At 42.7% G+C, this 107,366-nt stretch overlaps 2 protein-coding genes across 4 annotated transcripts; both read left to right on the top strand.

Annotated features, from left to right (window-relative positions):
- Nucleotides 1-210: 210 nt before the first annotated feature.
- Nucleotides 211-12,752, top strand: rps7 (ribosomal protein S7). Its single transcript, XM_068022228.1, has 7 exons — nt 211-234; nt 972-1,055; nt 1,668-1,739; nt 10,429-10,572; nt 10,662-10,726; nt 11,948-12,098; nt 12,634-12,752. Exons 2-7 carry the CDS (start codon nt 981-983, stop codon nt 12,709-12,711), a joined length of 585 nt encoding a protein of 194 aa, XP_067878329.1. The 5' UTR covers nt 211-234; nt 972-980; the 3' UTR covers nt 12,712-12,752.
- A 39,209-nt stretch (nt 12,753-51,961) lies between these two features.
- colec11 (collectin sub-family member 11) lies at nt 51,962-105,230 on the top strand. Of its 3 annotated transcripts, none has more exons than XM_068022236.1 (7): nt 51,962-52,295; nt 53,556-53,711; nt 63,576-63,647; nt 88,464-88,535; nt 92,275-92,328; nt 92,427-92,522; nt 101,665-105,230. In XM_068022236.1, exons 2-7 carry the CDS (start codon nt 53,582-53,584, stop codon nt 102,072-102,074), a joined length of 834 nt encoding a protein of 277 aa, XP_067878337.1. In that variant the 5' UTR covers nt 51,962-52,295; nt 53,556-53,581; the 3' UTR covers nt 102,075-105,230. The 3 variants fall into 3 exon arrangements, with proteins under 3 accessions (XP_067878337.1, XP_067878346.1, XP_067878352.1); XM_068022245.1 differs by having other exon boundaries at nt 51,966-52,295; nt 101,683-105,230; XM_068022251.1 differs by lacking the exons at nt 51,962-52,295; nt 53,556-53,711; nt 63,576-63,647 and adding an exon at nt 64,162-64,353.
- The last annotated feature ends 2,136 nt before the right edge of the window (nt 105,231-107,366 follow it).

Consider the following 107,366-nt stretch of genomic DNA (forward strand, 5'->3'; position numbering starts at 1 on the left):
GCAGAAGTTGCAGAGAAATAAAGACTATATTGTTAGGAAATGGATGTTCTTACTTCCACAAGATAATAGGGTTTAATGGCATTTATTGGTTTCTCCTTGCTGATTGAGGGTGACAACGCAGGGCAGCCAGTCACTATGGCAACAGCTGAACCCACCGCCCCGGGAGGCGGGGCTTCCTATTAAAGAGAAAGTCTCGCGATAATTCGCTCTCTTCCTCGGCCGCTGTTTGCTCAGGTCGGTGACGGGTTTCTTAAGTTCCTGTCGGTTATTTCGAATTACGGTGTCAATCTGCTCGATATCGACGGACGAGCGGTGGGGAGCGGGTAGTGGGGGTGAGATGGCTCTGATTCGAGTGTTTGTGCGGCCGGATGGCCGCTGTGAGAGCGGAGATCGGGTTTTTTGTGAATGTCGGGCAGACGTGGGGTTGGACCGGACTGAGTCTGCGCGCGACGGGCTGTAGTGGAACTGGGCCACGCGCTTCTTTACTGATTGCGGCTGGGCTCGCGATGCCAGTTTCGGGCCGCGTTCCATTCTGCCTGCGCGGGGAAAGCTGTGTTATTCCTAACCCCTTCCCCTATAGCCGGGCTCGCGATGCCAGTTCCGGGCCGCGTTCCATTCTGCCTGCGCGGGGAAAGCTGTGTTATTCCTAACCCCTTCCCCTATAGCCGGGCTCGCGATGCCAGTCCTGGGCCGCGTTCCATTCTGTTTGGGCTGTAGCCACATCAATCTTCCCCTCTAGGTTTCTAGCTCCTGTGCTAATCACCGGCATTGCTTTGATCCTGTGCCCATCTGCAATTTTCCATCGGTACTTGTACTAAAGCCGATCGGATCGGCCTTGTCCTGTGTTCTGTTGCATTTGTGCCTGGTTGACATCCGTTGCCTGTCTGTCGGTGTACGGGGATCTATTGCTTATTGCATTCGACATGTGTTTAATAACAATGGCTGATGGTAGTTTTCTCTTCCTCCATTAGAAATAGGCCATGTTTAGCAGCAGCGCCAAAATCGTGAAGCCTAATGGCGAAAAACCGGATGAATTCGAGTCTGGCATTTCCCAGGTAAGTCGGTATCATTTGTGTGGTCTCTACTTCAAAGTCTTTGAAGTAAAATGAAGTTCTTATTTAAGTGCTTGGTTCAGCCGTGTATTGAGTCTATGGTCATATGCGATTGAAGTGTGAGTTTACAGTCATAAATTACGGCACAGAAGGAGACCATTCGGCCCATCGAGTAAATGCCGGCTCTTTGTAGAGCAATCCAATTAGTCCCAATCTCCCCGCTCTGTCCCCGTAGCTCATCAATTTCATTTTGAAATCATGGATCACTTCCACCTCCCTGGTAGGCAGCGATTCCAGGTCATTACCTCTCTCTGCGTTTTAATTAAAAAAAGTTCTTCCTCATGTTCTCCTTGCTATTCTTGCCCAAAGCCTTAAGTCTGTCCCCTTGTACCATCACCTAATGGGAACAATAATTCTTTGTCTACCTTATCTAAACCTATCATGATCTTGTACACCTCTTTTTGCTCCAGTTAGTCTGTCAGTAGGCTGCCTTTCGGTCTGGAAGGTTGTGCGGTTATACGAAATGGCTCCTGTTGTAGAACTACATGAGGTAGGTTGTTGACTGTCAACTGAATAGTGCACATGCCTGAAGTACTGTTTCACCTTGTATTGTAGGCTCTTCTGGAGCTAGAAATGAACTCTGACCTAAAGGCTCAGTTGCGGGAGTTGAACATTACAGCTGCTAAGGTGGGTTTTCTATAATGTTATTTTGACATTTTTTTGTGCTGGGAGGAGAGAACATCATGTTTTAATAAGGTTAAAGTTCTTGTCAGTTCATGATATACAAATAGTTTGTGGCTTTCTATGGCTCTGGTTTAAAAAAAAAAGCCTTTCAGCACATTATGTCTATGCCACATTTCTAAGATCAAACCAAAAGTAACCTCTCTGCTCTGTATCTTTTTAAAATATGTTCTCGTCTAAATTGAGGGCATGTAGACTTGCCACTGACTCACCAAGCAGAGGCAATGGTCTTCTTCACTCTTATCAAAATCCTTTGTAATTTACAACAGTATTGTTAAAGCTGTTAACCATCTTTGAATAAGAACAGGGTTGGTGTATCCATTATTTTCACTGACGTCCTTGTAAATCTATGCTCTATGGCTTTATCTTTTTTATAATGGGGTGATCAAAACTACACATGGTATTCTAACTGGCTTAAGCAGTGTTTTGTACAGTTGGACTTGGGCTTCTGTGTTTCATGTTTAAAAGTAAATCAGCAAGACTTAGTACGGTGATTATGGTAGTGAGGAATGTCTGTTCAGATTGTCACGTTGGTAACTTGGAGTTTGTAATTGTGCATAAAATGCAACATTTGGTCTGTATATGCTCTTGTTTGCAGTTGCTATCATTTTTGTTCTCCAATTTTATTCCCTCTTTTCCTGAAGATGTCACTCCTTCATGAGGGTATGGTTCTACAATGGTGGTTGTATTCTGTATCTCCCAAATAGCTGCTATTTCTGGGGGGTGTTGGAGTGAGTGCTGACTAACCAACTGGACGTGAGTCAGAGGTCTGTTTTGCTCTGGTTGGGGTTTAAGGCACTGAGTGAGCTCACCGTGGACAGTTTCATTACTGATGCTGTTGTAATTTATGTTTGTAATGTTTTAATGGCATAATACTATTTGTGAAGGTTCATTGTCAGTCTGCCACTGCTTGAAGGTGCTGATCTCTCTGCTTGGGTTCTGCTCATCGGTGGTTGTGAAATAACATAAGTAGAAGCCTGGGATGGCTACACGGGCAAAGTGGTCTCTGATAACTATGGCTGCTAATAGATGAAGTGGGATAAACTGATATGTATGGGGTAGACCTCTATATGTTGTCTTAAGGCAGGCTTTCCCCTCTAGGACTCCAGTTTGTTCCAGTCTTTTGGTATTAGGCAGTTCAAGTTCCTGTTAGGTATTCAGGTGCATTGTGGGAGTTTCCTCTTCTCTGGAACAGTATCTAAAGTGTCATCTGACAAATTGATGAGAAACTATCTAACTGCCAAGAGATTGCAGCAATCAGATTGCCTTCTCCGCTGCACCAAAAAGTGACAATTTGGAGAACTGCCACCTGAGGTATTGTTCAAATGAAGCATACTGATTTGTTAGAACAAAATCAGGACATAGAATCGTAGAATGGTTACAGCACAGAAGGAAGCTATTAGGCCTGTTGTGTCTGTGCTGGCTCTCTGAAGGAGAAGTTCATCTAGTGCCATGCCCCCCGGTAACCTCCTTCCTTTTCAGATAATTCAATTCCCTCTTGAATGCCTCAATTGAACCTGCTTCCACCACACACTCTGGCAGTGCAACCCAGATCCTAACCACTTGCTGTGTGAAATTTTCCTCATGTTGCTGTTGCCTCTTTTACCAATCACCTTAAATCTGTGCCCTCGGATTTCAATCCTTCCAGCAATGGGAACAGTTTCTCCCTATCTACTCTGTCCAAACCCTTCATGATTTTGAATACCTTGATTAAATCTCCTCTCAATCTTATCTTCTCCAAGGAAAACTGTCCTAACTTCTCCAATGTATCCACATAAACTGTTCCAGGGACAAGGAAATTCATTCTTGTGAACCTTTTTTGCACCCTCTCTAATGCTGTCACATCCTTCCTAAAGTGTGGTGCCCGGAACAGGACGCAGTACTCCAGTTGAGGTCAAACCAGTGTTTTACACAAGTTTAACATGACCTCCTTGCTTTTGTACTCCATGACCCTATTGATAAATCCCACGATACTGAATGCTCTCTCAGCTTGTCCTGCCACCTTCAATAATTTATGCAAATACACACCCAGGTCCATCTGCTCCTGTGTCCCCTTTACAATTGTGCCCTTTGTTTTATATGGAGTGCCTCCTGACAAAGCACATATGTACAGAGTGATCGCTGACGTCATCAGTGCGTCTGAGCATTTGCCAGGTTGCCAGTATGACTCCTTGCGTGCTCGGTGACTTTACCACATAATGATTGAGTATTTTAATGGCCACGATTGCTGCCTCTATCCCCCTAAGCATTACCTTGCTCCCTCCTGCAATCGCCACCTCAATCACCCCTTTTCCCCATTCCCTCCTCCGCCCATCATCTTGCTGCTCCTGACTGCCCGCCATTCATCTACCCCCCATCACCGCCTTCGCCATGGGGCGAGGCGGGGAGCAACCAGTGGGATGGAGCAACAAGCAGGCAGGTGCAAGAAGGAGCAACTATCACGGGAGTGAGCAGGAAACTGCGCCAATGAAAGCTGTGATTGTGGGAGGAGAGTACTTTAGGGGGCTGGAGGTGGCGATCACGGCTATTGAGGGGTGAAGGGGCTTGGATTCAATTTGTTTTTTGTGTCAAATTGAGCGACCCCATATTTATTACTGGCAGCTGCCTGAGACGTCGCAGTGACGTTTCAGTCAATGAGGCTGCTTTTGTGCATGTGCCAGTACTGTGCCACATAGTAGGCTGCATTTGCTGACAATGCAACCATTTTATGTTGTCTCTCTGCATTCTTATCAAAATGAATCACTTCACACCTCTCCACATTAAATATCTTTCACTTTTTTGCCTATTCCACCAACCTGTCTACGTCCTTGTCAAGTGCTGCGCTATCACAAGTTCCCAATACTTACATTTTTGTATCGTCTGCAAATTTTGCAATTGTGCCCTACACATCAAGGTCCAAGTCATTAATATATATCAGGAAGAGCAGGGGTTCAATACCAGTTCCTGGGGAAGTCCACTCCACTACAGACACCTTACTTCAGTCTGAAAAACAACCACTACTCTCTGTTTCCTGTCACTTCATATCCATGTTGCTACTGTCCCTTTTATTCCATGGGCACCAACTTGGCTGACAGGTCTGTTAGGTGCCACTTTATCAAATGCCTTTTGGAAGTCCATGTATGCCACATCAACAGCATTACCCTCATCAATCTCCTCTGTTACTGCTTCAAAAACTCAAGTAAGTTGGTTAAACACAACTGGCCCTTAACAAATCCATGCTGGCTTTCCTTAATTAACCTGCATTTGTCTAAGTGACTATTAATTATCGTTTTCGAGAAGCTTCCCCACCAAGGTTAATCTGGCCTGTGTTGTTGGGCTTATCTTTACACTTTTTTGAACAAGTGTTTTACATTTGCAATTCTTCAGTCCTTTGGCACCAACCCTGCGACTAAGGAAGACTGGAAAATTATGGGCAGTGCCTCTGCAATTTCCACTCTTCACTCCGTATCATTTAATGTATCTCATCTGGTCCTGGTGTCTTATCAACTTTTAAGTACAGACAGCCTATCTAATGCCACTTCTTGATCAATTTTAATCCCTTCAAACGTCTGAATTACCTCCTTTTTCACTATGAACTGTGCAGCATCTTCCTTAGTAAAGACAGATGCAAAGCATTCATTTAATAATTCAGCCATGCCCCTCCCTCCATGTGTAAATCCCTTTTTTGGTCCCTAATCAGCCCACTCCTTTTTACCACCCTTTTACTGTATATAGAAGACTTTTGGATTCCCTTTTATATTAGTTGCCAGTCTCCTCTTATACTCTTTGTTTCTCATTTGTTTTTTATGTTCCCCTCTAAACATTCTATATTCAGTCTGATTCTTTGTTGTATTATCCACCTGACATTTGTTATAAGCACACTTTTTAAAAAAAAATCTTAGTCTCTATCTCTTTAGTCATTCAGGGAGCTCTGTTTGCCATACCTTTCCCCTTCATGGGAATATACCTTGACTGTGCCTGAATGATCTCTTTAAAGGCAGTCCATTGTTCAGCTACCGTTTTGCCTGTCGACTTCTGATTCCTATTTATCTGGGTCAGATCCATTTTTATTCCATTGAAGTTGGCTTTCCCCCAATTAATTCTTACTCTGGATTGTTATCCTTTTCCATAGCCAACCTAAACCTTTGATACAATGATCACTCCCCTAACTGTTGCCTACTGAACCTTGATCCACTTAGCCCCCTTCATTCCCAAGAACCAGATCTAGCAATACCTCCTTTCTCGTTGTACTGGAAACATACTGCTGTAGAAAAGTCTCCTGAGCACACTCTGAGCTCTTGCCCCTCTCTGCCCTTTACACAACTACCATCCCAGTCTATATTTGGGTAATTCAAGTCCCCCATTATAACTACGCTATAATTCTTAAACCTCTGTAATTTCCTTGCTAATTTGTTCCTCTTTCCCATTAGTTGGTAGCCTATTGATTACACCAAACAATGTAATTGCACCTTTTTTATTGCTTCGCTCTCGCCTTGATATCTCTGGGACATCCTCTCTGTCCAGCGCTGCAATGTTCTCCTTAATCAATACTGCCAACCTTCTCTTTCCTGTTTTTCCTGAACACCTTGAATCCAGGAATATTTAGTACCCAGTCCTGCCCTCTTTTTGAGGCAGGTCTCCATTATGGCTACATCATCTTTCCATGTGGCTATCTACACCTGCAACTCACCAGTCTTATTTACCACAGTCTGTGCAATCACATACACGCGCAGTAAACCTAATTTAGACTTTATTACTTTTCTCCCCCTTTTTCTCTGAACCCCCATAATAACTTATTGACGTGTGCGTGGGTGCTGTTCAAATGGCATTCTGACTTTTCCAAAGGATTCCAGCATGGAACTGGTTGCTGGAAAGTATTTCTGTACTAAAGAGTGCCAACGTCTTGATTTGTATGCTGCTTATAATACATTAATTATTCTTTTGTTGGACCCGTGGATATTGTCAGTCTTAGTTGAGACCTGTATTGGTTTCTGCTAATATCTTGGTCAGTCTTAATTTTTCAGGTTTTTAATATTTACTAACCAGCTGGAATCTAGGTTGTGAGCTTCTAAATTTGATTTAAATCAATTCTTCACTATTATTGGAACTGAAAGGGACTCTACTCCCTTAGCATCCAGTTGGTGTGTGACCAAAGGCAGTGAATCATGCAGGTCAGGCCTGGTATCCTGCCAGCAGTTATCATGCCTTAATTCTGCAGCAGTTTGCTGTGCTAACTGCATTTGAGCGACCATCACAAGGTAAAGGGCAACACAGGCTATCTGCTGACCACATGTTTGATGTGTGCATGGTTTGTGCACTAGGTGCACAGTATGCATAGGATGAAATCCATGGTGCCATACACAATATGATCAAGCAGACCATTGATGTGCTGAAAAAACGCTTCTGCTGCCGAGACTGCTCTGAAGGAGCCCAGAGTACTCTGCAGAGCAGATGTCAAGATTCGTTGACTGTATGCTGCACAACTGTGCCATCATGAGGGCACAGCCCTTGAACATAGAACAGTACAGCACAGTACAGGCCCTTCGGCCCACTATGTTGTGCCGAACCTTTAACCTACTCTAGGATCAAACTACATACATACCCTTCACACTACTATCATCCATGTACCTATCCAAGAGTCGCTTAAATGTCCTTGCTACCATCTATATGGAAAGGACCTCAGGAAGAGGAAAAGAGGAAGCAAGCTAGACACCCTTTTCTGAAGTCCACAGTGCAATACCAGTAATCGCAACCCGAATTCCCTATTCAATTCCATATGCTACCTTGCCTTTGTCACTTACTATCCTAATGTCTGCTTGGTCACTGCAAAAGTAAAAGTCACCGTAAAATAAAGATTCTAAACCAAATTTAAAATTAAATCATGCCATATAGAATGCAAAAGTCAAACTAATCGCACTTGTGCATTGCCTTAGTATGTCATTGAGCATCATGCAATCTATTTGGATGGTGTGGCTATCTTGGTTGAAGAGCTGGCTGTCTGTGCAAGTTGCAAGATGTGCATGTCAGCCTTACAGCAGCACTAAGTGTGAGGGTGATGTGAAGTATGTTAAGTAAGATTGTTGGTTGGTGAATGAGAGGAGGGTGTGTGATTTGAGCAGTGTCTGAGATTAATGTTGCAGTTGGTATGATGCAGTTGAAGATGCATTCACGAACCTTGACCAATCATGTGAGGTCATTCAACTTCTTGTAGCATTGCATCTAAGTTCTTGGCATTGACCTCCATGACTATCTGCTCCTACTGCTTTTTGAGCGTGAGTCTGGAGATCCTCCTTTCCGCTGCTTCCACCAAGGCATTCAAGAACCTTCTGCTCTCTTCCTTTTTGTACCATTCTTTAGTGTTTCCCAGGTCAGGGTCACGTCCTGCACGACTGCCAGCACCTACTCCAGTCACAATGTACCTCTTTTAAGCAGACCAAAGAAAAATACTGCAGATGCTGGAAATCTAAAATAAAAAAAAAAATGCTAGAAATACTCCGATCAGGCAGCATCTGTGGAGAAAGTATTTCGAACAGTTGACATTTAGGGTCAATGACTGCAATGATGAACGTGAAATGTTAACTCTGTTTCTCTTTTCCAGAGATGCTGCCTGACCTGAGTAATCTGTTATTCACCTTTAAACTGTGCAGGTTGGCTTTAACTGGTGCTAGAAGCTTAATCTCTGGCTGGACACTGGAAATCATTGAAATCAGCTGCATGAAAATCAACAGGCATGGGTTAATCACACATTGTCATCCCCACGCCAGTGTTCGGGTGTTACTGAATTTACCGCCAGAGTATTATTTTTAGGCATGCCATCTTGGCGGCCTCCTGAGGTCCCCAGCATCACAGATGCCAGTCTTCAGCCAATCTGATTCACTCCACATGATATCAAGAAATGGCTGAATGCACTGGATACTGCAAAGGCTATGGGCCCTGACAACATTGAAGACCTGTGGTCCAGAACTAGCCGTTCCCCTAGCCAAGCTGTTCCAGGACAGCTACAATACTGGTATCTACCCGGCAATGTGGAAAATTGCCCAGGGACGTCCTATCCACAAATAGCAGGACAACTGCAACCCGGCCAATTAATGCCCTATCTGTCTAGCCTCAATCATTAGCAAAATGATGGAAGGGGTCGATGACCGTGCTTTCAAGCGGCACTTGCTCAGCAATAACCTGCTCGGTGACACTCAGTTTGGGTTCTGCCAGGGCCAATCAGCTCCTGACCTCATTATAGCCATGTCCAAACATGGATAGAAGAGCTGAACTCCAGAGGTGAGGTGACAATTACTGCCCCTGCAAGACAGTATTTGATTGAGTATGGCATAAAAGCCTGAGCAAAACTGGAGTCAGTGGGGGCTGGGGGGAACTGTCTGCTAGTTGGAGTCATACCTAGCACTAAAGAAGATGGTTGTAGTTGTTGGAGGTCATTCATCTCAGTCCCAGGACATCGATGCAGGAGTTCCTCGGGGTAGTGTCCTGGGACAAACCATCTTCAGCTGCTTCCTCAATGACCTTCCCTTCATCATAAGGTCAGAAGTGGGGATGTTCACTGCACAATGTTCAGCACCATTTGCGACTTCTCAAATACTGAAGCAGCCTGTGTCCATATGGAGGAAAACCTGGACAAATTCCAAGCTTGGGCTGATGAGTGGCAAGTAACATTCCTGCCACACAAGTGCCAGGCAATGACCATTTCAAACGAGAGAGAATCTAACCTTCTCTCCTTGATGTTCAATGGCATTATCATAGCTGAATCCCCCACTATCAACATAAATACTGTGGCTACAAGAGCAGGTCAGAAGCCAGGACTTCTGTGGCGAGTAACCTGACTCCGCAAAGCCTGTCCACCATCTACAAGGTATAAGTCAGGAGTGGGATGGAATACTCTATTTGCCTGGATGAGAGGAGCTCCAACAACATTCAAGAAGCTCAACACCACCCAGGACAAAGCAGCCTGTTTGGCGTCCTATCCACCACCTTCAACATTCGCTCCCTGCATCACTGACACACAGTGGCATCATTGTTTACCATCTACAAGATGCACTGCAGCAACTCAGCAAGGCTCCTTTGACGGCACCTTCCAAACTCCTGACCTGTACTACTCACAAGGACAAGGGCAGCAGATGCATGGGAACACAACCGCCTGCATGTTTCCCTCCAGGCCACATACTATGCTGACTTGGAACTATATCGCTGTTCCTTCACTGTCGCTGGGTCAAAATCCTGAAACAGCACTATTGGTGTAGCCATACCCCAAGGACTGCAGCAGTCCAAGAAGGCAGCTCACCACCACCTTCTCAAGGGCAGTTAGGATGGGCAATAAATGCTGGCCTAGCCAGTGACGCCTGCATCCCATGAACGAATCTTAAAAATTTATTAAAGCTTTTATGAAACAGGATGATTTACTATGTTTAAAGGTGCTATATAATGGCAAGTTGTTGTATTTTGTGTTGAAATGAAAACCTTATGGAGTCCATTGTATAAAAAGTCCCACTTAGGTTGTTTTTACCAAATCTGTACTTTCCTTGGGGGAAATATATTTTGCTATTGATGATCTGCTTAAGGTGGTACTGTCACTTTGTTTTTCAGAGTTTGCAATATCAATTTTTTTTGTGTGTAGATCATTTTTAAATGGCTGGCTTTTATTTAATAGGAAATTGAAGTCGGCAGTGGCAGAAAAGCAATCATTATCTTTGTGCCAGTACCCCAGCTGAAGTCTTTTCAGAAGATCCAAGTGCGACTTGTGCGAGAGCTTGAAAAGAAATTTAGTGGCAAACATGTTGTCTTCATCGCGCAGGTAAAATCAGATTTTTTTGAACTTGTTGAATGATGTAGTTCTAGCCTTTCCTGCATGAACGTATTAAAATTTATTTTTTCTTCTATAAGAGGAGAATTCTGCCAAAACCAACCAGAAAAAGTAGAAACAAGAACAAGCAGAAGCGTCCCAGAAGGTAAATGTCTTTTTTTTTAATTGTACATCCAATGAAATTGTATAGCAGCAGTGGTTATTTGGCACGTTGGTGTCTTATTAGAGGTTGATTGAGAAAGATGTCAGAAATACTATGCAGACCACAAGGTCATTCTCTGTTTCCCAGAAAGCTTGTGTTACAAATTAATATAATGGGATGGCTTGGATTAGGACACTGACTTTCTAAGGCTTCTGGTTGCATGTTGGGTTTCACAGAACAACCAGGAGAGCACGCATGGATATACCTTCACACTTTATATCCAACGCTTGTGTGTTTTGTATAAATGTTAGCATTTAGTTTACAAGCCATGTTTTGGCTTAAGAAATGTGTCGGGCTGTGGGGAAGGAGCAGGTGAGTGGGACTAACTGAATAGCTTGTTCAAAGCCAGCACAAACAAGGTGGACTGAATAGCTGCCTATGCTCTGATTTCTGAGATGTTTACAACTGAAGATAAACATGTAGATAACATGTTTAATGGGTTTCATTATAGCTCCAGGGGGAAAAATGAGTTGAATAAATTGTCTTGGTGTGTGAATGGCTTTTGGCTTCTCACAATATGTATGCCTCAAAGTGGTCCATGCAAGGGTCATTTCCAGGCATCAGTGTTTTCACATGAGAACTTGTGTTTTGGAGTATTTACAAATATTTTCAGTTGGTAATACTGAGGATCAACTCATCTATTGGCTTTAGTACTGTCTTGAGTATCCTAGATAGTCTGGATAAAGCAGTGGTTTTCAAACTTTGCGCAGGGCACCGTGCAAATAATTAATCCTCCCAAGGATTCCCAGTCCAAAATTCTGTCAGCTATCCAAAGAAAAATATTTGGAGAACTGCTTTATAGCGACATTATTGAGTTGATAAAATTCAGATAATTGAGACTGGAATCTAATGAGCTTGTGGACCCTTTCGGGTTCAGGGACTCTGTTTAAAGCTGTAAAAATCTGTACTATTAGCTGTCAATGGAACTGCACCTGCATCACAGCACTTTGGTGCAATTTATACTCAAGAGCCCCAACAGAGAGATTTAAGATATATAAAGGTATTAGCCATTAATGGGTGCAGAATACTGAAGAAATAACCAGTGTTAACTTGATATCACAATTTAACATTTTAGTTTGCTGACTGCTAACAATTTCTATTGGTGCAGGTTTAAAATGAATTTTTCTTAAACTGGATTTTTAAATATAAATTTTTCACTTTCAGCCGTACATTGACTGCAGTACATGATGCCATTCTCGAAGACTTGGTTTTCCCTAGTGAAATTGTGGGCAAGAGAATTCGTGTGAAACTGGATGGTACAAGGCTCATCAAGGTCCATTTGGACAAAGCACAACAGAACAATGTAGAACACAAAGTGAGTTTCATGAATCCCAGTAATGCAGATACACCCTACTTTGATGTATTTGTAAAAAAAAAATGCATTTTGTACACTATTAGCTTAACAAATTGAGCCATGACTTGTTTATACGTACAACCATATGACAAGATTACCTTTGGCTGATGGTTTTAAATCTATTGTGACTGCAGTAAGCAGCACAAATAAGTGAAAGTAGTAAAGATAGCAGTTGGTTCCTTACCCAATTACCTAAACAACAGATTGCATTGTGGTAGAAACATGGTTATATTGTGTAGCTAACAGAGAACTGGATTTTTTTTTGTTATTGGCATGTGGGTGTCACTGGCAAGGCCAACATTTATGGCCTTGAGAAGGTAATGGTGAACCACTGCTCTTCTAGACAGTACAGGTCACGGGTTTGGAAGGTGCTGTTGAGGAAAGGCTTCTTTTAAGAATTTCCTCCAGAACTAAGCGCATAAATTGTTAATTTTTTTTTTAAACTAACTGGCTTGTCAATTTGTGTATCTGATATGTACATTTTTCCTCCCCACAGGTGGATACATTTTCTGCTGTCTACAAGAAACTAACGGGCAAAGATGTTGTATATGAATTCCCAGAGTTCCAACTGTAAATTGTGCAGAATGGCTTAAATAAATTTTTTTTGGTCCTATCCATCTTTGCAGTTGAGCTTTTGCTTTTAAAAACAAATGTTGTTTGGTTGCTCTCAATCGTTGAATTTAGCTCCATTTGTTCTTGTTATATAAAAGCAAAATACTATGGATGCTGGAAAAACTCAGCATTTCAGGTCTGTTAACTCTGTTTCTCTCTCTGCAGATGCTGCTAGACCTGCTAAGTACTTCCAGCACTTTCTGTTTTTATTCTAGTTGCATCTGGCTTGCATGCAATTTAAATCTTGGGAATATTTCCTGTTTTTGTGAATTTCAGCTTTTTCTTTGCTAATATATTTCTGACTAGCCATTATTGGTGCAATATGTAATGTTTCAGTGAAATGCACTTCCATCTTGACCTGGTGGATCAGATGTTTTGGAAGGCTGCTGGTGACTAACCATATCCCAGCAGAGTTGCTGCTATTTTTGGTGAGGGAAGAGAGTGGAAACATTTAAGAGTGGCTTGCAGGACTTGTGCTGTGGTTTGGAAGTTCAGAATTGTGAAAAGGAATATAAAAGAGAAAAGATGCATCTTATACAAGATTAGCATGACAAATTGAACAATGACTTGTTTATAAGTACAGCCAAATGACTAGATTAACTTTGGCTGGTACAGTTTTAAATCTTTTTTTATTGTTGCAGTAAGCAGCACAAATAAGTGAAAGCAGTAAAGATAACAGTTGGTTCCTTACCCAATTACCTATCCAATAGATTGAGAAACATGATTATATTGTGTAGCCAACAGAGAACTGGATTTTAAAAAAATGGTATTGGCATGTGGTCATCGGTCATCACTGGCAAGGCCAACATTTATGGCCTTGAGAAGGTAGTGGTGAACCACTGCTCTTCTAGATAGTAGGGGTCACAGGTATGGAAGGTGCTGTTGAACAAGCCTTGGTGAGTTGCTGCAGTGCATTTTGTAGATGGTGTGCTGCAGCCAAGGCGCAGGAGTGAATGCTTGAGGTGGCTGATGGGATGCCAATCAAGTGGGCTGCTTTGTCCTGGATGGTGTTGAGCTTATCGAGCGTTGGAGCTGCGCTCATCCAGGTAATTAGAGAGTATTTCATCACACTGCTGACTTGTGCCTTGTAGATGATGGACAGGCTTTGGGGAGTCAGGAGGGAGTTACTCACCACAGAATTCCCAGCCTCCAACCTGCTTTTGTAGCTGCAATATTTATGTGGCTGGTCCAGTTCAGTTTCTAGTTGGTGTCAAACCCCCAGGATATTGCTGGTCGGGGATTCAGCAATGGTAATGCTGTTGAATGTCAAGGGGAGATAGTTCGATACTCTCTTGTTGGAGATGGACATTGCCTGCCACTTGTCAATTAAACAGCACTGAAACAGGCTCTTCGGCCCATTGTGTCTGTGCCGGCCATACAGCACTCAACTATTCTAATCCCATATTCCTGCACTTTGTCCGTAGACCTATATGCTATGGTGTTTCAAGTGGTCATCTAAATACTTCTTAAATGTTGTGAGGGTTGCTGCCTCCACCACCTCTTCAGGCAGAACTTTCCAAATACCAACCACCCTCTGGGTGAAAAAATGTTTCCTCAAATCTCCCCTAAACCTGCTCCTTACCCTAAATCTATGCCCCCTGGTTCTTGACCCCTCCGCTAAGGGAAAAAGTTTCCTCCTAACTAACCTATCAATGCACCTCAATCATGTCCCCCCTCGGCCTTCTCTGCTCCAAGGAAAACAGTCCTAGCCTTTTCAGTCTCTCTTCATAACTGAAATGCTCCAGCCCAGGCAACAACCTTGTGAATCTCCTCTGCACCCTCTCCAGTGCAATCACATCCTTCCTATAGTGTGGTGCCCAGAACTGTGCACAGTACTCCAGCTCTGGCCTAACTAGCATTTTATATAACTCCATCACAACCTCCCTTGTTCTTATATTCTATACCTCGGCTAACAAAGGCAAGTATCCCATATGCCTTCCTAACCACCTTATCTACCTGTGCTGCTTCCTTCAGTGATCTATGGACAAGTACACCAAGGTCCCTCTGTACTTCCTAGGGTCCTACCATCCATTGTATATTCCCTTGCCTTGTTAGTCCTCCCAAAATGCATCACCTCACACTTCTCAGGATTAAATTTCATTTGCCACTGCTCTGCCCCTTTTACCAGCCCATCTATATCTTCCTGTAATCTAAGAATTTCCTCCTCATTATTTATAACACTACCAATTTTTGTGCCATCTGTGAACTTACTGATCATACCTCCTATATTCACGTCTAAATCATTAATGTACACTACAAACAGCAAGGGTCCCAGCACCGATCCCTGTGGTACATCACTGGTCACAGGCTTCCAATCGCAAAAACAGCCCTCGACCATTACCCTCTGCCTCCTGCCACTAAGCTAATTTTGGATCCAATTTGCCAAATTTCCCTGGATCCCATGGGCTCTTACCTTCTTAACCAAGGTCCCATGTGGGACCTTACCAAAAGCCTTACTGAAATCCATATATACTACATCTACTGCTTTACCCTCATCGACACATCTAGTCACCTCAAAAAATTCAATCATGTTAGTTAGACATGATCTCCCCCTGACAAAGCCATGCTGACTATCCCTGATTAATCCCTGCCTCTCCAAGTGGAGATTAATCCTGTCCCTCAGAATTTTTTCCAATATTTTCCCAACCACTGATGTTAGACTCACCGGCCTGTAATTACCTGGTTTATCCTTGCTGCCCTTGAATAATGGTACCTCATTCGCTGTCTTCCAGTCCTCTGGTACCTCTCCTGTGGCCAGAGAGGGTTTGAAAATTTGTCAGCCCCTGCTATCTCCTCCCTTGCCTCACATAGCAGCCTGGGATACATCTCATCTGGGCCTGAGGATTTATCCACTTTTAAGTCCGCTAAAACAGCTAATATTTCCTCCCTTTCAGTGCTAATATGTTCAAGTATAGCACAATTTCCTCCCCCCCACCCCCGATCTCTACACCTACATCGTCCTTATCCATAGTGAACACAGATGAAAAGTAATCATTTAAAACCTCGTCTATGTCCTCCGGCTCCACACAAAGATTGCCACGTTGGTCCCTAATGGACCCTACCCTTTCCCTGGTTATCGTCTTACCCTTAATATACTTATAAAACGCCTTGGGATTTTCCTTTTATCTTGCCCGCCAGTGTTTTTTCATGCCCCCTCTTCACTCTCCTAATTACTTTAAGTGCCACCCTACACTTTCTATACTCCTCTTGTGCCTCCCCTGTTTTCAGCACTTGGGATCTGCCATAAGCCTCTTTTTTTTTTTTTTCCCTGATCCAATGCTCTATATCCCTTGACATCCAGGGTTCCCTGGACCTGTTAGTCCTACCTTTCACGTTAATGGGTATATGTTGGCTCTGGACTCTTACTATTTCCTCTTTGAATGATGTGATGTAGATTTTCCTAAAAGTAGCTGATCCCAGTCCCCTTTGGCCAGATCCTGTTTTATCATATTGAAATCGGCCTTCCCCCAATTCAGTACTTTTATTTCTGGTCCATCTTTGTCCTTTTCCATAACTACCTTAAATCTTAGAGTTATGGTCACTATCCCTGAAATGCTCCCCCACTGACACTTCTCCCACTTGTCCTGCTTCATTCCCTAGGATTAGGTCCAGTACTGCCCCTTCCCTTGTAGGACTTTCTACATACTGGCTCAAAAAGCTCTCCTGTATGCATTTTAAGAATTCCGCCCCTTCTGCACGAAGACTATCCCAGTTAATATTGGGCAAGTTGAAATCCCCTACTATTATTACCCTATTATTTTCACACCTCTCAGATTTGCCTACAAATCTGCTCCTCTATCTCTCCCTGACTCTTTTGGAGGCCTGTAGTACACACCCAGCCAAGTGATTGCCCCCTTTTTGTTTTTAAGTTCTACCCAAATCCTTACTGCAGTAATTGACTCCTTGATCAACAGTGCAATGCCACCTCCTGTTTTATCATCTCCCCTGACGCTCCTGAAGATTCTATACCTGGAATATTGAGCTGCCAGTCCTGTCCCTCCCTTAACCATCTCTCTGTGATAGCAATAATATCATAATCCCATGTGCTAATCAACACGCTTAATTCATCTGCCTTACTAGTAAGACACCTTGCACTGAAATAGGTGCCATACAACCTTGCATTTTTCCCTTGTGCCTTACCAGGTCTATATTTGCTCTGCCTTCCAGGCAGACTCATTTTCTGTTCTATATTACCCCCTACTGTACCTCCACTCTCTCCCATCCCCCTGCCAAATTAGTTTTAAACCCCCCCACAACAGCAAATCTCCCAGCAAGGATGCTTGTCCCATTCCGGTTCAGGTCTAACTTGTACAGGTCCCACCTTTGCCAGAAACAGACCCAGGAAACTAAAGCCCTCCCTCCTGCACCATCTCCTCAGCCATGCATTCATCTGCTCTCTCCTCCTATTTCTAAACTCACTAGCACGTGGCACTGGGAGTCATCTAGAGATTACAACCTTCGAGGTCCTGCTTTTTAATCTGTTAACTAGCTCCCTAAATTCTTGTTGCAGGACCTCATTCCTTTTTCTACCTATGTCGTTGGTACCAATGTGTACCATTACCTCTGGCTGCTCACCCTCCCTCTTCAGAAGGTCCTGCAGCTGCTCCGTGACATCCTTAACCCTAACACGAGGGAGGCAACATACCATCCTGGAGTCAAGTTTGTGGCCACAGAAACGCCTATCTGTACCCCTTATGATAGGGGATTCTATCACTATAGCTCTTCCATTCCTTTTTTCCCCTCTGCTGTGCAGCAGAGCCATCCTTGGTGCCACAGACCTGGCTGTTGCTGCTTTCCCCTGGGAGGTCATCTTTCTCTCCCCACCCCCCACCCCCAAAACAGTATCGAAAGCGGTATATCTGTTTGAGAAGGGGATGGCCACAGGGGTTTCCTGAACTACCTGTCTGCGCCTATTACTCCGCCTGGTGGTCACCCATCCCTTTTCTTCCTGTGCTGCCATTTCACTTACCTGGGAGCAGAGCGGAGCGGAGGTGGTGGACCTGCATGGAACCTGATCCGGAGCGGCGGCTGTCTCTCTGCGTCTCAGCATGCGCTGAGACTTGAAAAAGAGGGGGAGAAAATGTAGTGACATCACGGGAATTCTGCAAGGTGGTTGGGTAAGTAACAACTGTTGGTGCCTTTAAATTGCTTAAAACACGGAAAGTTTTTTAAAAAAAAAAAACCTCCAGGGATAAGGTGAGTAGTACTACTTAAATTAGAGTAATTTATTAAGGACTTTAGATTGTAGTGGGTAGTGTTTGGTGTAGAACAAGACACCTAGTGTAGTTAGTATTTTTTAAAGGGAGTAACTAAATTAATTTAGAGGTAAGTTAAATGCCTGCCATGAAAGTATGTGGGTATTGCTCACATTTTTAGTTTCTCCTAAAGGTGGTGGTGGGCTGCCTTAGTGAACTACTACAATAAGTGGTGAAGGTACTCCCAGCATGCTGTTGGTGATTTCCAGGATTTTAGCCCAGTAATGAAGGAGTCCTGACATATGTTTGTCAGGATAGTGTGTGGCTCGGAGGTGGTCCCATGTACCAGCTGCCCTTAACCTAGGTGGTAAAGATGGAGCTGCTGAAGAAGCCTTGGCCAGTTCCTGCAGTGCACCCTGAAGATGGTACACTTAAAGTACTAATCAAAATGATTGCTTTGTCCTGAATAATGTTGAGCTTCATAAATGTTGTGGCTGCATCCATCTAGACAAGTGGAGAGCAAGCTACCACACTCTTGACTTCTGCATTTTAAGTGATGGAAAGACCTTGGAGAGCTGGGAAATGAACCACTGAATACAGAATACTCGGCATTTGATCTCTCATAGTCATGACATTTGGTTCTGCTCAATGCTGATACTCATGATACAATTGGGGATGGGCAATAAATGGTGGCTTAGATAGTGATGCTCACATTCCATGAATAATTTAAAAAAAAATAAATCCTTTTTGTGATGTTGATTGAGGGATAAATATTGGCCAGGGCACGGAATAACACTCATCCCCTGCTCTTTGAAATAGTGCCATGGGATCTTTTATACCCACCTGAGAGGGCAGACATGCTTCAGTTTAACATCTCAACCGAAAGGTGCACCTCTGAAGTGCAGTACTCCACTCGAGTATCAGCCTAGATTGTTATGTTCAAGTCCTGGAGGGGTACTTGAACCCAAACCTTGTGACTCAGCATTGTAATTGGTCAGCTTTTTCTTGTTACATACAAACATATGAATTCGGAGCAGGAGTAGGCCACTGGGCCCCGTGAGCATGCTCTGTTGTTCAATAAAATCATGGCTGATCTGATTGTAACCTTGATTCCACATTCCTGCCTACCCCTGATTAGCCTTTCACCCCCTTGCTTATCAAGAATCGATGGACCTCTGCCTTAAAAATATTCAAAGACTCTCTTCCTCAAAAGACAGTGGAAGCAGAGTTCCAAAGACACTCAACCCTCTGAGAGAAAAAATGTCTCCTCATCTCTGTCTTAAATGGGCGACCCCTTATTTTCAAATAGTGACCCCTATTTCTAGACTCTCCCACAAGGGGAAACATCCTTTCCACATCCACCCCGTCAACCCCTCGGGTACTTATGTTTCACTCAAGTCACTTCTTTCTCTTCTAAACTCCAGCGGCTACAAGCCTAGCCTATCCAACCTTTCCTCATAAGGCAACCTGCCCATTCCAAGTATTCGTTTAGTAAACCTCTGAACTGCTTCCAATGCATTTACATCCTGACTTAAATAAGGAGACCAATTCTATACAAATTACTCCAGATGTGGTCTCACCAATGCCTGGTATAACTGCAGCATAACCTCTCTACTTTTGTATTCAATTCCCCTCACAATAAACAATAACATTCTATTAGCTTTTCTAATTGCTGAACCTATGTTAAGACGTAGCTCGACAAGTTTCCACATTGTCAGCTAGATGCTGTACTGGATTCACCAGGATGTTGCCTGGGCTGCAGCATTTCAGCTATGAAGAGAGATTGAAAAGGCTAGGGTTGTTTTCCTTACAGCAGAGAAAGCTGAGGTGAGATATGATTTGAAGTATACAAAATTATGAGGGACATTGATAGGTTAGATAGGAAGAAACTTCTTCCCTTAGTGGAGGGGTCAATAACCAGGGGGCATAGATTTAAGGTAAGGGGCAGGAGGTTTAGAGAGGAGTTGAAAAAAATTTCACCCAGAGGGTGGTTGGAATCTGGAACGCACTGCTTGAAGAGGTGGTAGAGGCAGGAACCTCAACATTTAAGAAGTATTTAGATGAGTACATGAAGTGCCATAGCATACAAGGCTACAGGCCAAGTGCAGGAAAATGGGATTAGAATAGTTAGGTGCTTGATGGCTGGCATAGCTTGATGGGCCGAAGGGCCTGTTTCTGTGCTGTATAACTCTGACTCTCTGGAACAACTTAGCTAGGGGCGCAGCTAGTTCTAGAGTATAGGTCTGCAGCACTACAGCTGAGATGTTGGGACCCATAGCCGTTGATCTGTCTGCTGTGCTTGTCCATTTAACACCATGTGAGTGAATCAAATTGACTGGCATCTGTGGGTGGGGGAAATCAGAAGGTCAAGAAGGATCATCTCAGTATTTACAGTTGAAGATTATTGCAAACTTTATAGCCTTGTCTTTTGCACTTGTGCTGGACTTTGCTGTTGTTGAGAATGTGGATCTTCATGGAGTCTAGTTTTTCAATTAGTTGTCTGCTACCATTCACGATTGAATGTGGCAGATTTGCAGAGCTTTGATCTGATCCGTTAGTTGTGGGATCACTTCACTGTCTGTAACATACTACTTTTGGTGATTAGTAATTGAAGATGTATTTATCCAGGATGTTTGGGATATTATAACCACAAGACCCTCATAGTTAATTGCTAAAGTAGAACCCAGTCTGTTTTAATAGATTATTTGTTGTAACTTTATCTTTATTCAAATTCTGTAGCTTGAAATCTGAATTGTATCCTCTTAAACTGTACTGTTAGAGTGGTTTTACATTGAGTTGGCAGTATGACCCTGAGCTGAGTCTCCATCAGAAAGATCCCATACTTCCACTTCAGTTACCTCTGCTCCTGCTTCAGCACATCTACAGCTGCAATCCTGATCCATGCTTTGTCATCTCTCAACTTAATATTTCAACACTCTCTTGACCTTTTGTAATTAAAAGGGTAATATGTTTCACTTTATCTCAAGAGGGCTGGAATACAAAGGGATGGAAGTTATGCTGCAGATGTATAAAGCTCTGGTGAGACCACATCTGGAGTACTGTTCAGTTTGTTACGACCACGTGCGAAATGTGTCTAGGTGTCTGTTACTCTCGTCACCTGGTCTTATTGTAACAGGGTTTAATTTTAAACCCACTTTGTTTTGAGATCCCCCTTTGTGAATCCTTGTTCACAACTTTCCAATTATAAGGCAATGCAATGAGCACAAACAGGCTTTCTGTAGTCTAAAGAGGAAAAATGAAATTTATTAAACCTTAAACTGTAATACGGTTAACGCCTACGGATATACGACATGCTGGCATGCACACGCGATACAGGCAAATAGGGATAGAAAAGAGCAGAAGAAAAGATAAGTAGAACAGTTTGAGGCAATATCTCGTTACTGTTTCTCAAACTTGCTGTAGTCTGTTGAAGATATGGTCTTGCGTTTTGTTGGGGCCCAGTATTCGTCTTAAACCATGTTCATGTAGGAGACTGTTCTCTCTGAGTTTGTGTCTTCACAAGATTCAGTTCCGTGGGAAAGAGATGGAGGGAGGCAGACAGGAGAGGAGATGTTCTCGGTCCATGAGCACACGGCGTTCTCTGTTCTCATTCCTTTGGGAGTTCAAATTTTTTTTAAAACTCCCAGGTTGCCCAGCAAGTTAGTCATGTGACTAGCTCCTTATATGGAACAGTCTCTCCTGCGATGTTTTTGGGTTGTACCTTTAGCAGTCTCTGGAACGCTAGCTCCTCCCACCTTCAATGTCTGGTCATCAAAAAGTTCATTGTTGGTTGAGTGAGTCAGGGCATGGCCCTTTGCCCCTTGTTCCAACACTCTCTCTTACCATGGAAATGTCTTTCCGGTCAGGGGCTTGCAATTTTAAGTTTTAATGTTCATGTGGCGAAATCATGTGTGCCTCAATCTTCGTAGGTGGAGGGTTTGCCTGACAAGTTCTAAGCACTTCAATTCAGGAAGAATCCATTGGCATTGAGCATAGAAGATTAGTGGTGAATTCAGTCATTCATTTGGGATGATTGAAGGATTTGCGGCAAGTAGAAACTTTCCTTTGGCGGAATCCAGAACACGGAGGAAAAACCTTAAAATTAGAGCTAAACTGTTCAAGAATGATGCCAGGAAGTACTTCTTCGCACAAAGGGTAGTGGAAATCTGGAACTCTTTCTCCCACTAAAAGCTGCTGAAGCTAGGATGAATTGAAAAATTCAAAACTGAAATAGATTGATTTTTGTTTATGTTATAAGAGATATGGAACAAAGTCAGGTAAATGGAGTTGAGGTACAGATCAGCTAGAGTCATAGAATTATACAACACAGAAACAGGCCCTTTGGCCTAACGCATCTGCACCGACCATTAAGCACCCATCCAATCTAATCCCATTTTCCTGCACTTGGCCCGTAGCCTTGTATGCTATGGCGTTTCAAGTGCTCATCTAAATACTTCTTAAATGTTGTGAGTTCCTGCCTCTACCACCCCTTCAGGCAGGGTGTTCCAGATTCCAACCACACTCCGGGTGAAAAAAGTTTTCCTCAACTCCCCTCTAAACCTCCTGCTCCTTACCTTAAATTTATGCCCCCTGATTATTGACCCCTCCGCTAAGGCAAAAAGTTTCTACCTATCTATCCTCTCAATGCCCCTCATTATCTAATTGAATGGCAGAACATGCTTGAGGGGGTGAATGGCCTAATCCTGTTCCTATTTTTCCCCCTTTAGATCATTCCACTGTCTTTCATTTGTCACACCAGTTGACATCAAATATTGGACGAGCAGAAATTTCCTCCAACTAAGTACGAGGAAACCTAAGCCATTTTGTTCAGTTCCTCATGCAAAATCCATTCCCTCATCACTGACTCCATTCTGTCCTTGACATCAGTCTTGAGATTGAACCAGTCTGTTTGCAACCTTGGTGTTATATTTGATTCAGAGATAAAGTTCCAATCACATATCTGTGCCATCACTGAGACCACCTACTTCCATCACCGGCTTCGCCCTGTCTCAGCTGATCTTCTGCAGAAACCCTCATCCATGCCTTTGTTACCTCTAGACTTGATTATTCCAAAGACTGTTGGCTGGCCTCCATCTTCCGGCCTCCATAAACTTAAACTCATCCTCAACTCTGCTGCTCATATCCTAACTCGCACCAAGTCCTGTTTACCTGTCGCCCCTGTGCTCGCTCACCTTGCTCATGGTTAATTAACACCTTTTTTTTCATCTTGTTACTAAATCCCTCCATGGCCTCAGCCCTCAGCTGCTAATCCTGGCCTCTTGCATGTCCCCAATTTTAATTGTTCTACCATTGGCAGTCCTTTGTCTAGCTGCAGAGGCCCCAAGCTCTGGAATTCCCTAGTTTCTCCATTTGTGACTAAGTGTCAAATTTTGCTAATGCTCTTGTAAAGTGTCTTGGGACATTTTGCTGCATTAAAGGCACTATATAAATGCAAGTTGTTTTAAGACCCATCTTTCACTGATCCATTCGTTTTCTTCAGCTCAGGGTCTATTTTTATTGATTCTGTCTCTGTAATGCATCTTTGGACGTGTTTCTATGTTATTGGTGCTGTATAATTGTTTTTTGTTCATTTGCTAGGGTTCTAACTCAGATGATCTAGAATATCATGGTTCAGAATGATGGGGTGGAAGTCTTCATTGACAACATGGGATCTGTCAAAAGGAGTTTGGGCAGTCTATTCTAAAAGAGTATCTACAGTGTTCCATTATCCTACCAAGTGCCACATAGTAGATTTGTTAGTAAAATTAAAGCATGTGGGATTTGAAGGACAGTGGCAGCATGGATACATATTTCGCTAAGGGACAGAAAGCAGAGAGTTAGTGGTGTTTTACAAATTGGATGGAAGTATACAGTGGTGTTCTGCGGGGTTTGGTATTAGGATCATGCTCTCTTTGATATATATAAATGACCAAGGCTTGGGTATGTGGGGTATCATTTCAAACTTTTTAAATTCAGAAATGTAGTAACCAGTGAGGGGGACAGTAATAAGTTTCAAGAGGACATAGACTGATAAAGTGGGCAGGCACATGGCATGTTAAATTTAATGCAAAGAAGTGTGATGTGATGCATTTTGGTAGGAAGATTGAGGACCAGCAATAGGAACTAAATAGTACAATTTTAAAGGTGGTGCAGGAACAGGGGGACCTGTACACAAGTCTTTGAGAGGTAGAAGGACAAGTTGAGAAGGCTGTTTAAAAATATGTGGTCCTTAGCTTTGTTAATAGAGCAATAAAGTAGAAAAACAAGGAGGTTATGCTGAACCTTTATAAAATGCTGGTTAGGCCTCAGCTGGAGTATTGGTGCTCAATTCTAGGCATCACACTTGAGGAGCGACATCAATGCCTTGGAGAGGGTGCAGGAAAGATTTACTGGAATGGGATGAGGGACTTCAGTTATGTGGAGAATCTGGGGTTGTTCTCCTTAGAGCATAGAAGGTTAAGGGGAGATTTGATAGAGGTGTTCAAAATCATGAAGGGTTATCATAGAGTAAATAAGGAGAAACTATTTCCAGTGGTAGAAGGGTCATTAACTAGTGGAAACAGATTTAAGGTGATTGCCAAAGGATTGATAGGCAACATGAGGAAACATTTGTTTTATACAGTAAATTTTTGTGATTTGGAATGTACTAGCTGAAAGGGTGATCAAAGCAGGTTTAACAGTAACTGTCAAAACAGAATACTTGAAGGGAAAACAATTATGTCTACTGGGAAAGAACAGGGGAGTGGAAATAATTGGATAGCACAAGCACAATGGATTGAATGTCTTCCGTCTGTGCTGTATCGTTCTATGATTTTATGATGCTGAAGTGCAAAATTGAAGGAAATTTACTGGCTCAGCATTCCTGATTGTAGCAACCTTCCCATTCCAGCCAAGGTGGACTGCAAAATTGGAGCCTTTACCCCTTTTCAATTGTTTAAGTAGCAGAGACAAGGGAATAGCTCACCTGCCTTTTCTGCCTTACATTTGGCAAAACAATATGATGGTGATCAGAAAGGTTTCCCTTTCCTGAATAAAATGGAACTGGTTTTTATATTAATGAGTAGCTTCTCACTCACTTTATAAAAGAAAAGTAAATTAGTTCATGGTACCTGTATTTGCATTCATGCAAGATTGAAGATAGTACACCCAATGGTGTGATTCCATATTAAGGGAGCTACAAAATCAGAAGTGTGTAGCGTGATGCATGAGTTTTTAGGATTGGATTGGGGTGTTCTAGTCATGTAATGTTATTATTTGTTGATGTAACAAGTAAAGGCCTGCTACCTGATCCGAACCAGACGGGACCCGACAACGTGTCGGGGTCGGGTCGAGTTGCACTTCTGGGTCCGGCATTTGGGCTCGGGTCGGGGCAGGTCGGACACGCTCCATCACATGTAAGTGGCTCCACTGTTAATTTAATTGTTGGACGAGAAAGGTGGTTTTGTTAGTTATTTTAAGCTTGTGCAGATCAGCAACGAAGTGAAAAACGGAAGGTAAGTTGATGGTCGGATTGGGTCGGGCATGGAAAAAAAAAAATGGAAGGGCTCGGGTCGGATGTGGTTCTGTCAGGCTTGGGCTGGGTTTTATTTTTTGCAGACCCGAGCAGGTCTTTAGTGACAAGTGGTTTTGTTAAAACACAATGTACTGATCTATAGGGCCTTGATGAGATAACATCAAGAGTGAAATGTACAGTTTTGGTCTCCTTACTTAAGAAAAGTTAAAATTGCATTACAAGCTGTTCAGAGAAGGTTCGCTTGACTAATTCTTGGGATGAAGGTGTTATGAGGAAAGGTTGAACAAGTTGGGCCTATACCCATTGGAGTTTAGAAGAATGAGAGGTGATCTTATTGAAACATATAAGATCTTGAGGGGACTTGATAGGGTGGATGCTGGAAGGATGTTTCCACTTATAGGTGAGACTAGAGTTAGGGGACACAGTTTTAAAAATAAGGGGTCTCCCATTTAAGACGGAGATGAGGAGAAATTTATTTCTCTCAGAGGGTCGATAGTCTGTGGAATCTTCTTCCCCAGAGAGCAGTGGGGGCTGGGTCATTGAATTTATTCAAGGCTGAGTTAGGTAGGTTCTTGATTGACAAAGGAATTAAATGTTATGGGGGGCAGACTGGAAAGTGGAGTTGAAGCCACATTCAGATCAGCCATGATCTTATCAAATGGTGGAGCAGACTTGAGGGGCCAAATGCCCTACTCCTGCTCCTAATTCGTATAACTTTCTTATGTGACGGGATGTAGAAATGTTGCAATTGATCCAGTCACCAATATTGAATTCCACTTTGGTTATTGGTGTGATTTAACAAATTACAGTTTTTGTTTGAGGTATTAAATTTTTAGATTCTTCTTCTTTGGCCTCCTTGTCTCGGGAGACAATGAGTAAGCGCCTGCAGGTGGTCAGTGGTTTGTGGAGCAGCGCCTTGAGTGGCTATAAAGGCCAATACTAGAGTGACCGACTCTTCCACAGGTGCTGCAGATAAAATTGGTTGTCAGGGCTGTTTTGCAGTTGGCGCTCCCCTTGCGCTTCTGTCTTTTTTCCTGCCAACTGCTAAGTCTCTTCGACTTGCCACACTTTAGCCCTGCCTTTATGGTTGCCCGCCAGCTCTGGTGATCGCTGGCAACTGACTCCCACGACTTGTGATCAATGTCACAGGACTTCATGTTGCGTTTGCAGACATCTTTAAAGCGGAGACATGGACGGCCGGTGGGTCTGATATCAGTGGCGAGCTCGCTGTACAATGTGTCCTTGGGGATATTTTTAGATAGATTTACAATTAAATAATGTTTGAATTATGTGAGCCAGAAGATTTGGAAATAATTTTTCTTAGCACTGTTAGTTTGTTGATGGACAAATCTTAAATTCGAATGCCAGGTTTTCTTGATATCATCTGCAAATGAATGGGAATCGTGATTCCCAACTTTGTTTGTAGCCTAGAGGGCTGTACGATAGAATGCATCGAAGTGGTCCATGAAGACAAAAAGCTTAGATGTGCTTGGGCTTTAATAATTTGCATTTATATAGTACCTTTAATGTAGAAAACACCCAAGGCACTTTAGCAGCATTGTATGGCATAGGTGTTCTTCATGCTTGAGGCTGAGTATAGGAATTAGAATGTGATGAGCTGGGGGAGGAGAAGAGAAAGGGATGGAGGGCACTAGGAGAGAGGATGTAAGAGAACTTCAATGCACATGGTCAACTTAAATTTACTGTTTAGTACTATTTGAAAATGAAAATTCACTCTCAAGAGTGAACTATACAGTAAATAGAAAAGTCCTGGGGAAAATTGATGTCCAGAGAGATTTGGGTGTTCAGGTCCACTGTTCCCTGAAGGTGGCAACGCAGGTAAATAGAGTGGTCAAGAAGGCATACGGCATGCTTTCCTTCATCGGACGGGGTATTGAGTACAAGAGTTGGCAGGTCATGTTACAGTTGTATAGGACTTTGGTTCGGCCACATTTGGAATACTGCGTACAGTTCTGGTCGCCACATTACCAAAAGGATGTGGATGCTTTGGAGAGGGTGCAGAGGAGGTTCACCAGGATGTTGCCTGGTATGGAGGGCGCTAGCTATGAAGAGAGGTTGAGTAGATTAGGATTATTTTCATTAGAAAGACGGAGGTTGAGGGGGGACCTGATTGAGGTGTACAAAATCATGAGAGGTATAGACAGGGTGGATAGCAAGAGGCTTTTTCCCAGAGTGGGGGATTCAATTACTAGAGGACACTAGTTCAAAGTGAAAGGGGAAAAGTTTAGGGGGGATATGCGTGGAAAGTTCTTTACGCAGAGGGTGGTGGGTGCCTGGAACGCGTTGCCAGCGGAGGTGGTAGATGCGGGCACGATGGCGTCTTTTAAGATGTATCTAGACAGATACATGAATGGGCAGGAAGAAAAGAGATACAGAACCTTAGAAAATAGGCGACATGTTTAGAGAGAGGATTTGGATCGGCACAGGCTTGGAGGGCCGAAGGGCCTGTTCCTGTGCTGTAATTATCTTTGTTCTTTGTTTGTTTTTGATGCTGCCAAATTGATCCTTGCTGCTTAAAGTTTTCTTATTTTTCAGATGTGGGTATCACTGATGAGGCTTTTGTTTTATTGCTTATTCCTAGTTACCCATATAGTGTGGGACAGGAGTGACGGAGGCAATTCCTCCTTGAAGGACATGAGTAACCCAGTTGGGATCTTACAACAACTGGTATGCTGATTTTTCTGGTGTCAGCCCACAAATTACTAGAACTTTACTTTTACATAAAATTCAATTTCACAACTTTCATAGTGAGATTTGAGCTTATGAATTCTTGAGCCAGTACTATAACCACCAACCTCCTATCCCTTCAAGTTTTCAAGCTGCATCTACACTCAAAAGTGTCATTAAGGTCTCTTGAAAGGGGAGGAAAGTATTTCTATTCCTTCCTGTACAAATACAATTAATTAAATCTAAAGATTGGAGTTGATTTTTCTAACCATTAGCATTGCCAATGGTTAGTGTTGCTCTCACTTGATTTGGTGGAGTCAGTTGTTTATGCAGTCGCAGAGTCATAGAGTTGTGGATGAGCTCCCAATCCATATGGAGTCTGGTATTGGGAACTCTCCGAAATCCTGCTTACAAGGGGTGATGGGTACCTTTAAAGGGATGTTACCATAAGGCAGCATATGGAATAAAAATTGTAGCTGGCACAATATTTGTAGAGGAGGGAGGGTGGAATGGTGCCATAGTTTAATCCTCTGATTTTTGGCTGGCAAAGTAGATGTGCAGAATGAGTTGTTGACAAAGAAAGTAGTCCAGCTTTCCTCTTCATGGCACTCTCCATTAAAGAGAATTATAGCATGCTTGGAAAAAGGCAGAGGAATACTTGATGGTGTTGCTGACATCAATGTTGTGGAACTACCAAAAAAAAAAAGCTGTGTTGGCACATTTGGCACAAAATCTCACCACCTAAGGAAATAGGACAAAAAAGGTTCAAAAATTGCTTCAGACTTCAGTTGCAAATCTTACTTTTGAGCTTACCCCTAGCGGTAGCATTGTCAGCAAATGCAGCCGATTGTTTATTGGATGAAAATAGATCTCTGCCTATTTTCCCAATTTCTCTCAGCCGTATATGAAAATTCTAGCATTTAATGAATACTTCTTGAACAGAGTTTTCTTAAAAATGTGTTCTCAGGATGTGTGATGCTGACGAGGCTGCATTTATTGAGATGATTGTAGTGGGTCTTTTCTTTGAATTGTTGCAGTCCATGTGATGGCACTCCCATGATTGTGTTAGATGTGTGTTACGACCAGGTGAGGAAGGAGTCTCAGGCTTGCCTTTCGGCCCTTTTCTGGTTTGACTGCAACAGGATTTATTCTTTTAACACTGTGATTTAGCTTACCACCTTAGTGAGCACTTGCTCACTGTTCCTCGATTGTAATTACAAATGAACCAATCGGACAGGCTTTCTTGAGTTCGAACAAGAAAGATGTAAGTTTATTAACCTTATCACTCCAAACCGGTTAAAATTACCAAAATAGGCAACACATTCATGCTCACATTCATACAAGAGGCATGTGTATACACACACACACACACACACACACACACACACACACACAGACATAAGATACAGAGGGGAAAAAACAAAGTTGGGAGGTTGGGGTAAAGTCCTTAATAAAAATGGAATTTAAATCCGGAAGTGTAGTCCCTGTGTCCTTAGTTGAAATTGAAGTCTTCAAGTCCTCGCAAGGCCACGTGCACAATTCGGGCTTGCTTCTCTGGTTCCAGAAGGCTGAAGAGAGGCTTTATCTGTCCTCTTGCTGACTGTGAGGATCTCTAGATTTGAGGGTTAGCTGCAGAGAGGGAGAGAGAGGTGCTTTCTTCCTTGGAATTCAGTTATTGTCTACCTTCAGTGGCACAATTCACAAACTTCCAGACTTGTACAAGCAGTCATGTCATGTGATCACCTTTTTGTGTTTGAATCGAAGTCTTCTGGAATGTTCTTTGAGATTCAAGACTCTCCTCAAGCTGTTCAAACATACTTGGTAGTGGGTGGCGGGGGCAGGGTTTGTCTCTTTCAAAGTCAATGGGTGTCGATGGCTTTTGATGACCAACATTGACAAAACCGTTCTAGGTAATTGAATCAGGGAGCACCCCATTGTTCTAGCTAGACTGGGTAATCACCTTTGTCTCCCACCCGGCCTTTGGTTTCTCGTATGAAAATTGTGCATGGCCATCTTTACTGCTCTGATCTGCTTTTTAAAAGTTATTAGTAATTATGTCCAGTAAAAAGTCGGGAGTCAGTTGCCAGCATTCGCCAGAGCTGGCGGGCAGCCATAAAGACAGGGCTAAATTGTGGCGAGTCGAAGAGACTTAGTAGTTGGCAGGAAAAAAAGACAGAGGCGCAAGGGGAGAGCCAACTGTGCAACAGCCCCAACAAACAAATTTCTCCACTGACCACCTCCAGGCGCGTATCCATTGTCTCTCGAGATAAGGAGGCCCAAAAGAAGAAGAAAAAGTCTTGGGCAAAATTCCATACGAAATTAATATTTTCCATTTGGCATGTGGGCTTTCCATCACACCTCCGTGCCATGTTGAATGAAATGCGACAATGGAGAGCATTTCATTATAAGTTTTAAAAAGAGCAAACACAGGAAAACACACAAGCATTTTTCATTCACTGTCAACCACTCAGAAATCTTAATATTGTTGCAGCTTATCTTTTTCTCTCATGGGTCTCAGGTTAGGTGTTGCCCAATGGGTTTAAAGTTTATTTAGTATCAGTTTATAATAAGCTGGGAATGGGTATCTTAATACACATGTGGTTGTTGGGGAAGCTTGATGTCTGCATATTTCCATAATTGTCCAGGGCGAGTTCTTTGTGCACAAGCTTTAACCCCTTAGCTGCAACATGTGGTTTGAACTCTTCAGGTTCCAGTACCTTACTAATTTCTCTTCCGATGGTAGTATTGGGTGATAAATTTGACTTAAGCCCCTGTGAGGTGTTAGATTTCCTCTAGGTCTTTGTTCTTGCTGGAGTCTGAAGTAATATGGTTGGATTTGATTAGCTCTGGGCTTTAGCTCTGATCCTGGGAGTCTGCAGTGGGTAGATCCACTCTGACCTCACTTTCAGTGTTCTGGTGAGTCATACAAGGGTTGCTCACTTTAGGGCATTTTTGTTTCCCTTTTCTCTTGACTGTGGGGGAGGATTCTTTGTTAATCTCCCTCATGTCCTCTGGGACATTTCTGCCCACAGGTATTGGTCCAGATTCCACTGCACTCCCCTGCGACACTTCGACTAGGTGAGGCATCACCCTCACTGTTTCTCTGCCCTTTTCAGAACTTTCCTTGTCCCTGCAGGTTTCTGCAAATGCTGTTAGCAGTCCTGGTAGGATGCTTCTTTTCCTGCATCTATGTAGGAGGGTGTGAGGTCTAATTTTTCCAACATTTCGGGGTTGGCTGACTGGATAGTAGGGGGTTCCATTTGGGAATCCCCCCGGACCTCCTTTAACCTGTCCTCTTTGTCCTTTTTTATCCCCTTCCTCTCTGTCTGCCAGACCTGTGCCTGTCTGTTCCCTTTTGTTCTCGACAGGGGTCCCTCACAATTCACCAGCCCTCGGCTGGAGGGTTCTCCAAAAGCTGGTACAGGGATTGGGGTGCAGATTTCACTGCAGGTTGGGGCTTTCTCACAACCTGGCACATGTGGCAACTCCGACAGAACTCCACCACATCTTTTTGGAGTTTTGGCCAGTCAAACTGCTGTCTTATGTTGGCTTTGGTTTCTCATATACCAACATGTACAGCCATTGTAAGCTCATGATCCTTTCTTAACGTTTCTCTCTGGTCCCTCTGCGGTACCACTGACTGGTGAACCACTGTCCACTCTTTATCCTTGGGTCTGTGAGAGAGCCAAAGTTCTAATTTTTGCATTCCGTACACCATCAACATTCTGTCAGCAATCTCTCGAGATTGTAATTATGCTGAAGTTTTTACTTTTCATTATTCCTCATCACCTCATTCTTTACATAGTAGCAATCAGGTTCACTTTGGTGAGCCTGTACTAACTTTAATACTGGGTCGGCTTGCTGAGCCTCAAGGAGGGAAGATCCATTTAATCCATTCCCTAGGTCCTCAAACTTCCCAAAGAAAGTTTCAGACAACCAGACCACTTAGTCATCTGTCTGCAGTGACAATTCAGTCTCCTCTGGGGGAGCTGGTTTGATCATGGCCTGATTCACTACACATTCAGGGGAAATGCAGGGGTCCATCTCCTGCCACTGCCCTGTCTCTTTGACCTCCTTCAGTCTCTATCAATACTGGGGAAGCTACCACCTTCACCCCCGCCAGATCATTACCTAGGAGTAAGTCAACCCCGTCCACAAGCAAACGAGGGACAATCCGTACTGTCACCGGTCCCGAAACTAGATCGCACTCCAAGTGCACCCGATGTAAAGGTACAGCTGGATACTGCCCTCTGATACCATTCACTACAATTATAGTATTCACTGCACTCTGGGGGAAAGATCATGCCTTTTCACAGCAAAAGGTTATCTAGCAGCCCCTGTATCCCTGAGTATGACTATGGGCTTATTAACATATTGTTTGCCTTTGCTCCATGACCTTCTGGTCAGCTATTCTGTGACCATGTCATATCTACACCTTCTCCTTTGTTATCTCTTGCCCCACCCCCGCTTTACTTGCTTATAACCTTTCGCATTTCTAATATTTGCCAGTTCTGAAGAAGGGTCACTGACCTGAAACATCAAATCTGCTTCTCTCTCTACAGATGCTGCCAGATCTGCTGAGTATTTCCAGCCTTTCTTGTTTTTATTTATGACTGGGCTTGCTTGCCCCACTCGAGGGTATGGGGTTACACTCTTCAAGGATCTTATTAAATTTTCCTGCAACCACAGCAGAATTTTTTCTGGGTTTTACTGCTGTTGCAGTTAACGCCACAGCTTGTTCTGCTGCGCTTTCCATCAGGGTCCCTTCTGCTGCACTGGGCGGGTGTGCCCTGATTAACCCTACAGGCTTTCCCTGTAGTTTCCAGCAGTCAGCTCTGAGGTGACCTGCCTTGTTACCATGGAAACACGCAGGTCTCCAGGTCTCACTCCTACTTACAGCACCTTCCTTTTTGGCTGGAGGATTGACCCCCTGTGTCTTTTCTTTCTCTCCCAGGACTGGTTGGGCTCCACCTTCCCGCCCTTTGTCCTTTTTGGGTTTGTGGGGGTGACTAACTAAGAAAGGTTTTCTCCTGGGGTACGGACTTGTAAATGAGAGCGGATTCATCAGCCAGAACTGCGGTTTGCCTCGCTCTGTGCACCTTTTGTTCCTCCACATGGGTCTTTATAGAGAGTGGGAGAGTTTTTAAATTCCTCAAGAATAATCACCTCTTGAGGTTTTCATATGTGGGCTGCACTTTAAGAGCCCTTAACCAGTGGTCAAAAGCTAGCTGCTTACTTCTCTCAAACTCCAGGCAAGTTTGATCATCTTGTTTCTGGAGGGTTCAGAACTTCTGGCAGTAGGCTTCTGGTACTAGCTCATATGCCCTGAGGATAGCATTTTTAGTCAATTCATAATTTGATGAACTTTTATCTGGCAGTAGCTTTTCCTGTTAGCTTGCTTTGCAGCACTAGTGTCCAGCTGTCGGCCGGTCATTTTAACAGTCTAGCAAGCTTTTCAAAAGTTACAAAAATGCTTTCACATCTCCCTCACTGAACTTTGGGATCAGTTGGGAGAATTTTAAGAGCTCAGTACGTGGCCCTGAATTAACTAGTCTCCATATTGGCCATGCTTTCACTGGGCTTACCCTGTCGCCCCCTAGCTAATTCAAGCTGTCTCAACTCCCTTTCCTCCTTCTCCTTAAGGAAAGTTCTCTCTCTTTCTTCCTCTTCTCTTTCTTTTTCTTTCTCTTCTCTCTCTTCTCTCTGGGATACCAATTTGAGTTTCCTCTGTTCTAATTGTATCTTTGCTAATATTACCCTGTCTGAGTCTAATTCCAACCCTGCCTCTGACTCTTCAGGTTCGAGTGAAAAATGGTTGGCCACAAGTCTTAGGATTTCGGATTTCCTAGCTTTAGCATGGAAAGTAATCCCAAACTGCCCAGCCATATTTCTCAACACTTCCCTAGATAGTGCCTTTAACTTATCCCAAGTTTCTTCACCAGGGCTTGGGCAGTTACTGGCTTCGGTCGCGAACATGTTAGTATCCTAGCAACACAAACCACAAGAAAACCTGTATTGAAGTCTTTTTTTTTTTGATTGGCATCAATTTGATTTCCCACTTCCAATTTCTTATTTGTCTGTGGGTACAATGTCGGTCTAGAGCCCCCAAATTTCTGTTACGACCAGGTGAGGAAGGGGTCTCAGGCTTGCCTTTCGCTCCTTCTCTGGTTTCACCGCAACAGGGTTTATTCTTTCAGCACAGTGATTTTAGGTGACCACCTCAGTGAGCCCTTGCTCACTGCGCTCTCATTACAATTGCAAATGAACCAATAAAGCAGGTTTCCTTAAGTTTAAACAAGAAAGATGTAAGTTTATTAGCCTCATCACTCTAACCTCGTTAAAATTACTAAAATATGTGACACAACCACACTCTCATGCATCCGAGAGGCGCGCACACACACACAAATAGATATAGAGGGGAAGAAGGAATTGGGGATGGGGGTGGGTGGTTGAAGTAGAGTCCCTGATTGCTACTATTTAAAGAATGAGGTACTGATGAGAAGTAGAGTTCTCCTCGCAGATCTGAGGGCAATGAGTGGACAGGGGTTCACCAGTTAGTGGTGCTGCAGAGGTACCATAAAGAAATATTAAGAATGGCCCCTGAGTTGACAATGTCGGTGTATGAAAAACCAAAGCCCGCATAAGACGGCCGTTTGACTGGCCAAAACTCCACAAGGATGTAGTGGAGTACTGTAGAGCTTGCCACATGTGCCAGGTTGTGGGGAAACCCCAACCTACAGTAAAATCTGCACCCCTAATTCCTGAACAGGCATTTGGAGGACCGTCCAGCAGAGGGCTGGTGAACTGTGAAGGACCCCTGCTGAGAATAAAAGGGGACAGACAGGCACAGATCTGGCAGAGAGTTAGAGAGGAAGGGGACAAAAAGGACAGAGGACAGGTTAAAGGAGGTCTGGGAGGTTTCCCAAATGAAAACCCCTACTGTCTGGTCAGCCAACTCCAAAATGTTAGAAAAATTAGACCCCATATCCTCCTATATAAATTCAGACATCAGAAGCACCCCACCAGGTTTGTTAACAGCATTTGCAGAAACCTGCAGGGACAAAGGAAGCCCTCAAGAAGGCAGAGAAACAGTGACGGTGATGCCTCATCTAGTCAAAGTGCCTTGGGAGTGCAGTGGAATTTGGACAAATGCTTGCAAGCAGGAGGGTCCCAGAGGACAAAGGGAAGATTAACAAAGAATCCTCCCCCACAGTCGAGAGAAAAGGGAGCCAACAATTCCCTGAAGTAAACAGTAGTTGGATGACTCACCAGAGCACTGAAAGTGAGGTAGAGTGGATCCATCCACTGCAGCCATCCATGATCAGAGCCCAATAGGAACAAAGACACCCTAGACAATTATGGAAATATGCAAACATCGAACTTCCCCAAAAATCACATGTTTATTGGGATGCCCATTCCCAACTTATTGCAAGCTGATATTAAAGAAACTTTAAACCCTTGGGCAACACATAACTATATCAGACCTACCTCAAGGGAAAAGGGCAGTTTAAAGCAGCACTGCTTCAAAGGAAAGACAGACTGTAACAACTTCTAAGATTTCTGAACGAATGAGAGAAATGCATGTGTGCTTTCCTGTATTTTCCTTCCAACTTATAATGAAATGCTCCCAATATCGCATTTCATTTGGCGTGGAGCGGAGGTGTGATGGAAATCGCACCTGCCAAATGGAAACATCTATATTTTCTCATATGGGACACTGCTTGAAACCTTTTTACTGGACATTGCGAATAACTTGTTTAAAAGAACAGAACTGACCAGCTGAAAACACAGTTGGACATTTGCATTGAGAAGACAAGGACTAGTTATGAGACCATTGAATAGAGAGACAATGGGAGTGCTCAGTGATTCAGTTAGCAAGATGGGTTTTGTCAATACTGGTGATCAACATCCGTTGACAGTGGGTTAAGAGCCAGCACTCCACCCCTCACCGAGTGTGTATGGAAAGCTTTGAAATCCAACAACCCTCCAAGAAGCTGCTGTTTCAAACAAAGTGATGGTCACAAAACCTACCTGCTGGCCAAACGGGCTTTTTGAATTATGCATCACAGAAAGGAAACAGACTGCGTCTGGACTGGCAGAAGAAAAAGTCCCCCCCCCCCCCCCCCCACCTACCCCGCACCCCTCTCTCTCTCTCTCTCCAGCAAAGTCCTAGGGATCCCACAGTGGCAGCTTAGATTTTAAAACTACAGACAAAGCCCCTCTTCAGCCTTCTGGTACCAGAGAAGCAAGTCTGAAATTGTGCACCGGGCCCCAGCGAGGGCTCCAAGACCGTCACTTCAATCAAGGACACTACCGCAAGGACACTAATAACCATATCTGTATTCCATTTATTACGTACTCTACTTCAACCCTCCCACCCAATTCTTTATCCCCCTCTGTATCTATTTGTGTGTGTGTGTGCCTCTTGTATGCATATGAGCATGGTTGTGTCGCGTATTTTAGTAATTTTAACCAGGTTAGAGTGATAAGGCTAATACACTTGCATCATTCTTGTTCAAACTCAGGAAAACCTATCTGGTTCATTTGCAATTGTAATGAGAGTGCAGTGAGCAAGGACTCACTGAGGTGGTAAGCTAAAAATCACTGTTTTAAAAGATAAACCCTGTTACGGCCAAACCAGAGAAGGAGCAAGAAGGGAGCCTGAGACCCCTTCCTCACCTGTCATAAACCTCGACAATGTTTCTTAAGGTCAGGTTAGCAAATGTAACACTGCTATTCAAGAAAGGAGGGGGGAGAGAAAACCGAGAACCACAGGCAAGTTAGCCTGACATCAGTCTTCGGGAAAATGCTGGGATCTATTATTAAGGACGTCTTAACTCATTTAGAAAATTATAGTATGATCAGACAAAGTCAACATGGTTTTACAAAAGGGAAATCGTGTTTGACTAATTTATTAGGCTTTTTGAGGATGTAACGAGTATGTTAGGTAAAGGGGAAACAGTAGATGTAGTATACTTGGACTTTCAAAAGGCATTTGATAAGGTGCCACACAAAAAGTTAATATGCACGATAAGGGCACATGGAGTTGTGGGCAATATATTTGCATGGATAGAATATTGGTTAACGTACAGGAAGCAAAGAGTAGGGATAAACAGGGTGTTTTCAAGTTGGCAGGCTGTGATTAGTGGAGTGCCATGAGGATCAGTGCTAGGGCTCAACTTTAAGCAATCTACATTAAGAATTTAAATGAAGAGACAGGGCGTAATGTACCTACGTTTGCTGACAAGACAAAGCTAACGTAAACTGTGAGGAGGGCACCAAGAGGCTGCAAAGAAATATGGGCAGGTTAAGTGATTGGGCAAAAAGGTGGCAGATGGAGTATAATGTGGGCAAGTGTGAGGTTATTGACTTTAGTAGTAAGAATAGAAAAGCAGAACTTTTTAAAAAAGGTGTTGAACTTTGTAAATGTTGATGTTCAGAAGTAGTTGGGTATACTCATACAAGGAACACAAAGTCAGCATGCAGGTACAGCAAATAATTAGGAAGGCGAATGTCATGTTGGCTTTTATTGCAAAGGGATTGGAGTACAAGAATAAGGAAGTCTTTCTACAATTGTATGGGCTTTAGTGAGACCACATGTGGAGTGCTGTGCACAGTTTTGGCTCAGTATTTAAGGAAGGATATATGAAGGTTCACTACGTTAGTTCCTGGAATGAAAGGGTTGTCCTATGGTGAGAGGCTGAGTAAATTGGGTCTAAATTCTTGAGTTTAGAAGAATGAAAGGTGATCTCATTGAATCATACAAGATTCTGAAAGGGCTTGACCTGGGTAGACACTGAGAGGTTGTTTCTCCTGGCTGGGGAATCTAAAACACGGGAACATAATCTCAATATTAGGACTGAGATGAGAAATTTCTTCACTTAAAAGGTTGTGAGTCTTTGGAATTCTCTATCCCAGAGGGTTGTGGATGCTCCATTGTTGAATTTATTTAAGGCTAAGGTAAACAGATTTTTGGTCTGTCAGGAAATCAAGGGATATGGGGTGTAAGATTTTTGTGTGTTTAGGTGGGATGTTGACTAGCTTTTGACCACAAGATACAAGCTCTGGTTGCTTAATCAAGATAGTGAGTTTATTAAGTACAGCAGGAATATACAAGCAATACTTAACCAACGGCAGTAGTTAAACAGCAGAGTGTCGGGTGTCCTCGGTCCTTGCTGTCCGAGCTGCTGTGGCGCCGTCTTCTTTCTTGAGGTGTTCTATTGACTGTAGGGTGTTCTATTCACTGTAAGTTGGTTTCTTCTTGAATTGGTGTACCCCGGGTTGGCCCAGCACCTGCCATTATTTATGGTTCCTTCCGAGGTTTCCTCCCTTCCATATTAGGTTACAGTCCACTTTAACCCAGTATGATAAAAGCAAAATACTGCGGATGCTGGAAATCTGAAATAAAAACAAGGAATGCTGGAACCACTCAGCAGGTCTGGCAGCATCTGTGGAAGGAGAAGCAGAGTTAACGTTTCGGGCCAGTGACCCTTCTTCGGAACTGACAAATATTAAAAATGTCACAGGTTATAAGCAAGTGAGGTGGGGGTGGGGCAAGAGATAACAAAGGAGAAGGTGTAGATTGAACAAGGCCACATAGCTGACCAAAAGGTCACGGAGCAAAGGCAAACAATATGTTAATGGTGTGTTGAAAGACAAAGCATTAGTACAGAATAGGTGTTAACGGACTGAATATTGAACAGCAAGTGCAAACATGAAAAAAAAAACAGTGGGTAAGCAAACTGAACAGACTAAGATGACACGAAATAAATGCAAAAAAAGGTTGTAAAAAATGTAAAAAAGAAAAAACAACTAAAAATGAAAGTAAAATGGGGGGCTGTCATGCTCTGAAATTATTGAACTCCATGTTCAGTCCGGCAGGCTGTAGTGTGCCTAATCGGTAGATGAGATGCTGTTCCTCGAGCTTGCGTTGATGTTCACTGCAGCAATCCCAGGACAGAGATGAGAGCAGGGGGGAGTGTTGAAATGGCAAGCAACCGGAAGCTCAGGGTCCTGCTTGCGGACCGAGCGGAGGTATTCCGCAAAGCGGTCACCCAGTCTGCGCTTGGTCTCCCCAATGTAGAGGAGACCACATTGTGAGCAGCGAATACAGTATACTACATTGAAAGAAGTACAAGTAAGTACAAGTCCACTTTAACCCTTTTGATTGTTCAGGTATGACCTCACCCTCTATACATTGTCTCCTCTTGCTTAGTTTATAGTAGACAGATTACAGCTGATATGGCCCTTCCCTCTGTACATTGTCTGTGCAGATAGCTTGATGGCCCGAGTCATTGTCACACAATGGGGAATGTTTGCTGTCCCCATCAACATTCCAGTCTTGAATGGTCCCTGAATATCTTATCGCTGAATATCTTTATTTGCATTATAATCCTTATGGGGCCTACAAGTCTATCCCTTATTGTGACTGAGTCTATCTTAATTGAAATGCAGAATGGGCAGTTATCAAGACACCCAGTCTCATAGCAAAGCTATTTCTGCTATTGTCGTGACAGTAAACACCATCTCCCACCATCTCCCCACTACAGTATACAAATATGCATTTCACATTTAACGACATGATTCTAAACGCAAAGTCCATAACTTAGTTCTAATCGAATACATTGATACATATACAAAATATAACTATTCCCGAGCATAACGTAACATCACTTCAAATCGTTCTACTTTAAAACATAGCATCGCATGTGAGTTTGTATCAGGCCATAATTTACATAGATTCATCCAACAGATAAAACATGGCAGAGGTTAACCTCTTAGTTCCTACAGGGGAGCGGGCGGGAAAGTGGAGTTGCGGCTGAGTATCAGCCATGATCATTTTGAATGGTGGAGCGGGCTTGAGACACCATATGGTCTACTCCTGCTCCTTTTCCTTATGTTGTTATATCCTAAAGATGACTTTGTGTCAGTACAAATTTACATGCCTGATGACCTTGGTATAGATTGCCAAATGAACTTGGTACAGAACGACAAATAATAGAGTTCTGATTTTTGACCCCAGAAACAGTCGATGAGTGGTGTAGGCTTATTCTCTCTGGAATTTAGAAAAACGAGAAGTGATCGCATTGGAACATGTACGATTCTGAAAATGTTTGACAGGGTATCTGTCTCAGGATAATAGCTCAGCCATTTTGGACTGAGATGAGGAGAAATTTCATCACCCGGAGGGTTGTGAATCTTTGGAATTTTCTACCTGTGGATGCTCAGTCATTGAGTATATTCAAGGCTGAGATTGACAGATTTTTGGACTCCCAAGGGATATTGGGATGGGCAGTCATGATCTTATTAAATGGTGGAGCAGGCTTGAGGGGCTATATGACCTACTCCTGCTCCTATTTCTTATGTTCTTATAAAACAATCTATGATTAGACACTGCCCTATATCATGGGGTAGAGTTTCTGCTTGGTTGTGCTGGGTAGTTTGACGTAATTCACCTGAAACGGGCATTATTAGTGCAAAAGATTGATGAATTCTAGGTGCAAATTATGCCCAGCACGAATTGAGTATCTGTGGATCTTCTGTGCTAATTAAAAAAAAAACATCATCCTGGAATCAGGCACCCACCCACTACAAAACTGGCCACCCCCCCTCCCCCGATGAGTTAATCACCATTGGGAATTTCCGCTAATTGCACTGTCATTGGCTTTTGAGCACGCTTTAGAAATTAAGCTGGTTCTTTTGGGTGGTAGGACGCTAATAGGAATGTTTTAAAAAAGCTTTTGAATTTGTTTTTTAAGTGTACTAAGAAACGTACTACTGCACCTCAATATAATTTAGGATATGGTTTTGTACATTTTTTTTGTCATTTTCAGTCATTCTAAATGGGGTTACTTGCAGGTGGTGGCTTGACACTGATTAAAATACTTCTTTTCTGTGATAATATGGCAGACAGCTGGTTTAGCCAGTCATTGCTGGATCTGGCTGGACTTTATAGAGCACTCTTGGGTCCTGGTTTCGTCTGCTAAAATTGCTCACTATTCCAGGATCATCCTGGAATGCAAAGATAACCCCCGGCTTCTTTTCTTTACTGCAAACTGTCTTCTTAAACTCCTCTTCCCTGTCTCCTCACCCTCACCTCCAATAATAATCATGGACTTCGCTATCACTAAGATCGAGACCAGTCGATCAACTGCCTCTGCCGCAGCACTTGCTTCCACTTGCCCACCAGGCCAAACTTCCTTTAAAGATCCCCCTCTCCAAAGTCCTTGTATGCGTTGTCGCCTCCCAAATTCATGCCCATCTTTCCCAGAACTCGATGTTTGAATCTGTCCAATCAGATTTTCGACCCTGCCACAGTACTGAAATGGCTCTTTTCAAACTCACAAATGACATTCTTTGTGACTGTCACATAGGTAAACTTTTCCTCCTCATCCTTCACCACCTGTCTGCAGCCTTTGACATGGTTGACCACACCATCCTTCTCCAATGCCTCATCGCTGTTGTCCATCGCTGGGTGGGACTGCTCTTACCTGGTTCCATGCTTATCTATCCAATCACTTGTAATGGCTTCTCTTCCTGCTCTTGCACCATTACCTCTGGTGTTCCTCAAGGATCTATCCTTGCTCCCCTCATATTTCTCGTCTACATGCTGCCTCTTGGTAACATCATCTGAAAGCACGGCGTTAGTTTTCATATTTCTGCTGTGACACCCTGCTTTGCCACACCACTACTTCTTTCAACTCTTCCACTGTTGCTAAATTATCAGACTGTTTTTATCCGACATCCAGTACTGGATGAGCAGAAATTTCCTCCAATTAAATATTGAGAAGACTGAAGCCATGGTTTTTGGTCCCCACTCCAAACTCCATTCCCTAGCCACCGACTCCATCCCTCTCCCTGGCAACAGTCTGAGATTAAGTCAGTCTGTTTGCAACCTTGGTGTCATATGTGACCCCGAGATGAGCTCCAACCACATATTTATGCCATCACTAAGACTGCCTGTCTCGGCTCATCTGCTGCTGAAACCCTCATTCATGCCTTTGTTACCTCTAAACTTGACTATTTCAATGCGCCCCTGGCTGGTCTCCCACATTCTACCCTCTGTAAACCTGAGATCTTCCAAAACTCTGCCCGTGACTTAACTCACAGCAAGTCCCATTCCCCTGCGTTCGCTGACTTACATTGTTCCCGGTGAAGCAACATCTTGATTTTAATATTCTTTATATTTGTTTTCAAATCCCTCCATGGCCTCGTCCCTCCCTATCTCAATAATTTCCTCCAGCCCCACAACCCTCCGATATCTGTGCTTATCTAATTCTGACCTTTGGAGCCGATTTTAAAAGCTCCACCATTGGTGGCTGTGCTTTAAGCTGCCTAGGCCCTAGTCTCTGGAATTCCCTCCCTACACACCTCCATTTCTCTATCTCTCTTTCCTCCTTTAAGATGCTCCTTAAAATTTACCTCTTTGACCAAACTTTTGGTCATCTCCTTATGTGGCACGGTGTCGTATTTTGTTTTATAATGCTCCTGTGAAGCTCCTTGAGATGTTTTATTATGTGAAAGGTGCTATATGAATATAAATTGTTGATAAACCCATTTTCCAGCTGTTTTAATTAAGTTACCGCTCTTCAAGATATTACAAAATGTAAATTTTTGAAATAAATTATGTTTTAAAATGCTGCCTGGTTACACTGGTTCCTGGGAGATTTTGTGTTTGCTGATATGCAATGAAAGATGAAGAGAGACTGGGTGGATGTAGATTGATTCCTGGAATGAGAGATCTATCCTATGAGGAGCGATTGAGTTGGTATTCTCTGGCGCTTAGAAGAATGAGAGCTGATCTAATTGAAACTTACAAAATTCTTAGAGGATTTGACAGGGTAGCTACTGAGAGGCTGTTTCCCTGGTGTAGAGTCTAGAACTATGGATCATAGTCTCAGGATAAAGGGTCAGCCATTTTGGACTAAGACCAGCAGGAATGTCTTCCATCAGAGGGTTGTGAATCTTTAGAATTCTCTACCCCAGAGGGTTGTGGATGCTCAGTTGTTGAGTATATTCAAGGCTGAGATCGATAGACACTTGTACTCCTGAGGGAATTGAGGGATACGTGGATTGGGCAGGCAAGTGTGTTGAAGTTGAAGGTCGGCCATGGCGGAGCAAGCTCGAGGGGCCATATGGCCGACTCCTGTTCTTATGTTATGTTAAGAGTGGATAAGTATGCAAAAACCTGTGGGCTATCAGTCTGTTCTATATAACTTGAGGAGACACTGCATTATTTAGGCTAAGATTAGAACATTGAGTTTCAATATAAACATTAGGTCCATTGGTAAAGACTTATGATACAATGCTTTGTGAAATGCTAAGAACACTTAAAAAGGCTAAACTCATTACAATGACTGGGAAAACTGTGCGCAGGCTGCAGGGGTGACTTTCTGTAATATAGAAGCAGCACACACTGTCATATTTTGAAAAGGTAATTCTGAAAGAAATGTGGAGATTCAATGCAGTTCCTAGGATAAAAGTAGCGAGGGGCCAGCTATCCAACTGTAATAGGGAAAAAGACTGACTGCTTTGTAGATTTCTTTCAGAGACCTCCTGGGTAGAAGCAAGTGACTTTTCTTGTATGCAAGAGTGCCCTCAGGTGGCTATTCTCAGTATTGCATTGTCAGTGCCACACTATCTTTGCAGACTTTGTGAGTTTATTTTCTATATTTTCAGACATGCCATTCTCTGGCTGATGGTGCAATGGTTCCACATTTTTTTTGAACAGCTACCATAATTTTTGGGGCATTGGATCATTTCACTGCCTCTCATCATTTTCCTGCTTGTCACCACATATCAGCAACAAATAAGTAAATGACGTGCTGCATGTAATCTCGTGAGGGGAATTGTGTAACCGAGCCTCCTGAGAATAAAGCTGGTGTAGAGCAGCAAAGCAAGTATTGTGATTGACAGGAGATTAGCCGGGAGGCTGCTTTGGCAGATAAGTTGCTTGTTTGTTTGAAGCTAAGAGTAGGAGTTATGGCCCCATGGGAAAGCTGTAATTGAAAAACTATCCTGTAACCTTTAATGCCTTGTTGGGTAAAATGAACCTACCTGCCTTACAGGTCTTCATTTTTTAGTTTTAAAATGTAGGAATCTATTATTAAATTGTTCAAAATCAGGGTTTTAAAATTCTCATTCAAATTGTTGATTTGCCCCCATGAGCAATTTCCTGAAATTCTTTCAATTTTTGTATATTGCAAGATTTGGTTCATTTTCAGTTTAGATGAAAATAATAGAGTACTGTCTAGGAACTTTTTTTTTCTTTTGATCCTCTTTTTCTAGAAAAAAATATGAAAATGTTATTTATCAATCAGGGTTTCCACTTGTGACTCCTATCTGAGGTTGGGTGAGGACTGGATCAGGCTCTGACGTGATGTCTCTGCTCTTTCCACATTTCTCTCCCATCCTGTGATTCATTTAGTTCCAGTGTTCGAATAGGACTATTGTGCACAAAGCCCACAAGGGCCAAGAAAGCAAAGAGTTTCATAATACAGCCCTTTCTGAAGTTCATCTTTAATAACTGTATTGGCTTGAGAAGCAACCTAATTTGTTCAAGGCTAATTTTCAGGGCCACTTTTGCTGTGCTAATGCGTAGTTTCTTTGATGGATATAAAGAAAGTATGCAGCAAAAGTGAAGATGATTAAACAGGGTAGATGTTGAGAAGATGTTTCCACGAGTGGGGGAATCTCGAACTAGGGGACATAATTACAGAATAAGGGGACATTCATTTAAAACTGAGATGCAAAGGAATTTCTTCTCTCAGAGGGTGGTGAATGTCTGGAATTCTCTACCCCAGAGAGTTGTGGAGGCTGGATCACTGAACGTATTTAAAGAGGAGGTAGATGGATTTTTGAAATATCGAAGTTGAGGGCTATGAGGAGCTGGCACGAAAGAGGAGTTGAGGTCTGGGGCAGATCGGCCATGATCTTATTGAATGAAGGCTTGAGTGGCTGAATAGCTTACTCCTATTTCTTATGTTATTAATCAGAATTTGTTTCCCACATTTCATACAGTAACGAGAAAATGTTTTTAGAAGATTTTTTTCATTGAATGGCCTCCTTCTGTGCTGTGGCCATTCAACCCATCGTGTCTGAGTCAGCTGTCTGCAAGAGCAACTCAGCTGGTCCCACTCCCCCAACCTTTCTCAAGTAGCCCTGCAAATGTTTCCAGCTCAGGTGCTTATCCAATTCCCTTTTGAAAGCCACAATTGAATTTACCACCACCACACTCTCAGGCAGTGCATTCCAGATCCTAACTGTTTATTGTATATTAATTGTGTTTTAATTGTAAGCAGGTGGTGGGTATTAACTGGGGATTCACTTGTGCTCCTATAAATAGGAACAGATGGAAAATGTGATGGTTGGGTTAGGAGGTGCATGTTTGTAATGTGTATCTCTAAATAAAAACTTATAAAGGTGTGTAAAGATTGGCTCAGTTCTATCCTTCATCTCTGGATTTCTGGAATACAACATTAGCCACTCATCGTGTGTAAAAAAAAAAAGTAGTTTTTCCTCTGGTTGCTGTTGGTTCTTTTGCCAATCACCTTAAATTGGCGTCCTCTGGTTCTCGACTGCTCCACCAATGGAAACAATTTCTCCCTATCTACTCTTGTCTAGTACCCTCATGATTTTGAACACCTCTATCAAAGCTCCTCTCAACCTTCTCTAAGGAGAACAGCCCCAGCTTCTCCAATCTATCCACATAACTGAAGTCCCTTATCCCTGGAACCATTCTTGTAAATCTTTTTTGCACCCTCTCTAAGGCCTTCACATCCTTCCTAAAGTGGGGTGTCCAGAATTGGACATAATACCCCAGCTGAGGCTGAACCAGTGTTTTTGAAAGATTCATCACAACTTTCTTCCTTTTGTATTCCATACCTTTGTTTATAAAGCTCAGGATGTCATATGCCTTTTTAACCACTTTCTCAACCTGCCCTATCACCTTCAACGATTTGTGCACATATACCCCCAGGTCTGTCTGTTCCTGCAACCTCTTTATAACTTTACCCTTTATTTTATATTGCCTCTCCTCATTCCTGCTACCAAAATGTAATCACTTCACACTTCTCTGTATTAAGTTTCAACTGCCATATGCCTGCCCATTCCACCAGTCTGTCTACCTCCTCTTGAAGTCTATCACTACCCTCCTCACAGATCACAGTACTTTCAAGTTTTGTGTCATTTGAAAATTTTGAAATTGTGCCCTGTAATCGGGGCAGCATAGTGGCGCAGTGGTTAGCACCGCAGCCTCACAGCTCCAGCGACCCGGGTTCGGTTCTGGGTCCTGCCTGTGCGGAATTTGCAAGTTCTCCCTGTGACCGCGTGGGTTTCCTCCGGGTGCTCCGGTTTCTTCCCACATGCCAAAGACTTGCAGGTTGATAGGTAAATTGGCCATTGTAAATTATCCCTATTGTAGGTAGGTGGTAGGAGAATTGAGGGAAGGTGGGGATGTGGTAGGCAATATGGGATTCATGTAGGATTAGTATAAATGGGTGGTTGATGGTTGGCACAGACTCGGTGGGCCGAAGGGCCTGTTTCAGTGCTGTATCTCTCTATGACTCTATAATCCCAAGTCTAGGTCATTAATTTATATCAAGAAAAACAGTGGCCCTGGACCGACCCCTGGGGAACCCCAGCGTATACCTTCCTCCAATCTGAAAAACAACCGTTCATCGCTACTCTCTGTTTCTTGTCATTCAGCCAATTTCATATCCATGCTGCCACTGTATCTTTTATTCCATGGGCTTCTACTTTGTTGGCAAGCCTATTAAGTGGCACTTTAGCAAATGCCTTTTGGAAGTCAATATATACACCAACCACATTCCTCTCATTAACCCTCTCTGTTAACTTCATCAAAAAACTCAAATCAAGTTAGTTAAACATGATTTGTCTTTAATAAATCCGTGCTGGTTTAATTAATCCACACTTGTCCAAGTGACTTTTAATTTTGCCTTGGATTATCATTGCTAAAAGCTTTCCCACCACAGGTTAAACTGACTGGCCTGTAGTTGCTGGGTTTATCCTTACAGTCTTTTTTGAACAAGGGCGCAAAACATGCAATTCTCTAGTCCTCTGCCACCATCCCCATATCTAAGGAGGATCAGAAGATTTTGGCCAGTACCTCTGCAATTTCCACCCTTACTTCCCACAGGATCCTCAGATGCTTCTGATTCAGTCCTGGTATTTTACCTACTTTAAGAAGAGCCAGCCTTTCTAATACCTTCTCTTTATCACCTTTTAGCCTACCCAGTATCTCAACTACCTCCTCTTTCACTATGACTTTGGCAGCATCATCTTCCTTGGTAAAGACAGATGCAAAGTATTCATTTAGTACCTCTGCCATGCCCTCTGCCTCCTTGTTTAAATCCCCTTTTTGGGCCCACCCTTCCTCTCAGTACCATTTTACTATTTATATGCCTATAGAGACTTTTGAAGTCTCATTTATGTTATCTTTTCATACTCTCTGCCTTTTTCACATCCCCTCTGAACTTTCTCAGCCTAGTTCTCACGTGTATTATTGACCTGACATCTGTTATACGCACCCTTTTTATTCTTTCATGGGATGTGGGTGTTGCTGGGAAGGCCAGCATTTGTTGCCCATTCCTAACTCCCCTTGACAACTTAGTGGTTTGCTAGGCCATTTCAGAGGGCAGTTAAGAGTCAACCACATTGCTGTGGGTCTGGAATCACACGTAGGCCAGACCAGGTCAGGATGACAGATTTCCTTCCCTAGAGGACATTAGTGAACCAGATATGTTTTACGACAATCGACAATGGTTTCATGGCACCGTCATGGAGCCTAGCTTTCAATTTCAGATCTTTATTAAAAAAACTTAAAATTCCACTGGCTCCCGTGGTGGGATTTGAACCCATGTCGCCGTTTAGCCTAGGCCTCTGGAATATTAGTTCAGTGACACCACCATCTTCCCATCATCTTCCTCTATCGCGTTTGTCATCCAGGGTGCTCTGGATTTGGTTTCCTTATTGTACCTGAACTACCTCTTTAAAGGCTGCCCATTGTTCTGTTACAGTTCTGCCTGCTAACTTTTGATTCCAATTTACCTGGGACAGAACCATTCTGACCCTTCTAAAATTGGCCCTCCTTCAATTAAGTATTTTTTACTCTGAATTGTTCCCTGCCTATTTCAATAGCTAACCTACACTTTACACTTTGATCCCTGTTCCTTAAATGTTCCCCTATTGACACTTGATCCACCACATTGCCCAGACCCAGATCCAGCAATGCCTTCTTCCTTGGAAACAAACTGATCTAGAAAATTCTCCTGGACACACTTCAGAAACTCTTCCCTCTCTTTGCCTTTTGCATTATTACCAGCCCTGTCTATATTAGGATAATTAAAGTCCCCCATTATCACTACTCTATAGTTTTGCACCTTTCTGTAATTTCCGTGCAGATTTGCTCCTCTATATCTTTCCCATTAGTTGGTGGCCTGTAGAAGACACTCTGTAGTGTAATGTTTCTTATCTCTAACCAAATAGATTCCTTCCTTGACCCCTCTAGGACATCGTCTCTCTCCAGCACTGTAATATTTTTCTTAATGAAAAATGTTACCCATCCTCCTTGTTTTCCTTCCCTATCTTTCCTGAACACCTTATATCCCGGAATTTTTTAATACCCTTCGGTCACAGACCTGAAACATTAACTCTGTTTCTCTCTCCACAGATGCTGCCAGACCTGCTGAGTATTTCCAGCATTTTCTGTTTTTATTTCAGATTTCCAGCATCTGCAGTATTTTGCTTTTGTATTACTGTCCTTTTTTGAGACAGGTCTCCATTATTGCCACATCATATTCCCATGTGGCTCTCCTGCACCTGCAGCTTACCAACTTTATTTACCATGCTTTGTGTGTTAATATACATGCACTGTAAACCTAATTTAGACCTTATTGCATTCCCTCTTACTCTGACCCCAACTAATACTTTGCTATTTCTGACTCTAGTGCTAGCTGTCTCTCCTAATCCTTTGTGCACCTTGTTTATCCTTCCTAATGCTACATCCTGGTTCCAGTACAAATATGAGGCTGAAGAATTATCTGGGGAAAGTTGTTTTGTAGTGGACTATGATCATAATCATACTATTTTATCCCTATTTGCCATCTATTTGTAAATGCCTTAAAAGAAACTCGTTTTTTGCCCCATAATTTTCTTCTTGTTTCCCTTTCTCCAACCCCCGCCCTTCCATTTTTTGAAGAGATTGGCAATCCTTCATTACCTCACCAAGTTGTCGCCCTTCATATATGAGCTCAGAATAAGACTGTTGTTAGGTTCTTCAATCATGTAGACATTGCAGGCTAGTGTGATCCTGTCTTGAAGTGTCAGTTTTCCCTACAACAGTTGTTACACAAAACTACTTCACTGGCTGTGAAAAGCCTTGGGATATCCTGAAGCATGATATAAAAATGCAGTGATGTGTACCCCAAACCACTTTGCAATATTCATAAGATCATAAAGAATAAAAGCAGCAGTGGACCATATTGCCCCTTGTGCCTGCTCTGTCATGCAGTAAGATCATGGCTGATTTACCTCAATTCCACTTTCCCACTCTATCCTTTCTTGCCCAAAAATATATTGATTTTAGTCTTGAATATACTCAATGACTGGCCCACTGAGGTAAACAGTTCCAAAAATTCAGAGCTGTGGAATGATGGGTGAGTGCTGAACCAATTCCTGATCTACTCCATTCCCAGCTCAAGATGCTGAACAAAGGCTGTGGTGTTTCCTTGTGGGGAAAGAAAAGGTTGAAGGCTGGAGAGTTGCGTATTGGCAGTCCGAAGCAACCAACCATAAGGGGTATTGGAAAAGGTTAGGGAAAAAAGAAATCTTCCTAGATTCTTGGCGGGACAGTTGTCAGGGCCAGATGGGAGATGATATATTCTTCAATAATGACTGTAAAAAAATAGAAAAGTTAATTGTTCAGTGTCAATATTGCTGCTCCTTTGCTTTATTGATCGATTATTTTTGCTGTGAATCTGATGCATGCAATTCATCTAAAAAAAAACTCAAAGAACAATTGTGACACACATACAAAATGATGGTGTTCAGTGAGGTTCAATAAGGTTGAGAATATTTCGTTGGATGAGTTCCAACAACAGCAAACTTGCATTTATATGGCACTTTTAAACATAGAAAAACATTCCAAGGCACCGTGCAGAAGCACAGTCAGACAAAAATAAAAACTTACCCGCCCTACCCTACCCCACGCCGCCAAAAAAAAACTTGAAATCTTCCCATGCCTGGTCACAGGGCACCGAGCCAATTAGGGTTGCTATTTGCAATGGCAGACAACAATCTTCATGAGCAGAGACATGTGGAAGGTAAACTCCAAGAGAGAGGGTGTTGAGTTTCTATAGTAACTGTGCATTGATTATGGACAATTTGTAATGGTACTCAGACACATTTCAACTTGGAAAGTCTTTCTTCACTTCCTCCTGTATATGTGAATTACTCGGCTAATGACCTGCAATCCTACAGCCAGAAAAATCCATCTTTTTTCCTTTTATCTCAGGCAAGGCAATTCCCTACTCTATAATGGCAGCGGCCATTTTAAGAGGAATTGTCCTGTGATTTCACAAAGTTGTTCACTTAGACATTAATTATATTACCGAGCTAGTCTCCCTACAAACCATTTTTCCTCTCAATGAGGTATACTATTTCCTTGTTATTTTTCTCACAAGTCTAAGAAAAGTACGGTACGTGGCAGATGAGGAAGATGCCAAGAATTCTGGGAAATCAAGTAAAAATATCTGACTTCAGACTTTTAAAAAAAAACTTCCATTATTTTTCTCATTTTTCTCCTCTCTTCTCCCCAGCTTCATGACTCGTGCAGGGTTATGGTTCCACAGATATCCTCCGGTCCTCATCTTTGCCTAGATGATGAATATCAGTAGGCCATTTGACTATAAAGGGCATCACAGCTGAGCTTGATCAGCATATTAGTTTTCAGCAGAAGGTCACTGGACAGTTATCAGAAGCAGAACCCCTCAATTATTTTACCTCACTATAGCCTGGGATGCTGAAGCCAATTGTAATACTTCAATTATGAGAATTCAGCACAGAACCCATCAACCTAAGAACCCATCTGATCTTAATTTTAGGCCGAGTGATGATTTTAACCTCTAGCTGACTGGGGGAAGCTAGGATATTTTAATTAAAAAAAAATTACTGGAATTTATTCACTTTTAAATCTAGCAAATTAAAAACATTTACACAACATTAATGGGCTCGGTTTTAGAGTTTTAACTTTTCACCCTGTTCTCATTATCTTTTATGTCCAGTGTTATAGAGTGCTTTGTTTTAGTTTTCTACTGGGACATTGTATACAGACAGTGCATTAGTTCTTAAATGTCTCAAAGGAAGAATGAATTGGGAAGTTCTTTATCATCTGATAATCTGAAAATGGTGTCCTGTATTTCTAGACTTCCTCGCACTCACATTGCTCCTATAAGTTTTATGTTCTGCGTGTATGCAGGGAAAAGCCGAATGCCTTACAGGCACAACTATACAACACAGTCGAAGCTTGACTGTGGTCTGGGAGTTCTGAAAATATTACCATGGGGGCGGGGAAGACCCCTTAAACATAAGATGATGGGGAAAACAGTAGTTCAATCCAGATAATGTTACTAGAACTTTGCACCATGAAAAGCCAAGAAAATGTCAGTAAAACCCTTGGTAATTTGCCTGACAGAAAAAAAAAAATCAGCTTGACCACCCTGCTGCAAGGGAAATCACAGAGAGTTTGCTGCTATTCATATTGCAGAAGTCATTTACATATACTATGGAAAGAGTTTGATATCGAATCAAAAATATTATGTTTGCTGTTAAAAATAAATAACCAAATAATTGAAGATTTTTTTTTTTCTATTCTGCCGTGGATTTTCCTACAAACTCCTTTCACAGCTGCGAGCTTCCCAGCTGACATTTGTTAAACAGGATGTTTTTTATGGGTCATGCTTACAATTTTGCTCTTAGATTTGCTGGGCTGGTTCCTTGGGCAGGCTATATCAGCGAGTCAACCTAAAAAACTGTCAAACATTGGTAAACAAGAGCAGCAATAAAGTTCATCTGTGCGATGGGAGAGCAGGCTCAGGATGATTCCTTGCTCAGTGCTCTGTCTTCCATCATAAGGTAAGAGGAGTTTTCAGTCTGCTTTTGATTCCATACTTAACTAAATATCTGCAATAGTAATTTCCAAATGACAATCCTTGTTCCTATCTGTTAAAAGACAGGAAGAGGGAGCACATTGGCAAAAGAACATGAGGACTAACAGATTTATTTCAGCAGTTACTAAAGAACGATCGACAGTATTAGAATGCTCTAAATGGGAATCAATTAACTACTCAAATGCTTTGGAATTTGGGTGTGCTAAAATATTAGTCATTTTTCAAGAATTAGAGTTGGTGATAGAATTTATTTTCAGGAACTGCTTAAAACATTTTGAGAACTCATGGACTTGGTTTAATTTTAAGTAATAAAATGTCATTCTGATCGTAATCATTAAATAGCTAAACGTCTGTTCCAGCTTTAATTGTAGAATTCTTAAACTGAGGTATTCAGCCTGTCTGATGGTGATTGACTCACTTTGAATTTAGCAATTATCGTTATTCTATTAATGTTTTTTCTAACCAGTTTGGGGACACAGTGCTTTATTAATTGAAATACCAAAGTTAAATTCCTATCACAAGACACTGGTTGAAATAGATTGCGACCAGAAAAATTCAGAAGTAGTTTTTCGGGACTAGAAATTCCTGCGGTAGACTGCTTTGGGGCACAGCTCTGGGTGGTGTGGAACTTCTGCCCATGTCATAGATGTACCCTTATTCTGCAGGCACAGATAACATTGGGGCAAGGGTGGCTTGGTGGGGGGTGGTGGACAAGGGTGGAATGTGGGATGTGCTGGTGGTGGAACTGGTGGGGCCGTTGGTGGATGACATCATCTCGCCAGTCTTTCCTTGTGCTGTGATGTCTGGAGAGCAGGGATCAAGTTAGAGGAGCCCACTCCACTTACGGCAGAATTTTGATTAAAAACAGTGATATTAAAGACCTGGTATAACTGAGCCCCATATTCCTCTGCCTCCCACTCCGATCAGGTGGCTTTTCACACTTCCATACTGAGGAATACTGAGGCAACTCCAAACTTGGAAAGTAAAAGCCTGAATATTGACGGATTAATTTGCAGATTTGAGGACTAGGGTGCGGGGGTGGGGAAGAATAAGTTGGAATAAGAGATAGAAGAGGTGAATATAAGAATTTTGCTTTTAACACTTGCAGGAGTAGAAGAGTGTGTAGGGAAATTCTGAACACTGCTCATATTTAACAAGTTAAAGAATGTGTTTGTTTCATCTCCACTACTGTGATGGTTATTTATAAAAGAATTTCTGTCTTTAGGAGTCAATGAACTTTTTGTGGACATTATGAACAGTGGACTGTTTTTACTTGTGTTCCAAATTGGCCTGCTGTTCCTGTCCTTGCTCAGCTCTGGAGAATCTCAACATATAGCAGATGAATCATGCTCAGTACAGATCCTAGTCCCTGGTCTGAAAGGTAGTTGTATATTCAGTTTAAAAGTTTGTGATTTGTGAAGTACTATAGACTGCATTTTATTCCCATTGCGTTTATCACTAAATTCCATTAAATTATAATAGCACTATAATTGATGCCATTACACCATGTTAGGTGTTAAACAAGTGGTGTATTTTATTCATCAGCATTGGTGCAGGATTTTTACAGAGTGCAGTGAATGAAGGTGGATAGAGATTACTGGATGACTTATTTAGTAAATCTAATGCCCATTTGTGAACTAAGCAATGAAGATAAAGCTCAGTGCCTTATTTGTGCTGATTTAGTTGATCTTAGCCGAGGCAGCAGTCGATTTGATAAAGCTGCTGCAGCCTGCTCCTGATTACTATCCAATGAGCCCCATTGGAAGGTGTGTGGATGGTGGTTGAGGACAGGATTGACTTCAACTATAATTCCCATTACAGTTGAATAGCCTGTTGGCACTCATTGTCAGGTGCACTGATGAGAAAAGGCCACAGGGCAAGATCATGGAGTTTTGTTGGAACCAATCCCCAATGTAAGTCAGCAACTTCAGGTAGAAATAGTAGGAAATGAAGTGAGTGGGAAAATGGTATGTTGCTATTATAGCTGATGGTTAGGATCACATTCATGCAAAAAATCAGTATTAAAAATCAAATGTAAAGTACAGTACTAGTAGGTGAGAGACCAGCTTTTCCTGGGTAATTCAAAATGCTTAGCTCCAGTCATTTGTGCAGAGCTATCACAATGTTCTAGAATCCATTACATGTGATGAGATACACCAGGCTTGCTGATATAATTAGAAGCATGGAACTGACTCATTAAGGTCAACTTTGCAATGAACTGGCACTATTTGTGTGGCTCAGCTAATGCTAGCTGCACTCTGCAGATTACACACTCATTCAAATTTAAGAGCTCTGGTATGCATGTTCATGTACATGATACATGATGCTACAGGTTCTGTGACTATCTGCATGCACATGCATGTTTCAGAGAGTGGTAGTCTTCTGAGATTCCGAGAAAAGAGAGGTACATGACTAGTTTAATCTAACTAACACAACTGAGATATGTCAGGTATGGACTGCTGGAGAGTCAGAATTCAAAGTTTATGATTTAAAGATACCATTAATTAGTCAGTGGGGATGCACTATTGTTAATATATTGACCATTACTGCCACGTCAGAGGTGACAAAACATTGGTTTTCCAAGGCCATTTTAATTCAGAAAATGATCTGACTACCTCTGGCAGTAGCTACATTTGTTTTTTTTGCTGTCACGCAACTAGGGTGAAAATATTACTTCAATGTTCCTGTGCTATGTGAATCCATTTATTTCCTAATTCTCCATCTGATATCTAGCATGTTAGAGTATTAGGGTAGACATATCATGCCAGCACAGGGAACTGTAATGTAAAAGTCGTGGAAGATTTCAATAACCCAGAGGTAAAGTCCAATTATAACAGTGAGATGAAAGTTGAAGTTTTTCTTATTTTCTCCTCTACGGTCTCCTGAATCCATTGACACTTTATTGGGCACGGTTCCATGGGCACCAGCTCACCCTCTGATAGATTAGTCATTGTCAAGGGTGATCCTTGACAGTGAGAGCCTGCAGGCTATTTGTCATTGTGGATAAGGGCTGGAGGGTGGCTGAGATGCGTAGTTGAGCAGAATACTGTTCTCATCTAATACGTACACATTTACACAGTCACTGAATGCAATTGGGAGCACGATCGCTAATTTAAATTCACTTTTCATCAGCAAGATAAAATTTGCTGATCCTACCAAGCTGTGTGGCCAGGTGATTAGTGGAAGGAAAATTGATAACATTCAGAAACACCTGGACCAATAAGCAATGGACTAAGGAAAGGCTGTTTAATTTTAGCATGAATAAATGTAAGGGAATGTGCAAAGTGGAAAGGCAAGTGCAAGTATGTTTTCTAATCAGACTTTGAAAATATCCAATCAATGTGAAGCTACTGGATGGGTAATCAAATACTAGATTGTATCTTGAGCAGATTTGCATATGCATCAAAACTTGTTTTAACCTTGTATGACTCACAGAATATATTACTACACTTGCACATTCTGAGGAAATCTCCAAGCACTTCAGAGACAATTAATTACTTTTTGAGGTGTAGTAATTGTTACATAGGCAAAAGCAGCAACCAGTTTGTGCACAGCAAGGTACCACAAACAGCAATGAGATGAATGACCAGTTAATCTGCTTTTTGGCTGTGTTGGCTGAGAGAGGAATATTTGCCAGAATGCCAGGTGAGCTCCCTGCTCTTGACATAGTCCCATAAGATGTTCCTACATCCTGCTGAACAGACAAACAGGACCTCAGTTTTATGTCTCATCTGATTTCAGTACTCCCTCAGCAGTGTGCTGAAGTGTCAGCCTAGATCACGTGCTTAAGGCCATGACCCTTTAACTCAGTCAAAGTGCTACCCCTGAGTCACAGCTGACACCTCTAGCTTCAAGAGAACACTAATGCTTTGATAAACAGTTCAAAGAACAGCAATAAGGATGATTCCAAAACTAAGGGCGCAAGTTATAAGAGATAATTTTTATTTATTTTATTTTTTTATTTAGAGATACAGCACTGAAACAGGCCCTTCGGCCCACCGAGTCTGTGCCGACCAACATCCACCCATTTATACTAACCCTACAGTAATCCCATATTCCCTACCTACACTAGGGGCAATTTACAACGGCCAATTTACCTATCACCTGCAAGTCTTTGGCTGTGGGAGGAAACCGGAGCACCTGGGGAAAACCCACGCGGTCACAGGGAGAACTTACAAACTCCACACAGGCAGTACCCAGAATCGAACCCGGGTCCCTGGAACTGTGAGGCTGTGGTGCTAACCACTGCGCCACTGTGATGAAGCTGAATTTGTTTCATCGCAGAAAAAATGATTGAAAGGGGACATGATCTATGAGCTTAAATGCTGAAATAGATCAATAAGTTGATTTAAGCAAGTTATTTAATTTGTGCATAGATATACCTTACTCATGATGCAAAAGGCTCAGCACTAGCTTTCAGGCCTGTCCAAAGCAAAATGGCAGCCATTAAAATGAATGGAGCCACTAAGGGACACTTTATTGCCTCCTGCTGGAGGGAAGGAGAACCAAAACAGCAGGTGGAATAATACAGTAACTAACACTAATATAGCATCTTCCACATAATTAATATCCCAAGGTCCTTCAAAGATGGGAATAAGGAAAACTGACACTGAATCAAGAAATCAAAGGATTTTTTTAATGGGCTGAAGAGCATAAGAAACAAGAGCCTTTTGGCCCCTTGAGCCTCTTTACCATTTAATAAGGTCATGGCTAATCTTTGAACATGATTCCACTTTGCCGCCCCCTCCCCATATGCCTTGATTTCATTAGAGTCCAAAAATCTATTGATCTCATCCTTGAATATACTCAACGACTGAGCATCTGCAGCCCTCTGGGATAGAAAATTCCAAAGGTTCATAGTGCATTGTGTAAAGAAATTTCTACTCATCTCCATCCTAAATGGCTGACCCCTTATCCTGAGACGATGACACCCAGTCCTAGCCTCTCCAGCCCGGGGAAAACAGGCTCTCAGCATCTACCCAGTCAAGCCCTCTCATGTTTCAATGAGATCACCTCTCATTCTTCCAAACTCCAGCGAATATAGATAGGCCCTTTCTATTCAATCACTTTTCAGAGGACAACCCTCTCCTCAGGAATCAATCTAGTGAAACTTCGCTTCATCCCATCAAAGATGCAGAGAACAAAACTGTGCACAGTGCTCCAGGTGCGGTCTCCCTAAAGCCCTGAACAATTGTAGCAAGTCTTTTCTTATTCTGTACTCTTAATTGCTTGCTGTACCAACATGTTAACTTTCTTTATTTCTTATACAAAAACACCCAAGTCCCTCTGAACACCAACATTAGATAATTTGTCATCATTTAAAAATATTCTGTTCTGATCAAAGTGAATAACCTCATTTCCCCACATTATCCAACATCTGCTGACTGCTTGCCCACTCACATAACCTATTTATATCCCTTTGCGGACTCTTTATGTCCTCCTTATTTTATTTTCGGCACCCCACTTGTAAACAGCTTGCCGACCTGAAAGGGACCTGTTTATTCTTGCTCTCTGCTTTCTGTCCTTTAAGCAATCCTCTTTCCATATTAAACTAATATATTACCTCCAACCCCGCAAGCCCTTATCTTATGCCACAACGTTTTGTGTGGCACCTTATCAAATGCCTTCTGAAAATCTAAATGTACAACATCCACTGATTGCCCTTTTTCTACTCTTCTAGTAACATCCTCCTTAGAGATTTTTCGAACATGATTTCACTTTCATGAAACCATGTTGACTCTGCCTAATCATATAATGATTTTCTAAGTTCTCTGTTGCCACTTCAGTAATAATAGATTCCAAAATTTTCCCCATGACTGATATCAGGCTAACTGGCCTGTCGTTCTTTGTTTGCTCTCTCCCTCCTTTTTTGAATAGCACTGTTTACAGTTACCAGAAAGAAGGACTGTTATTTTAGTAAAAAAAATACATTTGTATATGAGCTCATGATTTCAAGATGGATATCAGAAAGTGCTTTCAAACAAAATCAATTCAATTTCCTTCATTTTTAAGACATTAAAGAGATACTGCTGATTTAAACATAATAGTGCCTCTTTGATAGGTGGTCCATATCAGAAATCAATGCTTTTGTTTAAAACTCATTAATCTGACTGGTTTATGAGTTTATATACCTGGGAATCTATACATCAAGTGAAGGGAAATATAATGAAATTGAGATCTTCTCTGGCTGGAAGTGTTTTGATGGATTGTGGAAATCAATCTGGAGAAGGAAAGATATCAAAGGATGTTAAAGAAAAGCGTTTAGCACAGACTGCAGCCAATGGTTCTGTACGGTGTTGGGAGTTGGGCCATGACAGGGCTGTAAGCAGGCTGTGCTATGCAGAATGTGCACGTTCATAAATGTCAATACTCAGCACAGTGTCAGTGCTTGCTTCAGATTGAAACTATTTAATCCTATCTCCCCTAATATTTTACCTCCAAGTGATTATCTAATTCCTTCTTAAATGCTGTAGTTAATTTGACTTCAATGACTCTTTGCATGAAATATATCTTTTAACCACGCCCTTTATGCTTTTACTATTAATTTTACATTTTAAATTTCCTCCAAAAGTTGGCACCGCTGTCAGTGAAGCACCTTCTAAATACTGCACTGAAATGGCAGCCTAGATTTTGTGCTCGAGTCTTTCATGGCATGTAAACTCACAACCTTCTGACTCAGTGGGAAGAATGCTACTGGTTGATCCAAGCTGACACTCCGCCCGGTATCACCCTAGTAAATCTGCATTCACTTTTTCTCAGGCTTCAGTATCCTTTCTATGATTGAGTGCCCAAAACAACTGTAACCTAGTCAACAGATTCACCAATACCTCCTGGCCTTTGTAATTTTCGACCTGCAATTCCGCTTTTGAAAATGTTACCCACATCTCTTCCTCAATTTCATTGAGAATGTTACCTAATTAGTTTGTATTCCCATTCTGTTTCTTTCCCCAAAATGCACAATTATATTAACCTACACTTACCACAGTTCTACCAATTTACCTAACTTGCATTTATCCTCCTGTTTACTTCCTCACCGTTCGCCATGCCTCCTAATTTAGTCGTTCCAGAAAATGCTGATATGTATATCTCTCTCTGCTGTTGGAGAAGCAAGGAGTCTTAACACAGATCATTGGGACATGCCAATCTGAGAAGCATCCATTTACACGGATCCAGTTACCCTTAATACCTTAATCTTTGAAATACATCTCTTATGTAGTACTTACTTAATGCTTTTTTAAAGTCCAGATACATCATATCCACTACATTTCCTTTCTATAAATGCTCAATCATTTCCCTGAAGAATTTTATTAATTTAGAGAAGCATGAACTTCCGTTTGCAAACTCACATTGACTGTCCCTAATTAGCCCATGCCTTTCAAAATGTTCATGTGCTTTCTCTTATCATTGTCTAGCAGTTTGCCTGTTCCTTGCCTTCATCATAACATACTGATTTAGGAAACTGTCTGAATGAATTATATGAACTGCTTCCCATTTTGGCCATTGTTACTGTTGTGTACTGTACTTTTGAATCAACATTACAATCCTATTACTTCTGCAAACCTATTTAAATTGTCAACAAATCTCTTTTTCTGTTTCTTTCTGACGATTTGGTGGTCTATAATACGGTCAAATATTGCTTCACAGCTGTTATTATTTTCAGGTTAATCCAGAGAAACTCGGTCTGAATATCACCTTCGCTACTCTGATATTGAAACAGAGAACAGAGTCACTGACACTAAAATGATGAGAGTGTAGTCTGTGTGCATTATTAGAACATGTTTCAATGAGAAGAGTGCAATGGTCAGACTTGGGTATTGTATGGCTGGAGGTTGATAACTCAAATGATTATGGAATGGGTTCCAGCTGGGAAAAAGATTATTTAGACAATAACAGCTGAGATGGTGGAACTGCTTACTGTTGAGTGGAGGCACAGAGCTTGTGACTAGCAACTTGACAGGGATGTGAAGTGAAAATGAAGAAATGACTTTGAGTAGAATGAGAAAACACAGATAGGTACCTTGCATTATGATAATCATGGTATCTTAATTATGAAAATTAATGAACTATTTTTTGAGGTGCAGAAAATAAATATAAGTCTAAAAACTAAATTTAAATGGTACTATTTTTAAATGCTTCTTAAACCAAAGACCTATTTTTCACATGGCTGAGGGCTGTTTCTTTTCTTTTGGGCCTCCTTATCTCGAGAGACAATGGATACGCGCCTGGAGGTGGTCAGTGGTTTGTGAAGCAGTGCCTGGAGTGGCTATAAAGGCCAATTCTGGAGTGACAGGCTCTTCCACAGGTGCTGCAGAGAAATTTGTTTGTTGGGGCTGTTGCACAGTTGGCTCTCCCCTTGCGCCTCTGTCTTTTTTCCTGCCAACTACTAAGTCTCTTCGACTCGCCACAATTTAGCCCTGTCTTTATGGCTGCCCGCCAGCTCTGGCGAATGCTGGCAACTGACTCCCACGACTTGTGATCAATGTCACACGATTTCATGTCGCGTTTGCAGACGTCTTTATAACGGAGTCACGGAGGGCTGTATAATGTTAATTTTAAGGTGTAGGAGTCTAGTTGCCTAGTTTCTATATCAGGTGGCTAAGGTAATATAAAGTTATTGAATATTTTAAAAGTGGAATTCCCATCTATCCATAGAACAATAGGCCAGTTAGCTTGACGTCTGCCATGGGCGAGGTGTTAGAATCGATAATTAAGGAGTCTACAGCTGGGCCCTTAGAAAAACTCAAGGTAATTGGGAATAGTCAGCATGGCTTTGTGAAAGGGAGATCAAGTTTAACCAATTTATTGGACTTCTTTGAAGGAGTAAAATGTACTGTGGATAAAGGCGAGCCCGTTGACATACTATACTTGGATTTCCAGAAGGCATTTGACAAGGTGCTACATAAAAGGTTATTGCGCAAAATAGGAGCTCATGGTGTAGTGGGTAACATATTAGCATAGATAGAAGATTGGCTGGCTGGCAGAAATCAGAGAGTATGCATAAATGGGTCCTTTTCTGATTGGCAGGATGTAATGAGTGGAGTCTCGCAGGGGTCTGTGCTGGGACCACAACTTTTTGCAATTTATACCAATGACTGAGATGAGGGGAGCAATGGCATGGTAGCTAAGTTTGCAGATGATACAAAGATAGATAGGAAAGTATGTTGTGAAGAGGACAAAAAGAGCTTGCAGAAAGATAATAGATAGGATGATAGATTGGATAAAAATCTGTCAGATGGAGTATAATGTGGGAAAATGTGAAGTTATTCACTTTGGCAGGAAGAATAAAAAAACAGAGTATTACTTAAACGGGGAATGACTGCAGAACGCCGAGGTGCAGAGGGATCTAGGTGTTCGAGTGCATGAACCATAGAACAATGATGGCACAGAAGGAGGCCATTCAGCCCATCGTGGCCGTGCCGGCTGAAAAAACTAGCCGCCCAATCTAATCCTACCTTCCAGCACCTGGTCGATAGCCTTGCAAGTTACAGCTCTTTCAAAAGAATTGAGGGTTTCTGCCTCCACCACCATTCCTGGCAGTGAATTCCAGACACCTACCCTGGGTGAAAATTTTTTTTTCTCATGTCCCCTCTAATCCTTCTACCAATCACCTTAAATCTGTGTCTCCTGGTAACTAACCTCCCCACAAGTTCTTCCCGTCTACTCTATCTAGGCCCCTCATAATTTTGTACACCTCAATTAAGTCTCCCCTCAGCCTCCTCAGTTCCAGGGAAAACAACCCTAGCCTATCCAATCTTTTCTCATAGCTGCAACTTTTAAGCCATGGCAACATTCTTGTAAATCTGCTATGTACTCTCTCCAGAGCAATTATGTCATTTCTGTAATGTCATGACCAGAACTGTACGCAATACTCCAGCTGTGGCCTAACCAGCGTTTTATACAGTTCCAGCATCACATCCCTATTTTTGTATTCTATACCTCGGCCAATAAAGAAAAGCATTCCATATGCTTTCTTCATCTCTCTATCTACCTGTCCTACCACCCTCAGGGACCTGTGGACATACACTCCAAGGTCTCTCACTTCTGCTACCCCTCTCAATATCCTCCTGTTTATTGTGCAACAAAATGTTAGTATGCAGATACAGCAAGTAATAAGAAGACTAATGGAATGCTATCCTTTATTACAAGAGGATTTGAAAATAAAAGGAGGGATGTTATGCTTCAGTTATACAGAGCATTGGTGAGACCACATCTTGAATACTGTATGCAGTTTTGGTCTCCTTATTTAAGGAAGGATGTGAATGCATTGGAGGTGGTTCAGAGAAGGTTTACTAGATTGATACCTGGAATGAGCGAGTTGTCTTATGATGAAAGGTTGGACAGACTGGGCTTGTTTTCACTGGAGTTTAGAAGAGTGAGGGGAGACTTGATGGAAGTATATAAGATCCTGAATGGTCTTAAGGTGGAAGTGGAAAAGATGTTTCCTCTTGTGGGGGAGTCCAGACTAGGGGGCACTGTTTTAAAATTAGGGGTCGCCCTTTTAGGACAGAGATGAGGACATTTTTTTTCTCTGAGTGTTGTGCGACTTTGGAACTCTCTGCCTCAGAAGGTGGTGGAGGTGGGGTCACTGAATAATTTTAAGGCAGTGGTGGATAGATTCTTGTTAGGCAAGGGAATCAAAGGTTATCAGGCTGGATGGGACTGGAATTTGAAACACAAACCGATCAGCCATGATCTTCTTGAATGGCGGAGCAGGCTAGAGGGGCCAAATGGCCTACTTCTGCTCCTAATTCGTATATTCATATCTCCCATGAGACCCATGATAGTAATTAAAATCTAATATTTTAACACTAATGATTTAATTCCTAATGTGATAATTACCCTGCAATGTACAGGTAGCAGATTATATTTTTCATAAATAATCGTGATTACGATGTAACATACAGGCAATGCAGTCTATACTCCAGTGTGATAATTATACTGTAGTGTAGTACAGAATATATTTCCAATATGTGAATAATCACAATGTCTCACAGAGGTAATTTGTACTCCTGCTGTGAGAATAATTGGAACTAGGCAACAGTGTGACATTTTTGTCAGTTCCAATACCAACTATTCTCTGACCTCTCTGAGATTGCCACCTACGTGCTGTTTGAATTTCATGATCGCTGAATTTCATGTGGGTCAGGGAATAGTGAGGATCCTATTTAAATACAGAAGTGTATTATTTCTGTGCAGCTCTTTTACTAATGAGGATGATGCTGTCACGGTTTATGTTGTGTTACAGGTGAACCCGGGGAAAAGGGGCAGAAAGGAGAGCCTGGAAGGCTAGGAAAAGTTGGCCCAGTTGGACAACCAGGTGACTAATACAAGATTTTCTACAATTAGTTGAACATCTAATCCGTAAATGTGCTGCTAAATGTTTTCCCTACATTTACAAAATTAGCTCAGCAGCTTACTGTTCAGAGTGAACTGTACTTTTAGCATGTTGCCTGCACTGCATTGACATATCTGGTTTAACAGCTACTGGCACTCCTCTACCCACTGATTCAGATGGGAGACTATCTTACAATTTGTTATTATAATGCTTCATTCATCCTTGAGTGTAAAGCGATATGTAGCGCACATGCTTTCCAGCGGCTTACTAAGCTGCTCAAAAATTTGTGAAATACAACAACAATGTAAAAGAAATGCGAAGAAAGAAAGGAAAATGGATGTAATTTCACACTTGTGATTTTTCCATATGGCATGTTCCCAATCTCGGTTTTGTGTGGAGGTGCTGAGTGGGCCAGGTGTTAAACAAAGAAAATTACGTAATGCTTTGCTGTAGGTGTTAATGATAACAAAGTAAATGTGACTAAATTGCTGACCACATTCTCAAAGACAGCTCACAGACTTAATTGAGTGAAATATTAGCTAACAAGTGACATGCATGGGTGATGAAGTTGCAAGCGTAAGCATTTTTTTCAATATAAACATATTTAAATATAAACCTTTGTCAAGATTGACACCTAAAGCTGGGTTGGGTGAGAATTACTGCCATCAGGAGTTGGGATACATTGCAGGTTTGCAAAATGTTACAGTAATTTCCATTAAACTTTGCTGATTCCTAATGTGCCAATGCTAATGTGGTGTTGGAGAAGTGTGAAAACATCAGTATTGCAGATAAGTCATGAATGGCAAGGTTTCTACAGTTATTATTCGTGAATTCCTGTTTTACAAGTTTAACAATGATTTTTTTTGTTTGGCAGGTGATATATCTAAATAATCATGAGAAAGTGTATTTTTGAAAGAATCAAAATACCTCTTTGATGATAAACCAGTTGGCAACAAATTAGTCGACAGAGACTAACTCATTGGTCGGGGTTTTGTGTGGCCCCCGAGGCGTGGTTGGAGGATGCGCACAGAGTATTACGATGGCTGGCGGGGTGTTGGAGGGTCCGTCTCCTCTCCGTCGCCAAGTGATCTTACCGGAACCGACGATGGCCTTCCCAACCAGAGGCCAGTTGAGGCCCTTAAGTGGCCTATTAATGGCCGATTAACGGCCTCTTCCTGCCGCTGCTGGGATCTCACCAGTGGCAGGGGGTGCATCCGCCGCATGGGGAGGATGCCTTGTAACAGGAGGCATCCACCCTGCAGGCTGGGGTGGGGGGAGGGGGGTGACACCCCCTCCCCCTGGACTGCATGACAAACCCCCCACCTCCTCTTGCCAGGGCCTTCCGGACTGGCCCCGGCGACTGCACCTCACTCACCTTGGGTCTGGGGTTCCAGCACTGGGCCTGGGCCTGAGGCTTCTGCAGTACCGGTAGTGACCACCGTTCCCAGTGGCGCAACCGATATTGCTGAGCTGCCAGCCAGCAGCTCTTGGAGGCGAGATCCCTGTCTTTAAAGGGATGGGGATCCTGGCTCCTGAAACTTAGATTTAAAAAGACTGGAGGACTGCTCTGGTTGGGGGGAGGGGGATACAAAAAGACAGAAGTGAGCTCTCCCCTGCCTTTTCAGCCTGGCGTTGGGAGTCCCGCCTCCAGCACAAAATCCAGCCATTGATGCCAACTTCATGAAAAGTGTTGTACTATTTTTTCATTTTCTAAATACCTATAAACATAAAATATCACATTAAAATGCCTCTATCACTTAAAGATATCATGGCAAAAAAATTGCTGACTCTTGTTCCTCCTCAAACAAAAAAAAATAGACGTCACCGCAACAAACCGTCAGAGTTAATTGCTCACACTGAAAATTGTGTGGACCTCAATTTCTTCCTCCCTCTGTGTGACAAACTTTAATTCAAAGTTATAAATTCTACATTGAAAGGAGACTTGTTTGTAGAATATAAAATGATATGTGAAAATGCTAATATTGAATGTTAATGCATATGCTGTGGAATGTTTAATTGACAGGTTCATTTTTCAATGGTCCACCAGTCTGCACAGCTTCTGGTAATAAAAAGACAGTTTTCATTTCTGCATTAGCCTCGAACATGTTCATTTTTGTCTCCAGTGTATCCATTTTGTTACTTTATAATTCCGCGAACATAATGCAAAACATTGTGAGGACTAAATTTGATAGCACCCCAAAACAGGCATGGGGCTCTTGATGCACGATTAGTCCTGCGACATTTGATTCTGATGCAGGCAGCACGTCAACTTTATATTGCCTGCTCATGTCATTTCAGTGTCCAGCCAGTGCTCACTGTGCTGTTGAATGCAAGTGGCTGGCACCAGTTAAAGCTCGCCTGCACTGCCTAAAGGGGAGGGGTATTCTGACTGGAGTAGGTGCTGAGAGTCATTCAGGAAGTGAATCTGACCTGGGAAACATTGAAGAATGGCACAACAGAGACAGCAGGCTCCAACATTTTTGGACACTGCATTGCAGCCTTGGTGAAAGAGTGCACAGGAGCAGTGATGTCTTATATCTGCAGGGTACCAGGAGGCCCTCCAGACACATGCTCAGAAGGCAATGGGAGCAGATAGCCGTGGAGGCCAATGCCAGGAGTCAAGCCCCAAGGCTCTGGATACAGTGCTGCAAGACATTCATGACCTTGCATGAGTGGTTAAGGTCAGCGAATGCATCTTCAAATGTTATATTTTAACAACTGCATCACTATCCTCAGACACTGCTCAAATCACCAAACCCCTATCACTCACCTACCAACAATCTCCAATCAGAACTCGTAACTAACATTTACCTCACCCTCACATAATTAACACTGCTGTTAGCCTCACACCTACATCTCACAAGTTGCACCTACTACCAGCTATTGAACCATTACAGCCACATCACCCAAACAGATTGCACGACACTCACTTTACACACTGCTCTCTCTTTTGTAGTACAAGGTGATGCAAAAGCGGAGGCAGCAGGAACTAATCTGAGCGGGACAGGAGTGCCTGCATATCCAAACCTCCATGGAGGAGGTGGCACTGGCCATCGTTGGGATGACTATTCCTGAGGCCATGGTCAGCAGTGGGGCTGAAACCATAGGAGATGATGGTATCTTCATACCTAATCCTCCTCCTCACATCCCATCCCCCATTTCATCCCCCATCTAATTCCACATTTTCTTTTGATTTACAAGCTGCAGATGGTGTAAGCATGCACCGCTTACTTCCCTCCACCCCCCCGCCCACATCTTCCTGAACCACAGCCTTACCCTTGTGCCTTTCTCCTTTCAGATACCCAAGACGTGCAAGCTGACCAGGCAGTGGAGGGACACCAAGAAGACAGTGATGATGAAGTCACAACACGATCACTTGATTTCACACTCACAACCAGTAGGTCAGATACTGACATAATTTAGAGGATAGCATAGGAGCGGGATCTGCATGCGGTGAGACACTGGGCACAGGTGGCCTGCAGCAAAGGCAGGGGGCAAGGGTAGCACAGATGCCAGCTCGCTGGAGGGTGAGGCCGCATGCGGATTCTGTTGCAGAGGACTCAGATGAGCACGTCGTGGGGCAGCCTACTGAAGAATGCTGATGACTATGCACAACAAAATGCTTCATGCATTTGGAAGCTGCCAGAAAGCCTGTGGTCAATGAGCATGGAGGATTTCAGCACCAACTTGGCAGAGGGCTTTGTGCAGAGCTTGGAGCTCATCCTCTCCAGCAACTCCATTCGCACACTTTTGGACAATGATGCAGCATCTGCTGGCCTACATTGCAACTTCCATTGCCGCACAAGCAGTAGCCACCCAACATCTGAATGCTGCAGTGGCAGCTCAGATTGCTGTCATGCAAAGTCAGGCTGCCATCAACATGGTTGTGGATACCAGTGCACAAAGTGGCTTGCAGGGTGTCACAGCAGTCCATAAATCCTCCAACACATTACTAAGATGGCTGAGGCACCACCCCAGAGGAATGGCAGTGACTCCATGAAGCACAAACCTGCTGTTGTCTCTCAGGAAGACAGCATTTATCCTCCCACTGCTGCCACTCCACCAGTCCCTTTACTATTTTCTATTAGCCAGCCAGCCTGGACTGCTGCCACCCATGCTGAGATGGCCAAGTCCACAGTCAGACTTTCTAGGCCTAGAGCTGCTCGGGTTCATCCTCCAAGGCCATCTGCAGTCTCTTCCACTGAAAGTCAGCAGCCTTCCACCAGCCATGCTGCAGCCACTGAGGTGCCACTGCATAGCAGCACTGGGCCAGGTAAAGGCACCCACAAGACAGGCACTAAGGGAATGCACAAGGATGATTAGTTAATTTTTTTAATGCAATATGGCATGATTTGATTTATAAATTTGGTTTGGAATGTTTTTCTTTTGCATTGTGGTCAAGCAGACACTGTGATGGTCAGAAAGAGGGAAGGAAGGTACGCTGTGGGACGATTGGAAAATGAGGAATTGGGGTTGAGTTCACTGGTACTGCAGTTGGATGAGTCGATCACGGACAGCCTAAGCAGAAAGGAGCTGTGTTGTTTGCCTCTTCCCTTCCTCCTCCCCCTCCTCCTCCTCCTCAGCTGGTCTGCATGTAGCTGGTGGCAAGTCCTGTCCCCCCCATGATGGCAAGTTTGTGCAGCATGCAGCAGACCACCATGAACCTTGACACTCGCTCTGCTGAGCCCTGCAGGGCTCCTTCAGAGTGGTCCAAGCAGCAGAAGCCAGGGGTTAGTGCGGTAGGTGATGAACGACTTTTGCTTACTTCAGGGCTTCTGCACAAACCAGTTACTCACAGGCAGGGATGCACTAGTAGGCATTCCCCTTGGCATGCCTTTACCTCTCCAGTGCTTCTCTGCAGTGCTACCTCAGTGGCTGCAGTATGGCTGGTAGAAGGCTGCTGACTTTCACTGGGGGAGACTGCAGATGGCCTTGCAGGGCGACCTTGAGCAGCTCTGCTTCTAGAAGACCCAGCTGCACCAGCTCGGCATGGGTGGCAGCAGTCTGGCTGACAGGCAACAGGAAGGGCACTGGTAGAATGGAAGTAGGAGGACGAATGCTGTCTTCCTGAGAGAGGACAGCAGGGTCGTGCTCCATGGAGCCAATGCCACTCCTCCGGGGCGGCGCCTCAGCAATCCTAGTAATGTGTTGGTGGACAGCTTGCTGGACTGCTGTGACACCCTTTGAACACTGGTACCAGCAGCTATGATGTCAGCACGCTGAGCTTGCATGATATCAGTCTGAGCTTGCAAGGCAGCACTCAGATGTTGGGTGGCTTCTGCTTGTTCTACAGTGGAAGCTGAGGCATTGGCCATCAGATGCAAGGGTTCTCGTGGAGTTGGCCACCGCTTCCAGATGGAGAGGGTGGGCTCCAGCTTTGCGCAAACCCTGTACCAAGTTGATTTCCTGTGAGCTAGCACTTGTGCTACCTATGTCCCCTGCCCTGGCTACATGTCCGGTATCTCACCATGTTCAGATCCTGCCTCTAAGCTGTCCTTCAAAGTACCCACAGTGGTAGTATCTAAACTGGTGGCTGCAAGTATGAGATTGAGTGACGGTATTTATTCATCACTGTCTTCCTGTTCTTCCAGCTCTTTTTTTTTTCCACTGTTACCCAGCCAGGTTGCAGTTCCTGGGTATCTGAAAGGAGAAAGGCACAAGCTTACATCATGTGCAGCTTGTAAATTAGAAGAGACTGTGCAGTGAGGGGGAAGTGGGATGTGAGAAGGAGGATTAGGTATGAGCATACTGTCATCTTTGATGGTTTCAGCCCTGCCCCTGGTCAAGACTGCTTCAATAATGGAACCACTGTCAGGGATGCAGTTTGCCAAACCCGATTCCAACATCCTTGACATTGGGATAATATTGAAACTCATTGCTATCCCAAAGTCACGAAAACCAGCTCACGATCCCAAAAGCTATCATCCTATCATCCTTCTGTCTATGTCTGCAAGGTGGTTGAGCAGCTTGTCCTTAACCAGATAAAATTGGTTTTAGAAGCTGCCCTGCCAAACGAGCCAGTGGGTTTCAGAGAAGGAAGAAGCTGCTATGACCAGGACCTTGTAATCACTACCAACATTGAGGCAGGTTTCCAGAAGCAGATGAAGACGGGAGCTGTCTTCATAGACTTGTCATCAGCATATGATACTGTCTGGCTGGCACATCGGCCAGCTGATGAAGCTTTCAATAATTATTCAATGCAGCAAAACTCTTAGGGCTATCAACATCCATTCATGTTTCTCTTGGTGACAAGACTAGCCTGACATGGATGCTCAACAATGGTCTGTCACAGTAGTCAGTCTCAAATCGGCCTTTTTCAACGTCCATATGGCAGACATGAAGTTTGTCTATGCCAATGCCTTAGCACTGCTGACACAGGCATCAACACTAGAGCCTCAATCCAGAGAAGACAGCTGTCTTGGCATTCCATCTGATCAATGCTGCTGGGAAAGAACTCAACATTTCCTTCAGCGGAAGGTGACTTACCCATGAACCCACCCAGAATACCTGGGTGTTACCCTGGACAGGACTCTCGCCTAACTCAACACCGTCCAAAAACCAGGGTGATCCTGGCCTGCAAACTCACTGGAATGTCATGGAGAGCACAGCCAGAACACTTTGAATTGCAACAGTGGCCCTAGTCTACTCTGATATAGAATATTACTCTGCCTCATGATCCTGTAGCCACCACCCCAAAGCTAATGGACATGCAGTTAAATGCTGCCATGAGGACAGTGTCAAGGTCACTTACGTCCATTCCAACTGAGTGGCTCCCAGCGTTGTCCCACATTCTCCCACCTGCCATTTGCCATGACACCGTTGTACTTCATGAGATGGAAAAGCCATGAGCAACACTGGCCTTCCTATTCACCAAGACTTGAAAAAAGCCACTAAGAAAGCATTTTAAATCGTGCCAGCCATGCTGGAAAATAGCAGCTCTTATTCATGCAGCTGGTATTGACCCACTATCCGGATGGAAGGAATCATGGGGTACATGCAACTTAAAAACAAAACACCTCATAATTGACCAAGAGATCCCTGGCTTCAACCACCCTTGAAGACAGTGGACAGTGCTCAACAGAATCTGCACAGTGCATGGCTGATGTGGCCACCTGCTTCATAAGTGGAAGATGAGGGAAGACTTGAAGTTTGATTGTGGCCATGAGTCCCAGACCATTAAACACATCACATCAATCTGCCTATTATGATCTCTTGTGGGAGGCACTTCATTTCTCCACTCGGCATCTCAGGAGGCCATTAAATGGATAGCTAAACTCGGCATCCTATTATAAGTTTCCGTCATATGAAAGTAGTAGTATTGTTGATAGGTGCTCGATGTGGGTGTGTGTATTTAGCAGTGGATGATGCTCCTTGCGCAGTTGGTAGGATATGACAATTGAGGATGAATTCACTGACCTTGACCACTTGTATGAGGTCATTGAACTTCTTGCGGCACTGCATCCAGGTCCTTGGGGCTAGACTCCTGGCACTGACTGACATGGCTATCTGGTTCCATTATCTTCGCAAAGTTTGCCTGAAGGGCCTCCTGGTCCCTGTGGATAGATGACACTACTGCTCTCTACTTCCTGCACCTAGGCCCCTCGTGCAGTTTTGGAAAATCTTGGACCCTATTCTCTACCATGTTGTGCCATTTTTGTATCTTTCCCAGGTCAAAGTCTTCCAGCAGCTGCTCCAGCCAAAATGTACCTCCCCTTTAAGAGGTACAGGCTTTCTTTAAATAGTGCAGGCTAGCTGTAACTTCTGCTAGTCTTTCACAATTTTGCACCCTCTGCTCAGGTGTGCAGCCACTCAACAGCACGCTTAGTGCTGTGCAATCATTTAAATGAGCATGCAGCCTGCACTGAAAGCAAAGAATACGTTTTAATTGTGCATCGTGATTCCTGCACCCATTTTTAGGTGTTATCAAATTTTGTTGCCAGTGGATGCTGGGATAATTGGAGCTTTCCCGACTGTAATTGGTAGCTTTTTGTGAAGTGACGGTATCAAAGGATTATGGAGCTAAGGAATGGGGTTTATGTATGGATCAGGCATGATCTAATTGAATGGTGGAGCAGACGTCAGGTAGTGAATAGCTTATTTCTGTTCTTAAGTTCTGAAAGAATGGGGAAAAAATCAACAGGAGTTCCATTATTACAACTAGTGTTATGCTTAATGGTATTATCCATTTATCGCAAATGTGTTTTTGTAGAATTCCTGTGCCATATTCCCACAGGCTCAGAAATTGGCTTCTTACCAATTCCTTAGTTCCCAGTGCCTGTAGAAGGCTTTGCTGAAAATGACATCCTTTCTGTGGTTATGATGTTAATAACTAAAGTAAATATAGGTTAAGAATGAAACATAGAGCCCTTAGTCTATTGTGACTATATATCCAAAATAAATATGAATTCTACATATTAATGTATCAGGTTGGGATATGAAATATGCTTGTTGTGGCCTAATTCATCTGAAAATAACTAATTCATCATGATCTTCTGAATTCAGAAAATGAACAATTCCCCCACAAGCTGTGTTTCTTGTTTGTACCACCCAAGCAGTGTTTAACAGCCACTGCATGTCACATGAACATAAATGAATCTTCAAGCAGTTATTAGCTCAACAACTGCAACATGGCTTGTTTTAATGATCACTGTAAGTGGTGAGGCTTTTGTTTAGAATAAAGGACAGGAGGTCACACACTAACATAGGTCAGCCAGAGAATGAATTCACTGACTAACTGGTTATTCCATGTGTTTATATTTATTTGTATTTATGGATCAAATGTCAGTTTTTGAAATATTTCTCTCTAAATCTGTGAGGATCTCCAAAGTTTTGGAACAAAAGTTCAAGGCTCATCTTTTGCTACTTTTCAACAGAAGTGTTGAGATCTGCCACTAGAGTGACGATTAAATCACTCTCACTTAAAAAAAACTATAATGTTGTTGCTAATGAATATGTTCATTATATTCATTGTACTATAGCTTAAAACAGTGCAGCTAAATCATAGGCAGTGTTTGGCAACATGTCCGGAAATGGACACCAATGTCCATAGGTAAAAAATTCTGAGGTCTGTGACTGGTAATTTCAGGGATGAGAAATGTTCGCCAAATGGCGGATTTCCAACATTGGGATTTTTGGTAGTCCATCTACTTATTTCCGACCAGACTAGCTTTAAAAAAAATTGAAACTATCAGTTTCACAGCTGACAAGTGCTGAAAGCATAACAGCAGTTTCCAAACTTTGTGGTTTTCTGGCAGATCCCAATTTTAAAAAAAAAGCCTGCTGGAAAACCATGAAGCTGTCCAAAGTTTGGAAACCGCTGTTCTGCTCTCAGCACCTGTCAGCAGTGAAACTGACAATTTTGATTCTTTTTAAAGTTGGCCAAACACGTAGCTGCTCTGGTGTCAGTTCCCACTCTCAGCAACTGTCAGAGAGAGTGAAGGACAGAGAGAGAGAGGAGGTGGGGGGGGGAACAGAAAGAAAGAGAGAGAGTGGGGCAACAGAGAGGGACAGGAAGAGAGAGAGGGGGAACAGACAGAGAAGGAGGGACAGAGATAGAGGGAACACAGTCAGAGAGAGGGGGGACAGAGAGATGAAGACAGAGAGAGTGAGAGAGAGGGGAGACAGACAGAGACAGAAAGGGGCAGAGAGAGAAGGGGACACAGAGAGGAGAGACCGAGAGGACGGATAGAGAGAAAGAGAGGGACAGAGTGGGGGGCATAGGGAGAGAGGGGGGGAACTTCGCAGGGATGACACAGAGAAGGGGAGGACAACACAGAAAGGGGAGAACAGCACAGAGAGGGTGACAACAACACAGAGATGGGAGGGAACGACACAGAGCAGGGAGGGAATGACACAGAGGCTGGGACAACACAGGGGGAAAACGGGGGATAACATAGAGAAGGGGGAACAGAGAGAGAGAGAGGAAGGAGAGAGTGATCAAGATCATTCCTGACAGATGGACATCTGTCCGGAATACTCTGCAACGCTACAACAAGTGTGCGGGCAGACATTGACTGCTTGTGCAAACAAATCCAATGCCAGGTATCTCACTGAATCAATGTCCAACATAGTGATGAGAAAGTAAGTCAATAAATTAATCTTCTCATTTAAAGCTGCTTCACAAAAATGCACATTTGTTGTTGTTTTGATTAATAGTAAGATAAATTTTTAATGCCTTTATCTTTCTGAAATTGTCTCACAGGCCCCCTATGTAAGACAAAAATTGTAATGTGCCCCCCCACGTGAAAATATTGGACAACTCTAACAGCTAGGTTATTTTAAAACACAAGTTTAAAGGCTTGTGTTATGTAAACTAATTTTAAAATGGCAAAGTCACTTAGGGAATGTCTCAATTTCTATGCTCTGGCATGCATTACTCTCACTTGGGACACAAGCTCAGTGACATGTTGAAAGTTGCTGGACTTTTACTTCTATATAAATGCCACAATTCCACTGCTTTCCATTTGGAATCATCTCATTCGAGAATGTGTATTGAGGGAAAAACAGGCAAGAAAATCCAAGGAATCCCAAGAAGTCAGCACTGTAAGTTCCACATGAATACAGGAGTATGGTGTAATGGGGCTCAGTGATATTGGCAAAAACAGGATGTTACTGACTCATACACAATAGTTAGTAAATACAATGTAAAGGATAGCTTTAATAAACCTTAATATATGATGAAATGTACACGATTCCTAAAGAAAATCCATGCTGCATTTGCAGTTTTAAAAACTGTCGGGAAGATATAGGAAAAATTAATTAAGTTTCAATGACCATGTTAGAAACAGTCATCAACTGATTTTATTTTTGCTGCGAAGTGGATTAAAGGACAGGTTTTACAAGTATGTCAAAGATCTGTAACTGCAATGTGCATCATTTAAAATCGAGTTTGAGGCAGATAACCTGAGTGGCCAATGTCATTTGAAAGTTGTCTGTATCACATAATTACATGACATTAAAAGTGCACCTTTGCTAACAAGTAAGAGATTTGGCTTGGACATAATTTTTTTATTCGTTCATGGGATGTGGGCATCGCTGGCTAGGCCAGCATTTATTGCCCATCCCTAATTGTCCTTGAGAAGGGGGTGATGAGCTGCCTCCTTGAAGCGCTGCAGTCCTTTGGGTATAGGTACACCCACAGTTAGGAAAGGAGTTCCAAGATTTTGACCCAGCGACAGCGAAGGAATGGCAATATAGTTCCAAGTCAGGATGGTGTACGGTTTGAACTTGCAGGTGGTGGTGTTCCCTTGCATTAGCTGCCCTTGTCCTTCTAGATGGAGAGGTCGTGGGTTTGGAAGGTGCTGTTGAAGGAGGCTTAGTGAGTTGCTGCAGTTCATCTTGTAGATGGTACACACTGCTGCCACTGTGTGTGGTGGTGAAGGGAGTGAATGTTGAAGGTGGGGGATGGGGTGCCAATCAAGCGGGCTGTTTTGTCCTAGATGGCGTCGAGCTTCTTGAGTGTTGTTGGAGCTGCAGCCATCCACGCAAGTGGAGAGTATTCCATCACACTCCTAACTTGTGCCTTGGAGTTGGTGGACAGGCATTGGGGAGTCAGAAGGTGAGTTATTCACTGCAGAATTCCCAGCCTCTGATCTGCTCTTGTAGCCACAGTATTTATGTGACTGGTCTAGTTCAGTTTCTGGTCAATGGTAATCCCCAGATGTTGATATTTGGTTAGTCTGGAGTACAATTTTACAGATAGTGATTAAACATTTTGTAACTGAATAATACATGCAGTAACAAGCACTCAAAGTTTTGCAGGAAAGCTTTTTGTTAATAATTATCTTGTCAGAGCTGAATTGGAATTGACATTGATAGACTGAGATATAGACATGTGAATTTAAGGGAATTGCTTTATTGGAGGAACTGAAGGGAGCTCTTAATTTGTAATTGTATTTATCTAATTTTGTCATGAGCTTTGGTGAGCAAATGACATTTTGTCCATGAGAGATTCTGTTGTTTCTGTATTTTAGAATCTAGGACCTAGTTTAACAGCCTGTCAAGATGAATAAACTTGTCTTGGCTACCTACTGTTAATCTCTCTGTCTCTTTCTGTCCAACTCTGCTTGTCTGTTTTCCACAACTCTTCTGAAGTACTATCAGCTCCCTTCTATAAAATTCTCCTGATTTGGAGATCACTGCCTTTTTGTTGACTGCCCTGACTTCAGACACATATTACAAACAGGTAAAGAAGTTGCACAAAGATTGACCATCATGGGTTAAATTGTCTTGTGACAATAGCAGTGTGAGAAATGGTCTGTCTTCCTATTGCTGATTTTTCTATTGCCTCACCTCAATGACCGCAATAACAATCCTCTCCTTGAGTTTCATGGCTTATTGGATGAATTTTCACCTCTGACAGTGTGAATCCACAGAGGTCATCCAATAAGGTCCATCTACCACCCCGTGACATGGTGTAGCTAGCTCTATTCTGTTAACAAAAGTAATTCGTATTGGCATTGCATACTGTTTTGCTTGCTAACGAGCTAATACACTTGTGCTGCTCTCCATTGATGTTTGTATGCTTAGCTTTATAGGGAGAAATATGTTTTAAATTGGATTGTGTTTTGATGGCTTTAAATTGGCTAGGCACTTTATATACAGATTAATTGCTTCCATGTCCGTGGCCGAGTCAATACATTTGATAAATGTCCGTGGTGCAACATGTCGGTGTATATCCCTGATCACAGGCCCATGCATTGGACACAATCAGCTCCAACTTATTCTCAGTCACACACCATCACAACTTGAACATTTATCACCAATCCTTCATTGTAGCTGGGTCAATATCCTGGAATTCTCTACCTAAGGCCATTATGGGAGCACCCTCACTGTAATGTTCTGCTTACTGTTAAACAAGTACAGAATATCTGAAGAGTCGGATGGGTTAAAAGGAATGGGAGCTTTATTAAGCTCATCTTACTGCTAATTAGGAGCAGGAGTAGGCGACTCGGCCCCTTGAGCCTGCTCCGCCATTCAATAACATCATGGCCGATCCAATTGTAACCTTGACTCCACATTCCCGCCTACTCCCAATAATCTTTCACCCCCTTGCTTATCAAGATCTATCTACCTCTGTCTTAAAAATATTCAACGACTCTGTTTCCACCAACTTTGAGGAAGAGAGTTCCAAAGATTCACGACCCTCAGAGAAAAAATTTCTCCTCATCTCTGTCTTAAATGGGCGATGTCTTCCAAGCCTGCACACGAGGGTTCCACACAGGTGGTGTTACATCACTTCCTATGTTGAGGTATACAGCATGACTAACATAATTTACCCAATGTCTAGTATGCCACATTATGCTGCTTCTCCCCGCAAGTATCTAACTTCCTTTTTTTTCATAGACAATTGCGGTGGCACTTTCACAAGTCTACTGTAATGATTCCTCTTTTCCTTTGGAGGGGATTGAGGTTTTGAGTCCTCTGAGTAATCTCTCTGACTCTGCTGTACAAGAGTGGAATTGATAGATGACTCAGGTTCATTATTTGCGTTGTCTTCTGGATTGGTGGATGAATGCAGCATCTCTGGTCCATTAGATTTTGGAGATAACTAATTTCCTTGGATAGGAGGCTGCTTCTGTCTGGTCACCACTGTATCTCTATTTCGTCTCATTATACCATGTTCTGTCAGGATAATGTAGGACCTTGGATGTGGTGTCTGCTCTACCACTTCTCCATACCGATTTTGGTCTTGGATCCAAACTGGCTCTCCTGGTTGGATTTCTGGTAGGTTTCATGCTTTGTGACGTCTGTCATGATTCCATCTCTGATTGGAACGATCTCTATCCTCTCTGTCCCTCACTTTTTCCAAGTCGTCAGCTCTTACTTGTGGCATAAGTGTGTGTGTGAGAGTAGGTAGTTGAGCTTTCAGTCTTCTTCCCATTAGGAGTTCACATGGCACTAACCCATTTTGTAGTGGGGTTGAATGATAGCTCAAACATAGTTTGAACATCCTTGTTCCTTTTTAGTAATGCTTTTACTGTACACAGTCCTCTTTCAACTTCACTGTTGGCTTGAGGGTATCCTGGTGAGCTAGTGGTATGAAAGAATCCATATGATACTGTGAACTCTTTTGAAGTATACATTGGCAAACGGTGGTCCATTGTCTGAAATTACAAGGTCTGGAATTCCGTGTGTTGTGAACATCTCTTTCAACACTGCTTCAGAAGTTTGAGCCTGCAGTTGCTTGACTTCAATCCATCTTGAGTGATAATCTACTGCAATCAAGAATATTTTAACTCTGTACTCAAAAAGATCCATCCCAGGACACTCCCATTGACTTGATGGAAAGGAAGATGACACCAATGGTTCCTTTGTCTCCTGGCGATGAATACCACATCCTCTTTTCCAGTACTTTTGAAAGATCTGGCTACCAAACAGAATTTCTTGCTGTGGCTCGACATTTTGTCATGCCCAAATGTCCTTAGCACAATCTCTGTAGTATGTCTAGTCTCAGAACTGTCGGAATGACCAATCTCTTGTTATAAATGAGGAAATCATCAACAACACTGAGATGTTCTCGCTGTTCATAGTACTGACTGAGAATAGGATTGTGTGGCATATATGCCAGCCATCCTTTGAAGCAGTACTCTCTGACTTGAGCACATGCTTCATCAGATTTCTGTGCAACCCTGATTTCACTGGGCTGAATTTTATGAGGCCTCCACCATCGGGGGTTGTGGCGGAGGGGGGCCCAGAAAATTCTTCTGGGAGAGGCACGCCACAGCCCCCGATCCGAGAAGGCCTCGCCACATTTTACCGGTGGCAGGAGGCCTCAATGTGGCCCCCCCACCACTTGCAAATAATGTAAATATACATACCTAGACCGGGCGGCCATCTCACGCTGATATTCTGGCCTGTGGCCGGAAGTCCCATACCTTCCAATCCCCGTTTGGGGATTCAAAGCAAGACACTGGTGGGGAGGCGGGGGGGGGAGAAGTTTAATTTTCAGGTTGGGAGGGGGATGAATGGAGAAAACTTACTCCAATGGCTGGGGGGATAGAACAAAGAACAAAGAAAATTACAGCACAGGAACAGGCCCTTCGGCCCTCCAAGCCTGCGCCGATCCAGATCCTCTATCTAAACATGATGCCTATTTTCTAAGGGTCTGTATCTCTTTACTTCCTGCCCATTCATGTATCTGTCTAGATACATCTTCAAAGACGCTATCGTGCCCGCGTCTACCACCTCCGCTGGCAATGCGTTCCAGGCACCCACCACCCTCTGCGTAAAGAACTTTCCACGCATATCCCCCCTAAACTTTTCCCCTTTCACTTCGAAAGGGGATGGTGGGAAGGAGTTGAAGGGCGAAGGTAATGAAGTTCGGGGTTGGGAAAGTTCAGGTTGGGAATTAAGTTCACTTTGCATGGGATAGGCCCGAAAACAAACATTGGCGCTGGTGCCTGTGCAGTGGCACCAGACGCCATTGCCTGGGATGGAGCGGCCGCGCCCCTCTACGTCATTGGAGGCGGGCATTCCGCCCTCTCCATTTAAATGAGCCCCCACGATATTTCACGCGGGGGCTCAGCAATGGCGCATCTGTGCCTGAAGACCGCTGATAGAGTGCGCCGCCACGATTTGCGGCGCACTCATAAATTTTAGCCCAATTAGTCTATGAGTTGTCGCTTGATAGAGTTGTTGTTGTAGATGCAAAGGTTTCTATCTCTTCAATAAGGGATAAAGCAGGACAAGTCCAACCCGGCCAATTACCGACCCATCAGCGGTTAATTTTCAATCATCAGTAAAGTGATGGAAGGTGTCATCAACAGTGCCATCAAGCAGCACTTGCTTAGCAATAATCTGCTCAGTGACGCTCAGTTTGGGTTCCGCCAGGGCCACTCAGCTCCTGACCTCATTACAGCCTTGGTTCAAATATGGACAAAAGAGCTGAACTCAAGAGATGATGTGAGAGTGACTGCCCTTGACATCAAGACAGCATTTGACCAAGTATGGCATCCAGGAGCCCTAGCAAAACTGGAGTCAATGGGAATCAGGGGGAAAACTCTCCGCTGGTTAGAGTCATACCTAACAGAAGGGAAGATGGTTGTGGTTGTTGGAGGTCAATCATCTCAGCTCCAGGACATCACTGCAGGAATTCCTCAGGGTAGTGTTCCAGGCCCAACCATCTTCAGCTGCTTCATCAATGACCTTCCTTCAATCATAAGGTCAGAAGTGGGGATGCTCGCTGATGATTGTGCAATGTTCAGCACCATTCACGACTCCTCAGATCCTGAAGTCGTCCGTGTAGAAATGTAGCAAGACCTGGACAATATTCAGGCTTGGGCTGATAAGTGGCAAGTAACATTTGCACCACACATGTGCCAGGCAATGACCATCTCCAACAAGAGAGAATCTAACCATCTCCCCTTGACATTCAATGGCATCACCATCGCTGAATCCTCCACTATCAACATCTAGGGGCTACCATTGACCAGAAACTGAACTGGAGTAGCCATATAAATACCGTGGCTACAAGAGCAGGTCAGAGGCTAGGAATCCTGCAGTGAGTAACTCACCTCTTGACTCCCCAAAGCCTGTCCACCATCTGCAAGGCACAAGTCAGGAGTGTGATGGAATACTGTCTACTTGCCTAGATGGGTGCAGCTCCAACAACACTCAAGAAGCTCAACACCATCCAGGACAAAGCAGCCCGCTTGATTGGCACCCCATCTACAAACATTCACTCCCTCCACCATTGATGCACAGTGGCAGCAGTGTGTACCATCTACAAGATGCACTGCAGCAATGCACCAAGGCTCCTTAGACAGCAAACCTGCGACCTCTACTAACTAGAAGGACAAGGACAGCAAATGCATGGGAACACCACCACCTGCAAGTTCCCTCCAATTCACACACCATCCTCACTTGGAACTATATCGCCGTTCCTTCACTGTCACTGGGTCAAAATCCTGGAACTCCCTTCCTAACAGCACTATGGGTGTACCTACCACACATGGACTGCAGCGGTTCAAAAAGACAGCTCACCACCACCTTCTCAAGGGCAATTAGGGATGGGCAATAAATGCTGGCCTGGCCAGCATCGCCCACATCCCATGCATTAATAAAAAAAAAAGTCACCTTGTTCAGGTCTTGCCACTGGGATACGAGACAGCGCATCTGCTGTGATCTGCTGCTTTCCTGGAACATACTCTGTCTTTACACCAAACATCATCATCCTCAGTCTGAAGTTTTGTACTCGTGGAGGCAACTTTGCTCACTCCTTTGTAGTTAAGAGAGTTACCAATGGTTTGTGGTCTGTCTCTATCTTGAAATTAAGACGACAACGTAGTGTGAAACTTTTCACTGCCCATGTAGCTGCTGATGCTTCTTTCTCTATCACTGTATGTCTCTGTTCAGTCTCTGTCAGTGAACGGGATGGGTAATAAACTGGTCTGCACTTCACATCTGTCTGTATCTAAAACATTACAGCTCCCAGTCCTGCAGTATGTCAGGATGATAGTGAGCTAACATATCAGGTGATATCAGTATTTCTTTTATTTTCTCGAAAGATCTCTGTTGTGCTTCCTCCCAGCACCATATATTGTCCTGTCTTAACAATTGATATAGTGACTTATTGACTTCAGCCAGGCTGGGCAAAAACTTTCCCAATTGATTCACCATTCCCATAAATCTCTGTAGCTCGGTCACATTCCTTGGAGTTGGAAACTCCTTGTTTGCTCTTGTCTTCTATGGATTAACTCTTACACCAGATCTATCCACCATATATCCAAGGAATTTGACAATCAGCTCCGAGAACTCTCATTTGTTATTGAGTGTGAGTCCTGCTTTCTCTAATTGTTGTAGTACTGCTCTCACTCTAGTGTCATGTTCTGTCTGAGTGGATCCATGGATCAGGACATCATCCATCTGACATTTTATGACTCCATCTAGTCCTTCTAGAATGCTTGACAATGTCCTTTGGAAAATTTCAGGTGCTGACATGATACCAAAGTGTAGTTTGTTAAAACTTACCTTCCGGGAGATCAGTGGAGAGGAGCGGACCTGGGGAAGAACACGGAGCGGGGAGCTGATAAATACAGCCCGAGGATCGCGGCCTACAATACTTCATTTCTGGGAGAGCAGAGGACCTGTGGGAAGAACACGGAGTGGGGAGCCGATAAATACTGCCCAAGATTCACGGCCTACAGCACTTACCTTCCAGGAGAGCAGCGGAGAGGAGTCCAGGCCTGCTGGAGTTTGAAAAAGCAAGTGAACAGTGACATTACAGGAAAACTGTAAGGTGATTGGTTGGTGAGTAACTGCTGTTAGGCAGTATCAGTAAATCGTTGGGTTAGTGCACTACTGTTATGGTGCGTGGGTAAATAGCTGGGTTATAGTATCTCAACAACTGGCAGACTAAAATAAAGAGTAAAAATGAAGTATTAATAATAAGGAACAAGTGAGTAGCAGGTGAGTTTTTTGAGTAAGGTTTATTTTAACTAGTGAACTGTATTGATTATTAGTAGGATTTATCAGTACTAGTAAGGTTTTATAAATAATTCTAAGGTATTGTAATATTGGCAAGGTTTTTTTAGCAGTAGCAAAGGGTCAACTAATAAAGAAAGGAATAGCAGGGGTGCTTCAACCTCGAGAGTGCATCTCCTGTGCTATGTGGGAGCTCCAGGATGCTCCCCGTATCCTGGAGAACCATTTGTCCAGGAAGTGTTGTCAAAGCGGCAGCTTGAGCTCCAGGTTTTGGAACTTGAGCAGCAGCTGGCAACACTGCAGTGCATTCATGAGGATGATAGCTACGTGGATAGCATGTTCACAGATGTGGTCACCCTATAGCTTAAGAATATGCAGGGAACGAGGGAATAGGTGACCGCCAGGCAGTCAAAAAGAATCAGGCAGGTAGTTCAGGAGACCCCTGAGTGCATCTCACTTGCCAACAGGTATTCAGTTCTGGGGGGTGCAGCAAGAGCCAAGTCCATGGCACCACGGGTGGCTTAGCTGCACAGTGGGGTACAGAGAAGACTGGAAGAGCCATAGTGATAGGTGATTCAATAGTCAGGAGAACAGACAGGTGTTTCTGTGGCCACAGACGTAAATCCAGGATGGTGTGTTGCCTCCCTGATGCCAGGGCCAAGGATGTCAGAGTGGCTGCAGAAGATCCTGAAGGGGGAAGGTGAACAGCCAGCAGTCGTGGTCCAGATCGGAATCAATGACATAGGTAGAAAGAGGAATGAGGTCCTGCAGTCAAAATTTACGGAGCTAGGTAAGAAATTAGCAAGCAGGAGCTCAAAAGTAGTCATCTCTGGATTACTCCCAGTGCCACATGCAAGTGAGTACAGGAATAGAAGGATAAGCCAGATGAATGCATGGCTGGAAAGATGGTACAGGACGGAGGGCTTTAGATTCTTGGGACATTGGGATTGGCTCTGGGAGAGATGGGACCTGTACAAGCTGGATGGATTGCACCTGAACAGAGTTCCTTGCGGGACGTTTTGCTAGTGCTGTTGGCGAAGGTTTAAACTAGTTTGGCAGGGGGAGGGGGACCTGAGGGTAAACTCTGGTCAAAATCAGAAATGAAAATGGAAGGCAGAAAATTAATGGATGAGTCTGGAATACAGAGGAAACGAGGGTTAGAAAATTTTAAAAAAAGTGTTTGGCAGCGCTCAAGGGGTTCTATTTCAATGCAAGGGGTATAGCAAATAAAGCAGATGAGCTGAGGGTACAGATAGACATGTGGCAGTGTGATATCATATCTATTACAGAAACATGGCTTAAGGAGGGACAGGAATGGCAGCTCCATGTTCCTATTTACAGGGTTTTCAGACATGATAGGGAGGGGAATAAGAAAGGAGTGGGATTGGCAATTTTGGTCAAGGAAACTATTACAGCTGTGAGGAAGGATGATATGTTGGGAGGTAATCTATGTGTAGGGGTGGAAGATGTTGGTATGGCTCTTAATGAATACTTTGCATCTGTCTTTACAGAAGAGGGGGAACGATGCAGATATTGTAGTTAAGGAGGAGGAGTGTGAAGTATTGGCTGTGATAAACATAGGGAGAGAAGTATTAATGGGATTAGCATCCTTGAAAGTTGAGAAATCACCAGGGCTGGACAAAATGTATCCTAGGCTGTTAAAAGAATCAAGAGAGGAAATAGCAGAAGGTCTGACCATCATTTTCCAGTCCTCACTGGTTACAGGAGTGGTGCCGGAGGATTGGAGAACTGCTAAACGTTGCACCTGTGTTTAAAAAGGGAGTGAGGGATAGACTGAATAATTACAGCCAGTCAGTCTAACCTCAATAGTGGGAAAATTATTGGAATCTATTCTGAGACACAGGATAAACTGTCACTTAGGCACAGGTTAATCAAGGATAGTCAGCATGATTTGTTAAGGGAAGATCTTGTTTGACCAACTTGATCGAATTTTTTGAAGAAGTAACAAGGAAGATAGATGAGGGTAGTGCGATTAATGTGGTCTACATGGATTTTAGAAAGGCTTTTGACGAGGTTCCATATGGCAGACTGGTTAAAAAAAAAATCCCATGGGATCCAGAGAAATGCGGCAAGGTGGATACAAAATCGACTCAGCGGCAGAAAACAAAGAGTAATTGTTGACGGCTGTTTTTGCGGCTGGAGGGCTGTTTCCAGTGGTGTTCTGCAGAGCTCCATACTGGGTTCCCTGCTTTTTGTGGTATATATTAACGATTTGGATGTAAATGTGGGGGGCATGATCAAGAAGTTTGCAGACAACACAAAGATTGGCTGTGTGGTAGATAGCGAGGAGGATAGCTGTAGGCTGCAGGAAGATATTGATGGTCTGGTCAGAAGGGCAGAAAAGTGGCAAATGGAATTCAACCCGAAGAAGTGTGAGGGGATACATTGTCAAACAAGGCAAAGCAATACACGATTAATGGGAAAATACTGAGAAGTGTAGAGGAAGTGAGGGACTTTAGAGTATATGTCCGCAGATCCCTGAAGTTAGCAGCACAAGTCGATAAAGTGATTAAGAAGGCATATGGAATCCTTTCCTTTATTAGCCAAGGCATAGAATATAAGAGCAGGGAGGTTATGCTGGAACTGTATAACTCATTGGTTAGGCCACAACTTGAGTACTGTGTGCAGTTCTGGTCACCTCATTACAGAAAGAATGTAATTGCACTAGAGAGGGTACAGAGGAGATTTACGAGGATGTTGCCAGGACTGGAAAAATGCAGCTATGAGGAAAGATTGGATAGGCTGGGGTTGTTCTCCTTGAAACAGAGAAGGCTGAGGGGAGATCTGATTGAAATAGGAGGGGCCTGGATACAGTGGATGTGAAGGGCCTATTCACCTTAGCAGAGTGGTCAGTGACGAAGGGGCATAGATTTAAAGTGATTGGTAGAAAAATTAGAGGGGAGATGAGGGAAAACCTTTGCACCCAGTGTGTGGTGCGGGTCTAGAACTCACTGCCTGAATGGGTAGTTGAGGGAGAAACCCTCAACTCATTCAAAAAGAGTCTGGATATGACCTCAAGTGCCGTAATCAGCAGGGCTACGGACCAAATGCTGGAAGGTAGGATTAGAATAGGTGGATTGTTTCTCAGCCAGCACAGGCACGATGGGCCAAATGGCCTCTTTCTGTGCCTTAAACTTGCTATGATTCTTTCTATGAAAACAAAACCTTCCAAATGGGTGTGAGCAACTTGGACTCTTCATCTAGGGGTAGTTGCCAAAAACTACTATTTGCACCCAAATGTGAAGATTGAACTCTTCCCCAATTTAGCCAAGTTCTCTTCTACAGACGACATTGGATGGACTTCATATTCAACTGCTTTGTTTAGCTGAGTAAGATCAACACAGACTCTAATAGATCCATTTGGTTTTTGTACTGGGACCATAGCTGAAGACTAGCTTGTTGGCTCTGTCACAGGTGAAATAACTCCTTGCTTCACCATGGAGTTGATTTCTTTCTTTACCTTTGGCAAGAATGGGTGAGGAACTTTCCTGGGTGTAAACAGGGACACTAGCTTCGTTTCTAGCTGTCGGGTTATATGATATGCTGTCTTCAGCTACCCTAGAGCTGTGAACAGCTTTGGAAATTCAGCTCTAAATTTTCTGGGCTGATCTTCTCTGCTGTCTGGTTCTTCCACTCTGCAAGTCAAGTAAATGTCAGTGCAAGCTTTCCTGCTCAAGAGTAGGGTGGGGGGGGGGGGGGGGGTCTCCACCCTGGGAAATTTGTGGCCCAGAGAGGCCGCCCACTGGGAAGAACTTTACCCCCCAGGACACCCCTGCCCCTGGATTTCATTACCACCCCCTCACCCCCACCTCGCCTGGGCCTTCCGGAATGGCCCTGGTGATCCCGTCTCACCTACCTCTTGTCCAAGGTTTCAGCACTGGGCCTGGGTCTGAAGCCTCTGCAGTACCGGCACTGGCCACTGTACATGGTGGCGCTGCCGATACTGCTAAGCTGCCAGCCCTCTGATTGGCTGGCAGCTCATGGAGGCGGGATCCTTGTCTTTAATTGAAAAACACTGGGGGATCGCTCCAGAGGGGCTGCGAAAATGCAGAGACGGGGTTCCTCCAGCCTTTTCGGCTCTGGGAGCCCTGCCTCCCACACAAATCCCAGCCCAATATTTCTTTTTCCTGATATTTGAGGGTTGTCTTCAGTTCCCCTATGATTTTAAGTTCTATTCCTCCTGCCCATATAATTTCTTGCTTGATGGTTGAAGGATGTTCTTCTCTAACCATGGTTCGGCATTGGAAAGAACCGAAACTGCTGCTCCAGTATCCAATTTATTTAGAGATACAGCACTGAAACAGGCCCTTCGGCCCACCAAGTCTGTGCCGACCAACAACCACCCATTTATACTAATCCGACATTAACCCCATCTTCTCTACCATATCCCCATCATTTTCCTACCACCTACCTACACTAGGGGCAATTTACAATGACCAATTTACCTATCAACCTGCAAGTTTTTGGCTGTGGGAGGAAACCGGAGCACCCGGCAGAAACCCATGCAGACACAGGGAGAATTTGCAAACTCCGCACAGGCAGTACCCAGAACTGAACCCGGGTCGCTGGAGCTGTGAGGCTGCAGTGCTAACCACTGCGCCACTGTGAGTCTTACTTCCTCTACAAGAATTTCTGCACTCCAGCAACTTCCACTTGGTTCCTGGATCTCTCCCAGAAAAGGTATTTCAACATTGTGAATATTTTCTACTTAGTGGATTTTTCCACTTTCTGAAGGTTTCCCTATCTGTATGTTCAGTACTGGCTTTTTGCGAGGGCACACCGCTAGGAAGTGGCCCCTCTTCCCGCATGAATGACATTTGGACTTTTTGTCGGAACAGTTTTCCCGACCGTGTCTTTCTTAGCCACACCTACTGCAGTTAACCTGGGCTGCTGCTAGATGCTCCTCCGGTTTCCCTTACTTTTTGCCACCATTTTTCCCTTTCTTATGCCTAACAAAGTCAACTGAGTCAGCTGCCCACTGACTGGACTCTCCCTGTCACCTCAGACCACAGATTGCATCTGTTTCCTGACCTCCGCTTGTCTGCTCACTAGGATTATCTTTGCTAGGGTTAGATCATCTCTTGACTGCAAGTGATCAGACAAGGCATCATCAAGCACTCCAGCAACAATTCTATCACTGATCAGTTCATCCTTGAAGCCGCCGTACTCAGTCTTCTGCAAGTTTTTATAAGTCGTTTATAAATGTATCAACACTTTTCCCTTGCCACTGGGGACGTGTGTCAGATTTGGCAAGCTCCATGATATTTTTTCTCAAATTAAAATATGCATTGAGTGCTTTGATAACATAATCATACGTGGCTTTCTCCTCGCTGATACTCTGTATTATGAGAATATCATCCGCATAGTCACCCATCGCATATAACAGTGTACTGACCAGCTCACTGCTTGGCTTCATGGCTAAACCCATCGCGGTGTGATACCTGGCATATCTTCAATCCACTTCGGCCGTGCCTCGACTTGATTCAGGCTCACAACTTTTTTTGAAGCTTTCCATTAAAGGTAGGGACTTTTCCTCATTCTGCTCTGCCGTTGTCACTACCGCTGCCACCAAATAATATTCTGCTTACTGTTAAACTAGTAGAAAATTTTTGAAGTGTCAGATGGGAGCTTTAATAAACACCTCTTACTACTTCGGCTTACTTCTTCCAAGCCTGTACATAAGGGTTCCGTGCACATGGTGTTACATCATTTCCTGTAATTAAGTATACAGCATGATTAGTATATCTTATCCAGCAACAACCCAATGTCCAGTAAACCACGTTATACTACACTCACCACAAGGGTTGCAGCATTTCAAGGACATGGCACCAGTACCTCTAGGGTACCCAGGGATGGGAAATTAAAATACAGCTTTTCTGGCATTGATCACAGTCTTCACTGAAACAAGCTCACACTACCTAGAAGGAAAGCTTTATTGGGCTTATTGCCAAAATATCAACTGCTGCTAATTTTTCACTAATCAATCTATATCATCTGCATCGCAAAATTTCTGGAAATCTCCTTATATGTTTTTGTCATTTATCTTCATTGATTCAGTGTCTGGCTTAACTTCTTTGCGTGCAAGAATGACAAAATTGTGCGGGTAACGGTAACTAGGCCTGTAGATTTATGGAGACTAAATCAAAATTAATTTTTATTGCTTGGATTTTTGCAGGTGTTTTGGGGATGACATTTCTCCACTGCTTATTTCCTTGAAAACCACTAAATCATGTTCTTGTTAATAACAGACATTTCTGAAATTCTTGGGGAGTGAAGGGATTAAACCCATGAAGTCACGTGAAATAAAATCATCGGAAAGATTTTGTTGAACCATCTACAACTTTTTGTTTGCAGGGCCAAGAGGTGAAAAAGGCCTAAAAGGTGCAATGGGTCGTCCTGGGAAAGTAGGCCCAGCTGGCTTAAAAGGTATTTATCATTCTTTTTGCTGTTTGTAAAAAATCATTGGCACACACTCTAACTGAGTAGATGCGTAGATTTTATGCAATGTCCAGTGTAAGATTTAAAACTTTATTTGTAATTTGTTCTTGCACCAGACAATAAGAATTTGGACAAGGATACACCTAATATTAGGATGATTTATTAAGGCTAAAAGCAATACTTAACAAATCCAAGGGCAGTCGATATCCTAGTCCAGATGGCGTTTATTCTCCACTGGTTCTAGTGGCACAGACGGCTCGTGACTCCTCCTTTGTCTCTCCCTATGTCATCTTCATATCTGTGCACTGAGCCTCTCCAGGTCTGTTCTTTTATTCTTCATAGTCGGTGGCTCCTCCTGTGCACTGATTGGTTGGTTCATACATTGTTTCAATTAGTCCAGTCATTTTGTTTGTTAGTACTTCCGTTTGTACATTAATCATGATCACATGTGCAAAACAATGTGTACAAACAATCCACAATAACCTTGAAGTCCATTAGATGATACATTTCTGGTGAGACTCGCCCTACTTTTCTGTTACACTTTGATCAGAACTTGTTTCATAGTTTTCGATATCTGTTCTTTTCTTTCCCTTTATCTGTTTGTTATTAGTCTGTATCACAATGTAATTCTGGTTGACTCTCAACTGTACAGGCAAAATTTTTTTCAGTCAGGTACACAGCTAAAATTAACTCTTCATTTACCAAAAGCTTCTACAAAACATATATATATATATATATATATATATAAAAGTACATAAAATTCATTATACAAAAGATATAAAAAGGCCAATAAAAATGACAGAATCCACATATCTTACACTAGCCCAACACAATTTTCTATGATATAACTTTCTCATTTTATATTTTCGATCATTAATCATTGTTTTACTCCTACCAAAGTGACTGGGCAAGAAATTGGGTCATTGGCATCTATTTTTGGGGCATTGAGGGTTCCCTTAGACCTCCAAAATAGCGTTGTGGCATGTGCGAACACTTGTGGGGCAGACTTTATATTGGTGAGGGTGTTATTGTATATGCAGCGAAGGTTGGCCAGAAGGTCGCAGAGCAGGCAGGTCATGCTGATTTGACATCAGTGATGCCATTTTGGAGCTCCAGCTAATGCCCTCTCTTATGCTTGCACAACTGAACGTGTTCAGCGACAGGAAGGAGCCCCCATCCCATCGGCGCTATTTAAAGGGATCATCAACTACTTACAGGTTGATTGCTGGTTGAATTCTTCCAGCTGTTGCTACGATTCTACACATGTTTGATGCTTCCTATAGTTGCTTCAAGTTGCAAAAGTCTTTCGGGAGTGGTGTGGCAGATGCTAAAGGGGGTTTTGCTGATTTCTGATTTCAAGGATTCTGCACAAACTAGTTGTTCCCAGACATGGGTGTGTGAGTAGGCTTTTCTCTTGGAATACTGCATGGCCTGGAGAATGAACAGAGGTCATGCAGAGCAGGACAAGCCGCTGGATTGGTTTCAATGCACCTGCTTTCAGCGGCTATCCAGTTTAACCTCCAGTATTTTTACCCACTTAGCTATTATCTATCCAAATTAGTTAGCTTCTCTCTCCCTCCTACCCTGGACAGATTTGCTGAAGATTTAACTACATAAGATGTAAAAACAAATTGACTGAGTCGATGATTTGGGACTAAGTGTGATAAAAGTACTTGGTTATGATTTGAGGGCAGAAAACATGGCTCCCTGAATGACTCACAGTAAAAGCATTGAGTGGCATTCGAATGTTCAGATCAGCAAAGCTGCAGGTTTCCCCCCCCTGGTCAGTGCAGGATGAGTTGACTTCAGTTCAGCCAGCAGCACCGTGCTATGATTGACCTCAGTGCCCCCAATGCTAAAGTGAAGGAATACCAGATTGTACCGTGATTCTTGCTAAAAAGTGAACATCTGTGGAAGTTAGGCAAGGTAAAGATTGAGTTCATATGTGATGCTGTCTGTAGTCGAATAGTTTGATGACATTAGTTCAGCTCTAGTTCTGGTGGGGTGCCCTGGCAGCAATGGCTGCCCCCACGGCAATGATGCCACAGGTGCACCACGACCACCCGCCCACCCTGCACCACCACTCTGGCTTCCCCCATACCAACTCACCTGTCTTCGAGGGTGCCCTACCATTAATGCGCTCTCTCCCTGGAGCTGCAGTCTCAGCGCGGGCCACCACTAGCTGTGGTGCTGCTGAGCTGCTGGCTCTCTCATTGGACCAGCAGCTCTTGGGTATGTGTCGCCATCCTTAATTGGACGGCAGCCTTTTAATTGGCTGGCGGCAGCAATATGCTGCCTTAGGGTCCCTCTGCCTGCCGAAGTGGTGACGTCTCCTGCTTTTGGCACCAACTTCATTGTCATCAAGAAAATTCAACCTGAGTCATTGAATGTTAGGAGACATTCTGTGGCGTCACAGTCAAACCCATTCCCCCATTACCCAACATCTATAAAGGCAAACACACTCCCAGTAAGGGTTACTAAATAGCATATCCTTGCTGATTTTCCCACCATCCTGCAAATAAAGCTGAGCTGATAGTAGTGCTGTTCCCACTATCCCACCCAAGGTTAAACTAGAGATAGATCATGGCCCTTCCTGGTCTGTTTGATTGGTTCCACACCGGACAGTTCATTTGCTAATTGAGCCATTATGAGAGAGGTGTTTGACTTCTGGCCTGCATGCCAAATAAAGAGATAAGGGTGATGTTAAGAGTCTGTCCTTCTGGCAACGAGGCATGCCCATTGGCAACACACGCCCAAAATTTCCCAAGTTTTTGGTCAGAAAAGCATGGGATAGTTTGAAATAGAATGTTCGATATGTGCCCCTGGTGGGTAATACTCCCTGCCTGAAGGAAAATGACAGATAATTAGCCATTGTACCTATTGTCAGCATGCCGTATATTTTAGCTTGGTTCAAGTAAAGACATATGAGGTAATTCTGGTGTGCACTAGCCATGATTATCAGGCCATTTGGTCAGAAAATCATGGACAATGTGCATTGGAATTTCTGGTTGGTGTTCTGGTGGGCAGGTTCCCTAACAGGAGTAATATTAAAGCCTCCGTGCCACAATTATTGATATAATTTGATCTCTTGTGACGTGGAGTCGAGACCACATGTTATCTTCAGATGAAGCAGAGTCAGAGGAAATGAGATAATTAGACCAGGCTGCACACATGTGATTCAGTCCCCAGCTTAAAGTCATGCATTTTTATTTTTATATGCTACTTTGATTTTTAATGATTATTAATAGTTAAAGAGCAAAATTAAGAGAAATTTGGAAAGCAGAGGAGTAGAGTTGGTTGGAGCATTGGGGTTATTCTATTGCACAGGCTGAGGAACAAGAAGATTCAAAACTCGGGGTAGATTGCCAATATGGGTGAAAAAGTGTAATTACCTTGTGGCCAGTTTACGTCAGCTCTTTCCATTATAAATCTAGACAAAATAATTGATGATGGGAAAAGTTGACAAGAGGAGGTAAAGGTTTGTAGACTGAAAGCGTGTGCAGACATGAAATTTTAAAAATACTATAAATATTTTAACAGTTATATCAAAAGTTATATTCAAACTATGATTAAGCCACAGATAAAATATTATGGGCACTTAACTTTAAGAACTATGTCAAAGCTAAGCAGAGGGTTCAACAGAAGTTAAGATGATATTGAGAGATGAAAGGCTTTAGTTCTGAATAGAAACTCGAGAAATTCAAATTCTTCTTTTTTAACTTATCAGGAAACAAAGGAGACACTGGAGATCTAGGGCCAAAAGGGGAAAATGGAGATCCAGGTAGAGTTATCAGAATTTCTATTGGGTATAACCCTGCTTTATGTCAAGTCTGTTTCTTTAATTCTGTGCCTGATTAATGTCCTGTACAATCTCCTCAGGTTTGCCCTGTGAATGTGGCCAACTAAGAAAGGTAATTGGAGAAATGGACATCCTTGTGACACAGTTAACAAATGAACTCAATTTCATTAAAAATGGTAAGCTTGATCATTTATACTAAGTAATACCTCTTTGCTGTAGCAGTAAAATGCCAATAACATTTCACCTCTTACTGTCAGATGATATTAATGGAAAGAAAAGTTGTACAATGCTGCAGCGATTAGTGGTAGGCCAGAAGATTGGGAAACTTTTAGAAACCAGCAGAGGATAACTAAAAACATAATAAAGAGGGAGAAATTAGAGTATGAGAGTAAACTAGCAAGAAAGATAAAAACAGACAGTAAAAACTTCTACAAATATATAAAAGGGAAGAGAGTATCTAAAGTAAGTGTTGGTCCCTTAGAGGATGAGACTGGGGAATTAATAAAGGGAACAAGGAAATGGCAGCATCTTTGAACAAGTATCTTGTACCTGTCTTCACAGTAGAAGACACAAAAAGCATCCCAAGAAAAGCAGAAAATCAAGAGGCAGAAAGGAGGGAGGAACTTAAAGTGATCACTATCAATACAGAAAAAGTACTAGGGAAACTAATGGGACTAAAGGCTGAGAATTCCCCTGGACCTGATGGTCTGCATCCTAGGATCTTAAAAGAAGTGGCTGCAGAGATAGTGGATGCATTGGTTGTAATCTTTCAAAATTCCCTAGATTCTGGAACGGTCCCAGCAGATTGGAAAACTGCAAATATAACACCCTATTCAAGAAAGGGGGCAGGGAAGCGATAGAAAGCAGGAAACTATAGGCCAGTTGGTCTAAAATCTGTCATTGGGAAAATGCTAGACTCTCTTATTAAAGAGGTAGCAGCAGGACACTTAGAAAATCATAATGCAATCAGGCAGCGTCAACATGGTTTTATGAAAGGAAAATGGTGTTTGAAAAATTTATTAGAGTTCTTTGAGGATGTAACAAGCAGGCTGGTTAAAGAGCAACCAATAGATGTAGTGTATTTGAATTTTCAAAATTTGATAAGGTGCCACATAAAAGGTTACTGCACAAGATAAGAGCTCATGATGTAGGGGGTAACATATTATCATGGATAGAGGATTGGCTAACGAAGAGAAAACAGAGAATCGGGATACATGAGTTATTTTCAGGTTGGCAAACTGTAACTAGTGGAATGCCACAGGGATCAGTGCTGGGGTCTCAACTATTAACTATCTATATTAGTGACTTGAAGGAACTGAGTGTACTGTAACCAAATCTGTGGAAAATACAAAGATAGGTCGGAAAGCAAGTTGTGAGGAGGACACAAAGTGTCCACAAAGAGGTATAGATAGATTAAGTGAGTAGGCAAATATTTGGCAGCTGGCATATAATGTGAGGTTGTCCACTTTGGCAGTAAGAATAGAAAAGCAGAATATGATTTACATGGAGAGAGACTGCAGAATGCTGCGGTACAGAGGGATCTGGGTGTCCTTGTACATGAATCACAAAATGTTAGCATGCAGGTACAGCAAGTAATTAGGAAGGCAAATGGAATATTGGCCTTTAATGCAAGGGGGATGGAATATAAAAGTAGGAAAGTCTTACTGCAACTGTACAGGGCTTGGGTGAGACCGCACCTAGAGTACAGAGTACAGTTTTGATCTCCTTTCTTAAGGAGGGACATACTTTCAGAGGAATCAGTTCGGAGAGGGTTCACTAGGCTGATTCCTGGGATGAAGGGGTTGTCAAATGAGGAAAGGTTGAGTAGGTTGTGCCTATACTCATTGGAGTTTAGAAGAATGAGAGGTGATCTTATTGAAACATATAAGATTCTGAGGGGGCTTGACAGGGTAGATGCTGAGAGGATGTTTCCCCTCCTGGGGGAAGAATTTCTTCTCTCAGAGGGTCATTAATCTTTGGAACACTCTTCCCCAGAGAGCAGTGGAGCCTGGATCATTGAATATATTCAGAGCTAAGTTAGACAGATTTTTGATCTACAAGGGAGTACAGGGTTATGGGGAGCAGGCAGGAAAGTAGAGTTAAGACAACAGTCAGATCAGCCATAATCTTATTAAATGGGGGAGCAGTCTCAAGGGGCCGAATGGTCTAGTCCTGCTCTTTTTTCTTATGTTCTTATGCTCTAAAAAGTAGAGTTTAATTTGAAGAGCCGTCTTGAAAAGGCACAATTGGTGTGCTCCTTTATTTTGATGTCGAGGTGTGGCCAGTTTTGTGGGCAGAACCAACTGCCAGCATAATTTTTTTTAAACCAACGTTAAAGATCATGGAAACTTGATTTATGCTTGATGTAACTTGCTTTTATAATTCAGTCATCTTTTGCGCTGGTTTGGTCAATTTTAGCACAAACTAGCAGAAACTCTTGACCATAAAATTTAATGCGAATGTAGAGATATTCAGATGATCCTAAAATTATTAAGTTTCACAGCACAAAAGGGGGCTATTTGGCCCATTGCATTTGTCCCGGCTCTCTGAAAGAGCTGTCCACTTAGTTTCATTCACTTTAACCTTTTTAAAATTTGTCAAATATTTATCCACTGCCATTTTAAAAGTCATGATGAATTCAGTGGCCATTATTTCTGGTAAGGTTTCCATGTCCTAACTATTCTCTGTGTAGAATTAAAAAAATCTTCAAACCTCTCCCTTTCTTCTTTTGTTGATGATAAATTTATGCATTCTAATTATAAACACATTAACCAGTGGAAACAGTCTTTCCAGAATTATTTTAACAAAACTCTTCATAATTTTAAATACCTACATCAGATCTTCCCTAAACCTTCTTTGGTCTAATGAAAAGAGCCCCATTTCTCTACTTTCTTGCCGTAACTATGAAGCCTCTCATTCCTAGTATCATCTTAGAGAATTTCTTCTGTTGTTTCTCCCTACCTATGATGTATTTCTTAATTAGATGCCCTAACTATGGTCTAATCAATGATTTGAATGGATTTAGTTTTACCTCATTGCTTTTGTATTCTATACCCCAATTAATAAAAAAGGCCAACAATCCTATATCTTTTCATCTTTATCAATTTGTTTTCCCACTTTTAAAGATTTGTGTATATAACAAACTTGAACTTGTATTTATGTAGCAGCTTTCACAACCTCAGGAAGAGCTAAAGCGCTTTACAGTCAATTAACCACTTTTGAAGTGTTGCCATATTATAATGTAGGAAATAGCAAAGTCTCTCTGCTCCTCTATTCCTATTAAAGTCTTACAACTAAATGTGTAAATTCTCTCCATAATTCTTGCTCTCTAAATGTATCACCTCACATTCACTCCATTAAATTTCACCTGACATCTATTGATCTAATCTAATCTGTTTATGTCCTCCTGAAATCACTTATAGCGTTCAATCACACTTCCTGTGTTTTTTTTATGTTATGCCCTAATAACCAAATCCAATTAGCATATATATAAAAAATCGAGATGAGCAATGGTCCTAATACTGATGCCTGGGGGACACCACTGTTTATACCTCTCCACTTCAAAAAAGCAACCATTAAGCTCTGTTGACTGTCTTTTAACCAACTTTCTACCTACTCTCTTTAATATCATATCCCTCAATTTTATCAACAAACCTCCTATGTGAAACTGGTCAAATGCTTTTTCAAAATATATAGACGCAATATCCATGGCATTTCCCTTATCAGTGCACTCCATTCTTTCGTCAACGAATTCTGTTAAATTTGCCTGACATGAATTTTACAAATTCACATTGGCTGTACTCAATTAACTCACATTTTTCTAGGTGAGTATTAATTTGACCTTGTTTAAGGGCCTGCAAAAGCTTAGCCACTATCACTGTTTGGATAAATGCTCCATGGTGGCCTGGTTGATGCATTTCTTCCCTTTTAAATGGACAAATAATGTTGGCAACCCTCCAGTCCTATGACATACCTGCCATATTGCAGGATGTTTGAAAGCTTGTGGTCAAAACCTCTGCTTTGTGCTTTAATTGGAAACAAATATCAGTTAAATAGGATGATTGACTTTCTCATACTCTTTAACATGCTAGAGGTAATTGTGCGTTACTGGGGATTGAAATACTTCTCAATCTAGGGTGGAATTCCAAGGATAGTGAATTTCCAGTTTTAGCACTCAAAATACATAGGCATCTTGCATGTACCACATATATTAAAAACTAACATGAGACATTGTAACTCAATTTTGCCAACTAAGTCTTTGCAAATTGCTGCCTCTCCTCCAACCTCCTTTTTTTCTTCAAAACCCTACTATGCGTTGAAATGTTCAATACTGTGGATTGGGTCTTGCACTTGACATGTGACAGCAGGATTACCACAGCGTAATTGGATTGTGCTACTTTGAGACATCTCAGATGGCCACCTGTAAACAGCACTGGCCCAATTTAAAAAATACAAAGAAGGATCCTGAGCCAGTTGTGCAAATTCTGACAGGTTTTTGTTTTGGCAGTGGCCTAACCAGCTGTCCTTAAAGGGAGGGCTGGAGGTTGTGGACGAAACATGAAGGTAAATTTTTAACACCTGCCTGAATATGTCACATGAAAACTGCAGGTCACTTACAGTTTGTATTCGCTCCTTGGTTGTCATCCCAGCTGGCCAATTCTGCTTGTCCCCATGACCAGTCTTTTGGGGTGCGACCAGTGCCCACTTCATGCCAGTTGTCTCCTGATGATGTAAGAGCACCAATATCATGTGGTCCTCTTGCCCACCAGTTTATGTGCAGCAGCAGGCCCGAGAAAATTTCTAGGCTTCTTTCCAGGTTTCTCCCTTGCCTCTCCGTCCCAAGGTTAGCCCTGTGCAATTATTCTTAGCTATATTTTCCTCCTGTCAACGATATAAGTAAACATTGGCTTAGATAAAAACAATTTTCCTGATTATATTTGCATTTTTTTGTGCTCACACTAGTGTATGGAAGAAAATATTTATTTCTGGCTATTTTCCTTGATTGGAAGCACATATTCATCTTAAGTGTTGTCGCTACCATATTGTCTCCTTTGTTGTGTTCTATCATGTTCACCAAAGTGGCTGGAAGCAGATATCCTGCTTTTGGAGTCACCGAGTCATTACGGCACAGAAGGAGGCCATTTGGCCCTTCGAGTCCTTGTTGGCTCTCTGTATAGCAATCCAGTCAGTTCCATTCCATCGCTCTATCCCTGTAGCAATGCAAGTTTATTTCCTACAAGTGCCTATCCAATTTCCTTTTGAAATCATTCACCCTCTCCACTTCCACCAACTCGTAGGCTGCGAGTTCCAGGTCATTACCACTTGCTCCGAAAAAAAAGTTCTTCCACACATCTCCCTTGCATCTCTCGCCCGAAACCTTAAATCTGTGACCCCTAGTCCTTGTACTATCAATTAATGGGAACAGCTTTGCTTGGCTATCTTATCTAAATCTGTTCTAATCTTGTACACTTTTATCAAATCTCCTCTTAATCTCTTTTGCTCCAAGGAGAACAACCCCAGCTTCTCCAACTTAACCTTGTAGCTAAAATCCCTCATCCCTGGAACCATTCTGGTAAATCTCCTCTGCACCCTCTCGAGGACTCTCACATACTTCCTAAAATGTGGCGACCAGAACGGGACATAATGCTCTAGTTGTGGCCTAACCAGAGCTTTGTAAAGGTTCAGCATAGCTTACTTGCTTTTATACTCAATGCCTCTATTTATGAAGTCCAAGATCCCATATGCTTTGCTAACTACTTTCTCATATCTCCTGCCACCTTCAAAGATCTATGCACATGTACCCCAGGTCCCTCTGTCCCTGTATAATCTTTAGAACTGTACCATTTTGTTGATATTGTCTCTCCCTATCCTTTCTGCCAAAATGCATCACTGCACACTTTTCTGTATTAAGTTCCATCTGCTAGCCTATCTATGTCCTGTTGCAGTCAAATGGTATCATCCTCAATGTCTGCCTCACCTCTAAGTTTGGTATCATTGGTAAATTTTGAAATTTTACTCTGTATTCCAATATTCAAGTCATTTATATATATCAAAAAAGTAGTGGGCCTAGCACTGAACCTTGGAGAACACCACTGTCTATCATCCTCCAATCTGAAAGACAACCATTTACCATGACTTGTTTTCTGTCCTTAAGCCAATTTTTTTTATCCAAGCTGACACTGACCCTCCTATTCCATGAGCCTCAATTTTGTTAACCAGCCTTTTATAGAATCATAGAAAGTTTAAGGGCACAGAAAGAAGCCACTTGGCCCATAGTGTCTGTGCCAGCCGAAAAATGATCCACCCATTCTAATCCCACCTTCCAGCATTTGGTCTGTAGCCCTGCAGATTATAGCACTTGAGGTGCATATCCAGACTCCTTTTGTGGCACTTTGTCAAATTCTTTCTTAAAATCCATATTGAAACATCCATTGCTTTCCCTTAATCAACCTTCCCTGTTACTTCATCAAAAAATTCAGTTAGATTGGTGAAGCACAATCTGGCTCTCCTTAATTAACTCAAACCTCTCCAAGTGCCTGTTGATGTTTTTCCTGATCATTGTTTCTAATATCTTACCCACAACTGATGTTAAACTTACTGGTCTGTAGTTACTAGGACTGTCCTTACACCATTTCTTGAATAAAGGTGTCACTTTTGCAGCTCTCCAATCTTCTGGCACCTCCCCCTATCTAGGGAAGATTGGAAAATTATGGCAAGCCCTTCCGCTATTTCCACTCTCACTTCCTTTAGCAACCTGGGATTCAAGCCATCCACTCTAAGCATAGCTAGCCTTTCCAGTACATCCTGCCTATCAATTTTCAATTCATCCATTACCTTTACTTCTCCACTTGCCCAATGCAAAGTACTAATTAAGTATTCTAGCCTTGCCCTGCGCCTCTAAGCAAATATCACCCTCTTTGTCCCTAATAGGCCTCACTCCACCTCTCACTACCCGCTTACTATTTACATGCTGGGAGAAGATTTTTGGGTTCCCTTTTATGTTGACTGCCATTCTATTCTCATATTCTTTCTTTGCCAGTCTTATTTTTCTCGTCCCCTCTCAATTTATTGTATTTAGCCTGGTTCTCACTTGAAGAGTTCACCTGACATGCATCATTCACCCTCTTTTTATGTTTCATCATATTCTCTATCTCTCTTGTCATCCAAGGTGTCCTTGCTTTGGTTCCTTTACCTTTCATCCTTGTTGGAATGTACCTAGCCTGTACCTGAAACATCTTCTTCTTAAATATCATCCATTGTTCCCTTACAATTTTTCTTGTCAATCTTTGGTTCCATTTTACCCTGGATAGATCCCCTCCCATCACATTGAAGTTAGCCCTCTTCAAATTTAGAAGTTCTACTTTAGATTGTTGCTTGTTCTTCTCCATTTCTGATCTAAATGATACAATGATCATTCTTACCCAAGTGTTCCCTCACAGATACTTAGTCCACTTGGCTGACCTCATTCCCCAGCACCAGATCCAGCAATGCCTCCTTTCTAGATGAACCAAGAACATACTGATCAAGGAAGTGCTCCTGAACACATTTCAGAAAGTCATCCCCCTCCTTTCCCTTTACTCTAACATTATCCCAATCGATGTTTGGGTAATTAAAGTCCCCCATTATCACCACTCTATTGTTCTTGCACATCTCTGTGATTTCCTTGCAGATTTGCCCCTTTACTTCTTTCTGTCATTATTTGGAGGCCTCTTGAACACCCCCAGTAGCATCATCTCCTTCTTTCTTCTCAACTCTAACCAAATGGATTCTGTCTTTGCCCCCTCAAGGACATCCTCTCTTTCCAACACTACAGTGTTTTCTCTAATCAGTACTGCTACCCCATCCCCCTTTATCCTTCCCTATTTTTTCTGAACACTTTCTATCCTTGAATATTAAGTGCCCAGTCCTCATCATTTTTAAGCCATATTTCCGTTATTGCTCCTTCTTCATATTTCGTATTTGTGCTTGTAGCTCAGCCTTATTCACCACACTTTGAGCATTTATATACATGCATTGTGAACATGTCTTTGTATTCCTCATAGTCCCTCTTTGTCTGCTTTTATCTAATATGGTAATACTTTCTTCTCTCGTACAATCCGGCACTCTCATTCTATGCACCTCATTCCTCTTTTCTACTTCTATATGCTGGTGCCCATGCCCCTGCTAATTTAATTTAAACTTTCCCCAATCACACTCGTGAACCTCCCCACAAGGACATTGGTCCCAGTCCTGTGGAGGTGCAAGCCATCCCTTTTGAATAGGTGCCTCCTGCCCCAGAATTAGTCTCAATGCCCCAGGAATCTGAAGCCCTCCCTCCTGCACCATGCCTCAAGCCACGCATTGATCCTTCCTCTCTTCCTATTTCTACTCTTGCTAGCGCGTGGCACTACTACCTTCCTCTTTAGCTCCTGAAAATCTGACTGTAGGACCTCAATACCTGCTATTTCTATGTTGTTGGTACCAAGGTGCACAACAACTTTTGTCTCTCTCTCTTCCTCTGCAGAATATTCTGCACCCTCTCCATGATGTCCTTTACCCTGGCACCAGGGAGGCAACACAGCCTGCAGGATGGGTACAGAAATGCCTGTCTGTCCTCCTAACTATAGAATCTCCTATAACGACTGCATTTCTATGCTTTGCTGGTCCGTCCTGTGCAGTCCCTTGCCTATTGGTGTCATGGTCTGGACTGCACCCCTTCAAGGTGTCATCACTCCCAGCAGTCTCCAATGCTGAGTACTGGTTTGACAGTGGCACACACCCCAAAGACTCCTGCACCTTCTGCCTCTTCCTACTTTTCAGGATGGCCACCCATCTACTATCTTGAACTCTCATTGCCTGTTGGATGACCACCTCCTGGAACATATGATTCACGAAACTCTCATCCTCCCTGGTGCTTTGCAGTGACCCCAGCTGTCCCTTCAGCTCAGAAATCCTGAGCTTGAGCTCAAGCAGCTGGAGACACTTCCTACACACGTGATCCCCCAAGACACATGAAGTGTCCTGAAGTGTTACTTGATTTGTGAATGAAATGATAAACAGTATACATGTTAGAAAATTGCTCCAGATAAACTAAATTTAAGGGTATATCGATGTCACCATCAAAACAATCAAACTATGTAGTATGAAGTTTTACATTTGTTGTGTAAGAACAAGCTTTGAAACCATATTCAAAGTCATTTCCCCTCCATTCCCCCTCCATAAAGACACGGGAGTTGGCATGCCAGCTTAAATCATAATTTGCATGGGGAAAATATGTGTCTTTTTAAAGCTGCTTATATCTTATTAAATATAACAGAAATCAAAGTGCTCACTTTTCAGCACTGCCCTCCCCTGCAGCTGTTGCTGGAGTACGAGAGGTAGAAAATAAGATTTACCTGCTGGTGAAGGAAGAGAAGAGATACACGGATGCCCATGAGTATTGTCGTGACCGAGGAGGACTTCTCATAATGCCAAAAGATGAGGCAACCAATAGCCTCATTGCTTCTTACATCAGCGAAGCAGGTCTCAGCAGAGTATTCATTGGTGTTAATGATCTGGAGGAGGAAGGCCAGTTTGTCTTTACAGATGGGTCACCACTACAGACCTTCAACAAGTGGCGGAATGGAGAGCCAAACAATGCCTATGACGAAGAAGACTGTGCGGAAATGGTATCTTCTGGGGGGTGGAATGATGTCACTTGTCATATTACAATGTATTTTGTCTGTGAATTTGATAAAGATATACCTTAATTCAATCAGCTCCTGAAGTTGGAGCATGATATTATTCCACATCCACGATGGATAAATTGGTATTAGTTTCAAAATCAATGATACCTCAAGGGGGGGGGGGGGGTGGTGATTAGATTTTTGTGTACACTTGATTTTTCACTAATGTTCGTAGTTATACAGTAAATGTATTGAGTTTTAGCAGAACCATTTTCTTGTGCTTTATATTTTCAGAAAACAAGACTGGAGGTAATTTGACTTTGTGTGATAGTGTAAAAAGAGGAAGACCAATGAAGTCATTGGAAATGAAAATTGGGAGAGATATACAATGGGCGATTGATCCGATATTGCCTATTTTACACTATCACACACAGACAAAGCTACTTGCATTCAGTTGTTTCTTAAATTTCTCTTTCCTCCTTTGCTATCAGTGCAGCCTTTTGATTTATCTTTGAATACTGCAAATGACAAACTATGACTTGCTGCTTTGGACTAGACAGTTCCCCGCCCATTTAAAATGAACATTAAAGTGAGTTCTTAAAGATAAAGAGAAAGTCTTTTTCTTGCCATTCTGTGCAAGACATGAAGGGTTAGAAATTGGTCCTTGCTGTCTTCGTCTTCTACTTATTTCAAGGCGTCCCTATCACAGAATTTGATGCTATAAGACAGAGAAGATCAAAGCAAGCATTTGAGGAACATCAGAGGTGAACTGCCTGCATCCGCCATCATGCCAGCAACCATATCTGCAGGCCCAGGGGCAGCTGCCTGAAAATGACTGAGGCTTTGGTTCACCATCTGCTGCAAGGATACTTCCATCATTGGGATTGTATTGCTGGGCCACTTAAGGCCACCTCCTCCCTTGACTTTCTTGCCTATATCCTTGGAGAATGGCATGGAGATCACCTGCAGCATCCGCCAATTTGATGCTCACTCATGTATCACACAAGTGACAGATGCCTATGGAGTAGACCCAGCGCTTCCATCTCCTTTCCCACAAATTAGCAACAGCAGCAAGACATGACTGTCCAATCTGCACTGCTGCAATTTCCAAAACAAAAGGAACCATTGATGGCATTATGTGGCTAGCACCAACAACAAAAACTAGTATTTATATAGTGCCTTTAATGTATTAAAATGTTCCAGGGCACTTCACAGGAACAATATAAAACAAAATTTGATATTGAGCCATGTAGGAAATATTAGGGCAGATGAAGAGATAGTTTTTAAGGAGTATCTTAAAGGTGGAAAGAGAGGCAGAGAGATGGATAAGTTTAGGAAGGGATCCTGAGATTATGGCCTTGGCAGCAGAAGGTACAACCACCAATGGTAGAGCGATTAAAATTGGGGATCTCAAGAGGCCTGAATTAGAGGAGCGGAGATATCTTGGAGAGTTGTGGGGCTTGAGGAGATTACAGAGATAGGGAGGGTGAGGCCATGGAGAGATTTGAAAACAAGAATGAGAATTTTAAAATCGAGGCATTGCTTAAGCGGGAGCCAATGTAGGCCAACAAGCACAAGGGTGATGTGTGAATGGGACCTGGTGCGAGTTAGGACATGGGCAGCAAAGTTTTGAATGACTTCAAGTTTAGGGAGGATAGAATGTGGGAGGCAGGCCAGGAGTGCGTTAGAATAGTCAAGTCTGGAGGTGACAAAGGCAAGGATGAGGGTCTCAGCAGCAGAAGAGCTGAGGCAGAGATGGAGTTGTGCGATGTTACAGAGATAAACATAGGTGGTCTTAGTGATGGAGTGGCCATGAGGTTAGAAGCTCATTTCAGGGTCAAATATGATACCAAGATTGCAAACAGTCTGGTTCAGTTGGAAAGGAGAGGGATGGAGTCAGTAGCTAGGGAACAGAGTTTGTGGTAGGACTAAAGATAATGGATTCAGTCTTCCCAATATTTTGCTGTTTCCATTTAAATATTTCCAATATTTATTCCCAATATTGAGCACCCTCATCTAGTATCCACTTTTGCCTTACCCCTCCTGTGCATTGTGACTCAGCAGTGCTCTCTCCTCAAACTTAATATCTGTATTCTGTGTGTGCGTGTGCGTGCTAAGGCTTCCGTCTACTGGTTAGAGTGATGCAGGTTGCTGTGAGGTACTGGTTTGCTCAGGGTCACTGACAGTACTTGTGGGCTGCTCTCCCAGGACTTCAATAACAGAAGACATACAGATGTTTGAATGCCGGCTCCAAAAGATAGGTTCAAATAGAGTTTGATGCAACCTTAAGCACCAGAAATATGAATGAGTGTGAAGGGGAATGAGACATAGCAGACTGGTAGTAACCCTGAGGCAGGAGTCCTATGGTTTCAACTTCCCTATTCCCTCAATGTATATATCGACAAGAATGCCCAGGGTGGCCTTCAGAAAGAAAATTAAAAGGCTCATCATTTCTGGGACCTCCTCCAGTTTGAGTCTGTTTCCTTGCATTATGTACTATCTCAATATACCTGCAGAACTATGTGATGTATCTGGTTACCACAGGTTAAATGTTAACTTCACCTTTTCTGTGTAAATAAAATATCTAATTAATTTCCATGTTACATTCACAAAGGCTCACTTTATAGGCCCATTATCCATTGGGTGTAGTCTTTGGTAACACTGCAAAAGATGTTGACAGAACTGGCATCTCTGTTATCTTCCTTAATACCAATGTACTGCTGGCATTGTGTAATCTGGCCTCAACTGTGGTTAATGCAACTGATGTGCTGCCAATTTCCGATAACACTAATATTAAAAATATTTAGTACCGTGATAGGACACAATTGTCATTTTTATATTAGGTTATCTGTGTTCAGTTGCTGTGATCTGGTGAAAGTAATACACACTAAAATAGCTTGATTGCTTGTGCTTTCTCTGAGCAATAAACAGTAATTTAGGCGAAAGAACTGCAGTAATCTAAAAGTAACACAGAACTATAGCACCTTGTGTTTTCACTAGACTTAGCCACAGTGCAGCTCTAAATGTAGTGGGTGTGGAACAATAAAATCATTGACCTTATCAAACCAAGACTGACTATATCAATGTTGTCCTTTAGTCTTGTGCCGCTGGATAAGACAAAATGTGCAAAGTAGAATAAATTCTAAAGAAACATATACTGAATATTGTAATGAACTAAATACTCTTTTTTCTATATTTACTTACCTCAAATTGGAAATAAACCTGTGTCTTTTCTGCCAATTTTATATATTGCATTATTATTTAGTTTACACTGCACTGACAAATTACAGTATTTTGTGTTTTATAAACAGTAAAATTGTCTCTTGAACTCCTTCAGAGATGCAATGTCTCCATGTTCCTTGTATGTTCAACTGCTATTACCTCTCATATTTGATGACCCATTCTTAGTTCTTCATCCATCGATAATCTTTACCTAACCACTCCTTTAATCTCAAATGAAACTCATAAGCCCCTTCTATTGCTAAAGCTGCCTCCAAGAATCACTTTCTACTTTTGTACCAAACATCTCTTTTCTCCCTCCATGGTTATAAAGCCCAACTCTATCCAAAATTTTGATTTTTGCTCCCATATCTGAGGACACTCTACTTGTACTTATTGCACACACCTGGATTGGATACAAGAAAAGTTCTGATGAAAGGTCATCAACCTGAAATGCTGAAATGTGACTAAGTCTCACTCTCCACAGATGCTGCCTGACCTGCTAAATGGTACCAGTATTTTCTGTTTTTATTTCTTCTGGAGTTTTGTTTTTATTTTTGCTGTAGTTATGCTTTTTCTATTTGTACAATGACTAAAGACAGAATTGTCTGGTGAGTGGACAATGAAATTTGTCATTAGTAAAGAACAGTTATAGGCACTGCTGCAGTTTGTTTGTTTAAATTGTTTGCCTATGGCCTTGCCCCTTCCTATCTCTGTTGCCCCCTCCACTCTCTCCCTCCCTCCCCAACCTGACACTCTCCTTTCCTCTGATTCTGGCTTCTTATGCATTTCACTTTCCTTTCAACCAAGAATTGGTGGTCATGCCTTCAGCCACCTTGTTCCCATGCTTTGGAACTGTCTTCCAAAACCCCTCCGACTTTCAAACTCTACCCCTCCTTTAAGACCCTCAAACTTTTGGTAATGCCTCATAGTCTCCCCTTCTTTGATTAGACGTCCTTAAGCGTCTGTGAAATACCTTTGAACATTTTCACTGTTAATAGTGTTACATAAGCGCAAATTATTATGACATAAGATTGGAATTTAACAGAGATGCACACTGGAGTAGTCTTATCACTGGGGCTTAAAATTGATAGCATTTAATAATATTGAACTCGCCGATAAGAAGAGGCCTGAAGACCATCCTACGTTCGTCCTCAGAATCAATCTGGCAAGTTGTGGGAGCCAATCGCACGACCCAACACAGCTCGCCTGTGCAGGCCTTTCTCATTTTGGATGTCGAGCTGGTACGCTTGTAAAGCTGAGGGAGGGAGGCAAATGGGAAGTGAGGGAGGAGGTGGGAGAGCGATCTGGGGCAGGTGGTGGCCCGCAGTATTAATGTGAAGGCAGAAGGTACACTTCTGTCCCAAGTCCAGGGCAAACATGATGACATAAAAACCAAATACTGTGGATGCTGGAAATCTGAAATAAAAACAGAAAGCACTGGAAGTACTCAGCAGGTCAGGGAGCATCTGAAGAGAGAAACAGAGTTAATGTTTCAAGTCGATGACCTTTCATCAGACATAACACCGATGTTACCTCATGAGGTAAGTGCAGCCTTCTGATGCATTGTCTATTGGACAGGTTGTGACATGACAGCTTGGATCTGTAAATACAATGGTGTAAGGAACTGTAAATGGATGACAGCTGCCTCTGATAAACCCGTCCTCCTTGTTGCACCTCCTCATTCTGCACTTCTTCCTCTTCAAATCACAGGTAGGCGGGATTCCATAATGGAAACATCAATGTTTCTTGTGCTTTATGGCTGCATCAACCACTTCCCTCCAACCCAACCCCCAACCCCCAGCCCTACAGCGCTAGGATCAATGTAGAAGCTATTAGTAAGTTGGAGATAGAGAAAGTGCCCAAAGAGCAACAAACAAAGTGCAGCAAAGTTTGAGCAAGTGCATTATCTTACTAAAGTGTCCTGTAACAATACTTCTGCAAAATGCCATCTAACAATCAGTATCACCTCTTCAATGCTGAACGCATGGTCAATGGCTTTATCTGGAGTGAGTATAGGTTTTTGAAATGTCAGTAGCCTATACTTCAGGTTGCACCTGGGTTATACTACAAAAATTTTATTTAAATTTATTATTTAAATATATTATTTAAATGAAGTAGAGATCAGGTGATGTCATTGATACTTGAGACTAGCTT

Source organism: Heterodontus francisci, chromosome 3, assembly GCF_036365525.1.
Source record: "Heterodontus francisci isolate sHetFra1 chromosome 3, sHetFra1.hap1, whole genome shotgun sequence".
Classification (NCBI taxonomy): Eukaryota; Metazoa; Chordata; class Chondrichthyes; order Heterodontiformes; family Heterodontidae; genus Heterodontus; species Heterodontus francisci.

Coding starts and splice junctions, on each gene's coding strand:
- rps7 (XM_068022228.1), top strand. CDS start 981: ATGTTTAGCAGCAGCGCCAAAATCGTGAAGCCTAATGGCGAAAAACCG. Junction 1,740..10,428: donor TGAACATTACAGCTGCTAAG/GTGGGTTTTCTA, acceptor TTTATTTAATAG/GAAATTGAAGTCGGCAGTGG. Junction 12,099..12,633: donor AGAACAATGTAGAACACAAA/GTGAGTTTCATG, acceptor TCCTCCCCACAG/GTGGATACATTTTCTGCTGT.
- colec11 (XM_068022236.1), top strand. CDS start 53,582: ATGAACAGTGGACTGTTTTTACTTGTGTTCCAAATTGGCCTGCTGTTC. Junction 63,648..88,463: donor TGGCCCAGTTGGACAACCAG/GTGACTAATACA, acceptor TTTTGTTTGCAG/GGCCAAGAGGTGAAAAAGGC. Junction 88,536..92,274: donor AGGCCCAGCTGGCTTAAAAG/GTATTTATCATT, acceptor TTAACTTATCAG/GAAACAAAGGAGACACTGGA.